Here is a 144,179-nt window from a genome sequence, read left to right on the forward strand (position 1 = left end):
CATCCCCTGCAACAGCTGCATTCATATAAAAGTTAATGAATCATCACACATTCTGACTCCAGAAAAAGGGCTTTTACAGATCAGATTTTCATACACTCCGACAAGTTCATCTTTCTCAGTAGACAGTGATTAGAACTCGGAACAATAAGATGTGATTATATCAATAAACTTGGAGCAAAAAAGTTGACTGCGTTGTAGAGAGTAGGAGATGCTTACCAAGTGTGGCAGATCTGAAAGTTGTTGATCCATCAGCAACATTGAGGCTACCAGTAATGATTGTCAAATTCATACCATCGCCAAAAATCATCAAATTCTTCTTCTTCTTAGCAATCTCCACATTCTCTATGTAAGTCCCTTTCTTCACATATATTACGTACCTGGTTTTACTCTTATCTGGAGCTGATGCAACAGCTTCTTGAATTGTACTATAATCTCCACTCCCATCTTGTGCGACCACAACATTTGCCTGGATATTTTCTGATGAACTTCCCAAAATTTTTCGATCTTTCACCCTGATCCACCACGGAAAGCCCCCACTTAACGGCCGGAGATTACCCTTGTTCGAAGCTGAAAGGCTAGCAAGAACTGCTAGAGATGTTCTTGTTCTTGAGATCAAATCTTGCATCAAGTTCTTAATGGACTGTTGGCCTGTGAGGACAATCCCATCTAAGCATGTAACATGGTTAGTGAGCACACCGCTAAGCCATGTATGTGCATCATCAGCATCAGATTTCGAGCCCCAGTTGGCTAAAGCAGCTAATGTATGATTTACTCGATCAATCGACAAGTCCATCAGCTCTAAACAATCAGCTAGCGCAGCTTTATCCTTGTGATCATTGGTGCGGCGAATTATATAACCGGCAGATTCTATTCCCATTCTCATTTGTGGAAGAGATTCTATCAACAAAGTCTTTAGTAGATGAACGCCATTTAGTTCTTGTACTCCATCATCAGCCGCAACAGCTTCAGATACCATTCTCAAACACGCTTGTGGCTCATGGGCTCTGTCACACACACTGGCAGGAGCAATTGGCTTAGAGTGGCTGAATGTGATCAAATAAGGGGCAAGAAAAATACTGGAGAACATAATTGTGGACAGGAAGAGGAAGCAGATAAAGATCTTGGAGCTGACATTGGCGTTGCTGGAAGAAGGGTTTAGCATAGGTTGATGAATAGAGGAAGGCATGATGAAGTCTGCAGAGAAACTTGCTTGCTGTTGCTGCTCTCTTATTGTGCTTGATTTATGTAGGAGGACATAAAGCATGAAGAAGCACAAGCGAAAAGCTCGCCTTAATTCACTGCAAGATTTCACTATTTACAGTTTTGCTGGCATAACCAAAAATGCTAAAAAACGTTAATGCCATTCTACCTTCTAATTCTCATACTTTCTCTTACTTCTATTTCATTAGATTGTTTTCTTTAATAATAATAATAAATAATTCTCTGCTTCCTTTTTATATTATAATTAGTAATTTTCAGTCATTTTTTTAATTTAAATGAATTCAAATATAAATTAATTAATAAAAGCTAAAAAAAATTTGCTTTAAGATTGCTAAAGTTGTATATAAAAGATACGTATTTTATGAGTATATGTATGCACTATGTATGAGTGTGCTACCTATTAAACTAAATATTTTATTCTAATATTTCTTCCTTCCTAAAATGTTAATTTACTTTCAACAGACAGATTAAAAATATATATTTTTTAGTTGATGTAATTAATTAATATTATCAATATCTCCAAAATATCATTATTAAGTTTTTTATAAAAATTACAATCTAAAATATAATACATGAAAATTAAATACATGTGATAATATTTTTATTAATTAATGAATGATATTTTTAACAATAAATATAATTAGCATGAGGGAATTTTTTTTATCAAGTGGAGAATAAATTGATATATAAAAGAAAAAAGATCTCAAACTGAAGATTTCACTCCAATGCTAAATGTTTGACCATCAAATTAAAGTCTAATGAATTTTAAATAATACTTTAAATAATTATTTTATTACACTAATAACAGAAAAATGAAAAAGAAAAAAAAAAGTAAAAATGGGCTATAATTTACAAGCAACTAGAAAAAGACTACTTTGGGTGGATGAAGTCTTGCATCTGGATTAAGACTATGAGATTAATTAATTTAGAAAACCAGAATAATTAATGCCTGTAGCAGGTCTCAGCTGCCATCAACAAACAATTGTTGGAGAATCTTAAAAGTGTTATTAGGTTTAGGAAGTCTCAATTTTAGTATTGGAATTGAAACTACATAAGACTAAATGCATCCTGCATTCAAGCAAAAGATGTGCCCTAAAAAGTACATAAAAATATTGAAAAGCTTCAATCATGCTATTGTAATGATTGTGGTGGAAGTGAGTCACCAAAGTATCAAAAAGAATGGGCAGTGGACCAACAAAAAACAGTGCAAGGAATTTGAAGAAAAGCAAAAGGTTGTGTGAAACTATAGTGTAAGAGAGTATAAAGTGGAAAATGGAAAAGGTTATTGGTATAATATATGACTTAATTTTTATATTTTTTTTATTATATGTTAAATTTTTTTTTAATAAAACTAATTGGCTTAAAGGGCAATTTGCCCCCTGTACTTGGACTCAATAGCCAATTTACCCATTTTCTAACTTTTTGACTGATTAGGTCATGTACTTGCTAATAAAGAGATAACTATCAATTTATTGATTATGAACCTTCTTCTATCTCAAATTAATTCTTTCCGTTTCTAAATTTCTTTTTTATTCTTTTTGTTGTTAGGTTCAAAACTTGGTACTTCTTTCTCTATTATACTAACTGTTGTTGTGTTTGTCCTTCTTAAATTGAAGCAAGCTCCTTTCTCTTTGTTTCTTATTTCTTATTCTACAACGTTTTCGTTTTCTAATATTTCTTCTACTCTTTTAGCATGTCGTCCTTCATGAGAGTATCCTAGATAATTCTCTATCTTTGTCCATATGGGTGCTCTTGATTTTAGGCTTTTAGCTTGTTTTTTGTTGTAAAGTTTTGATTTTTTCTAGAATTTGTTGATGGATAATTTAAAGCCTTTTGAAATATTTGTTGGTAACTAGTTTAATCAGAAGCTTTTTTTGAATTTTTTTTTTTTAATTTTGGAGCTTAATGATGATAAATGTTTGTATAATCAAAAATGGAAAATTAGCTATGGAGATTCCATGCAATCAGAAATTCATACAGAGATAAAAGGGTTCGATAGAAAAGTTGTTTCAATCCAATCCATTCTTGGAGTAAAAAAAAAAAAAAAAAAGGATATGTCAATACTTTCTTGAGTAGATTTATGTTAGAATCCGAATTACTTTTCTTTTTTATTAATTTAAGCTGAAAATGATGAAAAATGGTTGTGTTTTCATTTGATGAGATCCAAGTTTTTTATCTTTTGGTGCTATTATAAAACTAGTTCATGATAAAAGAGTGCTCCATTCTTCTTATCTTTTGTGTTTTCATTGGATGAGATCCAAGTTTTTCATCTTGTAGTTGCTATTATAGAACAAGTTCATGATCAGAGAGTGCTTCCTTCTTCTTTTCTTAGCTCCACCGTCACCACCCGTTGCTCAATTTTTGCTTGTTTTCCTTTACTTTGATTGCATTCTTTTATTTTTTTATGTTTTTTACTTAAATTATATTCTTTATAATTTAAATTATTTTTTATTATTAAAAAACACAATTAATGTTCACGCGCTTATGGTAGTTAAAAAAATAAAAATTTTGACCATAATTGTCAAATACGTGACTTAATTAGCCATAAAATTAATCGAGTCCACGTACAGGGAGCAGATTGCCCTTTAAACCAAAATTAATTACTATTCCTTCCGGCCAAACTAGTAATTTAAGACTATAATTTGCTTTTTAAAGTTATTATCAAGTATCAAATTCGTCCAAAATTAATTTTATTATTAAATTATAATAAAATCTTATTTTGAATACAAATTAATTTTAGTGTCTAACTAAGATAATATATTTAATATTTTTTTACTTATTTATATATTTTATTTTTTAACATAATTTAATTCTATAAAAATCTAAATGTATTAAAAACATTTATATTTTAATTTTAACAATTGTTAAATAAAATAAATAGTTAAAGTTATTATTTTTATTAGACACTAAAATTAAACTATATTAAAAATAAAAATTTTACTCGTATTAATCTTATTTGACTGATTAACAAAAATTTCTACTTTTAACATATAAAATTATCACGACATTCTTTATTAATCGTGGACTTGTCAATTTGGTATCTAGATTGTGTCACTAGATTAAGACATAATTGTTTAATTTTTTATATATAATTTAACTATAATATATAATAATAATAATAATAATAATAGAATGATATCTTTTGATTAAAAATATTTATTTTATATTAATAATTAAAATTAAATTATATAGTAATTTAATAATATTATTGTAAATATAAATAATGTTTTAATAAATTTTTTTGAATTAAATTGTATTAAAAATAAAAATCTAGAGCCAAAAAATATATTAAATATATTATTTTAATTAGACACTAAAATTAACTTGTACTATAATAAGATTTTACTCTAATTTGCTAATAAAACTAATTTTGGACAAATTTAATACTTGATAACAAATTAAATGATCAAATTGTAATTTTAAATTATCAGTTTAATCATTCAATTACATGAAAGAAGACGATAGTTAGTTTTATTAAAACTTAAAAGATTTTTAATATAATAAAAGAAATGCAGAGACTGGCTAGTATAATAGACCAAACTAAAAAAGATAATAGTATTTAACTAAAAGAATTAAGTGCGGTTTGAATCGAAATATCTTAAAATTTATAAATTTAATCATATTTTATGTATCTTAAAATCATAAATAAAGATTATATTAAATAAAAAAATTCATGAATTGATAGAATAATATAAAATAAACAAATATTAGAACAATTTATTTTTTTATTAATATTCATGAACTTTGAACTTTCCATGTTAGATAGTAAATTAAAACCTATAAAACTGATTTTTTTTTTTTTTAAAATGGTGAACTTTCTGAATTGCTAAATTATGTATTTAATTAAGATGTATGAATTTATAAAATTTCTTATTTAAAATTCCTGAATTCAAACGGCAGCTTTCGGAAAACCAAACATACTCATCTCTATTAGCTTTTCCTTAAATAATCTCTATTAGCTTTGAGGGGATGTCTTTTAGATAGAATGTGCTAACTGATTTATCTCTTGTGACAGCAATTGAGCTCATTGTTATTTCTGACCTTTCTTTTTTAGAAAGAATTTGATGGATTTTCTGGCTTTTAATTGACCCATAATTTTAGTAAGTTAATCCTGAAGTAAATAGCCTTCCTATTTAAATAGAAAATTTGGGATTCCAAGATTTTCATTTACTACCTACATAATTATCTGCGTATTATGGGCAGTTTAATTTTAATGTCAATAAAAATTATAAAATCACTAAAATTAAAATTAGATAATACTGACTTAGCAAAAATACTAAAAAGATATTAATTGACTTTATAACTAATTATATACTTTATGTTGATTTTCTTATTGAATATATAAACATATTATATCTTTTTAAGTTTCTTAAGTATTTATTAATTTTAATGACAATAAATTCATACATTAAGAAAAATTTATTTATTTTATATGATTTAATAAATTTTTTCTATTTTGAACTCTTTAATTTTTTTTACTCTGTTCATAACATCTATATGAAATTAAGTAAGAATCTCCCATAAAATTAAATAAAGTAAATATTTTAATAATACAAATCGAATCAAATTAAATTATTATGTTATAATATTTCAATTATTTTTAAATATCTTTTTATTAATTTGATATTTTATATATTTTAACTATATAATTCAATAATATTTTCTTACTTTACATATTTAAAAATAAAAATATTTTATATTATTTTTTAATTTACTAAAGTATAAAAAATCTAAGCTAAAAGTTAATTTTTAATTAATTGAATTTTTTACTTGAAATTGAACTATATCAAAATGATTTCATTGGAATATATTTAAGATATGAAGTAATTAAGGATGAAAGGTGTAAATAAATATAAATATTATAATTAAAAAATAGTTCTTTAGTTGATAAGATAATTATTCAATGATGAGAATAAAAAATCTTAAATATATTAAATATATATATATATATATATATATATATAGACATAATTTTATTAAATTACATAAAAATATTTAATTTAGAAATTATTTTTAATAAATACATTGGAAAATTAATATAAAAATTAATTCTATTAATAAACTCATTTTACTTGAAACCAAACTGTATTAAAATAATCTCAATAAAATATATATAAGATAGAACAAAAAAAAAAAGACAAAAGATATAAACGAGTACATATGTGACAAGTAAAAAAATAATTTTCAATTAATAAGATAATATTATAGTATAAAAATTAAAAATTAAAAAATTAAATCAAAAGTTAAATTATAAAAAAATAATTTGAAAAAAAATGATTATAAAATAATAAAAATATAATTAAATTATTTTATGCTGTAATACTTAAAAGAATTTATCTAAAATGGAAGTTATAAAAAAGAATTAAAAAAGGTGGAGAAATGTGAATTCATTATATATTATAATTAAGGTGTTAAAGTTATAATATAATATTTTATATAAAATAGCAAAAATATTAAAATGATTAATTCTCTAAAAGAGAAATAGCTTAGAGTTGATATAATATATGATGTAGGAGAAGGTAGTCATTTTTCTTTTCTTGTTCATCTCAAATTATAATCTATTTTTTAAATTATCAATTAAACAAATAATTATTAAAAAAAATTTCATTTATTAATATAAATATCATCCCACGTACTAATTTTTTATATTTTATATTCTAAGATTAAAATCCTTATAAAAAATTTGAAATAAACAATGATAAAATTTAAAAAATTTGGAACGGATGGAATGATAATTACTATTTAAAAAAAAAAAAAAGAGAAAGAAACTGAAACAACTAAACAATTTGAATTGGCTTTTAGTCGGTTTATTACAAAAGAAATTATATACATACATACAACTTCAAATCTATAGACGGCAATGTTCAGATCAGATAAGTCGGTGCTCCGTACAATTCATCTAGACAGGTAATAGTGACAACAGGCCATGCGAAATTAATTAAATATTAAGATTATTTTCAAATAATTATATTCTGAATCCAGATACATGGTATATTCTATGTATTTAGAATTAAATACACGGGTGTGTTAATAGTCAATTAAGTTAAACGCTTTTATAATTATAATGTTACGCTTGGAATATAATTAAATATTTAATTAATTAAAGAATATAAGCATTTGTTATTGCAACACACATAAGTTATTACACTCTAAAATAACTCTTTTACTATAATTTCAACTTCTCATTTTATATTAAATACTACTAGTAATTTTATTATTATAGTTTCATTTCAATTTTTATATTTTAGTATATATTATAGTCCTTTTTACATAAATTTATTTTTATAATTATATGCTAGTATGAAAATACTATATATTAAAATTAAAAGAATTTTAATCAACATAGTTAAAAATAAACATAGAGAAAAGTAATTTTATATTTCTAAAAATATAAATAACTTTATTTTTATTATTTTTCTCCTTTCTTAATTTAATTCAAAAATCACCATTATAATTTAAATTTATAAAATGACTTATAAATTATATGTTAATAAATTATAAATTCATTACATATATTCAAGATTTATAGATTATAGTCTAGAAATTTATAAATTAAATAAGAACATATTCATATGTTAAGATAGGTTCATCAGTAAAAACTAATGAATATATAACTTATATTTAATGAACCTAACATTAGTAACAAATGAATATATACTTTATATGTAATGAATCTAAAAGTTATGTTTAATAAATCTGACACTAATAATAGATAAATATACATTTTATAAGTAATGAACCTAAATTTATATTTAATAAATCTGAACTAATAACATATGATATACACTTTATAAATAATGAACCTAAAGTTTATGTTTAATAAACTCGATACTAATAATAGATGAATATACACTAATAAACCTAAAAGTTATGTTTAATAAATATAACATTAATAATAGATGAATATATACTTTTATAAGTAATAAATATAAAGTTTACGTTTAATGAACCTGAATTAATAATAAATGAATATACACTTTATAAGTAATGAACATGAGGTTTATGCTTAATGAAGCCGACACTAATAATAGTTAAATATACACTTTATAAGTAATGAATAAATCGCCTGTGCAAAATAATTAATACAAATGTAATAATAATATATTTATCATCAACAAACTATAAATTCATTAAATATATATTTAAGATTGATGTAATATAATACATTCATAGCTTGAAATGTAGATCTATTACTAAAAAATAATAATTATTAGAAAAAAAATGATATATAAATATTATTTTATTTTTTAATATTGTATTTTATAATAAATAATAAAAAATAAAATCTATTAACTATTATTAAAATTTTTGGTTTTTAAATAATAATATAATTAATATTTAATATAAAATAAAGTCAATTTAAAAAATTAATACTTAGTAAAATCATTAATTTATCAAATATAAAATTATATTATGAGATTCATAATTAACTAGCTTGAAATTATTGTTCATAAAATTATATAAAATTAAAAAAGTCAAAAAATAAAATACAATTAATTTGAAACATGACTATTTTATTGTTCATAAGACCATATAGAATAAAAAAAATAAAAAAAAATAAATATAATTAAAAAAACATATATGGTTAAAAAATTATACACCGTGTACATGCGCTAGTCTTAGTCTTTTTTCTTAAATCAAGCGGGTACACGCATACACGTGATATAATTTGCTTTCTTTTACTTTTATTTTTTCTTCTAATTTTCTTTCTCGTGGAGTGATGAGAGAAAGGCTCCATAAAAACCTCACTGTCCCTTCGAATTGAATCGCCTTTGGGCCTTTCCTACACACCCTTTTAAGTGTAAGGCGGCCACCCAGAAAGGTCCCAGGCTTTAAGACAGACAGATACCACTCTAGTTACAGTTTATTGATGGCCTTATTAGATATGGATTCAATAAGATACTTATGGTCACAGGCTTAAGTACAGTTCTCTGGTTGTTGTTTTTTCCCCTTTTCGGGTTTTTTCTGTTCTTTCTTTTAGCTTCCATTAGTTTTTCCCTGTTATATAGCCTGAGAAGGCTGCCGGTGTTTATTGCAGACATTCAGCATTGTCTAGAAATGAGCTAGAACAGGGAAAAGCAGCAGGCAAAAAACATAATGTAGGCACAAAAAGCAAGACTCATGCTTTTTTCACTAGAAAAGTTCCAACCAAACTTGAACTTGAGATACCAAAGACTATTAACAGAACATTGTTCAGATTCCTACCATAGATTCCCCTTCCTCATCTCAAACACATTTCTACAACCAAACTCATTTCTACAGCACTATTATTTATCTGATATCTCATCATTTCTTTTTTCATGTATTTGCTCCCCTGCTGTTGGCGCCCACCATTCAAGCATCAGCTGTCTCACCGGATTCTGCTGCGGCTAGGACCAACTCTGGGTGAAGAGTGAAGGTTCCATCAAGAGCACTGGGCAGCCCCAGCGACTTCAAAGCAAGGTGAGCTGCCTTCTGTCCAGATATCATCATTGCTCCAAATGTTGGTCCCTGCACCACATTACACGTACACAATTTCATCAATTTCCACATACTTCACCTAACAATTTACTTCTGTTCATATTCAGCCACTCTGTTAGGAGAAATTCTCCTGGGTGGTTCCTCTGCCTGCAAAGGATAATGGACAAAACTTCCAAGCACCCATGTTCAATTTCAGTTTAAGCAATTTAATGGTCCTCAGTTAATTCTTGAAAATCAGGCTAATTGTAATTGTGAGTGAAAACAACAGCAAAAGAAGCAATAGCAATTTCATCTCTGAACAAAGAAGGAACTGGAAACTCACCATTCTTGGAGAGCCATCGATCTCAGCAACTTCCATGCCGGTAACAATCATTCCAGGGACAATCTCCCTAGTAAGCCTAACTATGGCATCTTCAGCAGTGTTCATATCCAAAGCTTTCATCCCAGGAACACTGTCGATCATGCCAATGCTCTTAAGCCTCTTGACACCGGTAGCGCCAAAAGGTCCATCATGCCCGCAAGAGCTAACCACCACCTTAGCCTCCATCACATTAGGGTCCATGCAAGATTGTGTGTCATGGTTCATTGAGACGAGAGCCCAGTTGGTGACAACCCCGCCTACTCTTCCTTCCTTCACTATCAAGTCCTCAGCAGCTACAGCGTTGAATAGCTTAACGTTGGGTCGGGCGAGGAGTTTGCTCATGATTGTTGAGGTGAACAGGGCAGCGTGCTTGATCACTACATAGTTGTCTTGTTCATCGTACTCGATGCCTACCTCGTCAAGGAAGCGATGTGCTGGTTTCCTCACCACCTGACATCAAGACATACACATGGAAATTCCAATTAGTACACTTAAATCCTCACCTGTTTTTTTTTTTTTTTTATCATTAATCGATATACGAGCTTTACCAATGTTACAACTTCAATTAAATAATCCAATTGAAATCAAGGGTTTGAGAAATTACCATGGCAGAGAAGAGCTGACCACCGAGCCAAGCGCCGCCACCAGGGCTAACAGATTGCTCGATTATAGCAACTTGAACATCAGGGTTCTTGCTAAGTTCATAAGCACAAGACAGCCCAGCAGAGCCAGCACCAACAATAACGACATCAGTGTCTGCATAAGAGATCATATCAGTCATATACCGACGAGTCATCTCACGTGAAACAATAGATTCCTTGATAGGATCAAACTTGAAAGAATTCAAATTGTAAGATGGTGTGGATGAAGCTGACATAGAAACAGAGACAGCGTTTGTTTTGGAAGTGGGTTGCATACGGAGAGAAGGTGCGGCCACTGGAGTGCCATAGAAGGCGGAGGAGGATTCGAATAGAGAGGCCTTTTGGGGTTTGGCTGGGAGAGATGAGAGTGCTGTTGCCATGGTTGCCATGGTTGCCATGAAAGTGGAAGTATGTGTGTACTGAGATTTGGGTGTCGAAGGAGAAAGAGAAGGATAAGGAGAGATGTGAAGGGCAGTGAAGAGTGGGAGTGAGTATTTATGGAGGCACAGCAGAAGCCGTTGAGTATCAGATTTTTATGCTAAAACAAAATACTTTTCATAAAGATTTTTGTTATACCAAAGAAAGAGCTCAACCGTTGGATCACACTGAACTTATCTTTACTTCTAACGCCGTTACTGGTCATCCGTTCTCAATAATGACCAAACATTAAATACAAATGAAAAAAATAATAATAATAGTAATTAATTATTATTAAAAAAAATCACGAGATAAAGAAATAAAAACATAAGAAAAATTTTATTTATTTCAGATATACATATTATAATGATAAAAGTTGAATGAATTTATGTAATATCATCATTAGAACTTATATTTTAAATAAAAATAATAATATTTTATAGTATATTTTTTTATAATTTATATATTTTATATTTATTAATTTATTTATAGAATATGATCTTATTCATATATATTTACTTGATTTCTTAACAATTATAATTTAAAATTTATATTTTATTAATATTATTAAAATTTATATTATTTTATAATATAATTAAATTTATTAAACTGATTAATTCACATTAATTGATTGTACAAATAAATATTATATTTTAATAATTTTTTTAATTTAATTTTTCAAATATTACGTGTGTTAATCTTTATTCGACTAATGCGATGTATATACTCTTACAAAATATGTTTAGTATTCTAAATTATTATTCTTTAATTAGGAAATAACCTTATAAGGAATATATTAATTAGTAAATAATCTTATAAGGAATATATTAAGTGTTGGTACAAAAATGAAGGAGGGGATGTTTTCATAAAATTTGAAACGGACGTGAAGTAGCGGAATGAGATGGAAGTAAAGAGAGCGCAAGCGGATCCGAGGGGAGAGAGAGAGAGAGAGAGAGAAGCACAGGTGGAAAAGAGATAGGAATCGAAGGGTGTACAAACAACAGCCATTTCATTGCAAGTGGCTTCCATGCTGCTGCTTGTTTGCACATTGCAATGGCACTGTGGGCCTCTCCTCTTCCTTTCTTTTTCCTCTCTCTGATATTTTGCAATCAATTTTGGTTACTTTTATTTGTCATTTTCTTCTATTCAGATATGCTTTCTTCACCTTCCTAAGCGTACAATATCTTATTTGCTTCAAAATAATAATAATAATAATTTTAAAAATTGAAACAAAAAAGTTTAAAATATTTCAAAAGTTATTACTAAATATGGAAATTAAAAAGATTAAATAATTTAAAGGATCTTTAAAATTAAATAAGAGTTATAAATTATGAAATTTGCCTTACTTATATATATATATATATATAAAGTATCAAATTTTTTAAATTAACCATAATATGAAATTATTTATTAAGTATTCTTCATTAAAAAAAAAGGTTAAGCCGAGACTTTTTCAAAAGGATCATTTTGTAATTTTAGCTGTGTACGTTTAAGGTGTTTTTATTTCTTTTTTTTTTTTCTTTCTTTCGGAAAGGTGTAATATTGAACCTCTAGCATTAAAGAGCCTTTACCTTTGTTGTTGTATATATATAACTAATATGTAAAATATTTAAAAAATTATTTATCTCACACCAATAAATTATTTACTTTAATTTATCAATTTCTTTGGACTTATAAAAAACCTTATAGAATATTACATTTGCTCCAATAAGAGTCCAATTTAATTATCACTGTCCATAGAAAATCTAAATTATTTAATTTAATTTATAGAGATAGCAAAAAACATTATATAATTTCTATATATGATTTTTTTATATACTAAAATATATTTGCTTAGAAATAAAGATGGAGCTTTTGACATGTTCTTTTTATAAAGCTAAAAATGAAAATCAATTAAATAAAAATATTAAAAGGGTTAGATCAAATAAATGTGGTGAATATATTTTTTAATAATTTTTTGTAAGAAAAATGAATAATTCATGAAATTACCTCTCTCCTCTTCCTATTTATCTGAAACAAGTTGAGCAATTGAAAGAAAAAATAGAACTTTAAAAAGAAATGGTGAATGATATGCTTCTTAATAAATTTCATATCCTTTAAGAATGATATATTTTATTATAGAATATATTTGATGAATTCACCTATATGAGTGTGAAGTGAGACTGCTCCTATGAAATTATTACAAAATCTCTAAAGCATTCATTAATTACTAGACATGCGCATGACCTATTTAGTGCAAAATCGTATAGAATAGTAAGAAATTGTAGGGGTGTAATATGATTGATAAGGTACTAATCTATAAAAAAGAGTATTTGGTCAATAAGAGAGTCTTGTTCATAGTCCAAAACACACTAGATTCGAAGTATTCTACATTCATGTTTAATCCAGTAAAATTATTTATTTTATAAAATATTTTTAAAATATATAAAGGATTATTTCTTTATTTTATAAAAATTATTATTATTATATGCCAAACCATAAATTATAACGTCATATAGAAAATGATACAAATACTACAATGACACAATAACTGAACAAAAAGATATCAAAATTTAGTAATAAAAAATATAGAAAAGTTAGGTAAAAAATGATTATTCTGTTAATAGAAATCAAAATTCACTTGCTTTTAGAACTAGAGGTCTCAAATTTAAAAGTCCTTTTTCATCTCATATGAAATTAATTATTCATATCACATAAAAGAATTTTGATCCATTTAACACAACCACCTAATATATACTATTTTTTTTTTTCATTTAAATTCAATTAAAATAGCTGTTTGGTCCCCATAAATAAGACTATTGCTAGAAGCATGAAAAAGGTACATATAAAGTTATGGATGGAACTTTGGAGAAAGCATATGCCACTCTGATGGTGACTCTGCTTTCCTTTTGTGGATCATACGTATGCCCATTACAATGTTAACTTTTATCTTTTCCTCCACAAAAATTGACAAACGATTTTTTTATTATAACTTTTTAAAATTTAAAAAGAAAAAGAAAATATCGCTTCTGTTCTATTTCCAGAACCCTCTAAATCACTTGCTAATTTCTCATTATTATTCTTTTATGCTCTGTCGGAATACTAAAATCTTTGGTTCTATATATTTAAATTTGGACCGACTCTTTTTATTTAGATACTTCATAAATTTAAAAGCCCAATAATGAATTGAAATTTCAATTCTATACCCATATTGTTTCAAATTTAAATCTCATTCTTGTTCCTTCCAGATTTTTGTTTCTTTTTTCTTGGTATGTAACTCTTTAATAACTATTGTGAACTTTTTATTTTATTAACCGAAAGAAATAAATACCAAAATCGGTTTTGGGTGATTGAAGAAGGGATGCTTGTGGCTTAAGCAAGTCCCTTGAGGTGAGGGATTTTATTTCCAAGCTTTTATGTTATCTCTCCTTTTACTGCAATTTTCTTTTGGATGTTAGCGTCTTTTTACTATTATGCTCTTACTGTAATTTTGTAGGAATGTATATTTGATATGCTATTATTAATTTACTTCTTGAATTTTGCTATCTGTGACCATTGACCGCACACATATACTCTCTCTCTCTGACTGTTTATCTGGTGGCAAATACTTTCTTGCTCTAAATTTTTATTGTGTATCTATACAATTAAAATATTTAAAATTTCATTCAATTATTTAATTTTTTAGTATCTTTATTCTTTAAAAATAAAAATTTAGACATTTTTAGAAGCATGTGGTTAATAAAACAAAATAATAAAGAATTGAGATAATATTGCCATATTATATGAAGTAACAGAGCCAACCGAGATAATGGAGAAAACTGTTGAAGCAATACATCAAGAAAGGAACAAAGTAGAGTCTAGTATTAATTTAAAAGAGTAAGTGACTTTAACAATGTTCTGGAACAACTGAAAGAGTTAAAAAAAAGATTATTTATACATGAGAAAAAATTCATGCCATAGTCACAAATTGGCTTCATCAACTAGGAATTTTTTTTCAGATGTTTATGATACGAATCTAATAAGAATAATTAAAGCTTTTGAATTGCATGAATTGGAATAAGATATGAACCTTGGCAACTTGTGACAAGACCCAATATGCATAATTGAAATAAGATCTCGAAGAAAGCTAAATTTGAACTTTAATGACCTTGACCCAAAGATAACTTGTATCTTGAACCATGGTATAAGAAAGATTATTGACGCCACACTTAAGAAAGGTAAGAGGTGAGTGATAAGTCGATGTTGAATGCTACAAGAATAAGTTCTTAATAAGTTCGAAGTTCTTCCAAAGAACCAAGCAAGAATAATTCTCACAAATATGTTTAACTCAAAATATTCATTTTCTTGTACCATTCGGCTACATATGGTTTAAATAGACAAAGACATTACTCTAATTTCCTATTTGCATAAAAAAAAAAAACTAAATAGGAATTAGCTAAAGTTATATGTTGAATAGAAGTTTTCCTAAATAAACAAAATAAGGAACTATGCTTATTTAGGAAATAATAAAAAAATCTATTCTAAAAGGAAATAATAAAAGACATCCAATATAACAAAATAAGAAGCCTAATTGATTTAGTCAATCATAATTAATAAAGACATTACTAAATCAATTAAGATTTATTTCTAAATAATAAGATATGAGGCTGCCTAATTGTTTCCTCTTTGAAGTTAATACACTCTTAAGTCAAACAACACATATTAGGCGTCTTTTTTTAGTTTTTTCTTCAAGAAAATTCATTTGAACCCTTCCTTTTCAAGCATAAAGTGTGTCATGGCTTGAATAAGCCAAAAAACAAGCCCAAATGATCATGCACGGTTTGACCAACCTTGGGCTTCATATTTTCTCGCATTTATCTTTCATGTCACGCCCCAAATCCACCAATCTTGTACATCCATATTTTCTTTCATAATTGGATCTTCTACTAAGACATTTTACAATGGTATTACATTAATTTGCCTAAATAAGGCAAATTAATTTTTTTTCAGATAACGTTGCCATATACGAAATCTCATGCAATTCAAAAGCTTTAATTATTCTTATTGAATTCACATCATTCTCCTTTTCTTCGAAAATATTCGTCATCGAATCTTGTACATTGAAGTATGAAATGAGAACCTCGTTTCGTGCCTTTACTCTTCTATGCTCATCCACTACTTGAAGCTCAAATGATATTGATTGTTGTGTAATTGGTAACTTCAAATCTGTAAATTGACTAAGAGAATCATCATTGTTAGTTAACAAATTAGAAAAAAAATTTCCATTTATAAAATTTTCAATACTAGCTCTATCGTCTTGCATAATTTTCTTAAAATCATCTTCTACCAATGGCATAGGCTCAACAATTGACCCAATTTCATATTTAACATATCTTGTTAGAGTCAATGTATGAACTTTATCATTCATAATATCACCATCATGATTTATGATAGCAATATAGGTGGGATCATCATCAATAGAAACGTATTCATCGAATGTGGGCACTTTAAGAACTTCATGGTTTGACTCTTTAGAAACTTCTTATTATTGCTCCATTTGTAACCTATCATATATTTCTTGTAATGTTTCCACATGTTCATATTTTTACACTTTGGGATAGTACTATTGTTGTCTTCTAGAATTCCTTTCCATTCGATCAAGATACCTATTCAGCGCATCAAATTTCTTCTTCATTCTTTCAAGTTGATATTAAACTTCATTGAAATAAAACTCCAAGCTTTGGAATATCTTTTCTTTTTAGTTTTTTTTTTGTATCAACAATAAAGTAAAGATAGATATAAAGATTCAGAGACTAGCTCTGATACCAAATGACGTGAACCTTGACAACTTATGACAAGACCCAACACGCGGAATTGGAATAAGATTCCCAAGAAAGCTAAATCTGAACTTTGATAACCTTGACCTAAAGATAACTTGTATCTTGAACCTTGGTATAAGAAAGATTGTTGACGCCACACTCAAGGAAGGAAGAAGGTGAGTGATAAGTCGATGTTGAACGCCACAAGAACAATTTCTTGATAAGTTCGAAGTTCTTCCAAAGAACCAAGTAAGAATAATTCTCTCAAATATGTTTAACTCAAAATATTCATTTTCTTTGTGCCATTCGGCTACATATGATTTAAATAGACAAAGATAATTCCCTAATTTTCTATTTGCATAAAGAAAATAAACTCAATAGGAATTAACTTAAAGTATATGCTAAATATAAGTTTGCCTAAATAAAAAAAAAAGAAACTATGCTTATTTAGGAAATAATAAAAAAATCTATTCTAAAAGGAAATAATAAAAGACTTCCAAAATAAAAAAATAAGAAGCCTAATTGATGTAGTCAATCATGATTAATAAAGACATGACTAAATCAATCAAGATTTATTCCTAAATAACAAGATAAATAACAAGATATGAGGCTGTCCTATTGTTTCCTCTTTGAAGTTAGCACATCTTAAGTCAAGCAACACATGTTAGGCGCCTTTTTTTAGTTTCCTCTTCAAGGAAATTCATTTGGAAACCCTTCCTTTTCAAGCATAAAGCGTGTCATGGCTTGAATAAGCCTAAAAACAAGCCCAAATGATCATGCACGGTTTGACCAACCTTGGGCTTCATAATTTATTACATTTATCTTTCATGCTATGCCCTAAATCCACCAATCTTGTACATCCATATTTTTTTTTTCATAATTGGATCTTCTATTAAGGCATTTGATATTGGCATTGCATTAATTTGCTTAAATAAGGTAAATTGATTTCTTTCAGATAACGTTGCCATATACAAAATCTCATGCAATTCAAAAGCTTTAATTATTCTTATTGGATTCACATCATTCTTCCTTTCTTCGAAAAGATTCGTCTTCGAATCTTGTTCATTGAAGTATGAAATGAGAACCTCTTTTTGTGCCTTTACTCTTCTATGCTCATCCACTGCTTGAAGTTCAAATGATATTGATTGTTGTGTAATTGGTAACTTCAAATCTGTAATAAAAAAATTGACTAAGAGAATCATCATTGTTAGTTAATAAATTACAAAACAACTTTCCATTTATAGAATTTCCAATACTAGCTTTATCGTCTTGCATAATTTTCTTGAAATCATCTTCCACCAATGGCATAGGCTCAACAATTGACCCAATTTCATATTTAACATCTCTTGTTAGAGTTAATGTATGAACTTTATCATTCATAATATCACCATCATGATTTATGATAGCAATATAGGTGGGATCATCATCAATAGAAACTTATTCATCGTATGTGGGCACTTTAAGAACTTCATGGTTTGACTCTTTAGAAACTTCTTGTTGTTACTCCATTGTAACCTATCATATATTTCTTGTAACATTTCCACATGTTCATAACTTTTCACTTTAGGATAGTACTATTGTTGTCTTCTAGAATTCCTCTCCATTTGATTAAGATGCTTGTCCAGCTTATCAAATTTCTTCTCCATTCTTTCAAGTTAATATTGAACTTCATTGAAATAAAACTCCAAGCTTTGGAACATCTTTTCTTTTTAGTTTATTTTTTTTTGTATCAACAATAAAGTAAAGATAGATATACAGATTTAGAGACTTAGCTCTGATACCAAATGACGTGAATCTTGACAACTTGTGACAAGATCCAACACGCGGAATTGGAATAAGATTCCCAAGAAAGCTAAATCTGAACTTTGATAACCTTGACCCAAAGATAACTTGTATCTTGAACCTTGGTATAAGAAAGATTGTTGACGCCACACTCAAGGAAGGTAGAAGGTGAGTGATAAGTCGATGTTGAATGCCACAAGAACAATTTCTTGATAAGTTCGAAGTTCTCCCAAAGAACCAAGTAAGAATAATTCTCACAAATATGTTTAACTCAAAATATTCATTTTTTTGTACCATTCGGCTACATATGATTTAATAGACAAAGGCACTACCCTAATTTTCTATTTGCATAAAGAAAATAAACTAAATAGGGATTAACTAAAAGTATATGTTAAATAGAAGTTTTCCTAAATAAACAAAATAAGGAACTATGCTTTTTTAGGAAATAATAAAAAAACCTATTCTAAAAGGAAATAATAAAAGACTTCCAAAATAACAAAATAAGAAGCCTAATTGATTTAGTCAATCATAATCAATAAAGACATGACTAAATCAATCAAAATTTATTCCTAAATAACAAGATATGCGACTACCCTATTGTTTCCTCTTTGAAGTTAGCACACTCTTAAGTCAAGCAACACATATTAAGCGCCTTTTTTTAGTTTTCTCTTCAAAGAAATTCATTTGGCCCCTTCCTTTTCAAGCATAAAACATGTCATGGCTTGAATAAGCCTAAAAACAAGCCCAAATGATCATTCACGGTTTGGCCAACCTTGGGCTTCATATTTTCTCGCATTTATTTTTCATGTCACGCCCCCAATCCACCAATCTTGTATATCCATCTTTTCTTTCATAATTGGATCTTCTACTAAGGCATTTGACATTTGCATTTTATTAATTTGCCTAAATAAGGCAAATTGATTTCTTTCAGATAACATTGTCATACACGAAATCTCATGCAATTCAAAAGCTTTAATTATTCTTATTAGATTCGCATCAGTTTAGAAGCTAATGAAAGGTAATCTAAAAGAATTTTATCTACTCAAGTCATTCCCCAATGATGAAAAAAATAATTGGACTCAATTTGCTCTTAAGAGTGGAACTTCCTAAATTTATGTTTGATGAGTGTTTTTAGGTTGATGAGTTTGGTTCTAAAATTGTACATAACATATATTATTACTAGCTTTGATGAAGATGTTTAACTTTGCAAACTAGTATAGATTAGGCCTATTATTTACTAGCTTTTAGGTGCATCAAGAATAACACTAAATCATTCACTTATGAACTACTTTGATGCTTTACTCCTTGAAAAATTTAAATTTGTTGAGTTTTAGGTACTTTAAAGTTGCTTTTTACTAATTGGTATATAAATGTATCAAGTTACTATTGAGTTCTTGGTATTTTGTAAAATTTGAATTTATTAAGGCCGGATGAATTTTGAATTTCAATTGCTTTAAATATAGGTATAATACACATTGATAAAAAAAAATTCTATTTTAGTTTATTGATACTGATGTGTCTTTTTTAGTACTCGCAAGTGCACGAACCGTTCCTATATTAAGGGTAAGTTCACCACGAGGTCGATCTCTCAAGAAACTATAAGGCCACTTATTATAAAGACTAATTATCAACATAAGACAATAAAAGTAAATTTAAATACTCTAAATCAGTATGTTGAGAGAAGAATATTCATAAAGTAAAGTAACTAAATAATAAATAAATATGCAATACAAATGTAAATACTTATAATCTAAAACTATATGTTAAAGATAGTATTTAGTCTAGCCATTTACTTAGTAATCTCTTTGTTTTATTTTAAGCCTAGATCTAATGAATTAGATGGCGATATGCCTTTTTCCCTAAATCACTCAAGCTAATGATGCAACCTAGGTTTCTTATGCCCACATAGATTAAAGTAAAGATGATGTTTCTAATACTTTTAACCTAAAGATTTTCATAACAATTACTATTGTTGAATTAATATGATGGTTAATTAATAATAATAACTAAAACTAATAAAGATATGAAGATAAAGAAATCATTCATTAAATAAATAAATAACAAGGTTCATACAAAAGTAAAAAGGTTAAAATAAACACAGATGAAAACTAGCCTAACATATTTAACCTAATGATCATGATATTAAATAGAAAGACAAAAAATAATAAAATAAAAACTCCCTCTAGATCAAGGATTTCTTCAAGTAGGAAGAGAATTGGTCCTCACTCTCCACTTCCTGAAAAACTCCTTAGATCTTAAAAAAATGTAATGAAAACTAAACTAAAAAGTTTATGGAAAACTGTAGAGAATTATGAAGAGAACAATGGTGGGCATGTGTAGAGAGTAGATAGGAGAAAACTCCCTTCCTCCTTAGAATTAGGTTTTGCAGAGATTTATAGAGAGAAGAGTCCTCCTTTATATAAATGTCCCTAGAGATAAATATACTTAAATAAGTCTATCTAATAGATAAAACTTTAAGTATCTTTATCTCCACCAAATATTATCCCATAAATAACTCTTAATATAAATCCTAATAATTATACAAAATGACTAAAATATCCCTTGGGTCTTGTAATTAGCAGTTAATGCGTCTTAATCTTGGACCTTGACACGAACATGTCCAATTAAGCTTATTTTAGCTCCATATTTTCCTCTTTTTACTAATATTTCTGAAAATAGACAATTAAGCTTAAGTAAGGTAAAAGCAGATATTTTCACCATTTTATATATAGAAATATACCACTAAAGCTCTAAAAATCCATATATATCTATACATAATTTGGACCGATCAGATATCCTCTAACTAATGAAATATTGATATTAATTCTTTCTTTTGTAATTAATAATTTTTTATTTCATTATTATTATTTTAAAAAATATATTTCTAAACTTAGCCTTATTTTCTTTACGAAAATAGATTTTTATTATATATATTTTTTAAAATATTTTAGAAATTATTTTAAAATTCAAATTTAAAGAGGTATCTAAACAATGAATTCGAAATATAGGATTTCAAATCTTTATACCATCCAAATAGGGGTTCTGTAACTTGATGGATTTCAAATCTTGGGTTTCAAATATTGAATTTCAAATCCAAATACACGAATTCAAATGCATACTTGATGAAATAAAATTTCAATGAAGATGTGTCAATTGCAAGACGCTAACATTATCGAACCAACATAGCCCGATTAAAACAACTGACATCTTTGAAATCCATACTTCCAATATCTTTAGGAAGACACATAAAATCACATTTCGCCAAATGAAGTTTCTATTGTGATCTTGAAGACCCCGTTATAAATTTACACCTCTTTCACTAGGTTACTTATAAAGAGAAACTACGAGTTTGAAACAATTCATTTGTAGGCTGAAATGGACTGAACTACTGCTTCCAAGGGAATTTCTTTACCAACAACTTATTACACTTGCTCCTTCCACCCTTGAAGTTTAGCCTCTTGTCTTTTGTAGAAGAAGAAGAAGCTATTTTCTTACTTTTGCCCATACAAGCCAGTAATGCTAAGATAAAATTTCATTGAAAGCAATGGCAGATTTCCTATAGTTTACCTTTTGGCTAGAAGCTTCTTTATAAAAGCTAGAATATATTTAATCTCCATTACTTTCTCTAACACTTGTTTTTTAAAAAAATGGATTGTTATTAGCGAAAAAAAATTGTGAATGGGTTAGACTAGGCGGGTCCCAATACATATTTAAGTAGTTAATTAGGCTAACAATTTAAATAAAGATTGAGCTTAAATAAAATAGGCTAGACCTAGGTGGACCTCACATGCTGTAATGGTTGCTTGTAGAAATATAACTATTGCATTTATAGGGAATAACCCGTTAAACAATAAAATTAAAAATGAGGATACAAAAATGAAAAAGTTAGCTTTCAAATCCATCTCTGAATATGGTGAAGCTTCCTTATGGAATCGAGAAACGCCACTCAATTAGTAAAAATATCATAGAGAATTTTCTAGAAGGCGACTCCCATCTCCGCTTTATTCTTTGTGACTAGTTAACATGTTCTTATTAGATTGAAAACTCTTGCAGTGTCGAAGTTGATATAAACACTTGGGTATGTGCCCAAAACTGATATCCACAGGTAGTAGCCAAGCTAGGTTAGTACGATTAAGGAAACCAAAAGCCTTAGAATCTAGTGGAGGCCAAACTCTATGTTCGGGCAAGTTGGGGTGCCTAATCCCTTCCCATCACGTACATAACTTTCCGAACCCAAATCTTTGATTCAGGGTGGGGAAGAGTTAGGCTCTCTGTGAGAAATCTGAGCCGCCATCGTTCGTCTCTCTATATTGTTTCAATTATCTTTCTCAGGGGAAATTGTTGGACATGCACGCCCCACAGACGGACTTGAAGCAAAGATCTACCCTCGACATTTTTAAGCAAACTTGACAAACCCTCAACACATATCAAGAAAAGACAAGAGGATAAAGGGTCCCCTTATCTAATACCTCTAAAGGAACCAAATAACCAAAAGGTTTGCCATTAATCAAAAAGCTTTATGAAACCGAGTATAAGCATCTGCAAACTTTCTCTATCCAAGCTGCTGAAACATGTAGTATCACCATCACAGTTAGTAAAAAGCCCAACTCAACATGGTACAAGCCTTCGCCATATCTAATTCTAAAGCACACTTAACCTCAACACCTCTCTTTATAAAATTAATGAATTCAAACCCAGTAATAGCATGGGAACAAAGGGACTTTAGGCGATTAATAAGTGCTTTAGTGAAAATATTGAACAGATTACACAAACTTATTGGACATGATTCTATCATTTTATTTGCTTTCTTTACTTTTGGAATCGACACCACCAATGTTCTATTAACAGTCTCCAAATTCGAGCTTAGATAAAGCATTAATCTAATTGTCGAATAGACTTTTGTTTGGATAATATCCTAGTATCTTTGATAAAATAAAGGCGGCATACCATCAATACTTAAAGATGTAGTCATAGGCATTTGGAATACCGTCCTCCTAATTTCCTCATCAGTAACCTCAACATCCAAGAAGTCATTATCAATCTTATCAACAGATTGAGAATTGTAGCAATATGATTCTACCCAACAAAGAAGAGGTAAATAGTTCTCTATAGTATTCAATAATTAAATACTCCAAACCGTTCGAGTTTGCAACCTATCCATTAAAATCTTCTAATCCTAAGATCTCAACTTTGGTGCTTCCGCTAGAAGCTCTTTTATAAGGAAAATGAGTATTTTTATCATCATTTTAAAGCCAATTCACACATGAATGTTGTTTCTGATATGTCTTTTCATAATCTAATGACACTTTTTAACCATAAGAACTATGTTAAATTTTATGTTTGGAGCTGTTTCGCATTACCTTTCCAAACCATATTGAAAATACACCTTCCATTCATGTTGACCAAAATTGATCTTACTCCTTAGCATTAAAGCTGAACTATAATTACCAATCCTTTCTAAAACCAAATTAATAGGACCAGAAGCTTAAGATAATTACTGAGCTAATTTAATCTCATATTTGCACTCTTCATGATCAACCCAAACTTCTACAGGATGAGATCTGCTAAAATATTTACCCTTTTGCTGAAATTGAGAGGAACTTTATTTTCCAAAACCAAACTAAGAACCCTCTTCAACATGGAGAAGAAGTAGCCTATGATCGAATAGAAAAAAAAGAAGATAAGTGTTTGAAAAAAGAACGCTAGAAAGATATTAGTAAACTACGTAGTAGAAAAGACTATCAATTCTTTCAAGAATTTCATACCTCCCCACTTGCTTGTTCTACCATGTAAACATAGGCCCCGAATAGCCGATATCTACAACTAAGCATCTATAGCCTCTTTGAAGTTATTTAACTGACAATATATTTCACTTTTCCATTACTTTCTACCAATTCTGCAAAATCTCATCATATCACCACCACATACCCATAGAAGATATAATCGCAAGCTTTTATAAAAGCCCTCAAGGAAAATTCCTTTTAAACCCAATAAGATGCCATTTTAGAGAATTAGAATAAGAAACAATTTTGCCAGTATGACAATAAGAACAACCAATAATTTCAACAAGTATTATATTATTCCAAAATAGGATAAGACTACCTTTCAACCTAGATCTATTAAAATTAAAAAAAAATTAGAAAAACCAAGTTTCATATAAATCCTTTCAAATTTGAGATAGAATCACTTTAATTTCTATTAGTAAAACCAACTGTGGGTACCGGGAATGTGCATGATTTTGCAATACTTTAACATCCTATGGTCCTTAAAGAGCACCGATATCAAATTGGTGGCCATTTATGAATATTAAACAGATGTTGGCACCCATTTCAGCTTCTGAAAAATTCATGTAGTTAATCTTGTGATGTTAACTCCTTGAAACATTCTTCCCCCTTACACTTCTTATCTGCTAAATCATTTTCTAGGTCATGCTTTGCTCGTCATATCCCTACTGACTTCTTAGACAAAGACTTGGCCAACAAACATAAAGGTTAGTCATCATCACTTCAAAGCATATTTCTTACAGAGTTTGGCAAACGAACTTTGTTCTTCGAGTTAATAGCCATCTTGTTACTGACTAACATTCTTAAAGGCCTGGTTTTTCAAGAATCTGTATAGCATGCAAGGGAAAAAAGTATGAAAACTTAATAGATTCATAATTGGAAGCAATACTTGGGCTTGTGCTAAATCCTTAACAAATGTAGTATTGTCAACACTTGATTAAACTAATTGGATCCTTACACACCTTACTCCTGAAACACTATGTCATTATGAACACATCCACTATGTTAAGCAATTGTTGGACAGAAAGGAGCTCGCTTGAAGAAGGATTTAAAATTCTGCAATAACCATTTTTAATCTTCGAGGAAGGTTCCCCAACAATATTTGTACCAACTGAAAATAACTGCACCTTTCATTATTACCTTTGGCAAAGTTACATTTTTACCCTTACCATGAACCAAAGGTTTCATGAACTTTGAACAGTACAAAACAAAAGACTGAATGTGAATTCTTTTTTGAGTGCTTGTAGATGGATTCTTGATCGACATCGAGACTTTTTGCTTCCAAGCTTACTGATTAGTCAACTTTGAATGTAACGAAATAAAAGACTGAATATGGGCAAATTATAAGATGGACCCTGTCCATATAGCTTTATGGACCTAGGGGTCTATCCGGACCCATTTTATTTGTAAAAGAATATATGTTGGCATTTGACACACACGTCAAACGCTAATGCAATTCTTTTTGAAATTTTTTTATATCCATTAATTTTGTATCAAATATTCATTAACTTATGTTCATTAAACATGTGTTGAATTTTTATTGTTTAAACATAAATTGTTCATTATTTGTTAACTTAATTTTATTGAAAAGATATATGTAACACAAATATAAATATTTGTAGTACAATTTTAGCTTGATGTTTTTTTTGTTTACTAACTGTGTAAAGACTATTTATATTATGTCTATATTAAATCTGTTCATTTGAATGAATTACTGGGTTAATTTTCATTAATAACGAATATCCATTGACAAACTAATGAATATTATGTCTTTATATAATGAATGTTTACATCAATCATAATTTTTTTTAATATGTATCACAAAAACAATAAAAGCTTTCATAAATAATTAATATTTTTATTTGAGATTATTGATGAACATTATATATACAGATAATGACCAATAATATTACACTGATAAATAATATATGAAACATAATGAACATGAACATTAACCGTAATGAATATTAAGTTTATATAATGAATATTTCAATACAAAGAAAATTATTTGTTATAGAAAATTACATCTAATGGACAGTATACATAAAGAAAATAAATATTTTAGTACATATAAATGAATAAAAGAATATTGATATGTATTTGGACTACTAAATTTTTTTTTGACTCGTGTTACTTTATTTTCACACATATGATTATTAATTTTGACAGGTGTACTTATTATTGATACGTAGAATTCAAATTTATGTATAATTTTATAGTTTTTCTATTAATTTATTGATTTTTTATATTATTATATTAATAAAGTCTTAAAATAAAAAATTAACGAAGACATTAAAAAGATTTAATTTATTAATATTTTAAATACTTTAAGTAATTATAAAATATTTAAAAAAATATTTAATTTTATACATAAATTCAATTTATATTAATATTTACAATCAAATAATTACGATGGTTATACAACAGGCGGGTAGAGGACTAGTTTTCATAAATATATAAAAAAGTTTATTCAAAATATTTTTTTAATATAATATTAATTTTAAATCCATTTTATAGATGGATCTTGGACACTTTATGTCGATTATCGAGCCATGAATAGAATAATAATCAAAGATAAGTTTCCAATCCCGAGCATCAATGAATTATTAGATGAGCTACATGGTGCAAAGGTGTTCTCAAAATTGGATCTACGGTCGGGCTACCATCAAATTCCTATGAGTTCCTATGAGTTCTCCGGATGTGAAAAAAATAGCTTTTAGAACTCATCAAGGCCATCACGAATTCTTGGTAGTGGCTTTTGGCCTCACTAATACACCATCCACCTTCCAAGCATTAATGAATGAGGTATTCAAAAATCCATTGAGAAAATTTGTATGAGTTCTCTTTGATGATATATTGATATATAGTAATTCTTGGGGGGAGCATGTAGACTTAAATGTTGTTTTTTCAATCCTAAAAAGATAGAGGTTGTATATGAAATTAGAAAAATGTCAATTTGGTCAAAGAGAAGTTAAGTACCTATGCCATCTAATATCTAGTGCAGGAGCGGCTGTAGATCCAGGGAAAATTAAGGCGATGCTCAATTGGCCCAAACCCAAAACATCAAAGGCTTTGCGAGGCTTCTTAGGACTCACAGTTATTATCGCAAATTTATCCAAGGCTATGGAAAGATTACTGGTCCATTGACAAGACTTTTGAAGAAGGACTCTTTCAGTTGGGATGAAGCAGTTGGAACAGCTTTTTCCGTACTCAAAAGTTGCAATGACCCAAACACCAGTGCTAGCTTTGTCTGACTTCTCAAATAAATTCATTGTAGAATGTGACGCTTCTAGATCAGGAGTTGGAGCGGTGTTGATGCAGGAAAGGCCAATTGCTTTTTACAGTCATGCACTTCAAGGAAGATATCCTCTCCTTTCAACTTATGAGAAGGAGATTTTAGCTTTGGTCTTAGTTGTTCAAAAATGGCGTCCCTATCTATTAGGGAGAAGATTCATAATGCGTACTGGTCACCAAAGATTAAAGTATTTATGGACACAGAAAATCACAACTACAACTCAACAAAGGTGGTTGTACAAATTAATAGGCTTTGACTTCAGCATAAAGTATAAAAGAGGAAAGGAAAATGGTTTTGCAGATGCTCTTTCTAAATAAGATGAGAAGACAACGAGCAAGCTCTTTGCTATTTTCCAACCAACACCTGAATGGATTGATGCCATCAAGAGAAAAATACAAGCAAGTTTAGAGTTGCAAGGACTGGTACAACAAAGTTAAAGATGGGGAAGCAGTGGGACCTTGAAAATTTCAAAATGACATTCTATTTTTTAAAGGTAGAATTTATTTTGCTGCACAATTCTTATTGATTCCTGCTATAATTGAGCAATTTCATGGGAGCACATGAAGGCTTCATTAAAACACTACATCGAATTCGGTCCAATAGTAGGGTTCCATATCTTTTTTTTTTTTTTTTTCATTTTTTTAATATAATAAGAATAAGCTCTCCTTTGTTTCTCTAATAATAAGGTAAGGCTATGAAGCCCTTCCTTCAGCTGGTTTTGGCTTGCCCCGGTTGGAGCTATTTTTATTGTCCAAGAATGAGACAAGTGATCAGGAGCTTCATCAAGAAGTGTGATGCAGCAACACAAAGTAGAACAACTATCACCTACTGGTCTCTTACAACCACTACCTGTGCCAAATCAAGTTTGGGAAGATATTGCAATGGATTTCACGGATGGATTGCCGCTTTCCAATGGTAAATCAACTATCTTTGTGGTTGTCGATAGGCTTTCAAAATATGCACATTTTATGGTCATTTCTCATCCTTACACAGATGTTAGAGTTGCTAGAGTATTCTTTGACAATATATTCAAGCTGCACGGCATGCCTCGAACGATTGTTTGTGATAGAGACTCCACGTTCACAAGTTTATTTTGGAAAAAATTGTTCCAGCTCTATGGGACTGCTTTTAACTTCAGTTATAGTTATCACCCACGGACAGATAGACAGAGTGAAGTTGTAAATAGAACTTTAGAAATGTACTTACGATGCTTTACTAGTTCACAACCAAAGAACTGGACCAAGTGGTTGACTTGGGCAGAATATTACTATAACACTAATTGGCACTTGACTATCAAACGGTCACCATTTGAGGTAGTCTATGGAAGGTCTCCTTCCTCATTACTTTCTTATGTTCCAGGAACAGCTAGAGTGGCAGCAATAGAAAATGAGCTTTGAGATAGAGATCAAATAATCAAGGTTGTTCGTGAAGCCATAAAGAAGGCACAAGCTAGAATGAAACAACTGTATGATTCCAAGCACCAAGAGAAAGAATTTTTAGTGGGTGATATTATATATCTCAAATTGCAGCCTTATCGACAGTTGTCTCTATCTATGAGAAAGAATTTGAAGCTTTCAGCAAAGTACTATGACCATTTTAAAAAATTACAAAGGGTAGGGAAGGTGGCATATAAGTTAGAGCTTCCTACTTCTCCAAAAATACATCTTCTCTTCCATGTTTCGTTATTGAAGAAGAAGGTGGGAGAAATTGGCGCAAACACAGCTACCAGTGGTGGACCTATCTAACGAACAATTAATTTCGGTATCACAAGCCATCTTAGATCAAAGAGTAAGGAAGAGAAAAAAAGTAGTGGTAATTCATTGGCAAGGACTATCACCAGCAGAAGCCATGTGGGAAGACAAAAGTATTATCAAGAATCAATTTCCAGATATTAGCCTTGAGGATACGGTTGTTTTTTAAAAGGAGAGGAGCTAATATGTGTCTCTTCTTAAATTTCTTTTACTTTATTTTATGAGTTTTTTTTTCTTTATTTTGTTGAACTGATCAAAGAGTTGAATAAATCAGATAACTAAACTTTTACAAAGTAGTTAAATAAGGTTCCTATTTTTGAAATATACGTGACTTATACGGTGGACTTACTGTAATTCATCATGTGTATATATATTTAGTGAATAAAGCGAAGTGGGATTAGACTCCTTAATTCAGAAAACAATTGTTATATTTAGAGATGCAGGTTTCCCTCGAATGATCCTGAACTAATTTCTTTCTTTCTTTCTTTTCTTTTTTTATTCAGCCAAACCAGGCAGAACTACTAAAACTTATTCAAGCTCAGCTGTAACAGACTTTTGCTTCTAAAACATAGGGGAGGCCATAGAGATGTCAATTTTAATTGGCAGTGTCAGGTTTTTATTGCTAGGCATAACATAACTCCTCCACCTTACTATGACTAGCAAAATATAATCATAATTTCTATATGAGAGGCAAATCCAAATTGAGGCAAGTGTGAATTCCATATTTGTAGTGCTACCAGTTCCAGATGGAGAAAAAGTTCCAGGACCATTACTTAAAACAAACTGTCTATCCTCTTCCCTGGACGATTCAAAAACAAAGGTATAACGATTACCATTTATGGTTCCCACTTGGGGACCTTGAAGTTGCCACATACTAGGAACAACATAAAGGAAAGCCTCTCGCTTTTATCAGGTCTACTAAGTCAAGATCTTCCCAACGAGCATCAATAACATTTTGCGTGCACCCACTGCTTTGACAGTGGCCTGAAACTTTCCCTTTGCAAAGGAACGCGAGAGAGAGAGTAGCGCAGAGTTTCTGCAAGTCGTCCTCCATTGTTTGAAAACAAACAAATCTGAAGAACAAGAGACTTCTTCCCTTAATTTCAAACCTTCGCGAAAGCTAGAGAAAAAACTTCTCTTCTGATTTGCCAAAGCCGGTTCCTTTGAATTTCGTGGCTCACTTTCTTAGATAGCAGCAGAATTTTTATATATAGATCAACAACCATCATCGACTAAAATGTGATCAACCAGTAAACAACCATTGCAATTAAAGTGTACCAGGCAAAATATCAAGCATGATACAAAATTAGATCTTCAGATAAATCATTAATCAACTAATAGCAACAGGAATATATTATCACGGACACAGTTCAATTTCTTATAATAGTATCCGTTTAAGACACAGAAGCATACTGTCACATATCCCATTATCATCCCACGGAGCATCTTTATAGCTTTATAAGACAAGCACCAGAAACAGACTAATTATTTGTCTTTTCAACCAACATAGTTAAGATTTAACAGCTTAAATATATTCTGAAATTCGAACAGTTTCTGCCCCAACAAACAAGAGGTAATCCACCATGCAGAGATTTTATTGAAGTTGGTGCAGCTCAGAAACCATGAATTTTGATGTTCTCCTTCTTCACAATTCCAGCCTGTCAGAAATACATTAGCATTCAAAGTTAGCAACTGTCGGCATTACTGCGAGTATTGATCAAGAAGTCAATAAGTAACATTGGTAATCAAGTTTTTACCCCAGTAAGGAAGCTGGAGACGTTCTTTCTTTGATCGCCCTGAAGTTGTATAACCTATGAAAAAAATACTTGTATAACTTAACATGAAGAATGACTACAAACCGTTGAAAAAATTATCAAGAAATTGTGAACACACCTGCCCTAATTCAGGGTCCTGCACCACTGTACCATTGCAGCAGAATTCTTTCTTGAGATCTTTGAGTATCTTGTTGTAGCTGAATTCCTTCTTCAAACCCTGCACAGTTGTCAAGCTTTTCCTACCATTTCGTTGCTGTATACGAATATGCACATACTCTTTTGCACCAGCGCCTGAGTCTTCAGCATTTGCATCAGCAAACGGATCTATAACACATATCCATTAGAGTATTGAGTGTCTCATCTTTATTTAACCGCACAAGAAAGTTCAAACATTAAATATTAACTGTATAGTAAAGCTCGCTCACCAAAGGTGGTAGGAATCTGGGATTCAAGCTCAGACATGAAACTTAGCTGATCGGTGAAGCCTAACAACCAGAATGCGCAGACCTGATGTTCCAATATGCCTCCATGTCAGTGATGTGCAAAAAATATTAACAGAAAAAATGCCATCTATGAAGCAAAAATAGAAGTTCTGTACTCAATTCTTGATAAAACATAAAACTTCTAGCAAAAAAATTTCAAATCACTCTATATTCCTTTGTAGAAGCAAACTGAAAAAACTTCAAGCAAATCCAGAAAAGCCACAAGAACACATTGCTTTCTCAGTACTTAACATGTTAATCTTTGTCGAATTGAAGATTTATATGAAAGATATTGACAATAGTATTTCAAGTCAAGATACCAAGTTCCGGCATTTTTTATCTCAACATAGGGCACAGGAAGAAACTCAAGACAGTAGGTTGCAAGTAGAAACATACTGAATCAAAAGAACATAAAGTAACAATTCAGCAGCTGTCATTTTTTATCTCAACATAAGACACAGGAAGAAACTCAAGACAGTAGGTTGCAAGTAGAAGCATACTGAATCAAAAAGAACATAAAATAAAAATTCAGCAGCTGTATAGAACAACGATAATAACCAATTCAATATGAAAGCAGGAACAGTGAAACGTGGAAATGGATACTTCTCAAGAGTACAGGAAACAGAAGCATGGAAGAATCATCTAAAAATATTAAAAGTGTAGGAGTGTGTCCACACTCATATATAATATCATCTATTCCAAAATAATGAACCATCATAGCAGTCACCACTCGAGAAAATTCTGTAATTCAGTTACTCAATGATTTGGAGTTTGGAGAATCAGATTGAGAAAAAGAATAACAAAAATTCTTTTATCAATTCATTAAGAAAACAGAAACAGTGAAACATGGAAATGGATGCTTTTCAAAAATATAAGAAACAGAAACATGGGAGAAACATCTAAATACTAAAACCATAGCAGTCGCTGCTCGAGCAAAATTTGTATTCAGTTTCTTAAAGATTTGGAGATAAGCGAATCAGATTGAGACAAAGAATAACAAAATTCTTTTTTCAATTTATTATGAAAATGGAAACAGTGAAACATGAAAATGATGCTTTTCAAAAAATATAGGAAACAGAAACATGGGAGAAAGGCCTGAATACTAAGACCACAGCAGTCATCATTCAAGCAAATTTTGTATTCAGTTTCTCAATGATTTGGAGTTTGGCGAAACAGATTGAGAAAAAGAATAACGATATTGTTTTTATCAATTTAATAGGAAAACAAAAACACTGAAACGTGGAAACGGATGCTCTTAGGAAACAGAAACGTCTAAATACTAAAACCATTGGAGTGTGTATCCAGACACACATGAATAATATCATTAAGTCAAAAACAATGCAGATTTTGCATTCAATTTCTCAATGATTTGGAGTTTGGCGAATCAGATTAAGAATAAGAATAACAAAACTCTTTTACCGACAAGTCCTTCAATTCCTTTTTTTTTTTTTCTTCAGGTAATTAATAAATATTTTAATCCTAATCGATTCAGGAATTTGACGAGTCTTCTGTTTCCGATTTAAAATTGCTTTTTCGGAACGGGCTGAAACGTTTCAAAGATGTTTCTTAGAGTTCCCGTGTTCGACATGTTTAGGAAACACGAAACATCGATTGGTTGAAGTTTTCGTGCAACAAAACAATAACTAAACTTTACAAATTAAAACTACCATCATCATCATCATGATCAAGCGCATTCAATGAAATCCTTTGCAATCTAAAACCAATCGGACAATCACTAAATCCCCTACAATCAATCGAAAACTCAAAATTCCATAAGAAAACCCTTAATTAATACAAATTCTAGCTGATAACAAACACCTAGTCCCACTCTCACACACCAAAACCAAAATCCAAGCTCTAATTTTTAACCCCCAAAAAAACCTAAAAATAAATAATATTAATAAGCATGAAAACAGAAGAAAAAAAATTAACAATAACAACAATAAAAAATACCTGATCCGAGGATTAGGGTTTCGAGATGAAGGAGAGTTGGTTTGGAAAGAAACCCTAAAATCAGATAAACCGTCTTAGCGCCGGTCGTATTCTGGTGTCGCTAGAAGAATGCAAAAGAGAAGGGAAGATCTATAATCTAGATATATTAGACTTTAAAAAAAAGTGTGGACTCTATTTTATTTATTATTATTTTTTTTTCAATTTATAGGTCGGTTTTCTCTATTATTTTATTTATTTCGGTAGTTAATTAATTAATTAATTGCATACTTTTTAATGTAAGAAAAGGAAAAGGACCATATGGGTGTTTATTATCCTACTGTAAGTCGTGGACACTGTGGAACACGCGGTGTGTTGGTTGGTTTTTATTGGTGAAAGCTATTATGTGGCAGATGAAGAAAGCGAGTAACATATGTTATGAAGACAACGGAGCGTGGATAAGAGGTGCTAGTGCAAGGATAAAGTTGTCATTGCGCTAGAAATCGAAGGTCGAGGAAGAGCGTTGCATTTTTGCGTATGGATAGACACGTCCAAGAAAGGTTTTTAAGTAGCGTGGTCTCAAAGCAATTTTACGAACGACGTCGTTGTCTTATCTCGTGACGCGTGATGTGATGTTGAACTACGTAGCAGTAAAAAACGGTGGCGTTTTCTGTATTTTGCATGAAGATCGTCATCGAACATAAGCCAAAATTGTCTTTCGATGTTTAAAATCCGTCTCGGATATTGTTTTTAATGATCAAAATTTAATAATATTGGGATTTAAAAAAAATAATCTCTCCTTCAAACAATTTGAAAGTTGTTTATATCTCTCGTTCCATTGTATATTCAAAAGTATTCTTATTTTAATCAATTTTTAACAATATAATTAAGTAAAAATAAAAGATTAAAAGATTAAAAGTAACAATTAAATATTTAATTTTATAGTCAGTATAAAAAAAACTATTTATATTATATAGCCTATAACTTTTGGACCTCTTATTAAAAAAAAAAAATTAATAAATAATGATAGATCGAATTAATATTATTCATGAATTAAACTTTGTATTTCACCAATTTATAGCCTATTCAACTCTCGTAATCAAAATAAAAATTTTCTTCTTTTAAGAGCAAACTAACTACAAGCTATAAGCTATAGAGTTTGGACAATGTTGACTATGAGAAAATTTATTACATTAGAAAATAGATGTTACTTTTTTTATGATAAAATAAATCACTGGATTTCATTTCCATGATTTCAAAGGATAAACTAACTATTGTCAAGACTAAATTTTGTGATGACCGACAAGGATGTTGGTGTTGTATTTTCAAAATTGTACTTTTTTTATTGATATTTATTTTGTAATATTTTTATTTATTTATTAGAAAGAGAAGAGTCCATGAACTACATAATAGGGTGTAGTCATTCTTTTACGCTCGCTGTAACAATAAAAATTTATTTAGTACGGAGAAGATAACTCGAATTTGATATCTTTCACTTTCAAGAGCAAACGCTCTTACCACTTGAGTTAGGCGTCAAATGAAGTCTGAAAAAATGATAAGGGTTATCATTAAAGAATAAAAATTGCAAGTAATATATCATATCATAAAATATATAAAAGTGCAAAGAATGAGAGATAAATAAATTTACTAAAAGGTTTTATTGATTATTTAATTAATTAGATTATCATAACATATATAAAAATATAAAAAAAGGGTACAGATAAATTTACTAAAATAATCTTACTAATTAATTAATCAATTAAATTACTTAAAATTGATAAAAAATATTAATAATCTATTAATTATATATCCAACTCTAGAAGTTGAACACTATTAAGATTTTCACTACTAATTATAAAGTAAAAATTCTTATTGATTATTTAATTAATTGGATTACTTAAAACTAATATATAAGATTAATAATATATTAATTATATATCCAACTCTAAAAGTCCAATTCTATTAAGATTTTTTCAATGTTGGTTATAAAATAAAATATATATCCAACTCTAAAAGTCCAACTCTATTAGGATTTTTAATATTGGTTATAAAATAAAATTTTAAAAAGATAACAAATCTAAATTAAAAAAAGAGAAAAAAAAAAGACAACTTCTTGGTTTCAATAGTTGATTTTTTTTCGTAGTGTAGATGAAAGGAAGTAGGACCATCAAGCGTTGCCTTCCAATATATCTTTTGGTGTATAAATAATAGGAAATCTTATATAATTTTTCACTCTTCAATAAAAATTCTTGTTTTGAGATTAGCCCATATATTTGGAAAAATGAAAAATGGGAAAAAAGGAAAAAGAGAAAAGAAAGTGCAAAAGAGAGAGATAAACAAATTTACTAAAAGAAATATACTGATTATTTAATTAATTAGAATAATTAAAATTGATTAAATAATTTTAATATTTTATTAATTATATATACAAATCTAGAAATCCAACTCTATTAAAATTTAAAAAAAAAAATATAGTGTTGATGAATGAATTCGTATTTACTAATTCTATGTAATACGTCAATTCTTAAATTATGTTCCACATGTAGAATTAGGTTGGTTAGTACGTAGGAAGACTCTCTACATCCAATCTCTTGTTTCTAAACAGCAACTCTAAACTTGAATAAATTTCTTAGTTGATTTCACATATAACATAAAATTACAAATGAGATATTTATAAAAAGTCAATGTACATATAACCTTAAATAAAAAATCATTTAATTGTATTGTAAATTTTTTAAATCATTCTATTAATAGTCCTAGATAAATATAAGTACTTTTTTTTAGTATATAAAATTGACATTGTACAATAATTTATAATGAATATATTGAAGAAAATAATGGTTTACCACGACGAAGATAATAATAATAATAATAATAATAATAAAAAAAAACTAAAAGACATTTTTAAATTTTTTACTAATAACGTCTATTCGTAATTAATATTAAGAATTATATATTGTGAACCTTTTTAACTAAAATTTTATTTCTATCAAAAGTTTAACTAATTTTAAAATAATTTATATAATTAGTAATTTCTTAATTGAAATCTTATATAATTTTATTGAATTTACTAATAAAATATCTTCTTTAAAAAGAAAAATATAAGTTTTTAAAAGTAGAACTTCAGTTATATAAGAAAATTAAGAAATTTACTATTTTTAATTAGATTTTAAACCAAAATAAAAATACAATACCAATATTAGGATTAGACTAATAGAAGCATTAACGAGTTTAATTATTAATATTCACATTATATTATTGCACATATATGAAAAATTATTCATTTATTTATTTAATTTCATAATGATAAAAAATAAAATAAAACATTTGAAGAACAAAAAGACTATAATTAAAATTTAGATATCTAAACTTAAATATAATATTAGAATTAAAATTAGAATTTTTTAAAATAAGAAAAGAAAAGAATAGTTCATATTGAAAGTTTTTGCCATATATTCTACCTTATTAAGATAAAATATAACTGTTATTGTATAATTATTTAATTATATTAATATACTTTTAAAACATATATGAATCTTGATTTTTTTAATAATATATTAAATTTATTTATTGATAGCCATACAAATAAACAGTATATATTTAGAAGTCATAAATAGGTCAATTTAAAGATGAATTTATTATAAAAAAATATTGTTATTATTTTAATACTAGAAATATTTATGATGATAAATTTAAAAGTATATATATTTTATTTTTTTTTAAATTATAATGAGTTAAATAATTAATATTCACACGCAACACATATGAGTAAAAAAACTAGTTAAGATAAATGCCCATCCATCAACCAAGTTGCTAGTTCTAATAATTTTAGTATTTCTTGAATCCAAACCCAAACCATCATCCATATCTAAGCTCAAGTAATCTGCAATGTATAAATGAGAAGCTATATATTCATGGGTAAAATTCATAAAATAATTAATTTTATTTGAAAAAAAGATATGAGAAATAAAATAAGATAAAAATAATAAAGTTGAAAGATATATTTTTATATTTTAAAATATATTAACTCATTAATATGGAATTCATTTGAAAATTCTATCTATTTTATTAGAATTTAGTTTAGCTATAATCAATTCCATATAAATTTGATTATGTCGAATACTAAATTACCTTTCACTTCATTTAAAGCATATGAATCTTTGATTTATAAATAAATTTTATTAATTTTCTGGATTTCACATATGAATTTCATTAATGCTCTATTTCTCTCTATATAAATGATGAAAAAATAGAGAGTTTGATTGTGAACAATTTAGGTTTAGAGTTGAATAGTTTATGAGATGAAGGAACCTCAAAATAGGAAATCAGGAGCAATATTGTTTGGAAGCTTAGAATTTGGAAGTTTTACTACTTGAAACAAACACATTTGGAGTCCGGTGTTAGACATCATTTTTGTGAATGTGATTCTCTCGGGCATTTAAACGTTAGGGGGATGTCTCTTATATGTTGCAATGTTATTGGGTTTCATCTAATTTTTGCATTTTTGGATTTTTCTTTTCTACCAATTTAGGTTCTTTTTTTTCTATAACCCTTTTCCTCAAATACATTTTTTGGGTGAGGTTTTTACTGTATAGTAGATTCTAGTAGAGCTCCAATTTACTAAGAGTTTTATTCTATAATCCCACTTCAGTGGATAAACTTAAATTATTATATATTTTTAAATAATATATATGAGTGCTTCAGAATTAATTTTAATTAATTAATATTTTGTAAGAGACTTTTTTTTCAAAAGTAATTGTTTTATTATTGAACTAAAAATAGAGCATAATATTTTAAGTTTTCAATATATAAGAATGACTTGTAAATAAAATTAGATATATATTTTAAGTTTTCACACATTACATTTTAAGTATTAAAAAAGATAATATATTATCCATAGACCACGCTTAATATATATATTATATATATATATATATATAATTTAACTTGAATCAAAAGTTAGAAAATTTATCCCGCAAATAATGTGGATGTATTTCAATTCAATTAACAGAATTCATGACCAACATTATGGCACAATTATACGTGTCGCTGCAGCAAACAACGTGTAACCTTAATTCCAATCAATACAACACGTACACACCATGCAAAACCCCTGAAAACCCTATAAATTAACCCTCATCACTCTACTCGCCCACCAAGCAAAATAATCCACTTCTACAAGTACTCATCATCTATGGCAAAACTCGCCATCCTTTTAGCAAGCTTCATAGCTCTACTCTTCTTGGTAGATGCCTCCATCTACCGAACAACTGTCATAGTGGACGCTGAGGACGCAAACAATATTCTAAGACAGGATATTCATCAGCAACAAAGAGGTTCATGTAGTGCAGAGATTGAAAAGCAGCAGAATCTGTGGCGCTGTCAGCAATATATCAAGAAAGAAGTTACCGGATGGGGACCGAGAATGGACTACTATCCTTTATGCTGTGACCATCTCGAGCAGATGACATCACAGTGCAGATGCGAGGGTCTGAGACAGGCTATTCAGAAGCAACAGAGCGAGGGACAGATTGAGGGGGAAGATGTTCGCGAGGCATTCAGGATAGCTCAAGATTTGCCATCAAGGTGCGGTGTGTCACCGAGCCCATGCCAGTTTGAGCCTGGTTTGGGATTTTAAAATAAACTATGTGTGGTAATATTACACACGATGCATGTACATATAGCTAGCTAATAAAGAGCCTGATCACCTCTATCGTGGCAATTTGTAGCTGGAGATTAGGTGATTGAGACGACCACGACTAATCGAGTGTGGCATTACTCATAAACAAATATATGATGTGTGTACGCAAGTTCTAAGGCTTTCTAAGTTGTTGCTTTACTTAATATGTAAGTTTTAAGGTTTATTAGTCAACTAGTAATTTTATCAAAAGTCTACATTCTTCTTCTAATTAATCCAAAGTACTGAATCCTCCAATGTACATATATATATATACTCAAGACGAATTCAGATAAAAATAATAATATATCGGATTTGGGTTGAATTTAAATTTAAGTTTATTTAAATTTGATTATATAATATTAAATTATATTTTTATTATCTAAAATATTATTTTAAATTTTATTAATTAACTCGTATTTTTATTATTTTAGATATTATATTTATATTTAGATTGTATTGATATATTGAATATTTAATATAGATATTTAAATTTTAATTAAATTTGAATAGTACGTGCATATTTTTATTTAAATTTAAATCCTCATCATATAGAATAACAGAATTAAGTAATTTAAACTTACTTATTTTTCTCGAGATATAATATGAAATAAATAACGTTGCTTAAATGATTGGCTAGCAAAACAATAATTAACTGATCTGTATAGAATATAATAGATTGATCCAATAAAAGCTCAAATTACGCAATAATTGAACCACTGATTTTCATCAAAGAAAGTAACTGCTTATTTAGATTGGTAGGTTTTGATACCACCAAATCAAATAACACGATATGTAATGAGATTTAATAATTTTTGATACGATTCTATTAAATAATATGAGAAGAAATTATATAAATTTATTAAATGATACAGCATGTAGTTAAGTTTAATAATTTATAATACAAACGATAAATATATTTAAGTCAAGTATGATACGAGAAAATAAATTAAATTTAGATAAATAGATTCATCTAATCTTCATGTGATATGAATAAATATATTTAATTAAATAAGTTAGTAAGTTAATAAATAATTATATTAAGAATGTATATTATATATATATATATATATATTATTTAGATATTATTAATTTTAATTGTTGTTATTTTAAAATATGATAAATAATTTAATAAAAAAAAGATATGATAAATAATTCTAAAGATTTGAAATTTTATTATCTTTTATAACTTTATTTTATATTAATAAAAATAACATCAATAGTTTTGTAATGTGGAAGACTAGTTTTTATTAAGAGAAATTCTATAATTACTTTGTTTACTATGACAAGTAAATTATTTTATATAATTAAATTCAATTATCTGTAATTGCAGGGATTTATTTTGTTATTATTATTTATATAATTAGAAATAAATAAATAACGGTAAGTGCGACAACTCATAATTCTATTGTGCAAGCAGTTTTGTATAAAATTAATCTAATGAGTATTTAGATGTGCACATTAACAGGAAACAAAACCATATTAGAAAAGGATTACTGCAAAAGCAATAAGATTTTATTCTATGTTTGAAAAAAGAAAACAACATTTCTTTTTATCTTTCCTTTAAACTACTGTTAATTAGTCAATTAATAAAGTATATGTAAAAATTATCTTCTAATGCAATTCTAGATTCTTTATATTACTAATTGGCTCTTAGCGTTTTATACTATAAAATAATAGTGATTGATAAAAATGAAATTTAACCCTCACATTAATTATATATACTTTACAAAAATAGCATTTCAAGCTACTTTTAAAAAAACTCAAGCTGTTTGTTTTTTTCTATTAAAATCTTATTTTTTTTAATCTACCGCCGATTAGCAAAGTTATAAATAGATATTAGTATTTTTCTTAAAAGATTTTGTCATCCTCTCTTATATCACTTTTAAATTAGTAATATTTTTTTATTATTAATTTTCTTAAGGGATTTTGTGGTTTTCCATTAGAGAGGTATATCGGTTTTGAGTTCTCCTTTTATAAGTATTTTATGATTTTTCATTACAGAGACGTTGAATTCTTATTCTATAGCAGTGGTGAAAAGAAAAAAAAGATCAAAATTGACGTTGAAACAATTCGACTCATTAAAAAATATTTATAAAATTGATATGTAACTTAGTGCCACCTAATAAAGCATATTTCTCACGAAATTGTAATTTATTGTTCCATCAACACGATTGATGATTGTTAAAAATAATTTTTTTTATATGTATTTTTTGATATTTAATATTTACTTTTATTTTTTATATTAAAATATATCTATCAATTTTCATTAATAGAATATCTATAGTTCTTGTCAAAAGAAATTATATATGCTTTGTTCTTTTAACTCAAGAACATATAAATATATAATAAAGCAAATGAATTTTTTATCTAGACCTGGTATATGTCCGCAGTTATATACTAAGTTGATAGATGACTGATACATATTTTATTAATTTTAAATAATAAAATATATATTAACTACCTAATATTAAAATATAAAATATTTATATATATTTCATACTTTTATTAATAAAAAAATATAATTATTATCAAATGTACATAAAAATAAAATAAATTTAAAAATATATACTTCAACAACATCAAGCGCAAAATCCATAAAAAGAATCATATGAAGCAAACAGAAATTGCATGCTGCTGCCATACGTGTAAGCTTAAAGCAGACCTCAAAACCATGGGTAGCCACCCCATAAAAATGCCAGAAATGACTGGCCATTCCATACATCTTACACGTTCTCGACATGCACTCCCCTAAATTTCCTATAAGAGCCCATTACCATCATCTACTATATTCCATAAGAGCATCTTTCTGATATTCAGTAACAATGGCAAAGCTCATACCCACAATTGCTCTTGTTAGTGTTTTCTTGTTCATCATTGCCAATGCGTCTTTCGCTTACAGGACCACCATCACCACCATTGAGATTGACGAGTCAAAGGGTGAAAGGGAAGGATCGAGCTCGCAGCAATGCCGCCAGGAAGTTCAGAGGAAGGACTTGAGCTCCTGCGAGCGATACCTGAGGCAATCAAGTTCAAGAAGATCAACAGGAGAAGAAGTGTTAAGGATGCCTGGAGATGAAAACCAGCAGCAGGAGAGCCAGCAACTCCAGCAATGCTGCAATCAGGTAAAGCAAGTAAGAGATGAATGCCAATGTGAAGCAATCAAATATATCGCAGAGGATCAGATTCAGCAGGGACAGCTACATGGAGAAGAGTCTGAAAGAGTGGCGCAGAGAGCAGGTGAAATTGTATCTTCTTGCGGTGTGCGTTGCATGCGCCAAACTCGAACAAACCCAAGCCAGCAGGGGTGTCGTGGGCAGATTCAAGAGCAACAAAATCTCAGGCAATGCCAGGAATATATCAAACAACAAGTTTCCGGACAGGGACCAAGAAGAAGTGACAATCAAGAACGGTCTCTTCGTGGGTGCTGTGACCATCTCAAGCAGATGCAGTCACAGTGCAGATGCGAGGGTCTGAGGCAGGCTATTGAGCAGCAACAGAGCCAGGGGCAACTTCAAGGTCAGGATGTTTTTGAGGCTTTCAGGACAGCTGCGAATTTGCCATCAATGTGCGGCGTCTCACCAACCGAATGCCGGTTCTAAAGTCGCAGGATTATATATATATGAAGTAGTTAATAAAGATCATGATCAGTGATCACTAGCCCTTCGCAGCTGTTGCTGTGAGATTAGAAAATGATGATTACGTAGTAGCCATGTATCATGACTGTTGCAAAATCTATAATAAGTTTATGTGGGTCCTCTGTTAATTAATATGTCATGAGCCTACCCAACTCCATTAACGTAGGACTGGAGCTCAAACTTTAGGACTCAGGACTCAGAGACTGGTACTTTAACTGTATTAGAACTTTGTTAAGGAAAATAAATAACTTAAAAGAGCAAATGCGAAAGCCCCCAGTGTATTCAAAGATTAACTCTGGCATTTTCAGTATCACTATAGCCGCCATTATATTACACCTGTCCAATTATTGAAAGGTCCTAAAAAACTAAAATCTAAGTACTCAAAGATTTCATCTAATTAATCAACGAGTATAGTAGCTATTCAAGGCGTTACGCCCATCTAATTGTTCAATGAGTCCATCGAATTAGTCAAATTCGTGTGGAAGCTACTCAATGAGTCCATTCCATGCATCCATACGAGTTTTTGGACTAAACTCTAGATTAAATATGTTTAATTATGTAAAATAACTCAAGATGCATAGCTATTCTGTAACCAATCTGGCTTCTCAAGAAGTTTGGAAATAAAATTTTGACATATTCAAGATGCATATTCAATTCATTAAGATTAATGAATTTGTATTGATGATCTCCATTAGATACTCTTTTTCTTTATATATATATTCTTATAAAGGATGAATTATGAAACTATAGACCGAGAGAATGAACAATACTTCATGAATTTAGGTTTTGTTTATTAATTAGTTGGTCTATAATCATATGGAAAGCTTGAATCAAGCTCAAGTTTATTTGACAAAAAGGAGAGGGAGGAAACATAGGATAATACTATATTTTACATTGATTAAAGCTCAAGTTTATTTGACGAAAAGGAAAGGGTGGAAACATAACATAGTACCATATTTTACATTGATTATATTTCAAGAGTTTCGCAGGAATTGTTTAATATTTTACATTAATTATATTTCAAAAGCTTCTCAGAGACAAAGACCCATATCGAACTTTGAGATCAATATTTTGTTTTAATAAATGAGAACTTTATTAATTAAACCATGAAGAATCTGGAGAAAAATTAGTTTGATGGAAAATTATTATCCACGTCATATCTATATATCGCAATAAAAATATATCTACACATTATAATAAATGTAACATCTATATATCATAATATAGTATCACAATAAATAACAGGTTTATTAGATTTACACATCACAATAAATATAATGTCTATACATCATAAAATAATATAATATTATAAATACAATACAACAAATAGAAAAATAATAAATATTAAATTATTATTATATATTTTATTACTTAAAATTAGTAAATAAATATTAACTATAGTTAAATAATTTATATAATATTCTATTATTTAAAATTATAAACATATACCTATAATTTATTGGTATAGGACTAATAAATAGATATCTATAACTTATTAGTTAATATATAAACATAACATACATCTAAATTAGATTAAAAAAATCTAAAAAATATTAATTTATAATTTTTTTATTGTACTCAAATATTAAAAATATAGTTTTTTAATTTTTATTTTAATTTACAGTTTTGGTTGATTTTTTATTTTAACAACTAAAAACTTAAAAAAATAACTGAAAAAACTGAAAAATAATTACAATATAACTTTAGAAAAAAGTTTATTTTGGAAAGAAAAATTTATAGGAAAAAAATGATTTTTTTATTGATTTAAGATATTTTTGAAGAGTTTCTAAAAAACTTCTCGTTTGATACTACTATACTACTGCCCGAACAATAGATCCATCCAACAACAACAAACTATGTGAAAACCAAGAGATGAAACTTAGTCAAAATAAACCGATTCAAATTGAGTTGATGAGTCAGTGGCCCACCTATTTTGCTCAACTCACCATAACTCGTTGAGTCGAGCTAGAAAATAGTAGAGCTGGAATATAAGATAACAACTTTTGGGTTAAATAATAACATTAAGATTGAAGAATGAGGAAAAATAGGAGTAAAAAGTAAATAAAAATTTGATAGAAATAAGAGAAACAAAAAAAAAAAAAGAAGATTGATAGTTATTATGGATGATGGAATATTAGATTATTTTTACTTGTTATGAAAGAGAGGTAATGGAAATTTTAGATTACATATTAAGAAAAATAAGTAATGGAGAAGGAAATAAATCAATAAAAGATGATGAAAGAGAAGTGACTTTTGTCATATTTGCTAAACTATCGTTTCACACCTTTGTATGGATATAAAAGAGAAATACAATACCAAATACCTCTACTTTTTACATATTTGATATATCTATTTCTTTTTATTTTTTAGAACCCACTTTTTATTAATATTGCCCGAGATGGTCTCAAACGGTGACAATTACAGTTTTCCTTTTCACAATACAGAAAAGTATATAGTGGGTTCAAGGTATTATGCATGGCAGAAGTCTCTCTTTCCTTCCATTTAGCCCCATTATTTCACCATGGCTATACCTCCACACACTCACTGGAAACATCTCTGAAAATTAAAATATTCCAAATAAATTGAAGCTTTTCTTGCAAAAATATTATCTAATGCTCTATCAGTTGGATCGGCTTTATTTAGTAATCTTGGAATTATTGCACCATGTGTTCGTTATGGAGCATTTGCAACTGTGCGGCATTTTTTTTTCCAATGCTCCTTTCAGAACATGTCTACGTTTAACCCAGTTAGGTTTTATTCCCGTTTCCCTTACTGTTTCAAATATTCAAGGAGCTTAGGACAAGTTAAATGAGGATCTTGCTATCCTATTTCATATACTTTTTACTGTCGAGTGTATTGTTTTGACTTTATGAAATATCTGAAAGATGCTTTCACTTTATGAAGTACCTGAAAGGCGTAAATTTTTTTTAAAATTGAATGAGATTAACCTTTCAATTAGAATATAAGGGTTATAATTTACTATGTTCAAGTTCAAAATACCCTAAGGGAAGGTAATAGAATTGCTGATTGGCTATCTGTAGAAGATTTTATTTGTCTCCTAAAGCAGTATCTATCTCATGTATCTATCTCATTCCTTATGCGTTTCTATTCTTTAGGTTCTTAATTTGTACTAAAATAAGATTCTTGTAAATAAGAGTCTATATAAGTCCTTGTACCTAGAATTTTCGAATATGAATGAAAACAACTAAATTGAGTTTCTTCATGGTATTAGAGCCGAGTTGCATAAAATTTTTATTATAAAAAATATCTTCCTCTCCATCTGAAACCCCCACTAAATCAACTACCATACCATCACTACAAATTATTCATGTCAATTCTAAAATTTTTGGCTTTAAAGCTAGAATAACTCTTACTGAAATCAATTATGATACATGGTCTCAAATCATAGAGATGTATATTGCTGGGCGTAAAAAATTGGATTATATTATAGGAGATTCTCCTCTACCCATATTAACTGATCCGTCTTACTTCAAGTGGTATGTTGAAAACCAAAAAGTTAAAAGCTGGTTATTTACATCAATGATACCAGAAACTATGAAAAAGTATCCTCATATCAGTATAGCCCGTGAAATCTAGAGTGCTTTTTCCAAAAGCATTCTATGATAGATCAGACGAAACTTAGATTTTTGCTCTTAATCAACGAGCATTCCTAAGTCGGCTTCCGACCTACTATAGCGAGCTAGTTGAGATATTCCAGGAACTTGATCATTGGGATAAGATAAGAATAAAAGATCTTGAGGGCATTACTATGTATAAAGCAGATGTAGCGAAGTTTAGAATCCACATCTTTTTAAATAGACTTGACGCCGAGTTTGAACAAGTGAGAGGAGAAATCCTCCGAATAGAGCCGAGCTTAGACCTTGAACAAACATATGCATATGTTTGCCGAGAAGCAAATCGAAAAAAATCTTAACTAGAGAACATGCTTTCTCGGAGTCAGCTACATTACTCGCGAAAAGAACTAACTCGTCACTTCTGCAGAATTCTATTCGTAGCTTTGATATTGGTAATAAACAAACCAATTCAACAAAGCAATGTATACATTATGGTGCAACAGGCCATACTCAAAGCAGATGTTATGATCTGATTGGATATCCTAAATGGTAGGATCCTTCTAAAGCTTCGAAAAGAAAGTTAAAAACTGTAAAAACTGCATCAGTATCAACAGCTGTAGCCGAACAACCTTCCTCGCTAGATGTTGTTATCTTACACATATCTTTAGAACTACTAGATAAATCTTTTTGTAATTATGCCACTGTTAGGTCGTATATATTAGTTATTGATTCTGGATCGACTGATAATATGCCTTCTAACACACCTACTGAGCTAAAAGCAACTGAGCAATCCGTTATATCCACAACTAATGATACAAAAGCTAGTGTTACTGGTAAATGGTCATTCACACTTGACAACCAAAATTTAGAATATGTTTTAATTGTTCCATCTCTAAACTTCAATTTAATATCTATATCTCAACTAAACACCTTTTTAAATTGTATAATAATTTTTTAGGCTGATTATTATATTTTTAAGGACATCAAGATAAAGAGGACGATTGTTTATGACATTAGAAAAGAAAAGCTCTATTATCTTGACATTGCACCATCCAGCTTAAGTGCCTTGTCGGAATCAAGTTTGGAAAATAGTAGCTCCATATCGACAAGTATAGAAAATACGATATGGTTATGGCATAAGCACCTTGGTCATGCATTATTTGGATATTTAAAGTATTCGTTTCCTAAGTTATTTTTAAAAATATATACTTTTAAACTTCAAATGTGAAACTTGTGAACTCGTAAAAAGCCATCGTGTCTCTTTTCGAACTAGTTTAAATAAAAGTTCAGTACCATTTATGATTCTACACTATGATATTTGGAGACCTACAAAGGTACCGAACTTGAATAGAGCTCGGTAGTTTATTTATTTTATTGATGATTATAGTCGTATAACATGGATATGCTTAATGAAAAGTCAGCAGGAGGTTTGCTCATTATTCAAGAAGTTCTATTTGATGGTGGAAACTCAATATAAAACTCCAGTGCAAATACTACAGACAAATAATAGAGGTGAATTCATTAATCATGAATTCACACAATTCCTTCAACAATATGGTGTAATCCATCAAACCACATGCCTTTATTTTCTTCAACAAAATGGGATTACAGGAAAAAAAACTGACATCTCTTGAAAACAGTACAAGCTATTCTATTTGAAGCCAATATGCCTCTCCAATATTGGAGAAACTTTATCCTCAGCATCTTACCTTATAAATCAAATTTCATCTCGTATCCTAGACTTTCATACCCCATTTGATAAAATAAATAAAAGCCTTACCTCACCATCATTACCGAACTTACTTATAAAGTCCTTGGTTGCACAATCTTTGTTCACCTTCCTCACCACACACGCCACAAGCTCCAACCTCGTACTATTTGTTGTATCTTTATTGGATATGGTATTCATCAGAAAGGATATAAGTGTTATCACCTTCTAACTCAACGAGTGTATGTCAGTATGGATATCCAGTTTCATGAGCATCAGATGTATTTTCCTACTGCAAGTCAGAATGAGAGAAATATTGACTTGCAGCCTGACCTTCAATATTTTTTCGACCTTCAAACACAACCCAACCTTCAAACATAACTCGACCTTCAAATACAACCCTACCTTCAAACACAATCCGATTTTCCAACAGAGATTCCTGACCTTCTTTCAACTGAAACTCCCGACCTGTCAAAACAATCTGAGCATTATTCTTTTGATCTTGGGTCAACCGAGCATTGCGAGCTTGATATTTGGGGTCAAGGTAATAGAACTGAATTTGAAGCACTGCAATCAATGTCATCTTTACTTGATGACTCATCCCGAGCTGAATCTCAAGTAACTCATAAAATCTCTGTTAGAATACTCTCGAACCGAACTACTCGAGGAAAGCCTAAATCAAGTTATGAACCCATGATGACTCTAGACCTAAATATCTAATAAATAATTATGTTTCATACCATAGGCTATTAAAGACACGTGAATCATTTATAAATCAATTATCTTTTGTGTATGTACCTAACTATGTGCAAGAAGCCATAAAAGACCCGAGGTGGAAAAAAGCAATGGATGAAGAAATGAAGTCCCTTCGAAAGAATGAAACCTAGGAGATTGTTGATCTACCAAATGGAGAAAAATATATTGGTAGGTGGATTTATACCGTTAAATACAAGGCAGATGGAAGTGTGGAGAGACACAAAGCTTGGCTTATTGCGAAAGGATATAGTCAGACATATGGGATAGATTATACAAAAACCTTTGCTCATGTGGCCAAGATCAATATTGTCATAATTCTTTTGTCCTTGGCTGTAAATTTAAATTGGTCTCCACCAATTTGATATAAAGAATATTTTTCTTCATGACGATCTCTAAGAGGAATTGTACATGGAACTACCTCCAAGATGTAGGTTTCAGGTTGAAGGAAGTAAGCAATTCTGTAAGCTGAAAGAGTCTCTATATGGATTGAAACAATCTCCGAGAGCTTGGTTTGGAAGGTTGACAAACTCAATTAAGACCTTTGGCTATAAACAGATTAGTTCCGATCATATACTCTATATATAAAATATAAGGAAGGAAGAATAGTTGTGCTTATCATATATGTTGATAATATGATTGTAATAGGAGATAATGATGATGATGAAAAGATAGCCTTACATAACTATCTTTCTAAAGAGCTTGAAATGAAGACTTTGGTGATCTCAAGTATTTCTTAGGGATTGAAGTACTATGATCTAAGCAAGTTATATTTTTATCTCAAAGAAAATACAGTTTAGACTTACTTAAAAAGGTCGATATGCTAGCTTGCAATCCAATTAATACTTCTACTAGTAAACATACGTAGCTTGATATATTTTCCGAGCAAGTACTTACGAATAAAGAAAGATATTAGAGACTTGTAGGTCGGTTAATATATCTTGCTCATACTCGTCCGGATTTGGCATATTCTTTAAATGTAGTAAGTCAATTCATACACTCTCCAAGTGAAGATCATATAAACGTTGTTCTTTATATTTTGTAATACTTGAAATCCTCTCCAAGAAAATGCATTATATTCACTAAAGGGATAATTTTGAATGTTGAGGGCTATACTGATGCGGATTGGGTTGGTTCTATTGATAATAAGCTATCCACAACAGATTACTTAACTTTTGTTGGAGGAAACCTTATTACATGGAGAGGTAAGAAGCAAAGTGTTGTAACTCGGTCTAATGCAGATCCAGAGTATAGAGGAATGACTCAAGGTGTTTGTGAGTTATTTTGGATCAAGAATTTACTACATGAGCTCTGAGTTCCACATTTTAGTCCTATAAGACTATATTGTGATAATAAAGCTGCATGAGGTATAGCTCATAACCTAGTTCAGCATGATCAGATGAAACATGTGGAAATAGACAGACACTTTATTAAGGAACAGTTAGAAGCCAAGATAATTGAAGTCCTTCATGTTCGATTTAAAGATCAGCTTGCCGATATTCTTACCAAAACAGTATTAAGGGAAATTTTTTATCGAGCATTAGATAAATTGGGCATGCAAAATCTCTATATATCAACTTGAGGGGGAGTGTAGAAGATTTAATTTGTCTCCTAACACACTATATATCTCCTGTATCTATCTCCTTCCTTATACATTCATATTCTTTAAGTTTCTAATTTATATTAAAATAGGAGTCTTATAAATAAGAATTTATATAAATCCTTGTACCTAAGATTTTCGAATATGAATGAAAAAAACTGAACAAAGTTTCTTCACTATCTAATGACGCTTTATGGCATGGTAAAGGTGTTGTTGATTTTAGTCAGCTGCATTGTGATACTTTTGTGTTCGTTTTCCGGTGTACCCTCTGTTGTATCTAAAAGAAATAATAATTTAGTCTGGTAAAATTGAAATTTAACCCTTAAATTAATTGTATATGCTTCGGGATAACAGTTTATAAACAAAAGACCATTTGGTTCAACGATATACAAAATATATAATAAAACAAACCTAAATATATATACTTCAACAACATCAAGCGCAAAATCCATAAAAAGAATCATATGAAGCAAACAGAAATTGCATGCTGCTGCCATACGTGTAAGCTTAAAGCAGACCTCAAAACCATGGGTAGCCACCCCATAAAAATGCCAGAAATGACTGGCCATTCCATACATCTTACACGTTCTCGACATGCACTCCCCTAAATTTCCTATAAGAGCCCATTACCATCATCTACTATATTCCATAAGAGCATCTTTCTGATATTCAGTAACAATGGCAAAGCTCATACCCACAATTGCTCTTGTTAGTGTTTTCTTGTTCATCATTGCCAATGCGTCTTTCGCTTACAGGACCACCATCACCACCATTGAGATTGACGAGTCAAAGGGTGAAAGGGAAGGATCGAGCTCGCAGCAATGCCGCCAGGAAGTTCAGAGGAAGGACTTGAGCTCCTGCGAGCGATACCTGAGGCAATCAAGTTCAAGAAGATCACCAGGAGAAGAAGTGTTAAGGATGCCTGGAGATGAAAACCAGCAGCAGGAGAGCCAGCAACTCCAGCAATGCTGCAATCAGGTAAAGCAAGTAAGAGATGAATGCCAATGTGAAGCAATCAAATATATCGCAGAGGATCAGATTCAGCAGGGACAGCTACATGGAGAAGAGTCTGAAAGAGTGGCGCAGAGAGCAGGTGAAATTGTATCTTCTTGCGGTGTGCGTTGCATGCGCCAAACTCGAACAAACCCAAGCCAGCAGGGGTGTCGTGGGCAGATTCAAGAGCAACAAAATCTCAGGCAATGCCAGGAATATATCAAACAACAAGTTTCCGGACAGGGACCAAGAAGAAGTGACAATCAAGAACGGTCTCTTCGTGGGTGCTGTGACCATCTCAAGCAGATGCAGTCACAGTGCAGATGCGAGGGTCTGAGGCAGGCTATTGAGCAGCAACAGAGCCAGGGGCAACTTCAAGGTCAGGATGTTTTTGAGGCTTTCAGGACAGCTGCGAATTTGCCATCAATGTGCGGCGTCTCACCAACCGAATGCCGGTTCTAAAGTCGCAGGATTATATATATATATGAAGTAGTTAATAAAGATCATGATCAGTGATCACTAGCTCTTCGCAGCTGTTGCTGTGAGATTAGAAAATGATGATTACGTAGTAGCCATGTATCATGACTGTTGCAAAATCTATAATAAGTTTATGTGGGTCCTCTGTTAATTAATATGTCATGAGCCTACCCAACTCCATTAACGTAGGACTGGAGCTCAAACTTTAGGACTCAGGACTCCGACACGAACTTTGTTAAGGAAAATAAATAATTTAAAAGAGCAAATGCAGAAGTTAATTGTTTAACTGTGGCACTGTCAGTATCGCTATAGGCGCCATTATATTACACCTATCCAATTATTCAAAGGTCCTAAAAAAGATCAAAGTATTCAGAGTCCAATTTGAGTATGAGTTTCTGGACTAAACTCTACAGAAAAGAGGAGTTCATCTAATTAATACACCTTTTGAATTCTTTTTTGGCTAATAATTTTCTTTTTCTATGCTCTCTGAACATTATTCTTGAATATTTTAAACCTTTTATTGCGTCCTTTTGTTCTTTGTTTTCTTTTCTTTCTTTGAATTACTTTCAGAACAATTTTAACTATCATTTTTCTCTCTCTGGTTGCATCAGTCTTCTTTAGTTGATCGCTAACAACAAAAATTATAAATTTATTTTCAAAATAAATTCCGATCTAAACTCTTAATTCTAAAAAATTTGTAACAAATCTAACAACTATCTCATTAATAATTTAACAATATTTTATCAAAAACTTTTGAAGGTAAATTCATTAAATTTTCAATTTTATAAGATAAATTCAATTTTAAACTTTTATTTAATTAATTTTCTGTTAGTTCAAATTTTATTATATCAAAATTCGTCAAAAATATCATATCATATAACTTTTAAATGAGTATTGTATTTTAGAACTTAAATTTACAAAAAACTAAGTATTTAGATCCATTTTGTAAAAATCTTAAGAAATAGTATATATCAAATATATATAGGTATTCTTATAAATATATATTTTTAAAATTTAGTAAGTTTGTGGTAATATATTATATGGAAAAGTTATTTTTCTTTTAAAATATAGAATAACTTTTAAAGCATATAGTGAAAAATATATATTAAGTATATAACAAGTATATTTCAAATATATGTTATATATATTTACATGCAGACATACACACACAAGATATATATCTATATATATGTGTATGGATAAAATATCTATTTTCACGACAATAAAAATTGAAAAGGAAATATAAGATACATAAACTTTGATGCAAAAAAAATTTAATAGCAATAGTTTTTAGATTCAATTTCATGACATGATTTTATGAATTAATATTTATATTTAGTTTTTATAATTAGTTAATAGCTATTATTAGTGGTTAAACTCATTTATTAGAATCTATAGTACTTGTACAACAATTGTATATATTTTAATAAATTCAGAAATGGTAATATATACTTATTATATACTCATAATGTAATCGGAATGTATTATATACTGTTAAATTTATAAGCCTGTTATGTACTTATAATATACTTTGATGATATCCTTTGTGTACTCGAAATAAACTTGATATTGAATCTCCATTCTTGTTTGCTCTTTTTAATTTTGATTTAATTTGACATTATTTTCAAAAAATTTGGAAAATTGTTGCCCTTCAGTGTGAGAATATTTGTTACATCAAAATTTACATACTTCATATTTTCTTTCCAATAAGATTAACAAGTATTTTGTCCATATCGATATATAAGATAATATAAATGATGATTTTAAAATCTAAATGAAAGAAATTTGATAAAAATTAAAATATCATATACACGTGAAATAAACTCATTATGTGTACTGTATACCTCAAAAATTATTTATATTGAAGGTGCAAAATAGATGCTTTTCTAGTTAGATACCTTACTGGTTTATCAAATGCTTAGAGATAATTCTATAGAAGTTCTAATGTGAGTTTAAAGTTGCACATATATCTAACTAAGCTAAAAAAGCATCTTGTTAGATAACTACATATTTTAATTAATACCTCAACTGATGTAACTTGTAAGCACTTATAGATCATAGAAGTAAGATGATGCATGGAGAAAGCTGTCTCATGTACCTTTTTGAAAATAGTTAGACGTCTGAATAGTAAATTCTCATATATAGATGTAATAGACGACTAATAAAGTATGTAGCAATTGTAAGTTTATAGAGATTAACACAAAGATTTATCTTAGTTTGATACTAAGACCTACATTCAGTCCCTAAAAATTGCACTTTAAGATTGTCTCCACTATTTGACTCTATTAACAGCTATATATCAAGCCTTACAAGGTTTTGATACTAAAATACCTTATATAGTTTGAAATATCTCATATCCAACTAATCCAAAAAAGTTATTAGGCTTCTGTCAACCTCTCATTTGCTTTCTTAGGTTCAAATGGGCCTCTCATAAACTTTTATAAGGGAGACTGTGTCACCCTACAAACTACAAGCTCTAACACAAAGTGCTTGAAAACCTAACAAAATATTTTCTCTTTTGAAAACAATAAATATAAACGAACAGATCATATGCAGTTTTAATGCAAGGAAGATTGATTTCGGAAAATCATAATTGCAAACACTTAAGAGTAAAGATGAAGACAAAGAGTGTTAATATCTTTCAGTTATTGAGAATTTTGGAGTAAATGTTATTCTTCCTTATTGATTTGATAATATTATAATTTGCATTGACTTAAAATTAAAAAATTTGAGTCTTATAAAATTTAATATAATTTCTTTCCTTTCTTTAAGAGAAAACTTTAAAATCATGAACTAAAGAAATGAATAGTACCTCAAAATAGATCACATTCTAATCTATAAAATCACGTATCAATTATATATTTATATAAATTTAGTATATAAGTTGATATATAGGTGCATAGATATACCCCACTAAGCAATAATTTTAAAATAAAAGTTGAACGGTTATTTATTTATTTAATATAAAAGAACTAAAGAACTAATTTAATTATCTATATTCGATCGTCAAAATTTTACTCTATGTTCTCATTTTAATTAATAAATTCCAAAATGTTATATAGCTTATTAATTGATATTTTTAATCTTAATTTCTCATTTTATAAAATTTAAAAAGAAAAATAAAAGTATTAATATTAATGGAAATTTTTTAAATAAAAAGCACATTTAGAAATATTCTTACTGCAACATAAAATAATGATAAACTTATTAGTCAAATTAAAACTTATGTCTATAAAAACAATCTTTTTATTCACAAGTTTAAACTATTAAATAAAACTTCAAAAACAGTTTATATCTTTAACATATCTGCTTGAAAATATTTATTTTTCTATTTAAAGTATCAACAAGCATAAATTTATTTTATCTTATACTTTTATATTTTATTATTCACTTTGAAGAGTGCCAATCTATACTTTACATTCATAAAAGTTTCATTATCAAACATAAATTTTAAGTATATATATTGCGATAAATACAAAATTAGCACATAAAATATAAATATTTTTTATTTTAATATTAAATAATTAAAATATATTTATTATTTAAAATTAATAAATATATATTTTATTAATTAATTTGATATATATAAGAAAATATAAATCTGTATTAAGCGAAAAAAGAATTTGCATGTAACTGCTCTACGATGTAAGCATAAATCATATCACAAATATCTGTAGCTATCGATGAGGTTAATTTACCACGTCATTAAATGCCTCATCCAATGAAATAATAACATTGAGTTTTATTTCAACATGTCAATCTTAATTTTAAGACTAACAAAGGAGTTGAAAATTCAACAAAATAATTAACTTTTAGAGGTCTAACTGCCTAAAAATTTCTATAGTTTGACCCTTTTTTTTTTTGTAAATTATCAAATTCTTTTAAATTTATCACATTAATCACTTTTTTTATATATTTTTCTATATTATGAAATTTTGGCAATCGAAAGTGAAATCCGATTATAACACGCAAACGTGGCACCAAAACTACTTAAAAACAAGAAAAAGAGCCATATCAGCAAAATGAATTGCTGACATGGAGCAGATGAAAACGGTGAGTTTGATCAAAAATCAAAACTCAACTTTCTTCATTAAAAGATTGATGAAAACTCAACCATGTTTATTAAAAGATCAATAGAAGAACTAGGATTCTTCTGTAAGAAATTAATGACTCACATAATTATAATAAGATATTAATGATTAAATTATACCGTTAATAAAAGATTGTGAACTTAATAGTTATGACTGTTGGTAAATGTTATGACATAAAGGGTTGTAACAATTGGTACTTTGATGGAAAGCCACCAATAGTCTATAAATAAGAGTTGGTCATCTCTCTACCCATATCATCAAAAATTATACAAAATACAAAACTAAAAGATTAGAGTATCCATCAATAAGATAAGGGGAAAAGGGAGAAAAATCACATTCTATTAAACATGGATCAATGTATGTTTTCTTTTTTCTATTTAATAGTGAAAAACATGAAGTTTTAGATCGATGGGATATTATAGTTTACATGTGCTATCAGAGTAAAGTTTAAGAAATCGTGTTTTTCTATAAGTTTGTTGGATTTATTGTTGTCGTGGATGCATGCAAGAATTAATCATTGTTTTAGTATATAAATTAAAATGATTAATTTTGCATGGTTTGGATTAAATTTAAGATTTGTTGATATTAGTTTCATGACTTTGTGTAAATTTGTTGCCTCGCTGTCTTAGATTAATTGTGTATGGTTTATGATTAAGTTTTTGACATTTCGGGACTAAATTAATGTTTATGTAACTTAGAAAATGACTGTAGATTGTTATATAAAAAAACTAAACTTTCTGGTGTTTTTGGTTAAAGGTCCATTGTGGTCCATAAATTTTGTTAATTTATCAGATTGCATGTAAAATTATTATTCTTTCAATTAAGTTTGAAAAAATTTACAGTTTCGTCCTAATAAAAGAAATTTAATCCAGATTCATCTTTAATTCTTGCTACATAAATATATATCAATAATTAATGCTTAATTGAAATTAAGTTAAATATTTAATGAAAGTAGATATATTATTTAAATATATTATTATAACTTTGAAATTTATGTTAAGAACGATTTGCTTGTCACCAAAGTGACCAAATTTTTAAAGTAAATAAATTTGAAATTATAGATTATAATTTTCAATTACTTAGAAATTTTATGTTTAAATGACATTACGATTTTTGTATATTTATGGGTAAATTAAAATTTATCATTACAAGATATTTAGAGATCAGTTCAAAGGTTGATTAATTATTTTATAATTGATAAATATAATCGTAGTGATTAGTATGTTGTAATAATTTTACTTTTACATATCCAAAGATAGAGAAAATAAATTTAGTTATGCATATATAATTACCTATAATTATTTACATAAGTATATCTTAGTATCATCCAAAGGAGGACTTTGATATATTTTATATTTATATTTGAATTTATGGAAGAAACATTATGAATTAAAGCATTAAATGTATAAGTATTCTATGTTATTTTTATTTGTAGTATTTGTACATGTTTCTCTTCATTCACATGCTTCATCTGTTTCATTATTTAATAGTTTTAATTTTTCTGATTGGTGCGAACAAGTTTAGTTTCACTTAGGTGTTCTGGATCTTGATTTGGCACTTCAAATTGAGAAACCTGCTACTATTACTGATGAAATTAGCAATGAAGAAAAAGCTTTATATAAAGCTTGGGAAAGATCGAACAGAATAAGCTTAATGTTTATGCGAATGACTGTTGCAAACAACTCAAACAGAGGAGGATTCTTATGGCTATGAATCTGAAAGTAATAATGAAGATGTTGAGGAGTATGATGCGGAGGAAAATAACAACCCTCTTTGTGGAGTTGTTGGGAGAGTCTTACATTCTGAACCTCTCAAAGACATGCAGCAACGAGAGAACCTTTTCCATATAAGGTGCAAGGTTCTTGCTAAGACATGTGATGTGATTGTTGATGGAGGATCATGCACGAATGTGACTTCCATAGAACTTGTAAGTAAGCTTAAGCTTCCCCTTCGAAATCATGCTAAGCCTTACAAATTGAATTGGTTGAATAATGAAACTGGTTTGAAAGTCAAGTTTCATTTGCAATTGGCAATTATCATGATGAACGTTAGTGTGATGTATTGCCTATGAGTGCATGTCATATTTTGCTTAGTAGACCATGGCAATCTGATAGAGATGTTGTACATGATGGTGTCTCTAATGTATATACGGTTATTACCACGGATGGAAAAAAGATTAGATTGTTATCTTTGCCTCCTAAGGTTGAACTTATGGTGGAAAGGAGGCCTAATTTTCTAATTTCGAGGAAAGAATTTGAAAAAGAGTGTGTGCACTGGAGGGAGGAGGGTTTGTACTTCTTGTTAAACTCATTTCTAATGTTGTTCCCTATGCCACTATCTCTTTGTCTTTGAGTCATTTGCTTGAAGAATTTTCTAATTTATTTTCTTGTGATTTACCAAAAGGGCTACCACCTTTTCATAGGATTGAGCATGCAATTGACTTAATTTTGGGAGCCTCATTGCCTAATAAAGCAGCCTATAAATGCAATCCCGAGCAAGCTAAAGAGTTGCAAAGGCAAGTGGAAGAACTAATGGAGAAAGGTTATGTGTGTGAGAGCCTTAGTCCATGTGTTGTTCGTGCTCTTTTGGTGCCTAAGAAAGAAGGAACATGGAGAATGTATATTGATAGTCGTGCAATCAATAACATAACTATCAAATATCAATTTCCTATGCCTAGCTCCAAGATATGTTTGATAAATTGAGTGGTGTTAAAATTTTCAGCAAGATTAATTTGAGGAGTGGCTACCATCAAATGAGAGTTCGAGAAGGTGATGAATGGAAGACAACTTTCAAAACGAAACAAGGGTTGTATGAGTGGCTTGTCATGCCATTTGGACTTTGCAATGCCCCTAGTTCGTTCATGATACTTATGAATGAGGTACTTCGACCTTGTCTCAATAAGTTTATTGTTGTATACTTATATGATATTTTAGTATATAGCAAATCTGAAAGTGAGCATATGTTGCATTTGAGAGATTTATTTGAAAAATTGAAAACTCATAAGTTGTATGGAAAAATGGAAAAATGTACTTTCATGTGTAATAGTATTTCTTTCCTAGGATACATTGTTCCTAGTGAAAGGATACAGATTGATCCGGAGAAAGTGAAGGCCATTTCCACATGGTTAGTTCCAAGGGATGTTCATCAAGTTAGGAGCTTTCATGGCCTTGCTTCTTTCTATAGAATCTTCATCAAGAACTTCTCAACAATCACAGCCCCGATGATAGAGTTAATAAAGAAAGGAGAGTTCAAATGCAGTGAAGCGGCCCAAAAATCCTTTGAAGAAGTCAAAACCAAATTATGCAATTCACCCATCCTTGCTGTTCCAGATTTTCAGCAGGAATAGTTCCAATTCAGAAAGGGGATAAATTTAATCTTATGCAATGTCTGAAAAATGAATTGGAACGAGAATAGAAAGAGAACGTTCCTTATGCTTATGTTGTTGTGAGTTTAATGTATGCTCAAACTTGCACCAGACCGGACATTAATTTTGTTGTTCGGAATATTGGGCAAATATCAAAGTAATTCAGGATTAGATAGATCACTGGAAAGCTACAAAGAAAATTCTTAGATACTTGCAAGGAACAAAGGATCATATGCTCACTTATAGAAGATCTAAGCACCTTGAGGTGATTGGATATTCAGATTCAGATTTTGCTGGATGTGTTGATATAAGAAAATCAACATTTGGCTACTTACTCCTATTAGCCGAAAGAGCAATTTCATGGAAGAATATGAAGCAGTCTGTCATTGCTGCATCCACTATAGAGGCTGAGTTTGTAGCTTGCTCTGAGGCTACCGTTCATGGATTATGGCTGCGAAATTTTATTTCAGGACTTGCAGGCCGCTGAAAATCTATTATGATAATTCTGCAGCAGTTTTCTTCTCTAAAAATAATAAGAATTCTAAGGGTGCTAAGCATATGGAGATAAAATACTTTACCATTAAAGAAGAAGTTCAGAAACAAAAAATGTCAATTGGACATATTAGAACAAATCTTATGATTGCAGATCCTTTAACAAAAAGATTACCGCCCAAAATATTTAATGAACATGTTATAAGAATGAGCATTATTAGGCGTCATTACTAATATTTGATTAAGTTTATTTTAAGTTTATATAATTGACACTTTGAGCTCAATTATGTGTTTCTGATTTTTCTGTTTCCTATTTGGTATACATAATTGCTTTAGAGTAATATTGACAAGAACATTCTTGAAATAAAGACACTAATGTTGGACCATTAATGTTATCTTTATTAAAGATCATGTTAAGTTGAGAATTAGTGTTGTGGTATATGGAAGGGACTATATCCATAAATGACATGCGACCACTATGACCCGTATTAATATTTCTACTTAATAATGATACTATGTCATAGCCAATGTATAAAAAAAGAATTTAACATTAATCTTTGTGCACTTTATATTCTTATTAAATTATATGAGCCAAGTGAGAGAATGTAAGAAATTAATGATTTATATAATTATAATAAAATATTAATGATTAAATTCTATTGGTTAATGAAAGGTTGTAAATTGAATAGGTATGACTATTATTAAATATTATGACATGAAGGGTTGTAAACATTGGTGCTTTGATGGAAAACCACCATTAGTCTATAAATAAGACTTGGTCCTCTCTCTACCCATAGTATCAAGAATTATAGCAAATATAAAACTAAAATGTTAGAGTATCTATTAATAAGATAAGAATATGAATCAATGTATGTTTTCTTTCTTCTATTTAATGATAAAAAACATTAAGTTCTAGATCAATGGGATATTATAGTTTATATCTTCAAGTTAAAGTGCATTTACAAATTAGATCAAGATAACCAATTGATATAAAAGTCATCTAATACCAAAGCTTACAGAGACTGGAATTTATTCATGTGTTTTGATCGTTCACACCTCATCGGAGTTTATTGGAATCGACAAAAAACAAAACTGTCATGAATTTATCTCTCCTCTGCCATTCTCTATTTCCAGCCAAGACAATCAACAACGCTGCCATAAGAAGATTGCTCATGAATAGACAAGTACATTGTAGCAATTTCATCTGCTGTCATTACCGTAAGAGAAAGAAATCGGCCGATGAAGTTCGCGGTGCTGTTTTGGTTGTTCCACCGCCATCTACCACCATAAATCCGTATAACACAAATGCGAACAAGAATAACAAAAGAAGCTCATTATAGCTATAACGATGGTGGAGAAAGCGAAGTCTGTTCTCTTAAAGAGTTTCTTGAAATAAAAACAAGGCTTGGTGATGGAGCTTTCTTTGGTGATGCAAATTCAGGACATGCACTATAGAAATGAGATGTGAGTTTTCTATATAAGATACAAAATGCATACCTGTTTCTTGATCAGGTACAAAGTTTGTAACAAGAGCATTCACTTGAGGTTGTGAATTCATAGAAGCTGAAATCTGTTGAAGCATCTGAATCAATTTGGCACACTGCTCATTAGTAAATTGAAAACTAGAAGCATTTCCATTAGCAGATTGCATATTACTGTCATTTCCATGGACTTGCTGTTCATCTGTCTGATCTGTCTCCACAAAGTTAGCATAGCTAGGTTTCTTGAATTTGAATCCAGGTGGAAATTCGTGCTTTTTATAGCAAGAATCAACAGTATGACCTGAAATTCCACAGAATGTGCACATGGGTCTATTAAAATTCTGTTGATTATTGAACCTCTTTATGTTGCCATTACTGTTCGATTGTAAAGTCCTTCTAAAACTTGATTGACTACTTCCTTTATTCTGTTGCATTCCTTGATTATTACCCCTATTATTAGAATAAAAACTTTTTGCAAGAAACACATTAGATTCTACAGATTTCTCTTTTCCAACAGACAATTCTCTCTCATGCTGCAAAACCATATTGAATACCTTGCTAATATCAGGAAGTGGATCCATTGTCTTCAACTGAGTTTTCAACTGATTGAAGTTCTCATTAAGACCTTTAACAAATTTTATCACATAATCATCATCTTGATACTTCTTAACAACATTAAGAACACCACATTTACATCTAGGATTACAAGAACAGCTAGGAACAGGTTTCAAATTACCCAATTCATCCCAAATTACCTTCAAGCTTGCATAATATTCATTCACAGATTTATCTTCTTGAACAATAGAGAAAAATTCTTGCTTAAGATCAAACAAACAAAACACATCACCATGAGAGTACCTTTCACGTAGATCATTCCAAATGTCCATTGCATTATCAAGCCAAATAATGGTTTTGTGTATAGAAGGTGAAACTAAATTATAAAGCCAAGACACAACCATGGTATTAGACCTTTCCCATGCAGCATATTTAGAATCAGAAGTATTAGGAATTTCATATGAACCATCCACTAAGGCAAGCTTATTCTTTGAGAGTAAAGCCATTCGCATGGCTCTTGACCAAGTGTGGTAATTACTATCACTTAGAACTGGTGAAACAAGAACGAGAGATGGATTCTCGTTAGGATGTAAGTATAGAACATTAGATGGATCTATTATAGCTTTAACAGAAGCCATTAAAAGATTTCAAGAAGAAACTGATTCTTGATTATCAAAGTAAAAGATCAAATCTTGATCGTAAATGATTAAGAAAAGAACAAAAGAAATATATTTTTAAAGAGAACAAGAAAAAACCCAGAAAAAGGCTAGCTTTCAGAGTACACTTTGAACAGAAAATTGCGGAATTGAATGAGCTAAAATAGCTCTGATACCATGTTGAGATAAAAAAGAAACAGAAAACTTCGAAGAAAAGAAACTGAAGAAAACTGAATTATTATTCTTGTTACTGTGCTCATACATTATGCATGTATTTATAGCCAAATTACAAACCCTATGACCAATAGAGTTATGCCACGTGTTAATTCCAATAACTAACTATATAACAACCATCAATAATTAACTACGGTAACTACAACACAGTAAACATAACCTGTATTAGTTAGTATATTATTTTCTGGTGTTATGTAATGAAATGAAGTAAAATTCCTCCAAAGAAATAAACTGTCAATAAACTCAGGTGCTTGATTTTCAATATCAGGCAGAAAACTCGGATCAAGATAACGCCCTTTTCAAATCCTGCCTGAGTAAATCACGTTCCCCATTAGGAGCAATATCTAGGTCATCAACTCCAAATGAGAAGTCATGATCAGCAAGTATGCCTTATTAGAACTTGCCAGACTCTTCAATTAATAGTCATAATGAGGCAAAATAGCACTGCCAGTTTGCAGACCTCATAGAAAAATTACTATTTACTCGGTTTTTCAAACTCAATTCTATATTTTGAAAATCGAAAAGTGAATTAATACTTTGTTGACATTTGTTTCTATAATTTTTTTTTCTCTTTTCATCTGTTTTGGTTAATTCGTTTAAGGATTAATTAATAAAAAAAAGTTTAATTTAATTCTTAAAATTATTATTAAATATTTTACTAAATTTCTTTTATTTCTAATCAATATATTTTTCCAGTTAATCTAATTGTCAGTATGTTTTTTCAGAATTTCAACATTTTGATGAGAGTTAATTTAATTTTTGAAGTTATACACTACGATTTGATAATTATGATAATGAATCAAAATAAAATACTTAATTATTTAGAAAAAATAAAAGTCTAAAAATATCCACCTGGCATATATAACTTGTGGACCTATCTAGAATTTATAAGAAGCATGCATATGATAAAAAATAATAGAAATTTGTTTACTCATATATATATATATATATATATATATGCCATCTTCTACTAAGGAAACAAATTGAGATTGAGAAAGAAAGGGGCATGATAATATTATGGTATACTCGATCGATGATGAAAGCGAAGGTAACCGGTGGAGAAAAAATCATAGCTTAAATTTCATTTTCCGAGTCTTTCTCATTCAATGTCTAATTAACGTGAAAACCGACGATAATGAAGTGCTGCTAATGCGAGTTGTCAGCTTCACACTTTGAGGTGGCTGAACATGGCAAATCGCCAGCGAAATTACTGTTTTTGGGCTTTTCTGATACTTCTTTCTAACTTCAATGGGAAAACGAAAGTCATATTTCGCGATTAGCATCCTAAGACAAGAAGGGTGATGTTCTTAAATGGCATAAGATAAAAAATGTAATTAATTAAATTCAAAAAAATCAACTTTTAACGCACAACCATTGAGCACCACTGCCAACCACTACTACAAGCCGGTCACTATTACTGGTCATTTTTTCACCATCACTGTCGTTACTGCTCTCGCCTTTGCTATTGATGCCGTTAACTCGCCTTGCCCTCGCTACTGATGCCATTGGTGCATCTTTTGCTGATTATACACCTCTTCTACTTCTGACTGTCGCATTATTCTCCTTGATTCTGCAAAGTTTAGACAATCATGTTCTTCTCTGTAAATTTCTCTTTGTTCTTTGCTGATGCATTATAAGCTGATACAGGAAGCATTCAGTCCAAATCCCACACTAGATCATGCATCTGCTCTTGAAATTGGACCTGTTGGAAACAAGTAATCCACTGATTATTCTTTCAATTCTGAATTTATGAGATCTGTGACGACCATCGCATTTGAATTCGCATTGAGAGCCATATGCAAGAACATGTAGCATCAACGGCTGGGCGATACTTCATGGCAATGATGTTCCTGCAAAAGGTGAGTTGGATTGCTTCACATTCAACAATTTCTTTTTGATTGATTATATTTTTATTCTGATTATATTTTATTCTGTAAACATAGTGTTTCATTTGATTGAAGAATGGTAAAAAAGGTGAAAAAAATGAGTTAGAGAAAAAGTAATATTATTTATTTATTATGATGTCATAATTAATTTTTTTGAATGAAATAAGAAAAATATAATATTGACATGTCATCCTATGATTAGTTAGTATTTTAAGTAGACTCTATTATTTATTGATATTCTAACGGTGCTAAAATTTTAAGTTTATTTGTACTATTTAAAAAATTAAAAAGTGACATTGAACTATTTTAAAGTATAAAAATTTAATAATACATGTCCGATTAATATAAAAGGGCTTCTTTTTATTACTTATGCAATTCTTAAATTAAATTAGTGACTGATGCCTCGTTGGGCCTCCTCACCAAAATGCATCTTTTCAATCAATTTTTTGTGCTCATTATAAATCCGAATTTATAATGCCTTCGTATGCTAAAAACTTAATTTGACCTGATAATCAGCATTATTTTTAAGAATTTGCATGTTGCTGCCCGACGTGTAAGCATAAACCCGACCGCAAAACCAGATGTAGCCACCCCATGAAATTGCGAGAAGTGACTAGCCATTTCATACATCTTCCAAATTCTATGCATGCACTCCTCAAATACTGATTGCCTTTAACCTCACCTTCTTCATCCGCTCCTAGAACAATATGTATATATATATTCTTTAGGTGCTATTATGATATTATAAGTTCTGTAACCATGGCAAAGCTCATACCTACAGTAGCTCTCATTAGCGTTCTCTTGGTCATTATTGCCAATGCATCTTTTGCCTACACAACCGCCACCACAACTGTTGAGGTCGATGATACCAATCCAAGTAGGACGGGAATATGGTCGCCTTCAGAAAATTGCCGCCAGGAACTTGAGGGGAAGGATTTGAGCGCCTGTCTGATGTACGTAGCGGCAAGTTCGAGGACATCAACGGACAAAAATGTGTTGGAGATGCCCGGAGAGAAAAACCAGCAGGAGAGACAGCAGCTCCGGGAGTGTTGCAAAGAAGTACAGCCAGTAAGAGAAGATTGCCAATGTGAGGCAATCCAGGCTATAATCGCAGAGTGGCTTGACCGTGCACGTCAGACGCAAATGGGAGATTACCAGAGAGTGCTTGTAAGGACAGGTAGGATATCATTTTCCTGCGATCTGCGGGCGCAGTGCCTAGCCCAAACATTCTTGTTCTGAATGCCTGTCAGGGCAGGTACTGTACGTATCAATGTGGCAGTCCAGTAAATAAAGTTCATTGCGCAATGTGTTTATTTTCAACAAAAAGTAGATTTTTGGTAGTATGTTATCTTCTGGTGTTCTGTAATGAAATGAAGTAAAATTCCAGTACTTTTAGATTTTTCTTCGGAGAAAAAAATGTCAAAAAGCTCAGGTGCTTGATTTTCAATATCAGGCAGACAATGTACAAGAGAAGCCAAAAAAATCAGATCAAGATAACGGCCCTTTACAAAGCATGGAATTTCTTTCTTTTTTTTTCTTGGGGTACAGATGGAGGCAAGGCCTTAAACACTAACAGTAACCATCCTGCGGTGGCTAACACCTGCCTGTGTAAACCACGTAACCCATCAGGAGCAATATCCAGTTCATGAACTCCTCATTTAATAGTCATTATTATGGGGCAAAAATGCACTACTAGTTTGCAGACCTCATATAAATATAAAACAGGAAAAATTACTATTACTCTCCACAGGTTTTTCAAATTCAATTCTATATTTTGCAAAGTGAAAAGTGAATTAATCCTTTGTTGAAGTTTGTTTCTATAATATTTTCTCACAATATTTTTTTCTTTTCATCTGTTTTAGATGTGCTTTTTCGATTTAAAACCGAGTCTAATGCCCATTTCCAATTCATTGTCTTAAATTCAATATATTTTCTTTAAGTGTTCATCAAGTTGGTGGGGTTTTTAACAAGATGAGATATCATATTTCAAGTCTTTTGGAAGTTCCGTTGCTGAAACAACATATATTGCTTTTTCAGTCATATACTTTTTTTTTTAACTCATCCAACTCAATTAACTCATCCAACGCTTTCTGAGTTTCACTTAACAGTAGTTCAAGACCTCTGACTCTCATCGAACACTAACAAGCCATGGACTACATAATAAGAATTCGAGACTTGGACTGCACAATAAGAATTCGAGACTTGGACTACACAATAAGGATTCGAGACTTCTGACTTCCACTTAACAGTGGTTCAAAATCTCTCACTCTCAAGAGCAAACACTTTTGTCACTTAAAATTTAGCTAATTGCCACAAGACCTCTGACTACCGCACAATAAGGATTCGAGACCTCCAGCTTTAAAAAGCTGACCGTCAAACTTCAAAAAAACATAAAGACTGATAATATATTTTTTCAATGTTATCTTATTATTTTAGCATCTAATTGACACCATTAAAACTTAAATCTATTTTCTAAAATATTATTTATTATTAAGGTATTATAAGTAATTTAATCTGCAATCAACAGTTACAAATAGAAACAAAATAAAAATAAAGCTAGATGAATTAAAAGTGTTATATAATTTACATATTTTATAACACTCTTGTTTCTCTACCATTATTTTAATTTATTTTTCATATTTTTATACCAGTATTTTATTATATGTATTTATTAAATATAATATGGATATATATATATATATATATATATATATATATATGCATATTAGTTTACTTATTTTATTAGTTTATTATATATTGAATGAATGTATAATTATTTTAAATCTTAATTACTTATATCACAATATCCTTATTAAAAATACATAATCAATTTTACTACACAGTTAAGCATTATTGATTATTCTTAATATTCCAAGAATCTTAGCTAAATTCCCATTAAACTCTTGAATTAAGCAACTTAGCTAAAAAATTTCTTAACTTTTAACAAACAAAACTCTAGCATACATAGGAAATAAAATAGGGACCAAAAGTGCAATTTTCTCCCTTTTCTTTTTAGCCCCTCTCACTCTCCCCTTTAGCATACACATTCTCTTCCTCCCCTCCCCCCTACCCATTGACCTCCATACCCTCACCACCATGTTAGCACCCAAAACACCATGTCCTCGTTGTCTCCTACCAATTGAACTCATCTCTAATGGAGCTTGACTATTTTTCGCGCCGAAAAATCAAGAAGCAAGGGGGAGAAACGGCTGCCAGTCTTACTCGGGTTATTGCAGGCATTATCAGCGTGGGAGGTTGCTGAAAATGAACTCCCAGCCTCAAAGGAGTCTGCCTGAAGCTTTAGTAGCCGCTGCCATTGCCAGAGGAGTGGGATCGCCTCGCGCCAGAGCCGATTCTTCACCGGTCCGACTTGCACAAACAGTGAGGAGTTAGGCGAATATGGACTCCTGACGTCGAGAGCTCCGAATGGTTGGTCTGGGATGTCGTGGAAATCGGGTTACTTTCCACTGCAATCGAATAAATTACACGAAAAATCACAACTAAGAAATAAATTCTTAGGTAATTTTAGATACAATATATCACATGTAATTATCCATAATAAAAAAAGAAACACCAGACGAGGTTCGGCAAAAAATATGCTTACTTTCTCGAGCACTACCAAAATAATATTTTTTTAATTCAATAGAATTACAAAGACATATTACTAAGAGAAATACAATTTAGCTCATAGAAATATAAGGCCTATTGTTTTTCTTAACTCTTGGAAAAGGAGAGAGAAGACCCACTATTTATAGACTTAGGACCACTTCTTCCTTTTCTTAGCTTTTAAGGTGGGATAAAGGAGCCAAAAATAAGATGGGATTGCATTTTTTGGCGAAATTGAAATTTTCCGGCCATCGCAAGTGGCCGCTCTCCCATTTGCGTGTCGAGGGGCAAAATGTCCGCAAATTAATTTCAAAATTTTTGGACGGAATAATTTATTTTTAGTATGAATTGTGGAATTAAATTTATAATATTAGATTCGGTTAATTTATTATTAATTGTGAGTTATCAAGTGATTATAAAATCGTTAAATTATTTAAATGCTAGAAATAAATTTATTAAATTAGTTGGTGAGTTGTGGAGAATTATTTAAATATCGACAATTTAATTATTTGAAATTTGAATATGATAATAATTTATTTAAATCTAAATATTATTATAATTTATTAAAGAAAGCTCTGTAAGGCTCAATAATTTTGTTTTGCTCTAGAATTGGTCTAATTGGGCTTTATATGTAGTTGGAAGCTCGAGTGAATTTTGGATAAATATAGAAGTGATTTTCTACAAGTTATAGACTTGTTTTATTGGGAGAACTAATCCAATTATAAGAACTGTCGAATTTTTAGTAGAATTTTAGAAAATCGTCTGCATTGCATTCATGTTTAGTCGCTTTTTCAAATTTAATTTAGCTGGTTTGAATTCTTATTTCTTTTTACATTTATTTTTTTATTTTAGGTAAGGATTCTGAATTTACTGCAGGTTCTAGCAGTCCATCAGCTAGCTAGGAGTCTTTCCTCCTTTACAATCTAGGTGAGTGGATAAATATATATCATCATAGTTTTTAAATATACTATATGTATGCTTTTACAAATTTATTTATATGCAAGTCTTTTATTCAATTATAATTTAAAATTATTGCCTTTATTTTTCTATGAGAGAAATTGGAAACGGATAACAGTATTTTTAGTCTTTTCTATTTATTGTAAATTAGAGAATTTTATTAGCTGGATAAATGAATATACATGATTGTAGCCTATATGACCACACATTGGACGTCAGGTGATAGTAAGATATATTGTCTTTAGGACAATGCTTAGTGCATATAGTGTCTTTAAAGATATATACTAGGTGGTGCCTTATGGAAGTTTGTCTGCGCGTATATAACTGATTATCTACTCTTAAGTTCTGCATAGACGAGACATCTCAACCTCCAAAATTGCTAGGAATCTGCTGGATGCTTTCATGAGTATATATATAACATTGTTATTAAATTCAATACTTATATTACAATTCAACAAATCGATTTTTAATAATCTATTTTAGATGCTAATGTTTATGGTTTTATTTAAATTTTTATTTATCCAGCCAGTTAGAATTTTACTTAAATAATGTAAATAATCCCTTGTTTATTCACTCTTCTTAGATCCTTATCTTCTCATGAGTTTATACTGACCCCTTTATTATTAACTTCTTTAGATTAATTTTGTTGCTCAGTTAGTTCATTTCTATAAAACGTTTTCCTTATTTCCACTTCAAAAAAATCAGGTTGAGTGAAGGTTAGGCTAATAGACTTTACTATTATTTATGTTAATCTGTATATTATTCTTTTCTTAGCATATGGACTATTAGATCTATTTTTGTCACTCTTACCTTTTAACTCAGGCGCCGATATTCCTTATTAAAAATTAAGTGTTAAATGCTTATTGTTGTTTGTTGGATGTCTTAATTCATTAGGTTATACTTGTGTTAATTATATTGATGGTATGTTAGCATGTCGTTTACAGTATAAATCTACAATGTCAATCTCCTATACGTATAAGATCGGGTTTTACATATTTATTTAATAAAAATTTACAAAACTTGTATTAAGTTTAGATTAAAAGATATATGAAATTTAAATTAAATTTACATTAAAAGATGTAATAAAATTTATAAATCTTATATACTAAATCAATTGCTCAAAAAGAAATTTATGTAAATAAATTAATAAAAAAAATTCATAAAAATATTGAAAAGAAATTAAATCGTTGTGAACTAGGGGTCTAAAATTCACTCTAAAACTTAAATTTAAATTTATGACCGTTAAAAAGAAAAACATTTTAGTTCATTGTTTGCAAATAAAATAATAATAATAATAAAGACAGACTAAAAGTGTTTAAGAAAAAAAAAAAGTAGACCAAAGAATCGTCAAAATTGATTTCCCCACTAGTTGCATAAAGGTTATATTTAAATAGAACATCATTATTAAACGCTAAATCCATACAAAAATGAAAAATATTATCAAACCAGAATTTGCATGCTGCTGCCCTACGTGTAAGCATAAACCATACCTCAAAAACATATGCAGCCACATAAAATTGCCAGAAGTGATTCGCCATTTCATACATCTTCCACGTTCTTCACATGCACTCCCCAAAATCTCATATAATACCCCCATTACCTTTGACCTCTCCTTCTCCATCCACTAATCTAATACCCTCTAGGAGCTATTATGATACTGTAAGTTTTATAACAATGGCGAAGCTCATACCCGCAGTAGCTCTTATTAGCGTTCTCTTGTTCATCATTGCCAATGCCTCTTTTGCCTACAGAACCACTATCACCACTGTTGAGGTCGACGACACCAATACACAGGAGAGATGCTTCCGGGATCTTCGCGGGAAGAAATTCAGGGCCTGTCAGATGTACTTGTCGCAATCAAGTTCAAGGAGATCAACAGACGGAAAAGTGTTGGAGATGCCCGGAGAAAAAGACCAGCAGGAGAGGCATCAGCTTCAGGAGTGCTGCAATGAATTAAAGCAAGTGAGAGATGAATGCCAATGTGAGGCACTCCAGGTTGCAGTCGAGAAGCAGATTGAGAGTGCACAGCAGATGCAAAGAGAACAGTACCAGGAGGTGATGCAGAAGGCAAGGAGCATTCCATCTTCCTGCGGCCTGCCCGAGCAGTGCCAAATCCGAACATTCTTCTTCTGAATGCCCACCTGCAGGGCAGGTTACTATATCGCTGTGCTAGTAAATAAAGTTCGTTACTCACCAACTTATGATCATGTTTGTGTGAGTAATGCGTGTTTTCAATAAAAGTAAGCACATGTAAATTTAAGCACACCAAAGTATTTTCCTTTTATTATGTGAACGTCTTTGAATTTTGCATTAAGTTTTATTTTTGGTATAAACTTTAATTTATTTTATTTTAATTTTTTAATTTTATTTATGGTTGACTAATTTTTGACATGTTATTTTTTTTAATTAATTTTTTTGTTGGTTTTTCAATTAGTATTTTCTCTCTGTTATTTTTATCAGTTTTTATTATATGTCAGTTTTTATTTAATTTATTTTTTTATTCTTTTACTATGTCAATTTTTTTATTTATAAAATAATTAAATTAAAATATAATATAAAATTAAATGAATAATTAAAAACGAAATAAATTTAAATTTTTAACTGAATATTCGGCTATTTTAAGTTGTCCTTGGAGAGAAATGCCAATAGATTCAGGCACTTGGCTTTCAATTTTAAAATCAGACCAAAAAATAACGTCTCCCATCCTCAAACAAAACAAATAGTCATTAAAAGGACAGGGATCAGTAGTTGCAGTACTAACTAGTTAATTAGAAATTTGAAAGCAAAATAATAATATAATATACATATATAATAATAATAATAATAATAAGTTTATCTTTTCTTTTTGAAACACTTCAATGGAGTAATTAAAGAACATACTCCAAAGTCAAACAAATCATAAATTACCAATAGTCTTACCAATAGTCTTATATCAAACGGCAAGATCTTGTAAATCGAAGTCAGCATATTCTAAATAAAACTAAGCATATTAGTAAATACTATTGATTTTTAAAAATCAGTAATTAACACTATTCAATGAACACTAATTAATATTACTACTGATTAAATCCTGAAAGATATTAAAAAGATAGTAACATAATGAAAGAACATAACTGAATTTATCAGAAATTCAAGGTTTTACCTGAGAAAGAGACTGTTTTGAATTGATGAATTGGTTAGATTTTATTTCATAGAACAGGAATTTTATTTACAGGAGAGTTACGTAAGGCACGGGTTATGATGATATGAGCTAGTTACTTGAGAGGCGGTGACTTCACGGATTATAAACTTTCATTTTTTTAAATCTTAGAATTCTAAATAAATTAAAATAATTTTAATTATTTATTATTTTTATATATTCAATATAATATTAATTTTTCTATCCAATAGAATATTAAATTTTTTATATTAAAATAAGTGTTGTAATGCCTCTGTCTGAACTCACCCAACCATCCAATCTTTTAATTTTATTTTTCCAGACCATAGAGTCTAAAAATTCGAAACTCTAACTACGTTCTAATTTAATTCGACTTTTAACATCCTACATAATACTAATAGAGAAAAATAAGGATTAGAAAAATTCAGTGAGAAGATAAACAAATAAAAAAAGAGAACAGACAAGAATTTAAATAAAATTCATAAAAAAATTAAGCTATTCTCGAATGAGAAAATATGCAACTTATTCCGAACATAAATATTGGATCAACAACACTCGAGCTGGACAAAAAAAATTTTATAAAACTATTTAAATAGGAAATCAGTTCAATATATATTTGAATCTGTAATTTCTTTTACTAATTTAAATTCTGATATCATATTAAGGGAAAACAAGAACAGTTAAAATAAATAATTCAGTAAAATTTAATATATACTCGTGGATGTATCCTATTGATTCCTAGTAATTTTGGGCGCTCAAACATCTCTCCTACGAAAACTCCAAAGTGCAAATAACTAGTCATACGCGTAGATAATAAGCCCTCAAAAGGCACTATCTAGCATACGCCCCAAAAATAATATGTATACTAAGCGTTGTCCCAAAGGCAGTATAATCTATTTACACCTGACATCAAAGATGTGATTTCATAGGTCATATAAATGAGTGTATACTCATTTATCCAGCTATATAAAATCATAATTTTATATAAAAAAATTTAAAATATCAGTTTTTGTTTCCAATTTCTATAGAAAATATTAAGTGTCTAAATTGCATTTAAAACACGTAATTCAGTACAAATATTCCAACAAATTATAAAAAAAAATAAATATAACTAATATATTACTAAAAAATATAATATTATAAGTTTATCCACTCACCTAATATACAGGACTCGACCGATTATATCTTTACTAAAGTTCTCTACTAATTTTCTCATGACTGCTATTCAAGCGCACAATTCTAAAATTTCACGCACAAACGTATTTTAGAATTAAATGTAAATCCTATTTTAGTAATTCTCAACCAAATAATAATTCTCATACTGTAAACTCAAGGCAAGATAAATCCTTAAGCTAAGACCAAGTAAAGGCAGCTTTGCCATAAGAGGTCTTTATGCTCTTTTGGATTCTTGTAGTTGAGTTAGTCCTTTTGAATTATAAAAGAACAGATCGTGCAAGCTAATAGCTCATAGCCAAAGGATCGAGAGGAAGAGATGAAGAGTTTAGAAAGCCATAAGTAGAATTTTATTTCTTAATGGATAAAAGAAAAACTGCTTGCTTACATTACTCAAGACTTCTCTTTATATAGAGGAGCCTTATGACAATAAGACAGAAAAGATAAGATAGAAATCTTATCGTTACACGTGTCCAACTAAGAAGAAAAGATAAGATTACGCACTTACATAAAGATAGATCCTATCACGTGCCTAAAAGGACAGAAAATAATACACCTAATAGGACAAAAAAAGATAAGATAAGAATCTTATCTTCTTTACACCTTTTGATTATATCATGAACCATGGAGGAGAAAGATTAAGTGTTGTATTGTCTTTATGGCCAGCAAAAAGGTGAGTTACCACATACCACTATCATCATCCAGGGGCTGAGAATCTTACATAATGGCATCTTATTGTTCAGTGGTCAGACTTGAATCATCTAGTGGGATGGCAGTACAGGTAAGGTGGATCGTTCAGTGATGGAGCATTCCATCCATTGATTATCAGGTCCATTGTAAGTGCAGACAAGTGGTGTAAAAATATTGGTCTTTCATAAATCATTCCTTAATTGTATAGTGAGTTTTAATTTTCTTGTTATTGGCAGAGGAGCAAGATGTAAGGGCATTTCAATTGTTCTCCAAAAATGACAGATGTTTTGGGTGGCATAAGTATCTTTTGAGAGCTTAAAGTAAGGCCTGTGAAGAATATAGATAGCATGATATCCGAAAGCCTTGAAGTCATTGTCTGTGAATAATTTATTTTCATGAATGATTTTGAGGAGATCCTTTTCCATTGATATGGGGTTTTGAACCAAGTGAGATATTTCCATAGATATGTCCCTGCATTTGTATCAATATTGAAGAAGTATAGGAGGTCCATGACTGGTACTTCTATAGCATGATAACAAACTGTGGAAAGACACCATAGAAACTACAGTTCACTTTCAATTTGTGGATGGGTAGAATAAAGGTGATAGATTAAGCACCAAAGGTAATCTGTATAAAAGAAATGGGTTGGATGGGTAGTGATAAAGTCTGTTGGATGATTGTCAAATAATGAAACATCATATTTTTGGCAAAATTGTTGATTTGTTTCGTTGTGAGGTTTGCAGGGAGATCTGGTGATGAGGGAGGTTGCAAAGGGCCTTTTAAAGATGGAGAGGCCATTAAGATTATTGGAAGATCAATTGTTGAGGTGAGGAGGACAATAGGATGGGGTTTTAGTTGTGGCTTTGATAGTCTGGATAAGAAATCTGGGATGATGTTTCTTGTTCCTTTTATATGCTGGACTTCAAAATCATACCTACTAAACCATGACTTCAATCTCAATAATTGCGATTTTGGTAATGTCTTTTGATTGGACTCGAGGATCTTTGGAAATGAAGAGTTATCCATTCGGACTAAGAAGTGTTGACCAATCAGGAAAAAACTCAAAACTTTTCTCTCTCATATTTAACTACTAGAATTTCTTTATATGTTGAATGGTAATGCCTTTCTGATGGAGAAAATTGTCTTAATGCATATCTACACAGTTGTTCCTTATTATTGAGATTTTCAAGAAGAATTGCCCCACATGCATGAACTAATGCGTCAGTCTGTAGGATAAGATGTCCTGTAGACGGAATGGTAAGGGATAGAGGATTGCGAGCCAATTCTTTCAGTCTCTTGACAGCTATTGTCTCTTTTGTTCCCCAAGGGGGAGGGTTCCTTTTGAGCATTTTGGAAAGATGACATGTGTAACTAGATAGATGTGGTATGGCTTCCCTAACATAGTTGAGTATCCCAATAAATTGCTGGATTTGCTTTACAGAGAGATTCTCATCTGGAAAGTAATCAAGCTCTTTTGTCAAGTGTGGACCATACGTATATTGACCGTTCTTTAAATGCATTCCAAGGAACTCTATTTCTTGCTGGCCAATAATACTCTTTTTCTCTGAAAGCATTATTTTGTACTTTTGGATGATAGCAAGGAATTGTTTCAGGAGTGGATGATGTTCCTCAGCTGTTTCTGAGAATAAAAGAATATCATCAATGTAGATTAGGGAGGAATAGAGGATAGGCCCAAAGATTTCTATCATTGTTTTTTGAAACTGAAAAATGTTGTTTTGAGCCCAAAGGGCATGACTGTCCACTGATATTAAGCGTTTAGAATACAAAAGGCTGTTTTGTATTTTTCTAAGGGATAGATACCCAATTGCCAAAATCCAGCTTTGAAATCAAATTTTGAATAAAATTGGGCCTTCTGAATGTGGACTTTTAGGTTTGAAATGCGAGGAAGAGGAAACTTGTTGTCTTGCAAAAAATGATTCAGAGGCTTTTAATCAATAACAAGTCTCTTTTTTGCTCTTAGTGTTTCAGATCTTTTTTCCATGTAAAAGGCTTCACAGGCCCATTGTGAGGTTGTGGGTTCGATGAGGCCTTGTTGTAGAAGAGTCAGGCACTCAGATCTGGCAAGAGCTAGATCTGTAGGAGACATTCCTAGATGGGTGGCTTTAGTTGGATTGATATCTTCGTTAAGCTTGAAAGGAAGGTTGATATAAAATTGAGGATTTTTCCATAAGGGTAGTGGATGTTGAAAATGTGAATGGGATTCTGGACAGAAAAGAAGGAATTTTTCCTTGTAGTGCAGGAATGGTGATTCTGTGTCTGCTATAGTGAACAGATTAGAAGTATCTGTGTATGGGCGAAATTGCCTTTTAAATTTTATTCCATTGGGAAGAATTTAAAATTTTTCAGTTTGATGATAAACATCAAAACCTATTAAGAGGTCTTTATTTGGGAGATCTTAGCCAATGATGTGCGCCCATACTACACAATCAGAAAAAAATTGTATCTCGATTTTTTGTTTTGTGATCAAGGTAGTTTTGAAAGTTTGGCCATTTACCGCTCTGAAAAGCTGAATATGAGATTTCCAGTGTTCAGTCGAGAAAACTTCAGGATTCATCATGTTTCTTTGAGCTTCAGTATCAAAGAAAGCTATGACTAGGACAGGCTTTGAGTACCTTAAAAGTAAAACTTATATAGGAACATAAAGTACTTGAGAAACTTTAGTATCAAGTTGAGACAACTGGAAAACCGGAGATGGAGAAAAAGGATACTGTATCACATTTGCTAGTATGTCATTTTCTTCTTTTAAAGAAAGACTGATCATCAAGATTAGAATTTTATCAGCATTATAATTTGAGGAGGACTAAGAGATTCTATATCTTCTTCAAATGAATCTGGTAGTACCATCCATGCATCCTTGCTAATTGCTACGAATAGGAAAGCCATCAAGTCTCTTTCATCTATGCACACAGACCATAAAGCAAAACAGCAAAGCCACTTGCACGAGATAGAAACTTTATTATACACCAAATACCAGGCTGCAATAGAATGAATGAACCCCGTGCGGTGGGTCACTTTCATATAATAAGATAAAACAGTAATTAAAACTTCAGAAAAAACATAGAAAATTTCAAGAGTTTCAAGAACTTATTGACCAGCAATTTAATACAAATTGCAAACCACAGGACACACCACCATACATCATAGATAAAACACCCAACACAATGTTCTTGATCAGTACATAACTGCTTAAAAACCACCACGGAGGCGGAGGACAAGATGCAGAGTTGATTCCTTCTGGATATTGTAGTCTGCCAGGGTGCGCCCGTCCTCCAATTGCTTCCCAGCGAAGATCAGTCTCTGTTGGTCTGGGGGAATTCCCTCCTTGTCCTGGATTTTAGCCTTCACATTATCAATTGTGTCAGAGCTCTCAACCTCCAGGGTGATGGTTTTCCCAGTCAGGGTTTTGACAAAAATCTGCATTCCTCCTCGCAGACGTAGCACCAAGTGCAAGGTAGACTCCTTCTGAATGTTGTAATCAGCAAGAGTCCTACCATCTTCAAGCTGCTTACCAGCAAAAATCAACCTCTGCTGGTCTGGTGGGATCCCCTCCTTATCTTGGATTTTTGCCTTCACGTTATCTATGGTGTCTGAGCTCTCAACCTCCAAAGTGATGGTCTTTCCAGTGAGTGTCTTCACAAAAATCTGCATGCCACCACGGAGACGGAGCACCAAGTGGAGGGTGGATTCCTTCTGAATGTTATAGTCGGCAAGTGTTCGCCCATCCTCAAGCTGCTTACCAGCAAAGATAAGCCTCTGCTGATCTGGTGGGATCCCTTCCTTGTCTTGGATCTTGGCCTTGACATTGTCAATGGTATCAGAACTCTCCACCTCCAAAGTAATAGTCTTGCCGGTGAGGGTCTTCACAAAGATTTGCATACCGCCACGAAGCCGGAGCACCAAGTGGAGTGTAGACTCTTTTTGAATATTATAATCAGCAAGAGTGCGTCCATCCTCGAGCTGTTTCCCGGCAAAGATCAACCTCTGCTGATCTGGGGGAATACCCTCCTTGTCTTGAATTTTGGCTTTAACATTGTCAATAGTGTCTGAACTCTCAACTTCCAAGGTGATAGTCTTGCCAGTAAGGGTCTTTACAAAGATCTGCATACCACCCCTTAATCGGAGCACCAAGTGGAGAGTTGATTCCTTTTGGATGTTATAATCAGCAAGGGTGCGTCCATCCTCAAGCTGCTTGCCAGCAAAAATCAGTCTTTGCTGGTCCGGGGGAATACCCTCCTTGTCTTGAATCTTAGCTTTTACATTGTCAATAGTGTCTGAGCTTTCCACCTCAAGGGTGATAGTCTTGCCAGTTAGGGTTTTCACGAAAATTTGCATCTGCTAATTTAGAAAATACACCAGATCAGAAAACCACAAATAAAGGGTTATTTGACATTACACAAAACTCATCAAACACACTAAACACAAAGCATCAAGCAATTTTTAAATTTCCGCACACTCCATAATCTCTATTTTCCATAGATCAATTGAATCACATGTTGGCCAAATTAGAAAATAGTATGCAACTATTAAGAAAAATTGGTGAAATGGACATGAATTAACACAAAAAAATGCGAAAGTAAACATAAATTCGCAAAATTAACAGATCTTGACCCAAAATAATTAAAGTTCAATTACTGATTTTAAAACAGATACTTGCATAAATATTACATCATAATCAAGAAATTTAATCAAACACAATATAAGAAAAATATAACTAATTGATAAACAACAAAAACTAAAAAATAATCTGAAGAGAGAAAAAAAGAAAAGCATACCTTGAAAAAGTGTATAAACAGAGCCTCAAATTGATGAGCGAAATTCTAATAATCGATATTGTTGTGGGAATGGATTAGAGGGCTATCTCTGCCTTTTATAGTTGAGATTGAGACCGGAATGACGTAAATACCCCTAATGTGCGCCTCTAATACGCCAAGGTCGAGTTTATCTAATCTTCCTGGTTTCTTCTTGTGAGCGGATATTTTTAGGAGACTGAGAATGCTAGTGCCACGCCCCTTTAGCGCAGTCGTTCCACGCGCTCTTCTTATTGAACCTTTTTCAACTTTTTTATTATGAATTTATATAATTTTTGTAGTAATGCTAAAGAAACATATTGATTCTTGTTATGAGAAATTAATTCTAGATGGAAACTTTTATTAATAGACAATGATAGGTCAAAAAATATTTTCTCTGCAGGAGTAAACTTTATATTGTTACCAAATTACATCCAGTTACTTTTTATAATTATTTTTATTAATAAATAAAATAATAAATCAGAAAAATATTTTTTTTTTAGAGAAAAGAAACTTCAAGCAATTCTCAAAATTTATAGAAAATTAAGATCTAAAAGCATTATAAAATGTCTTGCAAATTTCAATACATAAATATTTTAATAATGTATAATTTTTTTATTATATATATTTAGTTATCACCATTTAAATTTTGTATATAAAATTTTATATGTATAGTTTAATTTTACAACTTAAAAAATATTTATAAATCAGAATCATAACAACGATTTTATTGTGTGTATTTAATTTAAACTTAATTACTAAAGAAATTTTATATTTTTTACTTGTTATTAATTTAATATATATTTTCTAAATTTTAATTTAATATCAAATTTTAGAATTAATTTCAATTTTAATTTTCTATATAATTATTAATTGTTGGCGCTGCATAAATTATGGCAACAATAAAAAAAAGACTAAGTAAACACTTCTACTACTAAAAACTTATTATTTAAACATATAGAATTAGTGAAATTTTAAAAGTTAAAAAATAAAAAAATTAATTTTATGTGTTTAAATAATAATACTTTAATAATAAAATGAGTCAATAATTTTAATATTGACTCAATTTTTTATTATTTTCAAATTTTTACCATATTGAAAAATTTAACAAATGATTTTACAGAATATTAAAACTAAAATTTATATAGCATGTGATATAAAATTTTTAGAAATTTACAAAATACAGACAAGTATAAATTTGTAGATTTTTTAGCAATTAAGGTTTTAATTTATTATTGACTGAATATTATATATAAAATTTTCTTATATAAGTACAATTTTATTTATTTTGTGAATTTTTTTTATTATAATAATAAAAAAATTAGTATGACGCTGAGATAAATAATTAATTTCATATATTTAATTATCTTATGAAAGAAAGAAAAGAGAAATTCTATTCAATATCTATAAGAGAGGGTATACTCCACGCATTTCGGTGGGGTTTTTTATTTCATTTCTAAAACGTGTAAGTTGGGTAGGGCCACAGGGGGAATGAGTAAACGGTGGGTATACGTCGCTTTCGGCAATTAAATAGTTTCTTTCCCTTCTTGTTGTGGTTTAGTTGGTAGACTTCAATTTTAATTAAATGGGAAAAATTCAATATTAGTACATGTTGTTTAGCGATTTAACAGTTTAGGGAATATAGTTTGTTTTATATCAATTTAGTATCTTAAAATTCTCTTTAATAAGAGTCATTTCAAATTTTAAATTTTCGTTATTCAAATAAACTAATTTTGTATGTACTGAAATCATCTCTTTACTAGCTTTCTAATATGACTAATCATAAGTTCTGAAAATTGTAATCTTAAAATTACCATCAGAAATAAATATTTAGTTTTTAATTTTTAATTTACTGTGATTTTAATTCGAACAATAATTATATCAGAATAATCATTAAATTACAAATATTCTTATGATATGAATTTAATTATTTTTATAATTATAATTATCACTAGAAAATTAATTTTAAATTATAAAATATTAAAATATTTACATGAAAACTTAATAAATATAAAAAAAACTATAAACAAACTATTAAATGCAGCAGTGAAACCTTTCCTAACCAAATATATATAAATATATGCAATAGTAGAACATCTCTTGAACTTTCCATATCGATAAAACCGAGTTCAATTAACATTAAAAGAAAAAAAAAAATCTAAAGCTTCCATGTTTTGTTTTACATAATTTGTTCTTTATGTAATTTAGTTTTTCTTTTTAAAGCTTGATTACTAAATAAAATAAATATGTTAAAAGTAAAAAATAAAATAAATTAATACGATATTTTTAAGTGTATCGATGAAAATTGATTCTTTTTCTATCTTATATTATAAACTATTAAAATTATGTCTAACCTAATTTGGCAGTTTTACTTGTGAAAATTAGATTTATTTGTAGTTTGAATTTCTTCCTCATCATCTATGAATATTAGTAATAAAAAAGTATTACATATTTAATAAACGTAAGAAAATAATTAATTTTATGTATAAACATAGCACAATAGGCGTCCATAAATAAATTTTTTAGATAAATTAGTACTTATGTTTTTAACATCATCTCCATTTTATATGCTTCTTTTATATATCAATTAAATTGTCTTTTACTGTTGAATATATAAATTTTTGTGCTCGAATAATTAAATCATGCTAAATTTTTATAAATTTATGTAATAATTAAGTAAAATAATAATTATAAAACATGTAAAAGAATTGTAAAAACTTTTAATATATTCTTTTAGGTCATTGAGCACTTTTAAAAGAGTTCTTTATAGAAATACCATTTTTTACAATAACTATCACATTTTTGTCTAAAAAAAAACTTATAAAAATCTCTTTTTTATTTAAAAATTGTTGCAAGAATACGCCCTTTTGTTTTCTCAATGTCAATTTATGATGTGAGCCACTTTTGTGCCCTTTACATCTAATAGAAATAAAATCATAAAAATGGGACTAAATATTTTTTTGAATTTAAAAATAATTACTTTTATTTTTACTTTAGAATCTAATTCTTATAAGAGTCTAATTTCTTCTTTTATTTTTTCAAAAATATATATATCACATCAGCTAATTAATGAATATGGATGACTTCCTCGGAAATTATTATAAATTTGAAATTTTGGGTCACGACTATGAGACTTTTAAAAAAATCTATCCTCTATAAGTTAAAATATAAAATTTTTCTCATTCACTTTATACTATGTAGTTGAATTATTTGTAGCTTGTGTTGAATATCTATTGAACTAATATGATGATAAATGTCAACTTGTTCATAATTTTGTAATTCTTTAAACCTATCTAAACATCTTACTTTGCTTGATTTTTCGAGTGTAGTTTAATTTCGAGAACTTTTTATGAAATTTTAAATTTGAAAATTTTGCAAAATCAATAAGATTTATACCTCAAAAAATACAAGCTCGCAAAAATCTCTTATCAATCTAATTCCTTTCTATAAATAGTATAGTAATACTGTAGATATTTCAATTTCTGAAGAACTTTTTTTTTAAAATGCGATGAATATGAGTATAAGGTGCGAGTTCTTTTTTAATATTATACATATATTTTCTTGTTATTTTAATTTTTTTTATTTTTTATACGAAAAATTATTTGCTTAATTATTCATATACTACTTTTTTTTATACCATATATATATTTTCCTTTTGTTTTAGATATTTATAATTTTTATAAGGAAAGATATTTACTTAATTATTCATGTATTATTTTTGTCTACTTCTTACATATTTTTCTAATATTCTTAATTAAAATAGAAAATAATTATTTCTACTCTATGCAAGTACTTTCACTTTATTTATATTTATAGATTTTTTCTTTCAACTTCAAGAAGAAAATTATTGTTATTTGTTAAAACAGTGATAAAAATTATTAATGTGAAATTGAAACTCAATTTCTAATATTTTTTGATACTGGAATATAAATTTTTAATAAAGAGATCTAATATTTTGAAACTTATTCAACAAGACAATTAAAGTAAAAAATTTGAAAATAAATCTTCATATATATGAAAATTAGCAAAACATTAACCAAATAAATTTACCTATAAATTAAAAGTCAAACTCAAATAATTTATTTTGTATAAAATTTAAATAAAGCTGAATTTTTTATAGAGAGTGAAATCCAACAAATTTTAAGAAAAGTTCAAAATAATAACATTTTTTTCTTTTACATAAAAAGGTTAAAATGATAGAGATTACAAAAAAAAAAAAAAGAAGAAGTTGAAATTCAAAAGAAAAAGAAATAACAGTTCAAAAAAAATTTAAAATAATTATTCATAGATCCAAAGATCAACCAAATATCAATTAAACATCAATTATACAAGTCTTAAATCAATCGCATATCAACTAAACATCAACCAAAAATCAACAAAATTGTTCAATTACAAAAAAATAAAAATAAAATTATAATTAAGTACAAAATAAGATAAATCTAAACAGTGAAATATACTTTTTTAATAAAAAAATTAATTTCTAATATTTTGAAACTTATTAAACAGGTAAATAATAGTTCAATAAAAGAAATTAAAGATATTTCTTTATATATCCGTAAATCAACCAAACATCCACTATACTCATCTTAAAATCAAGTAAATATCAATGAAATATCAACAAAATCATTTAATGAAAGAAAAACACTTTAAACAAACAAAAAAGTATAAATTAATGTAAAAGAACTATAACGAAACCATAAATATAGCCTAAAAGTTATATATAGGAAAACCAAAATAAATTTTTTGCTAAATAAAATTTGAAAAAAGTTGAATTTTTTTACAAAAAGCAAAATCCAACAAATTCTTAAGAAAATTTCAAAATGATTATATTGTAAAGTTATAGCTGGTCAATTTTTACTAATATGTGTATGTAAGAGAAAGATAAAGAGAGAAAGAAGAAAAATAATAAGAGAGATTCACATTGTCCTACAAGCTTTGTAACTTTCTAAAAAAATTAATTATCACCCATGATTTAGATATTATGGCTAGGTTGTAAATGAATCAAACATCTTATAAACTACTAAGAGTTCGATTTGATAAAAAGTTCATTCAAGATTGTTCGTTCAATTAATCGAACCGAGCTCGAGCTTAGTTACGAGCTCGATAACTTTATCAAATTGCGCTCGCGCTGAACAAAATTTAGTTTGTTAGCTCGCGAGCTTGCTTATTAATTAACTCGTGAGTCTATTGGGAGCCCGAGCTCGATTCGTTCAGGAAGCTCATGGACAAACTCATGAGCAGGCTCATTTATGAGCTCGTCTATATGTTTATTTAATTCAACTCAAGTTCGAATTAATTTTATTTTTAAATTTCAAATTTTATATTTTATATTTAAATATAATATAATTTATATAAATATAAATATTTTATAAACATATAATTTATATTATCTATGTAAAATATCAAAATCCCATATCAGGAATAACATCAATAAATGTGTTTTGTATGTATTTTCATATAATTGAATTTATTTGGACATTTTTAAATAAATTTAAGTTAAGAAATGACTCACCGATTAAATGATTTAAAAGAATAGATATGCAAAAAAAGCTACGGAGAATTAATAACTGTTTTGTGTATTATTTCGGTAATATGGCGAGAAAGATAAATGGAGGCAAGTCTTAGGCATGAAAGGGAGAAGAAAGGAGACAGCTAGTACAAAAATCAAGATTCAATTGTCTTGATAAAAGAGCGTATGTATAAATGTAAAGGAGAAAGATAAAATTGTAAAGATAAAAAAGTGAAAGTAAAAATGTACTGGGTGTAATTTCCTCTTTTCAAAACCCATATATAATGGCCCTGGGCCTTTATTTTGGTTTGAGCTGGCATAAAATTTGGGCTTGAAATTCATTTGGGCCTAATATAAGAAAATTCCGGCCCATATTAATTCCTCTTAACAATAGTAGCGAGCCAGCGAGTTCATTGATAGATAGAGCAATCAAAGGGCACAAAAATCTGCTTTTCAAATTTCTCAGTTTAGATCTCTAAAAAAGAAAATGGCTCCTGTTGGTCCCCGATCCGGTGACGCTATCTTCGCTAGTGTTGAGCGTGTGGTAAGCTATAAAGTTTCCTTCTTTATTTTTTGTTTTTTCTATTTTCATTTTTCATTTTCTCAGTAACCAAACAGAAGATTAGAAAGTGTATCATAATGTGGAAAAGTGGTGGTGTTGATTGTGTAGAACGCGGAGCTCTTTACATTAACATACGGTGCGATTGTGCGTCAATTGCTTACGGATTTAGAGGAGGTTGAGGAAGTTAACAAACAGCTAGATCAGATGTATGTTTGCGATATTCTATGCTCTGCTTTTAACTTTTTGATAATGCGATGTCGTTTTTGGTTATCGTGAATAAAAATTGATCTTTTCAGGGGTTATAATATTGGAATTCGACTAGTTGATGAGTTCTTAGCCAAATCTAATGTCAATAGATGTGTTGACTTTAGGGAGACTGCTGAAGTCATTGCAAAGGTTAGTGTCTGAATGGTGTATTCTTTGCCATGGCATATTGTTTCTAACATCTAATTGTATTTGAGGTTTCCTTTTTTGAATTATTTAATATGACTTTAAATCATATGATAAATAGCTGTAATACAGGTGGGTTTCAAAATGTTTCTCGGGGTGAGTGCATCTGTAACCAATTGGGATGCTGATGGGACGTGTTGCAGTATCATTTTGGAGGATAATCCATTGGTGGACTTTGTTGAGCTTCCCGATACATGTCAAGGCTTATACTACTGCAATATCTTAAGTGGAGTCATTAGAGGGGCCCTAGAGATGGTCAGTTTCTTTCTCTCTTCTACAGCTCACCATTCATGTTTTGTAATGGTATTTGTGAAGTAAATCATCAAATAGAGGTTTTCTTTGTCAGTAATAATTATAATTCTTTATAGTGTTAATAAGTTTATTGCCTGTTAAGGCTAAATAATGCCAACATGGTGAAGTCTATTCAACCAAAAAACGAAGATTATGCAGCAATTGAATTTTACATTGGTGCCTGTTATTTTTTTAGTCAAAGGGATAAGCATCAGTTGCATTCAGTAATGGATGGATATGCTGTATATTTTACGAAAACTTTCATTGTCAGTCTTCTCTTCAACATGGTGAATTGTTGCATTTAGCAGACAGTAAATTACTGTGATTAGTATGACTCTTTCGAACATTGAGCCAGCTTCAGGTCATGCAGATATTTTGCTGGTCCAAATGTTACTTGTTCTTTACTTGAAAAACAGAAGTATAATACTTTAGTCAACTTTTGTCTTTGCTTTTGCTCTTGTTTTGCTCTTTTCAATCTGCCTATCTTGCTATCTGAATCATGTTATCTTATGGTTTAGGTGTCGATGAAGACTGAAGTGACATGGGCTCGTGATATGCTTCGAGGTGATGACGCATATGAGTTGCAAGTGAAGCTTCTAAAGCAAGTGCCAGAAGAGTACCCATACAAGGATGATGAGTAACTCCTTTCATGTGTTCTGTATAAAGTTGAACGACTTCTGATTTTTCTACCCTTTAATATTTCTGTCCAAATGATATAATTTTAATACCTTGCCTTAATCGAATATCTGTTCTCAAGAAGCTACAAATAGAGTTACCTCAATGATAGTTACAAAATCTTATGAGCATGATTGAGTGCAGTTAGTAGAATACTTAAGACAGTTGTGTTGCTTGGCTGAATTTATGTTTTGGAGTTATATCAGATGATCAAGGACTCATCCAGTCTGGGTAGGCTGGGCTTGAATTACTGTCCTTTTAAACTGATGTTTCCTTAAAGATACAACTGATTGATAGACTGATGGTTTACTTCTGAAAATCTGTGAGTTGGTGGTCAACTTGTTGATGGGAAGTTCGCAAATGATGTAAAAAGTTAAAAAGTAGTAAACTTGTAGTACTTGTCGAATTTGGTTTTCATTATCTAGGAAAATTCACTATGACACTTGAGCTATAATTTTGTTTGTTTTAATGGACATAACTAGTATACAACTTGCTACGAATTAAGTCTGTCTTGGGTTTCTTGCGTTGTTAGCTTAGACTGCGAGTATCAAATTAGGTGGAGTTTATAATGTGCATGATAGAAATTGCAATAAACTCTGATCCTGAGTAGTGAGAATTGCAGAGAGAGAGAGAAAGAGAGAGAGGTAGGTCTTTTCTATTATTATTTATTATTCTAGTGACTTCCAAGTATAAAAAAGTTTCTTGTCCCATAGTATATGGATATATATTTTATGGACAGATACATACCTAATTCTGGATGAGCTATTAGTTGGGTAAAATGGCTAATTAGTCCTCTGATGAATAGTGAGGGGGGCATTTGATTGTCTGTATTTTAGTATGGACATTTCTCCTAATCCTGTTCACTGTGCATTTTAACCACTTCCTAACCTTTTCATTGCCTGGGTTTTTCACTCCTAAACTAGGAATGTGGTATTGATTAAGAAAGAAAATAAAATATCTTGTGGGTTAATAAGCAGGAAAGAGAGGAAACATATAGGAGTCAATTGGATTGAGGGATTTTAGACGAGTGATTTTGTAAAATTTATGAATTTAGCTTAAATCCATCTTTTGACAAGTAAAAGACAAGGTCTAAATCTTTAGATTTTAAGAAATCTCTTATCCTTTAAAATCCCTTATCTTTTAGGGTTCTAATTTTTCACGTAGAAGATGGGAAAGTTTAAAATTTACCATTTTAAATGAATGATGGATTATTATAATTTTTTTATTTCAATATTATCCATAATAAATTTGTCTTATTTCAAAATTATCCTTAATTTTTAAACAAAAATTCGTTGTTTTTATGTTTAATCTAAATGAAAAATTTGAAAATCTATGGATTTTGATTAAATCCATAGATTCCAAAATCTCTGGACTCAAACCATACTGTAGTGATTTGTTGGATTATAGTTGTAGTTGGTGTTTAAGGAAAGGCTTAATGAGTAAAGAAACCTAAACCTTTTGCATCCTTTCAATTTTACTCGACCTTTTTTATGTCTGACAATTTTATTCTGATTAGATGCTTTCAATCATATCCAACTTGTTCTTGGAGCATTTCGTGGACACACCTGAAGTAACTAAGTTAGTACCCCCAAAGCTTAACTTCAAAAAGGAAAGAGGATAACGTTTATTAAGTAGATGAGTGTTCTGTACAAGGGGCAGAGAACTGGCAAAGGGGTTAATTGAAATGGAAAATCATGCGCAGATCATACATCAGAAGAAGGAGGTTAATAGTATAAAGATCACAATGAAAGTGAGTCAATTCACTTAGGCACCTAAGCTAGGCAAAGTATGCGAGGAAGAAATGAAAGGGAGTATGTGTTTAGTGAAAAAAGAAGAGTTTATATTACTGATGGTGAGTATGGTTCTGATGTGAGAGATAGACAATTTGGTGATGCAAGAGGAAAAAAAATGAGACGATCTGAAGAACAAGGCAATTATTGCTAAAGCATCAGATGATGACGATGACAGTGACTACTGAAGATGAAGAGAACAATGAGGAAAATGAGGCTAAGTCAAGTGGGGGCAGACAGTTATAAGCTTGATGGAGGCGGGTGCTGAGGCTATTTGGATAGGAAAAAACAATTTATTGAGGAAGTAGATAAGCATGAACCAGTAGGGACTAGTGTTGAGTATCAGGACAGTGGTGATGGTCTTTAATGAGTAATCTAGTAGTGAACAAATATAACAACTATAAGAAATGTGTGTTCTAATCAAGATATTTAAATGCCACTTTTATTATGGGGACGGTATTTACATGTACAATTCAATCTAGATAATTATTTATCATTTTCAAATAATTTTACATGCCTCACTCATTTAATACTGAAATATGAAATTTTTATAAAAATGCAGTAATCTTCTATTCATTATGATACATAGATTTGGTGCAAGTTAAAAAATATGTTGCTGTGAAAAGCAAAAGATTAGAGGGCATTGTAGGAAGAAGGGATTGTTCTTGGATGATCTTTGCTGGCAAAGATAATGCCAGTGGAAACTTCGTGATAAGTGGGGCACAACACATATGCTTCAAAGTTTTCATAAACAAGAGGGTAAAGAAATGAAGTTTCTGGTGGAATATCTTAGGAAAGAATTTTAAGAGAATTCCAAGATGAAAATCAAATATTTGATTGCAAAGGCGAAGGACCAGTTGCTAATGAACGTAGCATTTAGTCTGTGCAGAAAAGGCGAAAACGATATTGAAGGCTGAAATTGGAAGGTCATAATGTTACTAAGAATTGAGGCAGACTATTTCTTGATCCACTTTGAAATCTCTCCCTCAGACTGGCAGTAACAAGTTTAACAGGTTTTTGTCTACTCTGATGCATTAGAAAAGGAAGGAAGGGTAGTTGTAGATTAGGTTTTGACGGTTGTTTGAAGATATTTTGTAAGGGTGAATTGCTAAACACGATCGGAAGAGATCACTAATTCTTACCTATACTGAATATTAATATTAGATAATTAATATATTTAATTATTTAAACTAATAAATATATTAAAATATTTATTGATTTAGTATATAGGTAAAAATATATATCTAGATTAGATAATTTTTTTTAAAGAGATATAAAGATTTAATTTAAATTTTTACACTATGCATGAATGAGGGGTAATTCAAAGGGAAGGAAATGGATGGAGAATGAGTTATTATTATATTTGGCTATTTAGTTTTTAAAATGGAGAGGGGAGTAGTTTCCCTTCATTCTCATTGAGAAAGATGAAATTGACTATACTCCAATTTGAGGCGTAATATTTTTTAACTCATGTGAAAGAATTAAAACATATACATAAAGTCTTTTATATCCTTTTATTTTCAATAATAATCTAAAAATAACCCTTTTATATAAATTTTAGGTTGTCTTTTATTAGATTTTTATATTTTTTTCTCTCTTTATTTTACCACGATAAAGGAGACTGTTACTTCATATAAAATATGCACTTTTTTTATTTTTACGTGAAAGTTTTATATTTCATAGTTTTTATTTGCATAATATCATCACTTCACATGTTTCATAGTAAATTATCTCATGGTTTTGTCAAAATAAAAAAAAAATTGTATGCATTTTATTATAAAATTATTTAAAATTAAATCATATAATTAATTAAAACTTATAAAATTTATATATATTTTATTATGTAATGATATTTTCTTCAGACTTATATATCGATTTAAGAGTTTTTTATCTTTTAAAAATTATTATTTCTTTCTCCTACCACTCATCCACACAAATTTTACATATTTCTCATCCATTTTTTTTAATAATTATTTTTATGTAACCAAAGACAATAAAATAATAATTTCCTCATTCTTTTCTTTCAATTTTCTTCCTTTCCTTTTAAATTATCTTTCGCTCTCTTGATCGGAGATATTTTAGATGAAAATCAAAAAGGGAAAAAGTAGATTTTAAAATCTGTAAAAGAAAAAAGAAAAAAAAAACCCCCAAAAAGTTAATAATATTTACCCTAAAAATTGATATCTAGGGTCCTTCCTTATCCTTTAGCCTGACTGCACGGGACTTGCCTTTCTTGGCATGATAGCATTTCGATGGGCTGGATAATCTTCAGACATGAATTGGCTTGTCAGAAGAAAGGCTGTAAACTGATATTTAATGAAGCATGACTAATTGCTTCTCTTATGGATCCCACAATATATCATTTCTAGAAAGAAAAAAAAACTTGATAATTGTTTTTAAAATACTTGGATTGCATTTAGATAACATTATATTCACTTGTTTTGAGTATGGTTTATAAACGGGTGAATTCAAAGTCCAAAACCTATAAGCAATTAACAAATATAATAAATTAGAGTTGTTATGTAGTGCACCTAGATGTAATATACATCTAACAAATTTTTGTCATTAGATTAGAATCTTTTAACTCTAGCAATTAGATTAAATAATTTATTACATTTTTAGTATGTAATATTTTCTGCTTCGTGAAACCTGCAACCTATCGGAATCGCTTTTCACTAGAATTTATTAATTGTATGTGAATTTCTTAAACTATCATCTTCATACTTTTTAATTTGAAATTATTTAACTATTCATCTCATTTAAACTCAAAAAATTAATTAAAGAATTCAACTTCTCGCTTCTTAATTTTCTAGCAACTTTTATCAAGATCGTTAATTTGGTTAATCCATTTTATTTATTAAATTACTCACATATTATAATACAAATGAAACCCACCACAGTTTAAGCAACCTGTTGTACGAAGTTAAACTTTACATCTAATAGCAGATCAATTTCTGGGTACACAGTACACTACAGAAAAGCCAATAAATTATAGATTTTATATTTATAGTTTAAAATATAATAAATTATAGATTCTGCATCTGTAGTTTAAAATAATTTTGAAATAAATTACTGAATTGTAAATTAAAAAAAATAGAAGACTACTAACGCTATTGATAACTATGAAGATAAATTTTCATGCATTATTCAAGTCTATGCTTCAAGATTGTATATAAACATATGTAGTATCTTTTTATGATTGATATTATAATTTATTTAATTTTTATAAATATTTTGTCGAAGTGAAAAAAAAAAAAAAAAAAAAACCTCTACGAGTAATAGAAGAGTTAGGGAACATATGCATGGTCCAGTAGGTCGAAAATAAGAAAAGAACAGGGACATGATCTGCTTGTGTCTGTTCAATCCATTTGTCTTTACCAGCCGACGTCCATTTCGTGAAAAGAGTCAGGATTCATAACCGACCTCAATGCTTTCTGTAGATTCTTTATAAAAATATCTGCTGAGTTATGACAAAGATGGGAGAAGCAAATTAGGGTTTTGATTAGAATTGGCTGCCATTTTCCTTAAATATATTTGACAATTAAGTCTTTCTTTGTTAAAGTTGATTCTCTGGGGCTACTAATAATTATATGGAATTATTTTATATTGTAAAATTCACTGCCCGCATTTTCTAATAAAAAAATTCGTACGTAAATTATTGTTAGATGTTAAAAAAACAGATTTGGAGTTTTTTAATTTCAGATTGAAAAAAAACAATAATTTGTTTGTTCTTTTTAAAAGTAATTTCTAAAATTTAACAAAAGTAAAAAATTTTAATTAAAAAATACTAAATGATGTCTTTATTTATTATTATTATTTTATTATATAACTTTCTGCTTGTTAGACCTGTAAAGAAACCCTTTAAAATATATATTAAATACGAATTATAAAGCTCATTCTATGTTTTTATGGTTTCTAATTATGAATATACATGTGTTTCTTTTTTATATGAAATAAAATAAATAAAATAGTGGATATAAAGAATTCCCAATTATATATATATATATATATATATGCTACTTTAGGTAATTGGGGTTGCCGACATGGCAATATCAAGTATCTTAAATGGTAGATTCTTCTTCTTTTATTAATTTTGTTTTGGGGACTACATTTATTTAGATGATTAAGACTGAGCTCCACTCATTTGGTCACCTCACTATCACTTCTACAAGAACTCCAAGGCTCTAAATGAAATTGAGAGAAAGCAACAAATTCCTTCAACTTAAGTGGTTGTCTTCTTTCTTTCTTTTCTGTTGATTCCAAAATTATGTTTTATATTAGTATATAGTCTGTTTTCAATACTTAACTAAGGCATGGATTAGATCGGGAGATTAACTAAAATTAGTATGATTTTGAGATATTCACCATTTAGATTTAATATATTAAGAATAAAGATTATAATAATTCATCATTTATTAAAAATAGTAAAATTTATCAAAATATATATCGCCTTCAAGTTAACTAAAAGAAAAGAAAAGAAAAAAGATCTCTATTCTTTTGGTGCTATAAAAAGGGATGTGATTTTAGTATCAAAGGAGAATAGTCATTTGATAATGACATGATTGCTGGTCCAATGACCAAAAAGGAATGAAATTCTTTAGCAATGGAAAGGAGTGATTCAAGAAAGCATCATAAGTAGCAGCAGAGAGGAGAGGTGAGAGACGTGGAGGAATGGAAACCAAAACAAACCTTTCAACTGTACCCATCAAATAATAGTTACCAGAAATTTGAGAAAAGTACACAAAAAAAATAATATGCATATAATGTCCATAGACACTTTTACATCAAATAATAGTTTCAACTTTTTGATTTTAATACTAATTTTGTTAGTTATTTAATAATTTAATATTAAAATAATTTAAAATTTCAATAATGGAATTATTTTTATAACCGGCTATCTATCCACTTATTTACTACTCTTCTAACAAGTTTGTTCATTCCTTCTCTTGATTGCAATAAGCTACTCATCCTAAAGCAAAATCTTGACCGTCCTGCCCTCTTTCTTTCTTTTTTTTATAAATTAAAATCATCTTTTAACCTATCATTGATCTAGGATCAATTGTAAATTTTTTATTTTATTTTTATACTAGTCAACTTTAACATATATATATATATATACAAAGAAATTAATATGACTTGTGAAGTACAACAATTATTAGAAAATAATCGAGTTCGGGCTGTAGCTATGAGTGCTGCAAACGGTCTAATGAGAGGAATGAAAGTGATTGACACGGGAGGTCCTCTCAGTGTTCCAGTCGGCAGGGCGACTCTAGAACAAATTTTTAATGTGCTTGGAGAACCTGTTGAATTAAGAAGTTATTTGATATTTCTATTATAAAAACATTGAATTCTTTTTTTATAAAAATGATAATATAAATATTGAATTTTTCTTCTAAAAGAGTAGTAAAAAGAATGAATAGATTAATTTTGATATACAAATAAATAGATTCATCATAAAACACTTATGAAGTTGATATATCATTTAATATATATAATCACTGACTGTTTAGAAGTATATTCATCTATATATATATTTTTCATATTTGATATCTATTTTTATTTTTTTATATCAAGATATATCTATCAATTTTTTATTAATTAATAAAAATACTTATATTTATTCTAAAATGAATCATTTGATACTCTTGAAAATTATAAATTTATTTTAAAGAATATTAATTTATTTCTAATAAAACAAAGAATACTATACATATAAATCTTATTTAACATACTTTATTGCAATTTCTATTTGTTAAATAAATAAAAGAGAAAGAAATATTAATACAAAAATAGTTTTGAACCCACCATTTTTATTTCCGATCTTTTTTTCTCCATCTGTTCTTTTCCACCCTACTTTTTCCCCAATCAGAGTCTTAAATGCAAATACGTCTGACTAAAAAGAGTACATTTTTGTTTGTTTCCCAAAAACTTATGTGAGGACCCTACTCAATAAATTTATTTTTCTTTTCTTGCCACTCTCGACATTTCTAGGGCTTTAAAAAGATCGTTGCTTTTCTCTCGTCACATCACCTTCTTCGCAGGGCTTAATCTGGGTCCTGTATATGTACATATATATGTCTCTCTGTGTGTGTGTGTATATGCCCAGCACTTACCTTCTTCTTTTAAAAACCTTCCTATAGCTAATAAGAAGATACAGTAGGATTCATGTAAGTTGAGCTTTTCCATTGGTTTAGTGGCACTAGTTACAGATTTCTGTACTCTAATTTCTGAAAGAAACTGGTGTAAGATTGTTATTTCCATTTTCTGGGTATAAACATGTCTGCTGTTTCTTCTTCCATTGCATAAAAACGATATATAGTTCTTCTGGTTGTACATTCTTTATCTTCCACTGATTAGATTTTCTCTGCACAAATTGATGATAATTACATATGTTAACTGAATTGCAGATTTGAAGAACATTTGTTACCTGTCCTGAGGCTGTAGAAAGAATACATGCATGAAAGCCCTGTTACAGGCGAGTAATTAATCACATTTACTTTTCCTAGTTTTCTTCTTCCTTTTATTTTTTACTTCTCTATCTGTTCCTTTTTTTCTTTTAAGAAAAACTTTCATATCATTTTTGTTTTTAAGTAATTTTACTTGTTATTCGTGTGATGCACCATACTTTCATGGATTATATCCCGACTTTCAAAATTAGTCGATTTTGATTCATACATCCATTTTATTTTAAATCTATTAAAACCTCATATGGTGTATACGTCTAAATAATTTATGCTATTGAGGTAAAACGACATTTCGTTAATTCTCTCAATATCTTTTTTAAAAAATAAATATGAAATTTAGTCTTTTTTTAGATCTACCCTAACTTTAAAATTGTACATAGTAAACAAATCTATACATTTAACTCAATAAAAAATTGATCTTTACCAAAATTTATAATGTAAATAACTAATAAATTTTATGATACAAAAAAGAAAAAAAATGTCATATAAATATATAAATATACAAATAAATAGATTCATCATAAAACACTATAGAAGTGGTATTATTTTAAATTTTATTTTTATTTAAAAATTCATGATTTCAAATTATACCTTAACTAAGTTCAGTAATATATAATACATATATACATAATTGGCTATGTAAATGGTAAGTATTTTAGTTTTTATTTAAGAAGTCATGATTTTTAATTTATACCTTAACTAAATTCAGTAATACATAATGTGAACTAACAAACTTATTATAATTACCACCGGTTTTATTATAACATTTGTAAATATTATCAGATGGAATATCCCAGTAAACAGAACTATATATTAGTAATATTTAATTAGTGCCACAAAAGAATGTTGCAGAATTTCATACTACAGCAACATTTAAATCAAATGTTGGTTTGTTAAAAAAATAAAATAATGCAATTAATAATACAGATGAAAATATTTGTGTGAAAATATTAATTATGTTACCTTTAAAATATTAGAATTGTAGTGCACATCAGATAGTGCATTCAAAATGATTTTATTTTTTTTACTTAGAAAATTCCTTTGGACATGAGACGGATTCTTTATAATACGCCTAATAGATAAGTTTGCTGACCAAAGTAACTCCACTGACCAATTACACATTTGGTAAAATATAAAAATATAAACAAAAAGGAGACAAGGCTAATAATTTTAAAAGGAAAAAACAATAAAGAAATTAAATCATAATCCTGATCAGTTTAATTATAAGAATTGTTTTGAATTATTAAATTTGTTGGAGAAGAACTTTTAGTTGAGTTGATACCACATAGAATCATAAGGCCAGACTCAAAAAAGTACCCAAAGAGACATACAAAGTACACAATTTAACTTAACTGTAAATGAATAAAAGAAAAGAAAGAAAGTAAAACCTGAAAACTAACAATCCATAAACACAGCAGAGGTTTATTAAGGATAGGAGGAACCAATACTGAGAGACCGAAGCAGTTGGAGGAAGACAAACCAGAAACACCAGAAAGTAAGGAAGACTCAGGAAGCATTTTCCAAATAAGTCCTCCATTAATCAACCAAGTGATAAAGTTTGCATCTGAACTTGTAGTAAAACAATGCTTCCCAGTTAAGTAATACGTGGGTCATGGATGATTTGTCGGGTTAATTTCCTTTGTTGTATCTAAACTATGCATCCTATCTCAATCTGGATACTAAACTTTAATTTATATCTTTTAATACCAAGACTTTGATCTTAGTTTCACTAAGATACCACCATAAGAAAATAAGTTTTTAACCACGGTGCTCAATGTAAAATATGAGTCTTAATAAAGGGAACAAATTATGTGCGGTATGTTAAGATGAATTTTGTATATTTCATGATTTACTGTTGTTAAAACTCACCTTTTTATACGGCAACTCAGTGAAATTAGAATTCAAAACTCTGATATCAGATACAATATAAATTAAACTTTATTACACAATCTGAAGTGCAAAATTCAATTACTAACCAAGCAATTGCCCTATGATTTTTAATTTTCCTAACAAATTGACCTCTACTCTTCACCAGAGTTTAGACAAAGTCAGTGAGTCACCTCCCAAAGATAAACCTGATTAGAGTACTTATATTTTGTTTTGAGTTTGACAACATGAATGGCTTCTCTTATATAGTGTTTTATTTATTACTATTAGTTATCAGGATTAGAAGTTAGATGTGGTTCAGGAATAGAAGTCTTTTTTTTTTTTTTGGATCCTAGTTTAGAAATAGAGTTAGTAGCTTGTTATGGTACATAATATAGGTGAATTAATTAATTTTATAGTATCTTTAGTTAATTTCTATTAGGATTAGGATTTCTTAATTTAACAATTAGGTTATTTTGAAATAGAATTAAGGATAAGATCATTCTATGATATTTGTAAAATAATATAGATATGTTATAATTTAAAGATTATAGGTAGATTAATAAGTGAAGTTAAACATATTAATAATATATGCAGCAGATTCTTATAGTTCTGGGAAGAAGTTTAGATGGTTTCTGTAGAGTTTTAGTTTTGGTGACAGGTAACCCATTAAATTATTTTCCAAGTAAATTAGGTGAGTACTGTATAGGGAGGTTACCTCTGAACTTTGCAAGTACAATTAGTATGCAATTCTGCCTCGGTTTATTTACATGAGTAATTAATATATGGATATTCTTGTCATAAATAGTTAAGTAATTATTTTTCTATAGAGTGTTCTTATCACTTGTATTATTATTTTATGAATATTTAACTTATTATCACAAGAACTTTCATGTAATGAATTATTATATCAATTATTTTTCTGATTTACTTTATTTTATTATGCTAGTCTTATGGTGAAATGATACTATCCTAAATTTTTTTACACTGTTATGTAATTTCCAGCTTAACCTGGAAATTAGCAGTAGGTGCATTTATCTGAAAAAGAAAATACTATAGTTTGAGTGCCTCTAAAGCAAAAAAGACAAGTGTTTATTCAAGAAGTATGTGATTGAAATTGTGTCTACCACCCATTAGAAGGCAAAATGGACCACTAAATTCACTCCAAATACATATTTCAGCGCATTATCATAAACCTCAATAGACAAAATGTTTTGCATTTGCAGAAGATTCCTACAAATTTCAGCATTTATGAAGATCAGAGTACAAGATACCCATATTCTCTGTGTTGTACCCTCTCTCTCGATCTCAATGGATATTGATCCTCCATTTCAAGAGAAACACAGAGCCCTTTTCAAGAACTCCATTGTTAGAGAGACAAATGAGGACATGTTAATGGCTTCACAATGTGAGCTGCCACTAATTGATATGAACAGTTTAAATGTGGGACACCCAGATAGAGAAAAATGCATAAAAGAGATGGGTGAAGCTGCAAGTGAATGGGGTTTCTTTCAAGTTGTGAATCATGGGATTCCAAATGAGATTTTGGAGAGACTGCAATATGAACAAATGATGGTGTTTCATGAGCCCTTTAGCAAGAAGTCTCAAGACAGGTTCTTGAATTTACCTGCAAATAGTTACATATGGGGAAATTCCAAAGCTACTTGTTTGAGTCAATTCTCTTGGTCAGAGGCTTTTCACATACCTGTTACAGATATCTCAACAATGGATGGAGTCAGAAATCTCGGGTAAGTGCAGTTAATTTTAGTATCATAGCCCTTGTGAGAACAAGAGATTGCAAAAACTATTTATAATGTCTTGTCATATATTCTAATATATACACTAAACCGAAAAATAAAGCGACACAAATTATTAAATATTAAATCATATAAATAAATGTCAATCATCCATCATTTAAGTAAAACATTTATACTGGTTGTTACTCACCTATTTATTATAAAGGCAAGACATAAAGAGAGCGAGGGATGTCATACATAGGAAGCCCATTCTTGCATTTTAGTGCAACAAAGAATATAACTTTTACTATTACATTTAGCATCTGTGATGATTGTGCATAGATCATTTTGACACAAGTCATATTAATTCGTATGTGGATTTACATAATTGTCAAAAGCTTCGATCTCATTTCTGGCCAATTAAACTCCCAAAAAGATGCGGTCATGGCATGCATGTCCTTCTAGTTGTTGGATCAACATATATTCAGTCATAATATGTTGTTTAATATGTGTACTTTTCTGTCACAATTCTCCTTGAAACTAAGCTACAAAAAGTACAGATTAAAAATGGTCATAGCACCTATACCTTTTTCTTTATCGGAAAAATGAACTTTCTCATTACTTAAGAAGAAGAATGATCCTCATACATTGAGTGCATATGTTTTAAAATGGAAACAATTTGTTGGGATAGTGACATATATTATTATCCATCAGTTGTTATATTTATATTGGTTGGTTAAAAAATGCTACATGTCGAACACTTAAATTAATTTATTAAATTGAATTTATCTAAAAATTTCTTATAAAATATCCAAAATAATGTTATAAATTTCTTATCAGTTATATAATTTTTTTTTTTGGCTCCACCTTATGGAAAGTTCAATATTTAATATAGAAAATAAGGATAATCAAATTTTGTTTTCTCTAAGAAACATATGGTTAATATATGTTAGTAGAGAGGGAACTAATATATATGTATTCTCAATCATTTTCAGGTCGACTATTGAAGCATTTGTCAACTTAGCAGCCTCTTTAGCAGAAAGCTTAGCTGAAACTTTAGCAGATAATATAGGCGTTAAAACCAATTTCTTCAAAGAAAATTGCACGACAAGCTCTAGTTATGTAAGGATGAACAGATATCCTCCATGTCCATTTTCTTCTCAGGTCTACGGATTGTTGCCCCACACCGACAGCAATTTCCTAACGATACTGTACCAAGATCAAAATGGAGGATTGGAATTGTTGAAAGATGGAAATTGGCTTAGTGTTCGACCTAATCCCGAAGCTCTAGTAATCAACATTGGTGACTTTTTTCAGGTAATGCATGGATTGGTTGAAATACATTTTTTATTTTATTTTATTTATTGTTTTAATTGTCTATACATATTTTGCACTTATATTTGCTTATGAAATGTCTCTTTGCATATCAATAGATAACTGAACACGATCCTCTCAATTTTGAATCAATACAAAAAATAACTTTACTCAAATTAAGATATATACCCATTATCAAGTTAAGTCAGTATCTGTGTTTTTTTCAAAATCAGATTTACTGATAAACCCAATGGGGCAAAATTTTTATATATATGCCTTGTTTATTTGTATTCAGAGTTTGAAAAATTAATTGGAATATTGGTGCAGGCATTTAGCAATAACATCTATAGAAGCACTGAACATAGAGTGGTTGCCCCTCAAAAGGTCGAGAGGTTTTCTATGGCATTTTTCTATTGCCCATCTTACGAAGCTGTAATAGAAAGCTATATCAAGCCAGCAAAATATAGAAAGTTTAGTTTTCGAGAGTATAAGCAGCAAATACAGAAAGATGTTCAAGCGACTGGCAATAAAATTGGCCTCTCAAGGTTTCTATTATAATATAGGTATTGGAGACGAAAATTATAGTTAAAGCAGTTACCCATATATATTCATATAATCATATTATGAAGCTGTCCCTTGTGCTTGTGAGTACGAATGAAGCAGATGATAATATTAGAAATATGAGTTAACAGTAGAATTAATAGTTAAGTAAGATTTCAGAGCATTACCTTCTTGCTAGTACAGCAATTTTGCAGCTCCTCTGGAACCATTTTACTGTCTTCTGCATATCCTCTCTTAAATACTTCAGGTTCAAGTGCTGGAGATTGCAACTCTATGAGAGGCAAATTTACTAAGACCCATTTGAAAATACACTTTTGTTCTTCCCATACATCACCTGCTATTATTAGTTGCAGTTGCTGCTATTAATACAATTGTCTAGTTGCTGTAATATTAGACTTGTTTTGTAGATTGTCTTTATGTATCCTTGAGGTTCTGTGTCTTTTCAAATATTATTGAGTTTTAGTATCTGTAATTTTCGGCTGTGTTGGCTCTGGGTAGCTCGCAATTGTATAATATGTTTTTCCTTTACTTATAAAATTAAATAAAATCATAAATTATTAAATTAAAATAATATTACAAGTATTAAAAGTATACAAATTAAAATTGCGGTATCATTTTGATAAAGGGGAGCACAATTTTATGACGGACTGGGTAATTCACCTACCAATTGAAAAGAAGTGCCTTTTGGACTTTTGACCATGTGATTGTGATTGTACGAATAGACATAAAAGGTGCCCAATTATATGGATTCTTAATTTCACTGATATAATTTTGTTAAATTTTAATGAGATGCTGATGAATAAATAAATTAAAAAAGATTTAAAGACTTTACAGGAGAATATTCTAAAATCAAACAATAAAAAATATATATGATCTAATTGGATTCAACTTTTTACATATAGTATCAGTTACCACCTATCCAATTTTGATATATGATTTAATTTATTCATGCATCTCTATATATCTAGAGAAATCATTTTAGAAGTCTACTAATTACTTTAACATTCACTTTTTGCCTTCATCGGATCGCTTCACAAGACCAAACCATCACAATCTTATTAGCTTATACTTAGCTCGTTCTTGAACCACACGTCTACTAAAGGAGATTCGACTTTGATACTATTTGCAGCGATCAAGATTTAGGTTACTTGAGAAATTTTCTATTTTTGTCTCTCCAGCCTCCGCAATTTTGTTCCTTTAGTGAATTTTAGGATTTTTTTATAAAATTACTTATTTTAAAATTTTCTTAACCTCAACAGTTTAACTTTAGAGTTCTTCCTATTGCATAGCCAAATAACCAAAAAATACAATATATGATTGGATCCAACTCTTTATATATACTTTGTTACGATGTGCAATTTGAATCTTGCACCCTCGTATTAAAGGATCCTACTAGGAGTTGCTCCTTGTTTAGAAATAGTTTCCCCCCTCACTAAACCACTTCTCTAGCTCAACTGTTATATTGCTGACTAGGTTATGTAGGTTAAATATTGAAATGTTTGGTCTTTATCTTCCACATGCCAGTGGCGTGCCACTGAGGCAACCATCTTTTAATAAAACTATAGAAGAATTCATTGGTTTCTCCTTTTTATGAAGTGTTCGATTGCTTGTGGTTTGCCTCCCCCATGCCAGCCATTATTGCAGTCATTGTTGTATGGAATTTGAGAAGAATTAGTTAATTCTTCCCTCTATTAATTTGGTTTATCTTACTCTTTAATGTAAACCAGTCCACCTATAGGAAAATATCGAGGAATGCACTCTATGTTCTCATAAACATTGTGTAAAAAGCCTAGAATAATGTCTCATCATTCATTCATTGAATTTTGTTAAATTTGGATGAAGAAATGTCTCGAAAGTTGTTATTTCTTCTTTTCTATTTAGCTAGTCAACCTCAAAATACCTTGACCAAACTTTAGAAGTTTAACTTTGTTTGAATTTTGAGTTCATTTGGAATAGCCCTTCTACCAATAATATATAAATTTTGAGTTCTTTCTAAGCTTCTGCTACATAAGCTCAAACAACGCAACTTAATGACATGCCTTTACAGTGGAACATCCACATAATAGTACCCCCCCCTCCGAAGCGTAGAGATCATCTCCAGCCTCAGCATAAAGAAAGTCCACATGCAATCAATGCTTCGTCAAAAACGTCCAAACTTCCGCCTACAGCTTGTGTCCGGCCTCAACACAAGCACAGACGCTCGCTAGAAATGTATCATCGACCATATCCAAACTCCTCGCAATAGGGAGTGCGCATAAGCTTCTGTCACAAGAGCTCAAGTAATACAATTGAATGACATGCCCTTACGGTATGTATCTTTAAGAAGGCGGGTCTCACTCATCGTATCCATCATAAGGTGAAAAAGAATGCTAAACATCCTACCTTTTTTATCACACCTCTCACCCACCTGATGTGATATTTAAACTATCTCTTGATTTCAAAATATTAAGGAACAATTTTGTAAAAGTATTAGATACCACATTATGTGGGCAAGAGGTGAAATAAAAAGATGTAGGCTATGTACCATTACTCTAAGGTGTAAAGCCACAATCAACCTATTTCATATTAAAAGAAAAATACTTCATTGTTGCACCTTTATGACTTTTAAATAAATGATTGTACGAAAAACTAGACATAAAATTGTTTTAGGTTCATAACTCTTCACTAATACAATTTTATCCAATCCTATTAATGAATAAAAAAATTTAACATTTTACTATTAGAGAAATTGATATCAAAGAAGGAAAATTATAAAATATAGCTAAGAAATTTAAACTAAACAACAGGAAACTAAGATTAAAAATAGGTGAAAGTACTAAATATTCCACCTATTTTTGTTTCAACTCTTGTTACCTGATGTGACATATAATACTTTCACTAAATTGTGGCTTAATGTTTTGAGGTTAAGGGATAGTCTTATAAAAATATTATATATCAATATCAGATGGATAAAGTTTGAAACAAAAATAACTGGATTGTGTAGCACCAATGACATAGAAAATATAAAAGCTAGTGCTAGGAATTGCCAAAGGAAACTAAAAATTGCTATAATTGAAGTAGAATTTTTTGTAGAATTGGTTGTATTCAATTGGTTGTCTTTTGCAACTGGTTTCTTTGTTGTATTTATGGGGGATGTTATTGATCGTGTCTTATTTACATATCTACTTCCTTTTTGAGAAGAAATATGGGTATTATATTCATGAGAATTGATAAGTACATTTTGATATAAAAGATAAAAATAAATATCAAACATTAAGAGATACATATAAGGAAATTTATTTCTAAAAATCATCAATCGTGTTGATAAAGCAATAGATTACAATTTTGCGGGAACTCGGTGCCACTAAGCTACATATTGACTTTATAGATGTATTTTAAGGAGCTCAATTACTTAATTATCAGATTTGATCTCTTTTTTCTCTTCACCACTCCTATAAAGGGAGAAGAATTCAACATTCCTTTAATAGAGGATCATAAAACTCCTATACAAGTAGAACTCAAAATTCTCATAATAAAATACTATAAATCTCCACAAGAAAAGTACTAATATTAATTTATAAAACTAATTAATAAAAAAAACACCTCCGATCGAAAAGTGATTGGCAGTGGGTCAAAAGATAAAATCTTGACGAAGAATAAGAAAATAAGAGAGAAAGAGAAGAGGCGGCTAGAGTTTTGTATCTCCACTTTTTAGTAACTTCAAAAGGAGCGAGTTTCCTACTTTTTAGTTATTGCTCTATCAATTGGAAATCTTTTACTTAGATTTAGTGTATACATATAAGAATCAGGAGAGTGGCACGTATTATGAGTGTATTATACTTTAGTGTTGGATAATATTCTATTATTTAAAACTAATAAAAATATTTTTGAAGAAAAAGTTTACATAGTAAAAGTGATATTTTTTTTGTTAATCTTAAGGTTATTCTGAAAAATTTCCAATTTTGTTTTGTGTGTAAAAAGTAGTATTTTTTTAATTGTTGCCATTTTTTGTTCTAAATTTATGAATTTAGGTGTAATATTAATTACAAGAACAATAAATAAGAACTTCTTTTAATGTATATTTATATATCTAGAATTAATTAAGAATGTGCCGGCCAAAATCTTTATGGATGGCAAAACACTATATTAAGTGTTCTAATGCAGCTGTATATCTAGAACTCGAACTCGAAATTTTAATTAAATTAGAATAGACTCTTACCATCTCATATACACGCTCTCAAACTTGAAACCTTAATTAAACTAGAATAGGGTCTTGTCAACTCATCTACACCGTCTTAAATCCAATAAATTTAATAAGGCTAAACACCAAATTGTTGAGCCAAAATCTTAATAATTATCTAATCTATTTTATCGAAATGCATGTGGTAAATATTATTAACATGTTATAAAATTACGTCCTATTCATATATAAAAGAATTTTTGTAAATCTTTATAGTAATCTGGAAAATAGTATTGATATGTTATGAAATTACATTCTATTCATATATGAAATATATTTTTAAAATCTTTATAATAAATAAAATTTTAAGATATTAGCAATTTTATTAGGTTAAAGAAGTTTTGTCTGTTAATCTATTTTAAATTATTATTATTTTTGAAATAAGATAAAAAAAGATTTAGAACATTGAAATTCTTATTAGGTAAAGAAGATGAGATCAAATTTGTAATGTATCAAAATATTTAATTTTATTATTGTCAATTATGCCATTTATTAAATTATTAAATGTCATTTACATCTAAATTTAGCATAGGTCCAAGCTCAGTAAATTTGGTCAACCCCATAAAAAAAAGCTTATTTAATCTTATCCAGATCGTGAATACATTAGTTTTGGTCTGATCTAGATTCCTAACCCATAAGTAAATAATCAAGAGTTAGTTTAATAATCCTTAAGGATTATTGACATGTAAAAAATAAAAAGGCAGAAAGGTAGAAAAACAGTTATATAGTCTTTTAGAAACTTGAAATATAATCTTATGAAGTGAGGAAGAAGAAATACAAGTGTCAGCTAATGAAAAAGTAGTGTAGAAGTAAAGTATATCCAAATAAGAAAAACACACGTTTATATTATGTGAAAAGATAGTTGAGCAGTAGAAAAAAAATGGTGGTGAAATATGGACAAGAAATTGAAAAGAGTAAGGAAGTGAGCAAAGAGGGTTAAATGTCCCGCTGGTACCAAACCTTGGTTACTTATATCCAATTCGCACAAAACCTTCAATTTGTTTCATTTTGGTATCACTCCTATTATTTCTGTATCTTCCGCTAGTACCAATGAGGAATCCAACACTTATTTGCTGATGTGGCTGCCAGATTTATGAAGGATAACACACCATTTGCCACATCTATTGCTGACTCAACAAATAGTTATCCAACTCAACAATTAACAACATCTCACTGAATTAAAATTGTTTAGCTTTGTATGGAATGACAGACTATAGAGTAGCACTGACAATGAATCTATGGAGTGACGATAATGCATCAGTCATGGAAGCCTTTATGAACACCGATCTCTCGGCTCTCTGGCTACCCCAATAATCATCTGCTGCTTCCACTTCTATCCATCCACCTCCCAACAGCACCGACCCTAACAGAGCTGTTATTATCAACCAATCTCAGCAGCCTCTCTTCAACCAAGAAACCCTTCAACAGCGCCTTCAGGCCTTGATCGAAGGCGCTAGGGAAAGCTGGACCTATGCTACCTTCTGGTAATCTAGTTATGATTATTCAGGTGCTTCTGTTTTGGGCTGAGGTGATGGATATTACAAAGGTGAAGAAGATAAAGGGAAAGGAAAATCTAAAAGTACCAGCTCTTTAATTGCTGAACAAGAGCACCGTTAAAAGGTGTTACGTGAGCTTAATTCGTTGATTTCAGGTCCTACTACTATCACCGATGATGCCGTTGATGAAGAAGTTACGGATACAGAATGGTTCTTTCTTGTTTCCATGACTTAGTCTTTTGTTAATGGTGGTGGGTTACTTGGTCAAGCTTTTTTCAACGGGAGTCCAGTCTAGGTTGCTGGGTTAGAACGGTTAGCTTCGTCGTCTTGTGAACGGGCTAAACAGGGTCAGATTTTTGGGTTGCAGACTTTGGTTTGTTTTACATCAATCAATGGAGTTGTGGAGCTGGGTTCAACTGAGTTGGATAACTGTTTGTTGAGTCAGGAACAGATGTGGCAAGTAGTGTGTTATCCTTCATAAATCCGGCAGCCACATCAGCAAATAAGTGTCGGATTTCTCATTGGTACTGGCGGAAGATACATAAATAATAGGAGTGGTACCAAAAAGAAACAAATTGAAGGTTTGGTACTAATTGGAAAAAAGTGCGAAGTTTTGGTATCAGCGGGGCATTTAACCCGAGCAAAGAAGTTAAATTCTTATCAACATGAACAAAATCTGAAAATGAAAATGCCTACTCTCAAAGTGGGAAGTTAATTGAAGACTAAGCAAAGAAAAAAGAATGTTATAACATCTATCAAGCCATGAAAGTCTATAAATAGACAAGGACTATCTAGTGAGCAAAAACCAACTAATCAAATATCAAATTAAAATAGACATAAGGTCTGTAAACCTTATCTTTATATTAGTCAAACAATTCTTAATTTTGAATTTTATTACGATTAACCTTTCAAGTGTTCCTCAACGATCATTATAATTATGTAAGTCTTTACTTTATACAATCAAATTTTTAAAGTTTCCAGTTGCTGTTTCAACATTTTTTGTTTAGAGAAATTATTATTTTATCCTGAAATTTTATATATTACATTAATAGCGATTAACAATATAAACATAGTAAATTGTCCCTGTCTTTTTTATCTTTTAATTTTCTTGAAGTAAACCATATTTTTTTAATAAACCATATCTTTTTAATCCTTTCCCTTTTCTTTATCTTTCAGTCGACTGATGAATAGTCTAATTTTACAGATTAAAAGTTTTGTTTAGTCCTTAAACTTGTGACACAATGTTTTATAAAAATAAAATAAATTTTTATATAAATTGTATAATAATAATAATTTATATAAACCAGTAAATAGAGAAATTAATTAACATAAGCTACAAAAGGATAAATCTTCTTCAGATGCAAATCCAGAAATTCAAATGCATTTGCGGATACGACAATTGCGGATACGACAATTCAACTTTAGCTGTCGACGTGTGAGTTCCATCGCTTTAATTGAATAATTTCTGCATATATGATATCATCATCTCCTAAAATTCTTTATGGCAGTTGGAATCATTGGTAACCCTAATTGCTGCTATGAAATTAGAGACAGAAAGTCTTCCTCTGTGTGTGTGTGTGTGTGTGTGTGTGTGTGTGAGGTCAGAGCCAGCCAATAAACTCAATTTGAGGCTGGAAAGGTATTTATTATTTAATTGCAAAGAACAGGTTATAATTCGTTTTTTCTGCAGTTTTTTTATTTCTTTTTTATTTTTTTGTATTCTTGCGGCCTAGGGTTTTGTAAGATCTTGTCCACTTTGATTATTTGAAGATTCTTCTCTGGGGCTCAAGTTAAAGGGTGTAGCACTAAGGATTCAAGGGTGTCCATGGATTCACTAATATAAAATCATCTAATATATCATGAAGGAAAAGGTTATATTTGTAGACCAAAATCAATCTTTAATCTTCTATGAAAAAGCAGCAACTATATATATAAAACATTTTAATGACCATTATAAGATTTAATTAAGGATAAATCATTTAATTGGGTAGTGATATAATCTAGTGAAGGTTGTTCTTCCACGCCATAAGTTTTGAAAATTATATGGCCCCCTACTCAGCTAGATCAACTCTATAATTATGTCCATATGATCAAATCTATATATAATCTAATCTTTTCTTTCAACGTCCATTATTGTTGAAAGAAAGGCTATTACCCTTTCTTTCAACTTTCCAAAAATCCATATCCTTCGCGGAAGTTTTTCCCTTCCATTCCATTCACTGGCAACCTAATAAAGCCCTTAGTCACTTTTCTAAATTAACCTAACAAAACCAGTTGAACTCATGCACCAAAAGAAAAACATTAGTATATGTAAATTTTAAAGACAAGAATTTCGAAATAATATATTGTTAAGCACATTATGGATATATTTCAAATTTCATTAACATAAACAATCTTAAATAACCAAAGTTTTTGTTACAAGTTCAAAGCTGTAGTGCAAATCCTAGCATGGTAACCCCTTGGGCATAGCCTGCCTGTTTGGGACTGAAATGGATAAAAGGCCCCTTTTTTTTTTACAAAAAAAAAAAAAAAAAAAAACTCTTTTGGGTTCAAAATTACTTTGGAAAATAAGTCAATAAATTGATTTTCTTTTTTAGAGATGATGCATACCTAAACACTTCAATATTGATTATCTAGTCAATTTAATATTTTAATTGTCGGTTTTATTTAATAAATATTTAAATTTTATTTTTATAATTTTTTAAATATTTATAACTTTTGTTTTAACCTAACAAATATATGATTAATAACAACACTAACACAGTTATTCATAATATATGTGGATATGAGTATTTAAATATCGTAAAAATTTAAAAATATTTGTTAAATTAGGTCAAAGTTTGTAGCGTTAAAATATCAAATGACTAAAATTTAAATTTCTAGATATATGTTTGACTTTAGAAAAAGTACCTTTAACATTTATAAAAAATCTAAAAGATTAAATTTATTTTTAACACTAAATAGTAATTTCAAATATGATATGTGCCTAGTAATGTGAAAAATCGTGGCGAATAGAAAATTAATATTTATATATAAATATTTTATATTTTAAAATATAAAATATAAAATATAAGTCTATGAGGCTGCTGTTTGTTAATTTAAAATTTTATTTATATTAAATGTATAAATCGTGCTGAATAGAAAATTAATATTTATATATAAATTTTTTATATTTTAAAATTAAATAATTTTTATATTTAATTATATAATTATGTATTAATAATTTATTGATATAATCTCATAAATACATACATATAAATTGAATAAAAGTTTTTCATAACTTTTTAACAATTTGCGAGTCAAGACGGTGTTAGTATAGATTGGACGAAATTGTGTACTTTTTTAGAGCTCAAGATGGAAAAAAATAGTGTAAATTTATACAGAAAGTTTGAGGTTCTTGTCCTTTTAATTTTGGAAGGTTTCACCTAAAAATGATGGATATCTTTAAACTAATAAATAATTAATATATATGTATTAATTTTAAATAATAAAATATATAGTTAATATTTAATATTAAAATATTAAATATATATATATATATATTAATTTTTTATTTATTGATCTAAATAATTTTTTCACAATATTTTATCACAGTATATATTTAATTGTCAAAGCTAAAATTTATATTTAAATATTGAAGAATAGCAATGGGCCGGATTGGGCCTTTCCTGTTCTTGCCCTGTCAAGGATCTGGGTGGATACGGATTAGTAAAATTTTTTTAAAGTGGAGTCGAATTGGATTCGGATAATATTCAATATATTTTTTATTTTTTAATATATTTATTTAATATTTATTGTGATAATTAAAGAAATTAAATTTAGATTTAAACAATATTTTATATAATAAAAAACTGTATTTCTTTACTTATATATATATATATATATAGTTCGGGTTGAATTACAAGATGAAAACAGACAAAATAGTTTAAATTTATTTTTATCTATCACTAATAATGGTGTGAATATTTTTCATCTATTTAAATCGAATTATAAATTTATTTATAAATACAGAATAAATTTCGATTTGGATGAATCTAGTTGCATATAGTCAAATCAATATTTTAACTTTCCAAAGTCAGATCGATACCCCTAAACTAGCAATTCTGTCATATCAATATTTTAACTTTGATATAATCACACTATAGTAAATTTGTATTGTTCGAAATATTACAAAACCTGAGACATGAAATTTTGTTAATATAATCACACTTTCTTTTATCGTCAACTCAACATTAGTCACTTCGGACTCAAACTTCCCCGACATTTCCATGCAATTCATGCTTCTTACCAAACTTCTTACCATATGGCCTTTCCCTGTTTTTCTTTGTTGTTCATGTGAATTTCACATGATGAAGCCTTTGCTTCTTTTTTTTTCTTTCCCCTCACTATTTTGTATAAACTTTTTAAATAGCCAACGGAAGATTTGGATTTTAAGGAAATTATGGCCTACAGTTTTTGTATGCGTTCGTTAGGGGTGTTAAAACGGATTGGTAGTTTATATTCGTGTCATATGGATGTATTCATGGGATATTATTAAAATCAATACAAAAATCAATATAGATACGATCAATTTATTAGTGGCATCATTATATTTCAGTTCTAACACGAATATAACACGATCAATACGTTTATTTAATTACTTGTATAGTAACACGTGTAATATGATTCGATATGTATAATATTAAACAACACGGCACGAAATATAAATATTTACTTAAATAGTAAGTAAATTAATTAATTGTGTACGTTAATATATATATATATATATATAATATGACATAATATATCACATTTATTTAAATAGTAACTAAACGAATTATAATAGATTCGTGTGTCAATCCCTGATACGCTTTAAACGGTGTATAAATGAATCAATTTGGTTTTGATGCGAACCTGCTAAATTTTAACCCTAACATATTAATTTTATATGTTAAGCGAATTAAATTTATATGTTATTATTTATTTAATATTTTTAATATCAATTTAATAAATAATATATATATATTTATTAATTTTATTTTGATTATCTAATATTAAAATATTTAATATTTATCTATTATTTTTTATTAATTATATTATTTACAATAAATCTTTTCCAAAGCGTATCACCGAGTTATTTACAAGTGGGTTTTTGGCTCATTAATTCTTTCTTTTGTCTCATGCAGAAGAGATTCTTTCATGCCACGTGCAATGCATATATAATACGTGGGGCTGGCTAAGTGGATATTCAAGCACTTGAATGTCTGTTATTTAAATCCCTCAAATTTTAAATATTATTTAACAACTGTTTTTAATTTTTTTTTTAAATATTTAAATACCTTTCAATATATACACCATTCAATTCGTCCAAATAACTCTATATATATACATATATAACTTATTATCAAAAAATAAAACTAAGACATCTATCAATTTAACTTAAGAATAAAAATATTTAAGCATTACAAAGATAATTAATTACATGATAAATTAAATCGAAAGTTATGGTAGTATTAAGGTCTCTTATGTGATGCTGACGTAGCATTGACATAAAATATATTTTAAGAACATTTCTTATGTATCTAGCACCAAATTTGAAGTATTTCCTTAGAATATCTTTGCTCCCGGTGCCATATTATAAAAATAATTCATATGAATTTTACGAATGACTTTTATTTGGTACAGAAATAGGGTTATTGAAAATAAATTAAATCAAATTTGGTTGTATTAAGGTACCAAGTTAGATGGCATTAATTATTGTAACCTCTAAACACCCATTTCACATATTCAAGCCAAGAAACACCTCGCACATCACTATCTAACAATTGGGAAAACTTATGGACGAGCACTACACTTCATGCACTCCTCTAGTATATTGCAGGGCCTCATTAGCCAATATATCCGATTATTGGTTTCCTTCTTTATGAAAATGGCATGCCTAAACTTTCAAGTCTCTTCTCAATAGCTCCATACTTACCTTAATTAGGTCGGCTTGCAGGTTGTTAGGCATATATTGCGAAAAATTAATCCAAGTGAGTGTACACCCAAAATTATTCTGCGATACTCTAACCTCCAAGCTAATGGCATGGGTAAATTATATGCCGGTCATTAAAGTTTACACTTTATAATAAAAAAGTACCAAAACTTGAATTTGTAACTAAATGGTCGTTAAATTAAAATTTTAATAACACCGGTAAATTTTTCCAGCATACTTAAAAGGTAAATTTACTGGGTGGTCGCTAAATTTTATACTTTGTAACAAAAAAGTATCAAACTTTTAATTTGTTACAAAAAATATTGTCCATATATCTTTTAAAATTAAAATTTTGATACCCTTTTCGTTATAAAGTATAAAGTTTGATAACCATTCATGCAACTTACCAAATCCAAATTCTTACCTGAATTCTATAAGAAAGCTTTTTTGCACGGTCGAAAGCTTCCTTAACTTCAAACATTGAGTTGAAGAGGCACTCCAATTTAGTATTCTCTTAGAGTTTGGAAGTGCCTCCAAAAGATTTCTTTGACATCTCTGCTTTTAAATTCTGGTAACTACCTTAGTTGAATAATCAAGTCCGTAGTAGAAAAGTGGAAAACAATAATCTTTAAGAATACGTAAAAAAAAAAGAAAATCATTCTATCTATCCTGACTTTTGATATTTTTTATAAATATAGTTTTACTCGCACTCTCTCATTATATATAAGCTTATTATAAAGGTATATTTATAAAATGTTTGCTTTTAAGTGAGAACAAATATGATAAAAATGATTATTTGATAAAACTGCAATAAAAGTATCATGAGATTTAGCACAAACTAATGATAAAATAAATATTTTTTTCTTTATTATTTTTATAAAAAAATGTAAAATAGTCACATATGATTTACGCTTTTATAATTAAAAAATTATAATTTTTCCGTAACAGAAAAATACCATATAAATTTTTACTGCCATCACAAATTAATAACTTTATATTTATATAATTTAATATTAGTCTAATACTCATTTTCAATAGTAGAATAACTTTTTAAGCGATCTAACATATAAATAATTGCATCGAATTCATAGTAAATAAGGTTATTTAAAATAAAAATTATAAATTATTATAAAATTATTCTAATAGTTGATTTAGTGGTAAATTATATAAAAAATAATTCTATTATTAAAAATTAAAATTTTATTACGAAAAGATAATAATATTAGATAGTGGGCTATTAAAATGTAAGAAAAATAAAAAATAAAATATCTCTTTATTATTTGAAATAAAATTATAATTTTTTAAATATGAAAATACCTAATCGCAATATATAATTTTTTTATCTTTCTTTTATTTTTTTTTTATTTTTCTCTTGGTTTGTTATTGTTTTTCTTTCTTTTTCTGTCTACTCTTTTCTCTATTATTTTTTCCTCCATCTTATTTTCTTTCTTACTCTCTCCTTTCGATTTTTCTCCATCATTTTCCTTTTCTTTCCCTTTTATTCTTTTCTCTATTATTTTCTTTTTTCCTCTTTATTATTACTACTATTATTATTATTGATAAAATTAATTAGATATTAAAATAAAATAAAATAAAATAAATTACTCAGATTAAAAATTTAGATACTTAATTTAAATCAAGAATAAATATTGTTTGCAAAAATAAAAATGACTAGAAGTAGTGACAGATATTTGTGGTGTTGCTAGAAGTAGTTATGGTTTTGTAGTGTAAATATTTATTGGAGGAGACTTGAGTAGTCATACCTCCATGAGTCGATCCTTGGGGCCCAACACATGCCAACTTATCACAAACAAGAAAGGAGGCTCAGGCTAGCAGTAGATTTGATTTCGATTGCCTTTTCCAATGATCAGGGGTAGCTTTGATAAGACCTTCCCAAATCACCCACGACGGGTATTAGATCAGTGGTTAATAATTGCATGGTTGTGCCTGGACGGTTAGATTACTCAGCCAGATAGTTTAATATGTTCATGGGTGCTTGATCCTGAGATGTAATTTTTCTATTAATTAAGGCACATTAATATAGTGTAATTTTTCTATTCAAATTGGGATTTAGAACTAAAGTTCTTCTCAAGAACATAAACACGACAATTTAAATAAAATTTAACTTTTTATTTACTTATAAAATTCGGACGGTTTGAATGACTATGGCGGTTCTTCTTTTCTTAAATATTATATATATATATATCGCATGAAATAAACAATATACAAAAAACTATATATGTCTAGTTTATATAAAAAAATTAAATTATCATTAATATTTCTATGTATACATATGAAAAATGATATTAAATAATATATCAAAAAATTGTTAAAAACTTAAATTCTGATTGCAATTATATATATCAAGTCAGTTCATATAAATTAATATTTTACATGACATGATTAAAAAACAAAGAGAGATATAAAATTAAAATCGAATAATTTTTTTTAAAAATGACGTTGGTGATTATATTATGTAGTGTAATTTAGGAAATTAGTCAATGATTGAGTAAAAGAACAATAATTATTAACAAAGTAATGGATTGCTAAGCTATATATTGCGATCATGTTATAAAGTTTTTATGAGTTTGGTGTTCAAAGGCTTATGCGATGTAGAATAATAATAATAATGATTATCTATCACAATAAAAAGAAAAATAGTAGGTAAACAAATGTTCACATGAGAACACTCGTTAAAAGTGGTCATCTCTACCATAATTATGAGTTAGTTAATCCTATACTCCTCTTGCCTTTTCTTATACATATTGATGATTTGATTTGTTTGCCATGCTCATGATCATACATTTTGTATTAAGCCCACAAAAGATGAAGATGCGATACATTTTGTATTAATAAATTCTTAGTTTATGCGTATATAGTTAGTAATTAAAATTTAAAATTTATTTAAATTTCAAATCAATTAAAGCTGGATAATTATACTGTTGATCACTTAAGTTACATTAAATTTTATTTTAGTCACATAGTTTTTTTTATTTCATTACAGTCATTTAATTTTAAGTTGGGTGACAGATTAGTCACTTATTAAAAATCTAGTGGTTTAATTAGAAAAAAAATTTCTAAAGATCTCATAAATATATAAAATAAAATCTCTAATGCTATAAAATGAAATTCCTAATTCTGAAGTTTTAAAACCAAGCATCGAATCCTAATTCTTAAAAATTGATTTTAATGAACTGGCATCATAGACAACTATGAGAAAATATACTCATATACTGTAAGTTTTACATACTCGTTATTTTTGCAACTAAAATTCAGATTTAATTAATTTGGTGGTTAGACACTCATTTCATATTGAAGTTCTTGCATCAAATAGGAACTAATCATATCCTTAAATAGACATATGGAGATGTAAGAAACAGAAAAGAAATGACAGCTTAAACACAAATAAGTGCAAAAACATTACTAATTTGGTGGTGGGACACTCTTTCCTTTTTTATTTTTCACTTTCTTTCTATCTTGTGAATGATATTGTAACAACAAATAACAAGAATAAAAGATGAGAAGAAAAAAGAAAAAACAACAACTAATATTTATTATGAAAGCCTAGAGAATTTCTGAATTCTAAATTTAGGTTTGATTTTAGGCTAAGTTAATAGTTTAGTAAAATGGTTTAATGACTAGGACAGTGACTTGTCAATTTTTTTAAAAACACATGTTAGATGTTTTAGATATATCATTATTCTAGCGAATTAAATCACTATATTTTAGATAATTGATCAATATGCTACTTAGCTTAAAATTAAATAATTGTAATAAAATAAAATAAAAAAAGAAAATCATATGATCAAAATGATATTTAGTATAATGTTAAGTGCCCATTGCTATATAAAAATATGAAGAGAATTTTCTTTTTTCATAAAATATTAATTATTTTCAAGATTATAAAAAAAAGTTAATATTTCTTGTTTAACTTACTAATTTTTTGTAGTGGTGTAATGAAAATAAAATTATAAAATAGTTCAATAGATTGTCAATTATTTTTACATATAAATCTTAATAGATAAAATTTAAACTAATTAAAGATCAATGATATTTGAAACAAAGTTTAATTACTTTGTTTTAAACAAATTAACTATAGAACTCACCATCTATAATTATATATAAAGTCGGCTAAATTTTTTCACGAGACTTTGCTTGACAATATTTTATGAAGTCGCATAATATAGAGTTCGAATAAAAAAATGTAAGTGCTTTTGATGTAGATAATATAATAATTTATTATATGATATTAAATACTAATCAAATAAGATGATATTATTAAATGCTCATTAAAATAAAATGATATCTAAATATAATAAAAAAATTAGTGATTGTATACTTTTTTATTATTTCTTTTAAAACCATTAAAAGGGTGAATAAATAGGCATTCATTTACTAAATTTTACATTTTGTAACTAACTCGTTAGTAGATTTTGATTTTAATAGCAATGATAACTTTTTAGTTAGTATTTGAATAAATTACATAAACGATCATCAAACTTTACACTTTGTAATAAAAATGTATCAAATTTTTATAACTAAATAGTCATTAAACTTTAATTTTAACAATCCCAACTATTCTCGAGCAAATTAACACATAAGTGTTATATTAAATCCTAACTAATTTACTTTTTTTTTTCTATTATTCCCTTATCAAGGAAAGTCACAACTTTTCTTCTAGATTTTTTTATAAAGAGTTTTTTTTCTAGATATACAGTATAATTAAATAAATAAAAAAAGAAAAAAATAGTTTTAGAATTTACAATAATGATTATATATCCAATTACTGACTAAAGTTAATGATATAACTTATTTTTTACATGTGTTGATGATGTAGAATCAGAGAAGAAATATTTTCATAATATTTATTTTCAAATGCCACTTCATCTAATTATACTTGAGAAATTCACTAGTATCACTAAATTAGAGTTTAGTAATCATTTAATTACAAATCAAAAATTTATATCTTTTTATCACAAAATACAAATTTTAGTGACTTTTTGTGTGATTTACCTTCTAAGTATCTCGAAAAAATCTATTGATGTTAATAAAATTTAATTTTAGTAATTATTTAATTACAAGTAAAAGATTTATACCTTTCTGTTATAAAATAAAAATTTTAGTAAATTCTTATATGATATATTTTTAAATATTTCAAAAAAAATTTATTGATACTATTAAAATTAATATTTAGCAACCATTTAGTTAGAAATCTATGAGATTTGTTTATAACATAATATACACATATAACATTATATATATAAATTTATTAATTTTAGATAATAAAATACTATATTATTTAATATTACAATTAAAATAATATATATTTCTATTTCTATTTATTATCTCACTATAGAGATATTTAAAGTTTCAAAGTCAAAATATACCTCTACACATTGAACCTAGCCGTCGAGTCAGATCAATATTTTAACTTTGGATATAATCACACACTTTAATAAAATTTGTATTGTTCGAAATATTACAAAACCTGGGACATGAAATTATGTTAACATCAGAGTCACTTCAGCCTCAACTTTCCCGACATTCCCATGCAATTCATGCTGCCTCCCATATGGCCTTTGCCTTTTTTTCTTTCTTCTTCATGTGAATTTCACGTGATGGTTTGGACAGCCTTTTCTTTTCTTTTTTTCTCTTTCTTTCTTTTATGCCACGTGTCATGGATATTTTCTTTTTCTTTTTTTTATTACTTCCACTATTTCGTATAAACAGGTATGGGAAGATTTAGATTCTTAAAAAGCCTCTCATGAGGAATTTACAATTGTCTGACACAGAGATTCTTTCATGCCACGTGCAATGCATTTTTATATATATAGCGGGAATCAGGTTTAATTTAACACCTAAATTTTATGGTCAGGCTGGACTTTAGAATTAATTTAATCCAAAACTTTATTATGTTAGTTTAAATCAATTTTAAATAAAAGGATGAGAATCATTTTCTCTTAAAAATTAAAAAAGATTAAAGTAAAATAAAAAATTACTAATTTCTTAAATAAACTATTTTATAAGTTAATAAATAATTTGAAAATATATTTAAAAAACTAACTATCAAAAATGTAAAATTTTAAAACGTATTTCATTACTAGACTTAATCTCACCCTTTTTATACGGATGAGGCTAAATAATGAATTAGTGACAGTCTTTAGAGACAAAAAAAATACTGTACTGCTAAAAGCATATCGAAAAATAAATATCCTTTTAACGAAAAAATTTTAATCCTCTAAATTATTTTCTTTTCCTTTTTCTTTTGTAGATTTTTGTCTATACTAATTTTAATCCTTTTTTCTACATCTCTTTCCTTATTTATATTTCTATTATTATTTTGCTTTCATTAAATTCTTTTTTAAACACTATTTCTTTCTTTCTTTTTTCTCTCTTTTATGTTTTATCATTTTTCTTTTCTTTTCTTTTCTATATTTATTTAATTATTTTCTTTCTCTTTTATTTTTTTTCTCTATTATATTTTTTTTCCTTTTTCTCTGTATAATTATTATTGTTATTGATAAAAAATAATTAAATATTAAAATAAATTAAATCAAATTGCTCGTATCTAACTTAGATAATTAATTTAAATAAAAATAAATATTTTTACAAAAGGAATTGAAAGTATAATGACGAATCAATTAACGACAAATATCTATATTTTACTAAAATAATACAATAAAATTAAGTGACAGTCCTTTTTATTATCGGTAATATTAGAGACTGACCATCCATTACTTGTCATCGTTACAAAAATTAATCTATTTAGCTTTACCAATTTTAGCCAGACAAAATCTGTTGCTATTTCAGCTACAATGGAAATCCCATCGCTAAAAGTCTTATTAACCATCACTTTAAAAGAATGGATATTTTCCGTTGACAAAAGCCTCTCCTTAAGTATCTGGGTCGAGCCTTAGGGCCCAAAAGATGTCAACTTCATCCTCTACTTATTACAAACAACAAAGGAGGCTAGCAGTAGAGTCATACCCACGAGGCAAGAGCTTTCAATTACCTATTTCTCTTTTAGTAATATAATACCTGAATCATCTCAGCCAAAAATTCCTTTCTTGAGCGGATTAAGGTGTAATGACTTCCAATTACTCTTGGTGGTTATTGAGCTTTTCAATTACACGCATATTGTCCACCTCAACCTCTAGCCTCTGAATTCCCTTGTTCCAGGCAAGCTCTAGATCTTAGATTAAAGCCCAAATTTCAACTTCCATAATTGTACAGCACCCAATATTTATGGAGAAGACTCCAACCCAACGACCACAATAGTTTCTAATCACTCCATCAGCAAACGCATGACCTGAACTTGCAATGAGAGATCCATTAGTGTTGAATCTGTAAGATGGCCAAGTAGGAGTTGTCCATCCTATTAACGCCTCAACTTTCTGATTCCTTGATACAAACTTGTCTTACCTCTGCTCAATTTCCCGAAGCTCTTTAGCTCAAAGAAAAATATATGTTGTCATGGACTCTCTATAGTTGACTTGGCTCTAAAACAAGTCTTGATTTCTCTAGTGACAAAATCGCCAGATAGCAATTTCAAAAATACAATCCCATTCCACCTCTCCCTCAACCTTGAAATCATTTTTGATATTATGAATAATCCATTCCAAAAAAGCTAGCTCGACAATTAATTGGTAACAAATGCATCCATACTTGTCTAGCATAAACACAGTCTCGAAGAACGTGCACTAAAGACTCATTAGCTTGATCACATCTCTCACACATCTGATCATCAGTTATATGCCGACGAAATAACTCAGATTTTATAAGCAGCTTGCCTCGCATAGCTAACCAAAGGAATATTCTCACCTGTTTAGGACCTCGCCACTTCCACATCACCTTCCATGTATGATCAATCTTATTCCAAGGTTCTTGTTGAATCATGTTATAAGCTGACTGCACAGTAAACTAGCCATTTATGGATGCTCCCAAGAGATTTTATCATCATCTCTATATCGCAAAGGGGTTTGATGGCCGCCACTTTCATCACCACAGACATTGGAAGAAGATTAGCAAATAAATCCTACTTCCAATTACACGTGGTATTTGCAAACTTGTCCACTACATACTCAATCATCTCGTCCGGAATGGCCCTGTTAATGTAATAAAGGTTTATCTTCCAAAGCCCAATAATCAATCCAAAGACAGACTTTGCTTCCATTACCAATGGACCATCTAATACCTTACAAAATCCTATTCTAGAGATTGCAAATGGATCTCCAAAGATAAGAGCTATCATAATTAGTGATATTAAGAGGGATGTCATTTCCTTGGATGCCATATTTCGATAAAAGAATCTATGTCGAGAAGGAGTTCGGTCGAGTGATTAGATTTCACCCAACTTTCATCAATAGCGATGCATTCACAGCTTCAAGATTTTTAAGCCCCAAACCACCTCAATGTATAGGCTAACATAAACTCTTCTAACGCACTAAACATATCTTCCTTTTTTCTGGATCCGCTCCATAAGAAACGAGACAGGTTTTCCCATGCTAGTAATCACCGATCTTGGTAGATGGGCAAATTGCATGGCATAGGTCAGGACAGCTCTCAAAATTGATTGAGTAGAGTTACACGACTAAGCAATGAGAGGTTAAGCCCATTGGAACCCAATAATCTGCGGTCCATCTTCTCTAAGATATCTTGATAAGTGCTTTTGGTGATCCTTGAGTGTAGTAAAGGAATTCCTACGTATTTACCAAGGTTAGACACGACCTTGTATCCCAACATATCTCCCAAACTCTTAGCTTCCATGCTGTCAACATTCTTAAGAAAATAAACTTGAGTCTTAAGATTATTAACCCTTTCCCCGGAGCTAGCAAAAAACTTATTTAAACATTATGAATAGTTTTCACTTGGTTAGCAGTTGCTTCAGCCGCCAAAAGAAGATCATCTGCAAAAAATAAGTGGTTGATAAGAAATCCTCTTCTTCCTAACTTAATAGGCTTCCAAAGACCCTGGCTAACCGTATGATTAATCCCATGAGCCAAACGTTCTATGCAGAGAACAAAAATGTAAGGTGAGAGAGGGTCCCCTTGACGGATACCCCTCGAAGGTGTAAAGGACTTAGTAAGCTCCACATTCTATAATATTTGCATAGACAATGAGGTTATACAATCCATGATTATCTTAACTAAATTCATAGGGATTTGAAAATCAGTCAACGTCTCAAAAATGAAGTTCCAATCAAGCATATCATATGCTTTCTCAAGGTCTACTTTTATGCTCATGTAGCCGCTCTTACTTTTTTTTTCCTTATTGTATGGACAATATCCTAAGCGATAATAAGCGTCGACCATGAATAAAACTTGATTGGGTGGGGCCTATCAAGTCCGAAAGCAGCTCTTTCAATCTATTCAACACGACTTTGGTAATGGCTTTGTACACCGTACATAAGCTTATGGGACGGAATAGCTTGATATTGTCAGGACTTGCTATTTTCGGTATTAAGACTAGGAATTGACACTTTCTGACACCTTTTCATCGTTAAAATCCCCCTTAATCACATTACAAACCGACTTTCCCACCCTACCCCATTGCTTTTGGTAGAAAATAGCATGGAGTCCATCAATCCCTAAGTGCTTTATTTGGACATATTTCAAAAATAGCCATAGTAAGCACTTTATCATTGCTTATATAAGGAAAACACTTCGCTAGATATTTTCTAGGCCGAAAAGTAGCCTCATATGCAACTCTGAAAAGAAATCGATAGCATGCTTTTTAAGAGTATGTTATCTATCAATATGTACTCCTAACTATAAGAGTCATTCCTATAGCAATAATAAATTTATCAAAAGGTCAATTTCATAAAAAACTATTATATTAAAAATACTGAAAATAAATCTAAATACTCAAAATTAATATTTTGGAGAAATAAAAAATAAAATAAATATGCATGATTATAATGTATTAAAACTACATGATACAACTAGTATTTAGCTTAGCCATTTATTAAGTAATCTCTTTGTTTACTTTAAGTCTAGATTTAATGAATGAAATGGCGATGTATATTTTTTTTAAGTCACTCAAACTATTGATGCAACTAAAGTTTCTTTTACCTATATAGATTAAAGTAAAAATGATGTTTCTAATATATTCAACCTAAACATTTTCATAACAAATATTATTATTAAATTGATATGATGGTCAACTAACAACAATAATAAAACTAATAAAGATATAAAAATAAAGAAATCATTTATCAAATAAATAATTAACAAGGTTCATAAACAGCTAAAAGACTAAACTAAAAACTTATGAAACTAGTTTGACATGTTTAATTCAATGGTCACTATAATTAAATAGAACACATAAAAAATAATATAAAAAGTAAAAGCTCCCTTTGAATAAGAATCCTTCAAGTAGAAAAATGATTGGTACTCACTCTCCACTTCTTGAAAAGCTTCTTAGATCTTAAAAGAATAATAAAAACTAAAACTAAAGTGTTGGTGGAAGATAAACCATAGAGAATTGTAGAGAGATGAATAATGGATAGATGCAGGCTGAATGTATATTTCTTTGTTGTGTAACTGGTTTCCACTACTTGTAGAGATTCCTTTTATAAGGTCTTCCTCCAAGTACAAAACTTCTAAAAGTTATTCCTACAACTTTTAACTATTCTAACTTAAGTAAATAACTGAAAATGGTCAATAATTACATAAAAAGATTTAATTAATTACCCTTTTGGCCTTGATATATTTGCTAGGCCTGTAAAATTAGTTGTCCACGTGCCTTTAATTTTGGATCTTGGCAACAACGGCTCTATTTAAACCCATTTGCAAATATTTAGCTCATATTTTTCTCTTTTTGGCTATAAACATCTAAAATTAGACAATAAATCTAAAGTGAGGTAATAAACACATATTTCTACATATTATGTATATAAAACATACCATTAAAGTACTAAAATACCTAAATATATATAAATAATATGAACATATTAGAGTATTTGGCTCATGTATCCAATTTTCATTATTGTCCTTTAACATCTTAATACGGTTATGTCTTCTTCTTTGAAATGTCTTTCTATCTCACGGTAGCCTGCTCCAGTCCCCTTACGAAACTTTCGTTATTGGGTTAGCCATATACTTTATATGTTTCTACCGATTCACATGGCATCATCAAATGATACGATATTTTTGGAACCATAAATCTTCTTCTTAAGCCAAAACCTCATCCAAGTCCTTTTTTAAAGAAACTTTTAGCTCTACTGGGCATCTAGAGTCATATCTCTCTAAAGCTCGTTGGATACCCTCCAATCTCGCCAACAAAAACTATTTTCCGGGTTAAATGCCCCGCTGGTACCAAACCTTGGTCACTTATATCCAATTGGTACCAAACCTTCAATTTGTTTCTTTTTGGTACCCCTCCTATTATTTATGTTCCTTAGCCACGATGAGGAATCCGGTGATTATTCTTGATGTGATCGCTGATTTATAAAATACCATAGACCTATTGCCACATATGTTGCTGACTCCTTTACTTTATCCTAGTCAGCAAATAAATAACCCTAATCTCTTAAAACGAAATCAAATCTCTTCCTCATCTCTGTAGATCTGCACAGGCAGCGGCAATCGTTGTTCACTGCTCTTCTCCATCTCTGTTTTAATCAATCGCAGCAGCAACTGCTCATCATCATCTTAGTCCTTTTCAGCTGGAAGCAACAATAAGCATTCTAACGACATCCTTCATACAAGGCTGGCGAGTAGGGGACTTCTGCAAACAGAGAAGAGCAACAACAATGTATAACAAAGCTTTGCAAGGTCTAGCTTTGCATCAGGTTGTGTCGAAATCAACAAGGGCCAACTAAATCAGATTTCCATTTCCGTATTTTCCATCTTTAACATCAATCATAAACCATTTTGATTTTGTTTTAAGAGATTAGGGTTATTCATTTGCTAACTGGGATAAAGAAAAGGAGTCAACAACATATGTGGCAACCGGCTATTTATAAATCCGGCAACCACATCGCCAAATAATCACGGATTCTCAAGTAATGTAAATAATAGGAAGGGTACCAAAAAGAAACAAATTAAAGGTTTGGTATCAAATGGATATAAGTGGCAAGGTTTGGTACCAACGGGGCATTTAACCCACCATTTTCCTCTGATTAATGTTATAAAAAACATCGTTATTCCAGACCCTAGCTTTGTCAATAAAATCATTTTCAACTTGAAAGTAAGTCGACTTAGAGCTCCATGAATTCGCAACTAGCCTATTAAAATCCTAATGCATTAGCCAAGATGCCAAGAAGCAAAATGGCTTAGCTTGCCCATAGGTTTGATTAAGACGGTCATAACAAACTAGAATAGGCCTACGGTCTGAGTGAATTTTAGAAAGATGAAGAACTAACGAGTTGGGATGAGACATAAACCACCAATCATTATAGATAACCCTGCATAATTGCATTGAAATCGCCTCCAAGTAACTACAGACCACTGGACTTTCTAGCAACCATGCTTAGCTCAGTCCAAAGGTGCCGACAAACACCAGGGATAGGTCTAGCATAAATGACTGTGATATCAGAGAACAAACCCCTCTTCTCCTCAACTTTGAAATGAATGAATTGCTTTTGACTCTCTAAGATAATAACATGGATGTCCTCTCCCCACAGGACCCAAATACCCTCAGAAAAACCTAATGCTTCAACTCTGTGAGATCTTACAAATATACTATAACAGATAAACTCATTAGCTTTTAAACATTAATCTTAGGCTTAAGGAACGCTATGATTCTCATATTGTATTCTTTGATAATGGCTTGAAAGATCCTTTTAAATGCGCTCAAATGAACCTCTTCATCAACACCACTTCCTTCCATATAATCATCATCGTGTGAATCATCTAACTCAACTTGAAACTCTTTCATATTGCGATTGTCTGGAGGCCCCTCGTTGAAATTATTCTCATTTCCACATTTACCCTTACTGAAAGGATCGAAAGCTTGGTGCTTATTATTACCAGGAGGGATAAAAACGACTGAATGTTATTCAATTTTTAAAATCTGAAAGTCTTCTTCTTTTTTTTAAAAAATTTGAAAGTATTTTTTTAAGACAATATAACTAGCTACTAGTCTTAAAACAATTAGTAATTGACATTTTCTGTCCATTGGTAACTTAGTAAAAATCATCGAGATAAATTTATTTAAATTGAAAATATGCTACCTAGTATAGAACAAAAGAATTTTGGTCTTTTGTTGTCTTGCACATCCTCCAATAACAGCACCTCTTAGGGCGTCGACAATGGTTACCATGTCATCACTTTATTGTATTATGTTTTATTACAATGTCCTACAATAAATTGCACTTTTAACAGTATAATAACGTAGCTTCATAATCAAATTAATATATAATTTAATAATTTATGACATATATTTCATAAATAAATAAATTTACATAAAAATAATTTTTTTATTATTAATAAGAAATCATTTATTAACTTTTGAAAAATTTTACTTCTTAAATATTTTTTTGAAAATAACATATTTTTATTTAAAAAAAATTAATTATACATTTGTTGCTCTCAAAAATAATACATTGTTATTACTATAGAAAAAAATTCATTTTATATGTTAAATATCTCGAGTTTACAGAATTACAATAAAATTATTTTGACTTAAGAAAAAAGATAGACTTTCTTTTTCTAATGGCTCATTCTACGTCTAAGAACTATTATACGCATAATCTAACGGGAGTAATTGCAAAAATTTAAATTTGTTAAAATTTGACAATTAAGTGTTAAAACTTTTTTTAGTGACAATTTGGACATGAACCTAGTAAGTGTTTTGATTAAGTGTTTATAGCAGGTTAACAACATGTTACTGGTTATCTATATGAGCTTCTTTTAAAGATAAAAATGATGTGTCAACTTATTAAAATTTAATAATCAAGTGTTTTAATTTTTAAAAATTATAATTTAGTTTGTAAAATTAAAAATTACAATTTAGTTTCTAAAATTAAAAATTGGTCGGACTTGAAATTTTAAAGCTTAAGCTTGAGCCTAGCTCAGCCTGGTTATGCGGATCTAAACTTTTGATTAAGCCCGAACCATCATTAATGTATAAGAAAATAATAAGATTGAATTTATATTCGAAATTGTAATTTACAATGAGAGTGATAGTGTCTATTTATATACACATCTTTAGCTAAAATAGGAAAACTAAATTAGTGCCTAATTAGGCAATAGGAGAATATATGAGAATATACTAGAATATACATATCATCATCCCCCTTCAAACTCAAGATGAATGAGAATCAAAAAGCTTGAGTTTAGAAATAAGATTGAGAAACCGAGGAGCATAATGCGCCTTAGTGAATATGTCAGTAGCTTGATTTTGAGAGGACACGGAAACAAGCTCAATTGTGTGATTTTGATCATGATGACGTACAAAGTGGTAATCAATCTCGATGTGCTTTGCCCGTTCGTGAAATACATCATTATGGGCAATAGGTATAGCACTTCGATTATCACAGTGCAAAAGAGTAGCAGATGGAGAAGAAATTCTCATACTTTGAAGTAACCAACGGAGCCATAGAAGCTCGGAAGTCGTATCTACAAGGACTTGATAGTCTGCTTAGGTACTAGAGCGAGAGACAACAGTTTGCTTCTTACAATGCCAAGAAATTAGTGAATCGCCGTGGAAGAAACAATAACCAGTAGTAGATCATCGATCAGTGGGATCACCTGCCCAATCAGCATAGAATACCCCTGCAATTGAAGAGAGGATGAACTGGAATAATGAAGTCCATGAAATAGAGTCCCTTTAATGTAGCAGAGAATACGAAGAACTGTTGCATAATGTGTGGTACGAGGAGCTGCCATGAACCAACTAAAAATATGGACAACATAAGAAATATCAGGCCGAGTGACAGTAAGATAAATAAGACTGCCAACAAGTTGGTGGTACAAAGTACAATCGGGAAGAGTAGAGCCATCTGAAGCAGTCATTGTAATAAATCAAAGAAAATATGCGAAAATAATGAGATCTGAACCAAACTGGAGATAGAAATCTGATTTTGACAAAACAGATCTCAAAAAAAAGGATTCAGAAGGGTCAAAAACCTTAGGAATCATTCCTAGTTGAAAAGAAAACTGACCAGAAAATGGATGAACCGGACTGACCAAAGTGAACTAGTTCGGTTAACTGGTTTGATTAAACTGGACAACTACAAACCAAGAATTAAAAACTGCAGGCAATTGAATAAATGGCAGAGTGAATATTGAGCAGTCAAAAAAACTTGTCGTTTTGATTGTCTTTAACCTCCAAGCTGTGTAATGTTTTGAATTGCGGCAGAAACTTCCGGCGGACCATAACGAAGCGTCTGATGTTCGTTTGGACTGATTTTTGCGGTGTTGAATTCGTCACAGAGAGAAGAATCTTCCAGTGGTGATGGAAGTTAAATTCGGTGATAGAATATTGAGAAACGGCGCAAGAAATAGAAATTGTGCAATTTGCATAAAACAAAACAAAATACGCAGAAAATATAACCACCCTTAAAAGGAAGGCTCTGATACCATGTAGAAGAGAATAATAAGATTGAATTTGTATTTTAAATTGTATTTTACAATGAGAGTGATAGTGTCTATTTATATACACATCTTTAGCTAAAATAGAAAAACTCAATTATTGCATAATTAGTGTCTAATTAGTGTCTAATTAGGCAATAAGAGAATATACTAAAATATATGAGAATATATTAGAATATACATATCATCAATTGAAAGTATATAATATTTTCTTTTAAAATTCTTAAGTTGGGCCGGACTTCCTAGCAGATTTTAAAGAAATGACATTTTTAAATTTATCCAAAAAATAATAAGACTTTAGCATATTCAGACTTGAGTAGGCCTAAAGTAAAAAAAATAGATATCTAAGTTCGGAAATTTTTGGACAAATAAAAAGTAATGCCGAAGCAAGCAGAAATATGGGCTGCAACAAAAAAAAAAGAAGCTTATGGGCTTCATAATAATTCGTTCTATAACCAATGTAGTATATAATGGTCCGCTTAGTCTTACCCCATACATTTTTATATCCTTTTTTTTTAATTCTATTGTGCAACACTTTTTGGGGATGTCTTGTTCAATACTTTTCACTCAAGGATGGCAAACATTCAACAATTCATCTCTTTAAAAAAGGAGAGAAAGAATAACAACATTAAATCCATCTCATCATATCGGTAATTTTTTTAAATATAATTTAATAATTAAATAATAAAAATAATAAATATTAATATTATAAATTTAATAAAAATTAAAAAAAAAATGGATTTTTTAATATTTTTCCTTTTATTAATGCATTTATAGCCTTGGGACTCCTTGATGCAGTGATCTTGGCCTGCTACAAGGGGCTGTCCTTGTAGGAGGTCTTAATCTTATTGGAAAAGCTAGTCTATAGTTCTATCCCAGGAGAGTCCAGTTAAGACAGCATGCTACTCAAATCTAAACATATGTTTCATCGAAAATATTCACTATAATTCTTATATTTTATAATTTTTTTCTTAATTTATAATTGAATGTTAAAATTTTGATTAAAAAATAATATTTAAATTTTACACAATGGATACTTATATATTAGATAATAAAATCTCATTATAATCTAGTATATTCTCATATATTCTAGTATATTCCCCTATTGCCTAATTAGACACTAATTTAGGTTTCCTATTTTAGCTAAAGATGTGTATCTAAATAGACACTAGTAGTCTCATTGTAAAATACAATTTAGAATATAAATTCAATTTTATTATTTTCTTCTACATGGTATCAGAGCCTCTCTTTCAAGGGTGGTTATATTTTCTGCGTATTTTTTTTTAGTTTTGTGCAAATAGCACAATTTCGGTTTCTTGTACCGTTTCTCAATATTCTGTTACCAAATTTTAACTTCCATCACCCTTGAAAGATTCTTCTCTCCGTGACTAATTCAACGCTGTAAAAATCAGTCCAAACGGACATCAAACGCTCCGTTACGGTCTGCCGGAAGTTTCTGCCGCAATTCAAAAAGTTATACAGCTTGGAGGTTGAAGACAATCAAAACGACAAGTCGTTTTGACTACTCAATATTCACTCTGCCGTTTATTCAGTTGCCTATAGTTTTTAATTCTTAGTTTATAGCTGTCCGGTTCAATCAAACCAGTTCACTTTGGTCAGTCCGGTTCATCCATTTTCTAGTCATTTTTTTTCAACTCAGAATGGTTCCTAAGGTTTTTGACCCTTCTGAATCTCTTTTTTGAGGTATGTTTTGTCAAAATCATACTTTCTATCACCGGTTTAGTTCAGATCTCATTATTTCCGCATATTTTCTTTGATTTATTAAAATGGCTGCTTCAGATAATTCAAATTCTATTATTCACCCTATTACTGTGATTTTTGATGGTTCTAATTCTGATTTATGGGCTCAAGAAATGTGTAGCTTTTTGAAGGGACGCCTCCTTTGGTGTATCATCACTGGTGATAGTGTCAAACCTACTAAACAGGTTGATAAGACTGACACCAAATTTATTGAGAGATTAGACCAGTGGGAAAGCAAAAACCATCAAATTCTCATTTGGTTTCGTAATACTTGTCAGCCTGGTATAAATTAGAATTTCATTATTTTGATAGTGCTAAAGATGTTTGGAATTGTCGTCTTCATCGGATGCACCAACAACCTAGTCAGACTATTCACATTTACATTTCTGAGTTATAGATTGTATGGGATCAATTGGCAGTTTGTGATCCTGTTCGGCTTGATATAGCTTCTACAGTGATTTATGATGCTCTTCGTGATCGTCAACGTGTATGACATTTTCTTATGACTCTTCGTATTGAGTTTGAGTCTATTTTTACCTCTCTTCTACGTCGGAGTCCACTACCAAAACTTGATACAGTCATTCGAGAGATACTTTCTGAAGAAACTCGAATTAATATCATTCGTGTTGAACAATCTATCCTTTCCATAGATACTGTTCTTGTTGTCTCAGATAAATCATCTAAGAAGAGATCTTGCAAATACTGCAAATTATCCGGGCATCATATTTCTGCTTGTCCAAAACTTGATGCCAAACGTAAGAATTATGGTCAAGGGACTTCAATTAAATCTCACACCTCCAGGTCATTTCATATTTTTGTCACTGTTGCTGCAACCGAGGGTTCTTCTTCTGAGGATATTTCTTCTCGTTACTCTTTAAAGGAGATACAAGGTCTACTTCAAGAACTTCAGCCTAACTCTGGTATTTCAACTTCTCATGTCTTGTCTATTACTCCAGGATACACAGATGGGGAAGGTTTTTAGGACAAGGCGTAAAGTTGGACAACTGTTTGAGCTTATTTTGTGATCTTCTTTCCAAACTCAAATTTTTTGATTCTCATCCATCTTGAGTTTGAGGGGAGATGATGATATGTATATTCTAGTATATTCTCCTATTGCCTAATTAGGCACTAATTAGACACTAATTTAGTTTTCCTATTTTAGCTAAAGATATGTATATAAATAGACACTAGCACTCTCATTGTAAAATACAATTTAGAATATAAATCCAATCTTATTATTCTCTTTTACACTATTAAATTCGAATTTAGTGGCTAAAAAACATGAAATATCCTGACCAGGTAAGACTCGATCATTGCTATCACTTCAGCAACTTATGTTGTTATTTTATGAATATTTAACATGTTCTTATAAGATCTTTCATGTAATGAATTATTATATCAATTATTTTTTATTTATATTTTATTGCCAAAATCTTAATACACTGTTATGTACTTCTAAGCACAAGCTATCGAATAAAAAGGATACCTACAAGCTTAACCTGGAAATTAACAGTCGGTGCATAATTCAACTGAAAGAAAATACTATAGTTTGAGTGACTCTAAAGCAAAAAAAAAAAAAAGTGTTTATTCAAGAAGTCTTTGATTGAAATTGTGTTTTTCATCCATTAGAAAGCAAAGTGGATCACAAAATTCCTACAAATTTAGTGCATTATCATAAACCTCAATAGATAAAATATTTTGCATTTTATTTTGCAATGACAAAAGATTCCTACAAATTTCAGTATTTATAAAGATCAGAGTACAAGATACCCATATTTTTTGTGTTGTATCCTCTCTCTCTCAATGGATATTGATCCTCCATTTCAAGAGAAACACAGAGCGAGCCCTCTTCAAGGATTCCCTTGTTAGAGAGATAAATGAGGATATGTTAATGGTTTGACAATGTGAGCTGCCACTAATTGATATGAACAGTTTAGATGTGGGACGTCGAGATAGAAAAAATGCGTAAAAGACATGGGTGAAGCTGCAAGTGAACGGGTTTTTTTTCAACTTTCAAATAATGAATCATGGGATTTCAAATGAGATTTTGAAGAGACTGCAATATGAACAAATGATGGTGTTTCATGCGCCCTGTAGCAAGAAGTCTCAAGACAGGTTCTTAGTCGGAGGCTTTTCAGAGATCTGTTACAGATATTTCAACAATGGATGGAGTAAGAAGTGTCAGGTACATACCAATTTTGTAATACCTTAAATTTAATTATTTTAATTTTTATCAAAAGTAATTTGATAAATTTTTAAATTAATAATACATTAAATATTGATGAGTTAATTATTTTATCTATATGAATAAAAAAAATTATAACAAAATTTTTTTCCTTGCCCCTTTTTTTTCTCTCTCCTCGTCACCCTCTTCTCCTTTCTACCTCACTCCCTCCCATTTCTACCGCCACCTGCCACCTCTTCCTGCTACTGCCGCTTCTTTTCCTTTTCCCTCCCTTGCCGGCGACACCGTGTTCTCCTCCTTCCTTACTGTCGTCGACTATTCGGAGGAAGGGAAGTCTCCTCCCACGCTGCCAACACAAGACCAGCCTGTCGTCCACCTACCACCTGCCCAATGCCAGAAACGAGTTCTCCACTGTCGACAACTCCAAGTCAGCTCCTCCCCACCATTTTTCCTCCACCGGCAGCCTCCGTATAGCCTCACCGGAGCAGATTTTCCCACTTGATGATCTAGCATTTTCCGATATCAGTTAGCCTGTGATTTTAGTATTTTTGAAATCCTCGCAACTCAAGCTTTGCGTAGCATCTCCGGATTTGAAATCTGACATCGTTGACGGTACCGGCTTTCGGACCCTAATGTTTCCTGGACTCACAGAAGTTTGAGTTTCGGCTCAGTATAATTTTATTTAGACCTTAACAATAATTTTAGAACTTTAGAAAATATTATTACTATTATTCAATTATAAATAATTCAATTTAATTAGATTTAATTAACTGATAACTTAGTTATAAATATTATTAATTAATTAGTATGATTACTTATTGATATGATTTATAATAAATGTGGTTGTGTATAATCAGTTTAAATTCCAGTAAATTGCTTGGGGGATGGTTAAAAATTAAATGTCTATGCCGGGCAAATAAATAATTTTATTGTTTGAACTGCATTGCGGAGTCAGGAAAAAATAATACAGTCTTGGTGACCCGACTCCTGTTAAATAAATGTAGAATATTAAAAGTGTTTTTAGCAGGTTTCAAACCCGTTATACGGGAGGTAAACATCCATATTTTAGGAAGATTCTACCGAATTTTCGATAGAATTTTTGGGTCGGAATTTTTTAGGCAATCTAGTCTAGGAGTCTAGCCCTAGAAAAAATTATGAATATCTCGTTAATTGAGTTATTTTTATGAATAGATAATCCGTCTGTACAGCCAGCTCCACCAGAGACGTAGAAGCAGACTGCGGAGCGGGAAAAAACTGTGAGTTAAAATCATATATCTTCGATATATATGGCATGTCTAATTCTATGTAGCATTTTCAATTAATAATTATTACGTATACTATTATCCTCATATTTATATATATGTATTTGTTATGGTGGATATTGCTTGAATATTTTTAATATTTCTTATTCTATATTTAATTGAATGATTTATAAATTTATATTATTTATTTATTATTTATCTAATTTATTGATTTATAAATTTAAAATAATTATTTATTATTCATCTAAATAATTAATTTATAGAATTAATTATCTATTTACTATTTACCTAATTAAATAATTTTATGTGCCATTTAATATTGTTTAGTAAACTATTGAACAATAGCTAAATTGGTTGTTATTTATATCATTTTCCACATTGTTGATATTATGATTTCATATTGACTCGAAGTGATATGGCAGTAGAACATGCCACCTGATGAGTTGCATCAGGACCACATGCACACCCATATAAGTCAGAGGTTGGTACAAAAGAATATTTTTAAAATTTACCCTGGTTGAGTATAGTTTTCTAGGCTGTAAGAATTTGATTGCCGGAGGAAAGGTCCATAGTCGAGCGTTGCTCTCTGGGCACTAGTTCTATTGGAATAAGAGAGTCGAAAAACTGCTAGTATTGGGGTCAGAATTCTGTTGAAGTGCTCGTCCTTTATGAGTAAATATTTTAAATTATGCTATGGCATTTACTTATTATTTTGTGATGTTCTACCTTATTTTATCAATCATTGCATATGTACATTTATGACTGCTTTACTTCGTATATATGATTTTAACTCACTCTCGAGACTGAAAGTCTCAATTCTAAATTTTTCAGGTAACAGCTAGGTCCTCCGCCGACTCCTTTTTGCAGCCCGTCTTTCCTTTCCCCTTCAGGCTTACTGTAATTAAATCTTAACTAATTGTATTTAAGATTATTTAAAATTTTAGACTTGTCGCAATAGTGTACTTGGTACCTTATATTTTAATTTGGTTTGTTAAAAATTATAGGATACTTGCTAGTAATCTAGTTGGAGGATTAATTTAATTATGTCCAGATTTGTGAGTGAAATATCGGATTGTTTTAATAGTATATAATCATGTATGCGTTTATTTGGATCTTTGGCTATTTAGGCTTGCTACGGGTTTCGACGGTCTTAAACCTACCCATTTCCTAGCGCCGGTCACGAGCCTACAAATCGGGTCGTGAAAAGCCTCATCGTATATTCTGACATATACATCAAAGAAAAAAACGAGTGGCACATATTATTAATATTAAATGATGTAGATAAAGATCATTCAACTAATATCTAAGTAATATACTCGCACATCTTGTCACTCACCTATTTATTGTGGATGCAAGTTGATGAGAGTCCATATAGCACAAGGAGTCCTACTCCAACAAAAAATTCTATTAATAAAAATTCTACTTGGTCAAAGAATCCTACTTCAACAACAAGAAATTCTAATTCTATTAGGAATCCTACTTCAACAAAAAATTCTAATTTTACTAGGAATCCTAATCCAGCAAGGAGTCTTGATAACATTAATTATTCAAGTGATGAAAGAAATCATATTTCCACTAAGATTTCTAATCCAACTAGGAGTCCTAGTTAAATTCAAAATCCAGTAAAGATTGGGCTTAATCAAAATAATAGGCCTCAAGATACTCTTATCAACTTAATCCAATATATAAAGGCATGAACAAATCAATATAAGCCTAGGATAATCAAGTGAAGCTATTTGAAATCCAATACTAAAAAATGAGCCGCATATTACATGTTACTTAAGTCTAATTGTCATGTTTACTATATGGGATTAGGTTGGATGAACTTCAAGAGCTTTGTTTATTTAAAGAAATTTTTTAATAGTTAGGAGTCTTATTTTAAGTTATCTTTTTAGTTTACGAGTTCTATTTCTAGTCTTATTATTATTTGTTTCCTTGTCATTATAGAATTAGGTTTTTCTAAGGCATATATAAGCTAGTACGATTTCTATGTAAAGAGAGTTGTTGAATATTGATTATTTTGGAGTTAATTCTCTTTTTTTATTCCTTATGAACTAGGTGAATTTATCAACTGAAGGCTTGGTATTTTACAAACTTAGTTTAATCTAAACTTTTATTTATATTAAACAGCCTTTAATTCTTTATAATTAAAGTTCTTAAATGCAAGTAATTTAAGAGTCTTGTTGGGAGTTAGAGTTTTTTTGCTAGGTGAATGATCCTTAGTAAAGACATCAACATTTAATACAGGTTTGGCACAAATTAACCAGGTTCGTATCACAAATACTACATAAAACCAGGGTTATCATACATAAGAATCCATCCTCTAACTTTTTTAGTAAAATAAATTTTACTATTATAAATTTAACATTTATGAAAATTCTGCATAAATCATTATTTTGGAACAAAACATAATGATTCATATGTGGATTTACATAATTGTCAAAAGTTTGGATCTTATTTTCTTGCCAATTAAGCTCCCACTACTGCACTTACATAAATTCAAGAAAAATGAAAAACTAGGGAGCTATTAATAAAAGAATGTGGTTATGGCATACATGTTCTTCACTCATAATATGTTGTTTCGTGTGTACTTTCTTGTCACAATTTTCCTGGAAACTAAGCTACAAAAAGTACAAATTAAAAAGGGTCATAGCACCTACACCTTTTGCTTTATCAGGAAATGAACTTTCTCGTTACTTAAGGAGAGTGATCCTGAGCGCAGCATTCTATGTTATAGACTACTTGTCAATTATATAAACTCTTTTTCTTCAGTTCCACCTTATGGAAGGTTAAATCTTTAATATAGAAAATAAAGATCATCAAATTTGTTATATCTAAGAAAAATATAGTTAAAATATGTTAGTGGACATATATTTTCAATCATGGTCTTTTTAAATATTATTGAGTTGTTCAGTATCTATAATTTCTGGATGTTTTGGCTTCGGATAGCTAGCAATTCTATACTATTTTTTTCTTCACTTACAATATTAAATAAAATAATAAATTATTAAGCTAAAATAATATTTCAGGTGTTATAAATGAATAATGCTACACAATTCATCTATTTTTGTCCTAACTCTTGCCTACCTTATCTGATATATAATATTTTTATATAATTATCTTTTAATTTCCAAATATTAAGACACAATTTAGCAAAAATATTATTATAAACCACATCAAGTGGGTGAAAAGTAGGATAACAATAAGTAAGATGTTTATCATCTTTCTTTACTTATAAACCCTTTGAAAAGTTGTACCTTTTTTTACTTCTTTACCTAAATAATTTGGATTCTTAATTTCACGGATATAATTTTATAAATTTTAAAATAAAATACTAATGAATAAAGAAATTATCCAAGAGTGTCTATATAAGATAGTAAGGGACTTTTTTAACTTAATTAAAGTATCGAGTTCGAATCTTGAGTATCAGTTGCGTTAAACTTCTTGAGATAGTATTTTATCATCCGCAAGGATCCTGCTCATATGTACTAAATTATTTTAAATTATAAAATTAAAAATTAAAAAGGATTCTGCAGAAAAAAAAAATAGAAGATTGTCATTCAACTATAAATAAAAAGTACTAGTGAGTTTTATATTTAATTATACGAATACAAATCATGCTAAGGAATATTTGTATTAATCAACTAGAAATTTAAATTAACTAGGAAAGATAAAAAGCAACCGTTAAGATCCCTAAAGGAAACTAAAGAATTTCTAGAATTGGAATTGCTGGAATTGAAGTTGATTTCTTGTTATAGAAATTCTTGTGTATAATTAGTTGCATTTAATTGGCTATCCTTTGAAACTCTTTGTTGAACTTATACAATAGGATTAGTAATTGCATATTGTTTGCATCTCCATTCCTCACTAACTTTTGCAGTATGCTTCCCTTATTTTCTAGTAACTGCTCCATCAATTTCTCAATTTACAACTTCTGCCAAATAACTCCTATATGTTAATCTAAAATTTATGTGAGAAGTTTAGTGAGATGAATTGTATCTAAATTAAGTTTATCGAGCCGGGTTTGTTTTGCGGTTTAATAGATTGTTAAAGAATAGTTTTTTAATGTATTATCATTCGTTGTTATAAAAATAGATTTGGATAATATGAGAAATTATCATCTTTGCATTCACAAGCACAATGGTTTTGTATTCTTCGCAAACTCGAAGATTTTACTAGAGAACACCTTAGAGTCTAAAAGGCACCTCATCTCATTGGATTCAACTCTTTACAAATATAATAAGTCGCTGTCTCTACTAGCTAGGAGTCGGTCTTTATTTAGACATCTTATTAGTATCCCAACATTCACTCTTCTTCCTTATTAATACTATTTGCACCGCTCCAGATTCAAATTACATGAGAGATTATCTTTATCTCTACAAGCTTTATGGTTTTATCCCTTAATGAGTAGATTTAAAGACTTTTTAAAAGGTCACTCATTTAATCTGTTTTTTTTTAACTTGACATGTTTAACTTTATAGTTCCTCCAACTGTATAATCAAATAACCTAAAAGCATATAATTTAATTGGATCCAACTCTTTCTATATACTTTTGTATCGAGCTGCAATTTGAATACTCATGCACCCTTATACTAGAAAAGCCTACTAGGCATTCCTCGTTTAGGCATCTTACTCCTGTCCCAGCATTGGTACTCTAATTTTATATCATCTAGCAATTAACATTTGTTCTATCATCTTGTATTTAATTCTTTAGGTTAAAGAATTCAAATTATCAGCAAGCTGAAACGTTTCTTGTTTAGAGAGAATTACAATTTTTTTCCTTGAAATTTAACATATTACATCAGCAGCCATTGACAATATAAACATACTGTAGAACTAAATCCACATCTTTTTTATTTTTTCCTCTTTTTTCTTCTTTCAGTCAAAGTCAGTTTAGCCCTTGAAGTTGTGATACAATAATATACTATTGTTTTATTAAATATTAATAAAAATCTTATCTCTTGAATCAATTTATCCTTCAACTTTTAAAAATAATAATTATCTTTCTACTATTAAGTATAAGAACATGTTTTCATATAAATTGTGCAATAATGATTTATATAAACCAGTTAATAGAAAAAGTATAAACATAAGCTTAAAAATATATATATATATATCTTCAGAATTCAAATGCATGAATCCAAATATAATCGCAAAAAAAGGAACTTCAAAGGAAACTGCTTGGATTGTTTGGCTATAGTATCAATCGTGAATTTTATTAAGCTTTATGTGTTTTGATATTGCTTTATGGTTTATCTTGCACTTATATTTCATATTTAATTGTTAGTTCTGCTGTCTTTTTTATAACGTTGAGGTATTTGGGGCTTTTTCACTTGCAATTGAGAGATAAGAACTATATCTGAGTTTGTATTCGGAAAGTTTATTGGCTTGGGTAGTTCTCCTCAATTGCAAGTTTTTTTCATTTTATATTAATAAAAATATTATTATTATTATAAAAAATATTAAGAAATTGACGACACAACAATTCAGCTTCAATTGTCGGCCTGTGAGTTCCATTTGCTTATAATTTAGTGATCTTAACGTATGATATGATATGATATGAACATCTCCTAAATTTCTTTATGTGAAATTGGAATCAACTGCTAACCCTAATTGCTGATATGAAATTAGAGAAAGCAAGTCGTCCTCCTCTCTATCTCTCCTTCTTTTCCTTTTATCTCATTCGTTGTCATATATAAACATGATAAGATTTTCCCTTTCTTTTTTTTATCTCATTTGTTCTCTAAAAATGATAAGATATTCTCTCTCTCTCTCTCTCTTATCTCATAAATATGATAAGATATATATAGCCATGTTTAGTGTCATATCCGTTGCTTCTGAAAAGAGATGCAGTGAACAAGAAGCAAATTTAGTCCCCCCCATCTTTTATCTTATTATTTGACAATTGATTAAGTACCTAATTAAGTCAGTTTCAATTAAATATTTCTCCTTCATATATAATTTTTTTATAAGAAGTCAAATAAATTATAACTGCATAACAGAGATATTTTATTCCCTTATGAAAATAATCTGAAATGAATCTGATATCTAAATGAATGTGCTTGTACATTTATATACTTTATTATAATATAATATAAAATTATTAAAGGTACTGTGGAGGTGTCAAGTCAGAGCCAGCCAATAAATTCTATTTGAGGCTGGAAAAAAGAAATTGATTGGGGTAAAGCATCTAGCATTGCAAAGAAGAGGTTATAATTAATTCGTTTTCTGCAATTTTCTTTTTATTTGTTTGTATTCTTGTGCCCTAGGGTTTTGTAAAATCTGGTCCACTTCGATTATAATTTGAAGATTCTTCTCTGGGGCTCAAGTTAAAGGGTGCAGCACTAGGATTCAAGGGTGTCCATGGATCCACTAATATAAAATGACCTATCTATATATCATGAAGGAAAGGTTATTATTTGTAGACCAAAATCAATCTTTTAATCTTCTACGAAAAAGCAGCAACTATATATATATATATATAACATTTTAATGACCACTAAAAGATTTAATTAAAGATAAATCATTTTATTGGGTAGTGATATAATCTAGTGAAGGTTGTCCTTCCACGCCATAAGTTTTGAAAATTATATGGCCCCCTACTCAGCTAGATCGACTCTATAAATATGTCCATATGATCAAATCTATATATTATCTAATCTTTTTCTTTCAACTTCCATTATTGTAGTAAGCTAGCTGTTAGCCTTCCTTTCAATTTCCAAAAATCCATATCCTTCATGTAAGTTTCTCCCTTCCATTCCATTCACTAGCAACCTAATTAAGCCCTCCGTCACTTCTCTAAATTAACATGCTAAAAGAGTAGTTTGTATACAGTATTGATGATTTATGTGTGAAATATTAATTGCGTGTGTTGTATATATATATTCTCTATCTATTCTATATATGTATGCGAGAAAATATTACGAGTGTGTTACACTAAATTGTTAAATGAGTTACACATACTATAGTGTCTTATACTTGAAAATAAAAAAATATTAACAGTAATCAATTTATTATGTCGACTATAATACACCTGAAGCATGTGCAAATTTTCCATTATACATTATCCTTCTAATCTCCAAGCTTAATTTTTCTTTCCAAATTGATTGGTTACTGGGTTAGATTTGTTGATTATAGATTGCAGATTAATTTGAAAGACACTTGAGGGTGCAGATAGACTGAATTCACCAGCAGGTTACCTTTATGTTTTATGCCCTAAATATCAAGTGAAAGAAAATAATAAATTATACCACCAAAATAGCTGAAGTTGATGCAATTACTTTTTGACAAAGATTCTCTAACAATTTGGTTCAGAAGTATTCATCAATAGTTATAATTTTGCTCCCATTTCCTAATTACAGGAAGAACTAAACGAGGATTTGGACGTGTTTTATTCCTCAACTTTTTGTGTTCATCTGTCAATGGATTCTGATCCCCCATTTGAAGAATATTATGAGGTCCTTTTCAAAGGCTCGCTTGTAAGAGCAGTAAAAATAAATGATGCTGAAGAATGTGAGCTACCTGTTATTGACATGAGTTCTTTAAATTCTGAACAAGTGGAGAGACAAAACTGCATAGAAAAGATGGGTGAAGCAGCAAGGGAATGGGGTTTCTTTCAAGTTGTGAATCATGGGATCCCACGAGAGGTTTTGGAAAGTATGCTGCATGAACAAAGGAAGCTGTTCTATGAACCCTTTACCAATAAGTGTAAAGAAAATTTCTTGAATTTATCTGCTAACAGTTATTTCTGGGGCAACCCTAAAGCTACATGTTTGAGGCAATTTTCTTGGTCAGAAGCTTTTCATATACCTGTTACAGATATTTCAAGAATGGATGGAAGCAGGAGTCTCAGGTACCTTTCCATCTTATATCTCTTCTTTCATATGTGTGTAATCTTTACATCAAACTCCTAGCCGGTGATTAACTGGAATACATCCAATATAGTAAATGTGAAATTAAACTAGTTTTAAATGATTGAATTGCAGTAAATTTAATAGCTAATTACTCCTTCAAGAGTTTTAACATAGTATATCTAACGTTCAAACATAATTGAAACATTATAGAAAATTCTGATAAAATTGAAAAGAAAAATTAAAAACAAAAACTTGAGCCTTGTTTGAACCCAAAACCTGTTAAAGTAACAGCATTAAAAAAATAATTATTAATTAAATTCTGAATTTTATATTTTTTAACAATCTTATCTAATTATTTTAAAACTTTAAAACAAATACATATGCTTTTAATTTATTTTTAAGAATATTTTTTGACGACAATTTCTAAAATTTTATAATAAGAAAAATGACGTGACATGTCAATTATGTTTACTAATATTATAATTAGTGAGAACAAAAATTTTATTGCGGTTAGATGTAAAATGTGTGAAATGATACATATATGTGAGACTTTAATGGTTATATTATTAACTTTATGATAAATTATCTTTGCTGATTTAGAATAAATTTTTTAAGTATAGTCAGCTTCCTATATTATCTTTCTTATCATAAAATTTTAAAAATTGTCATTAGAAAATATTAATAGAAACAAATTAAAAGTATAAGTATTTATCCTAAAATTTTAAAAATAATTAGATAAAATTATTAAAAATTATAAAATTTAAAATTTTATTTGATAATTAGACTTAAAACAAAAACATCAATTTGTGTAAATTTTAAAGACAAGAATTTTACAATGACATATCATTAAATATCTAGAAGTTTTAGTATAACTGTTAAGCTCAATATGGATTTGTTTCAAATTTCATTAATATAAAAAAATTAAATATTCAAAATATTTGTTAAATATTCAGATAGCATTCTCTCAAAATCACTACTATTGGTCACTTTCTCTCTTTTTTCCTTAACAAAGAGAAAATGAAAAGGATAAAATTAAAAATTACTTTTGATAATAAACGTATAAATGGATTTTCTTAAAAAACTTTAATATGAATAGTTTATAAAAGAATTTAAGAAAGGTTACGGATTAAATTATATTATTTACTTTAAAAAAATTTGATATAGACATAATGTATATTCTCATTTATATACTAAACCGATAGATAATTAATACATATCTATTAATTTTAAATAATAGAATATATCTTAATCATTCAATATTAAAATATAAAATACTCATCTATATATATCATTTTTCTATTAATTATACTATATGCATTAAATTTAAAAGTAAAAATTTGTCGCCACTAATTTTGACAGTCGGTAGCCTTTCACCCGAGTGATAGAGATTAAACAGCAAACAGCCTTATCCATTTGCAGCAGCACGGAACCTGGGACATGAAACTTTGTTGCTGCCATCAATCAGTCCTTTCTTTTTTCATCTTCAAACTCAACATCAGAGAGTCACTTCCAAAAACTTCCCCGACATTCCCATACAATTCATGCTTCTTACCATATGGCCTTTCCCTGTTTTTTCTTTGTTCTTCATGTGAATTTCACGTGATCGTGACCATACCATTCAGTTCCCAGCATAAGGTTTTTTTGGATAAGTTGATTCAGACAGCCTTTTCTTTTCTTTTCTTCTTTTCTTTTTTATTTTTATTTTTATTTCACGTGTCGTGGATTTTTCTTTTTCTTTTTTCCTTTTTTTTCTTCGTATAGCCTTTTTGTTTAGCTATGGGAAGATTTGGATTTTCGAAATGCCTATCACGAGGAAATTTACAAGTGGGTTTTGCCTCGTTAATTCTTTGTTTTGTCTGATACAAGAGAGATTCTTTCATGCTACGTGCAATTGGTATACACGTGGAGCTGGGCTATATGGATATTCAAACACTTGAATCTCTGTTTTTTTTAATCACTTTAAATGCTTTAATTTATAATTTAATAAATATTCTGATTTATTTTTTAATATTTAATTATTTTTAATACTATATTTATTTAATATATCCACGTATATTATATATAAATAATTCTTATTAAAATTATAAAAGTTAATATTCGAATTAGATCACTAAATTAAAAGAAGATTAGTTTACTTATATATTAAACTAAATCAATATATATATATATATATATAAAATATTAAAATAATAAAATAATTAAACTTTAAATATTCTAATATGCATTTTAGTGGTAAATCATGGTGCTCTTGAACCATCAACTATATGTAAATACAAAATAAAACAAACCACGTGTCGTAGCTGTAAACATTGTTTACCCGTAAAATAAATATATAAATCAAAATGCCAAGTCAATAACGTAAAAGATTTAAGTGATTATATATTTACAACATAACATTATAAGTTTCCTATTATAATTATAACGCGCCATGTACAATAAAAAAACAGAAAATAATAGTGATAAAATATAAGATTGTATTAAAAGTTTTATGCACACAAAATTTATAGGTAATAAATAAATTGTATATGCGTGCAATGATTTTATGAAAGGATAATAATTCTTAAAGAAATATTCTAAAGAAATAAAAGAATTATATATAATAAATAATTTTAAAAAGTAATTTTAGAGAGAGATAATAAATAAATTATATAATAAAAGTTAACAAATAACCTTTTTACTGGTTGGATTTAAAGTTGTGAATTCCTATTCGAACCTAGTTTTAGATTTAAATAGTATCGATTTCAATTTTGACTGATTTGATACCGGATTGAACCGGTCTGTGGCCAGCCCTACCAAAAGCCTTTGCTTTAGCACTGAAATTTTAGCTTTGGCAACATATACGGTCTATTGGTAGAAGAAGTTATGCTTTATAGTGTAAATTATTATTAGAGAAACTTATTATGGAAACTTGACTCTTAAAACCTCCATGGATCGATTCTTAGCCCAACTGATGTAACTTTCTCCTTTAGCTGATCACAAATGATAAAGAAGGCTAGCAATAGATTCATATCATGAGGCAAGAGATTTCAATTGCCTACTTTCATAACTTTCATCAATGACTAGGGTAGCTTTGGTAAGACCTTGCCAAAGAACATATCAATTATGCCATCTATGTAAAGCTTTAACGGTGGTCTCCTTCCTGAAATATATAGAATTACATTTTGTAATATTTTAATGATGAATTTTAATTTTTCAGTAAATTAGCCACTAGAAAAGTATTACAAAATATTTTTTCATAAATCTCTTTAAATGTACCATGACTTTTTTCTTAATAACATTTTTTTATCTGGGCTTCAAAATCAAAAGTAAAAACAAATTAATTTTCTTTTTGAAGGAATATTTTCTCGATCATTTTCAGGCCCGCCATTGAAGCATTTGTCAATGCAGCAACTACTTTAGCTCAAAGCTTAGCTGAGATTTTAGCAGAGAATATAGGTGTCAAAACCAGTTT

General features: G+C 29.5%; 12 protein-coding genes and 1 pseudogene across 14 annotated transcripts in view; 9 read left to right on the top strand and 4 right to left on the bottom strand.

The window, feature by feature from the left end:
• The window catches only part of LOC8280737 (pectinesterase), a 2,035-nt gene extending 756 nt beyond the window's left edge, over positions 1-1,279 (bottom strand). Inside the window, exons 1-2 of the mRNA XM_002522813.3 lie at positions 217-1,279; positions 1-15 (exon numbers count right to left, since the gene is read on the bottom strand). The exon at positions 1-15 is cut by the window's left edge and continues 756 nt beyond it. Coding sequence (XP_002522859.2) covers positions 1-15; positions 217-1,264 — 1,063 coding nt within the window. The 5' untranslated portion in view covers positions 1,265-1,279. The remainder of the gene's footprint in view (positions 16-216) is intronic.
• Positions 1,280-9,321: 8,042 nt separating this feature from the next.
• On the bottom strand, positions 9,322-11,210 carry LOC8280736 (thiamine thiazole synthase, chloroplastic). The gene is made up of 3 exons (XM_002522812.3): positions 10,647-11,210; positions 10,004-10,492; positions 9,322-9,711 (listed from the first exon to the last, which is right to left on the bottom strand). Exons 1-3 carry the CDS (start codon positions 11,079-11,081, stop codon positions 9,556-9,558), a joined length of 1,080 nt encoding a protein of 359 aa, XP_002522858.1. The 5' UTR covers positions 11,082-11,210; the 3' UTR covers positions 9,322-9,555.
• A 19,574-nt stretch (positions 11,211-30,784) lies between these two features.
• Positions 30,785-33,890, bottom strand: LOC8280735 (protein translation factor SUI1 homolog 1). The gene is made up of 5 exons (XM_015721576.3): positions 33,699-33,890; positions 31,689-31,770; positions 31,382-31,587; positions 31,246-31,299; positions 30,785-31,146 (listed from the first exon to the last, which is right to left on the bottom strand). The coding sequence occupies exons 2-5, from the start codon at positions 31,723-31,725 to the stop codon at positions 31,102-31,104; spliced, it is 342 nt and encodes a 113-aa protein (XP_015577062.1). The 5' UTR covers positions 31,726-31,770; positions 33,699-33,890; the 3' UTR covers positions 30,785-31,101.
• A 4,931-nt stretch (positions 33,891-38,821) lies between these two features.
• LOC8280734 (2S seed storage albumin protein-like) lies at positions 38,822-39,564 on the top strand. Its single transcript, XM_002522810.4, has one exon. The coding sequence runs from the start codon at positions 38,869-38,871 to the stop codon at positions 39,310-39,312; it is 444 nt and encodes a 147-aa protein (XP_002522856.1). The 5' UTR covers positions 38,822-38,868; the 3' UTR covers positions 39,313-39,564.
• Positions 39,565-42,127: 2,563 nt separating this feature from the next.
• On the top strand, positions 42,128-43,123 carry LOC8280733 (2S seed storage albumin protein). The gene has a single exon (XM_002522809.2). It carries the CDS (start codon positions 42,177-42,179, stop codon positions 42,951-42,953), a length of 777 nt encoding a protein of 258 aa, XP_002522855.2. The 5' UTR covers positions 42,128-42,176; the 3' UTR covers positions 42,954-43,123.
• Positions 43,124-51,303: 8,180 nt separating this feature from the next.
• LOC8280732 (2S seed storage albumin protein) lies at positions 51,304-52,080 on the top strand. The gene has a single exon (XM_002522808.3). The coding sequence runs from the start codon at positions 51,304-51,306 to the stop codon at positions 52,078-52,080; it is 777 nt and encodes a 258-aa protein (XP_002522854.2).
• Positions 52,081-65,533: 13,453 nt separating this feature from the next.
• LOC125371043 (2S seed storage albumin protein-like) lies at positions 65,534-66,243 on the top strand. Its single transcript, XM_048378844.1, has one exon. The coding sequence runs from the start codon at positions 65,614-65,616 to the stop codon at positions 66,091-66,093; it is 480 nt and encodes a 159-aa protein (XP_048234801.1). The 5' UTR covers positions 65,534-65,613; the 3' UTR covers positions 66,094-66,243.
• Positions 66,244-71,018: 4,775 nt separating this feature from the next.
• On the top strand, positions 71,019-71,724 carry LOC8280725 (2S seed storage albumin protein-like). Its single transcript, XM_002522801.3, has one exon. It carries the CDS (start codon positions 71,092-71,094, stop codon positions 71,548-71,550), a length of 459 nt encoding a protein of 152 aa, XP_002522847.2. The 5' UTR covers positions 71,019-71,091; the 3' UTR covers positions 71,551-71,724.
• A 5,669-nt stretch (positions 71,725-77,393) lies between these two features.
• LOC107261538 (polyubiquitin) lies at positions 77,394-79,382 on the bottom strand. Its single transcript, XM_048378924.1, has 2 exons — positions 79,231-79,382; positions 77,394-78,790 (listed from the first exon to the last, which is right to left on the bottom strand). The coding sequence occupies exon 2, from the start codon at positions 78,788-78,790 to the stop codon at positions 77,645-77,647; it is 1,146 nt and encodes a 381-aa protein (XP_048234881.1). The 5' UTR covers positions 79,231-79,382; the 3' UTR covers positions 77,394-77,644.
• A 5,755-nt stretch (positions 79,383-85,137) lies between these two features.
• LOC8280724 (trafficking protein particle complex subunit 3) lies at positions 85,138-86,863 on the top strand. Its single transcript, XM_002522800.4, has 5 exons — positions 85,138-85,298; positions 85,425-85,522; positions 85,613-85,712; positions 85,839-86,021; positions 86,576-86,863. Exons 1-5 carry the CDS (start codon positions 85,242-85,244, stop codon positions 86,696-86,698), a joined length of 561 nt encoding a protein of 186 aa, XP_002522846.1. The 5' UTR covers positions 85,138-85,241; the 3' UTR covers positions 86,699-86,863.
• A 7,693-nt stretch (positions 86,864-94,556) lies between these two features.
• On the top strand, positions 94,557-100,962 carry LOC8280723 (gibberellin 2-beta-dioxygenase 8). 3 transcript variants are annotated; one of them, XM_002522799.4, is made up of 5 exons: positions 94,557-94,689; positions 94,930-94,997; positions 98,079-98,600; positions 99,584-99,905; positions 100,230-100,962. In XM_002522799.4, the coding sequence occupies exons 3-5, from the start codon at positions 98,104-98,106 to the stop codon at positions 100,458-100,460; spliced, it is 1,050 nt and encodes a 349-aa protein (XP_002522845.2). In that variant the 5' UTR covers positions 94,557-94,689; positions 94,930-94,997; positions 98,079-98,103; the 3' UTR covers positions 100,461-100,962. The 3 variants fall into 3 exon arrangements, with proteins under 3 accessions (XP_002522845.2, XP_048234842.1, XP_048234843.1); XM_048378885.1 differs by having other exon boundaries at positions 94,563-94,687; positions 94,910-94,997; XM_048378886.1 differs by lacking the exon at positions 94,557-94,689 and adding an exon at positions 94,708-94,764.
• Positions 100,963-105,996: 5,034 nt separating this feature from the next.
• On the top strand, positions 105,997-106,659 carry LOC125371172 (annotated as a pseudogene).
• Positions 106,660-140,296: 33,637 nt separating this feature from the next.
• The window catches only part of LOC8280721 (gibberellin 2-beta-dioxygenase 8), a 5,057-nt gene continuing 1,174 nt past the window's right edge, over positions 140,297-144,179 (top strand). The window contains exons 1-2 of the mRNA XM_002522797.2: positions 140,297-140,727; positions 144,087-144,179. The exon at positions 144,087-144,179 is cut by the window's right edge and continues 229 nt beyond it. Of these exons, the coding sequence (XP_002522843.1) occupies positions 140,297-140,727; positions 144,087-144,179 (524 nt within the window). The remainder of the gene's footprint in view (positions 140,728-144,086) is intronic.

Source organism: Ricinus communis, chromosome 9, assembly GCF_019578655.1.
Source record: "Ricinus communis isolate WT05 ecotype wild-type chromosome 9, ASM1957865v1, whole genome shotgun sequence".
Lineage (NCBI taxonomy): Eukaryota > Viridiplantae > Streptophyta > Magnoliopsida > Malpighiales > Euphorbiaceae > Ricinus > Ricinus communis.

Excerpts from the sequence above, each read along its gene's own strand:
- LOC8280732 (XM_002522808.3), top strand. The coding sequence starts at position 51,304 with ATGGCAAAGCTCATACCCACAATTGCTCTTGTTAGTGTTTTCTTGTTC.
- LOC8280733 (XM_002522809.2), top strand. The coding sequence starts at position 42,177 with ATGGCAAAGCTCATACCCACAATTGCTCTTGTTAGTGTTTTCTTGTTC.
- LOC8280724 (XM_002522800.4), top strand. The coding sequence starts at position 85,242 with ATGGCTCCTGTTGGTCCCCGATCCGGTGACGCTATCTTCGCTAGTGTT. Across the intron at positions 85,713-85,838 it reads CTGCTGAAGTCATTGCAAAG|GTGGGTTTCAAAATGTTTCT; the intron begins GTTAGTGTCTGA and ends GCTGTAATACAG. Across the intron at positions 86,022-86,575 it reads TTAGAGGGGCCCTAGAGATG|GTGTCGATGAAGACTGAAGT; the intron begins GTCAGTTTCTTT and ends CTTATGGTTTAG.
- LOC8280736 (XM_002522812.3), bottom strand. The coding sequence starts at position 11,081 with ATGGCAACCATGGCAACCATGGCAACAGCACTCTCATCTCTCCCAGCC. Across the intron at positions 10,493-10,646 it reads GTCAGCTCTTCTCTGCCATG|GTGGTGAGGAAACCAGCACA; the intron begins GTAATTTCTCAA and ends TCTTGATGTCAG. Across the intron at positions 9,712-10,003 it reads TCGATGGCTCTCCAAGAATG|GGACCAACATTTGGAGCAAT; the intron begins GTGAGTTTCCAG and ends AATGTGGTGCAG.
- LOC8280725 (XM_002522801.3), top strand. The coding sequence starts at position 71,092 with ATGGCGAAGCTCATACCCGCAGTAGCTCTTATTAGCGTTCTCTTGTTC.
- LOC8280734 (XM_002522810.4), top strand. The coding sequence starts at position 38,869 with ATGGCAAAACTCGCCATCCTTTTAGCAAGCTTCATAGCTCTACTCTTC.
- LOC8280723 (XM_002522799.4), top strand. The coding sequence starts at position 98,104 with ATGAAGATCAGAGTACAAGATACCCATATTCTCTGTGTTGTACCCTCT. Across the intron at positions 98,601-99,583 it reads GATGGAGTCAGAAATCTCGG|GTCGACTATTGAAGCATTTG; the intron begins GTAAGTGCAGTT and ends AATCATTTTCAG. Across the intron at positions 99,906-100,229 it reads ACATTGGTGACTTTTTTCAG|GCATTTAGCAATAACATCTA; the intron begins GTAATGCATGGA and ends ATATTGGTGCAG.
- LOC8280735 (XM_015721576.3), bottom strand. The coding sequence starts at position 31,725 with ATGTCTGAGCTTGAATCCCAGATTCCTACCACCTTTG. Across the intron at positions 31,588-31,688 it reads CCAGATTCCTACCACCTTTG|ATCCGTTTGCTGATGCAAAT; the intron begins GTGAGCGAGCTT and ends TATGTGTTATAG. Across the intron at positions 31,147-31,245 it reads TCTCCAGCTTCCTTACTGGG|GCTGGAATTGTGAAGAAGGA; the intron begins GTAAAAACTTGA and ends TATTTCTGACAG.
- LOC125371043 (XM_048378844.1), top strand. The coding sequence starts at position 65,614 with ATGGCAAAGCTCATACCTACAGTAGCTCTCATTAGCGTTCTCTTGGTC.
- LOC107261538 (XM_048378924.1), bottom strand. The coding sequence starts at position 78,790 with ATGCAAATTTTCGTGAAAACCCTAACTGGCAAGACTATCACCCTTGAG.